Source organism: Puma concolor, chromosome B2 (assembly GCF_028749965.1).
Source record: "Puma concolor isolate L17-30 chromosome B2, mPumCon1.1.hap2, whole genome shotgun sequence".
Lineage (NCBI taxonomy): Eukaryota > Metazoa > Chordata > Mammalia > Carnivora > Felidae > Puma > Puma concolor.
The window spans coordinates 34072573-34213459 of NC_141671.1; the positions used below are offsets into that span (position 1 = coordinate 34072573).

A 140887-nucleotide genomic window follows, 5' to 3' on the forward strand; every position below is an offset into this window, starting at 1 on the left:
CAGCTGGCAACAGCCTCTGTCCACCCAGCAGGTGATGGAAACCAATTTGCAAGTGCGAAGCCAGCTGGTGGGAAGATAAGGAGAGGGCAGAAGGGGCTGTGAGGCTGTTTTTACAGTACTTTTGTCCCTTGGGGGTGTCTTGCTCACCTCTGTGTGTGCTGTTGGGAGGCAGCTCAAAAAATAAAACACCATGGGCTCCTGGGCCAATGGCTTTCCCGCTCTGTCCTGCCCCACCTCCGTGCAGGTTTGTGGGGGAGGTAGAGGAATCTGGTGACGACAGCACCTGACCAAAAGTCAGGAGATCTGTTTTTAGCCCAGCTCTGTCACCGATGCGCTGTGTGACCTTGACGAGTCACTTTTCCTCTCTGGGCTTCAGAGTCCTGCTCTGTCAAAATTGGGACACACTTCCTGCCCTTCCTTTCCAACCAGAGATGTGGGGAGTATAGAGAAACTCTTCAAAACTTCACCTCCTCCTTGAAGCCTTCCATATTGGATGGAACAAAAAGGGAATCCAAATCTTTCCCATCTCCCCTCCACCGTTCCCAGGCTAACCATGTGATGTTGATCACTAATATATTGTTCGCTCATTGGTGGATTCCACAGGCTTGTTCAGTGCCGGTCTGAACATGTCCTTTTTGTCTTGTCTGCATTGGAAACTCATCCGGGGAGGGCTGTGCCTGCCTCCTTGCTCTGTGTGGCATGCAGAGTCTAGCACAGGAGGCTAGCATGACCGAGGCATGGCTTGGGGCTCTCAGTGGGGAGAAGGGTCCCATTGAATCCCTGTATCTGGAACTTAATGGGACTGAGAACAGTGAATTGTTGGGGAAACAAGAGATGTGAAAAGTGCCTTGAAGAGTGAAGCAGATGAATATTATTCTCTGGATGGGGCACAGAACAATAAGGGGGGAGAGAGATGGGGATGGTCAGCTCTGATAAGCCTAAGTTTTACAATCAGAAAATCGAGAAGGAAGCTAGTTCAATTTTAAGAAGCATGGAAATTCTGTGTCAATTTCCAAAACAAAATGTTATTTTGTTTACACATGGACCAGTGTGTGTGTGTTTTCCACTCCAATTTTTTTTCCCCCCAGGGCTTGGGCTGCTAGGGTCTTAATTCTAGGCTGGGCATATCTCAACTTCAAGGGGAGTAAGCCCAGCCTGTCAGCCTCCTCACTTCCCTACTGTTCTCTCCATCATCTGCCCCATCAGGTCTAACCCTCTATTCTCCTTCCCACAGCTGCCCTAACTGGTTTCAGCTTCTAGCCCTTCTTCCCCTCTGCATTATGAGCCCATTTACCATCCTCCACCAAATGCCTGGCTGCCAAGGGACACCGAGTGCCTCTTATCCGTCAGTGTCCCCTGCTCTGGATTTTACTGCCTTTTAAAACCATACCAGTCCTGGGCTCCATTCCATCTACATCAAAGCAGGCTAACGTAGGGAGGGGCAGGTATTGTAGTCTATCCATCCCAGACTGTATTTTAAGAGCTCTTGGGGAATTAGCCTCCTCACATTAAGAAAATTCTAACAGGAACGTCACAGCACCATGGTAGACCAAAAGGGGAGAGATTTGGGGGTACTTGTAGTTAATGGTAATAATAGTCACGATTTATTTCACACCTGTTATGTTCCAGGCACTAAACTAGGTGCCTGACATCCTTTGTCTAATTCCAACAACCCGGTGAAGCAAGTGTAATTATCGTGATAATAAAAACAAGAAAAGTCTCTGAGTACTTATGTGCTAAGCAATTCATCTTTATTGTCTTGTGTAACATTCACAGGACCTGTGAGGCAGGTGTTGTTGCCGTGTCCATTTTCCAAACAAGGGAACCAAGGCATAGATCAATTAAGTAAGTTGTGACACAGCTTATTAAGATAAGGAAGTTAAACCTCAGAGGGGTTAAGTAATATGTCCTTTTTTACCCAGCAAACAAGCAATTGAGTGGAGTCCATGATTTCTCCTCTACATGCTCAACACATCTCCTCCTGGCAATGGGAAATTCCAGGTTGATGGGAGGGCAACTGGAACCAGGAACTGCTAGGGTGTGGAAGATGGTGGGATTTCATCAGCTCCAGACATGACCGTATTCCTTACATGGAGGGTGTCCATTTTGCTCTGGGACCCCAGCCCAGCCATCTGCCAAATGTCTCCTGGCTTTGCTGGCCTGTCTCAATAATCCTTTGCTGCCTCTTGCCCCATCTGGCTCATCAGAATCCCAGCACACTCATCGGGATACTGCCTCCTTCAGGAAGCCTTCCTGGATGACCCTAAGCCAGAGCCCTTTGACCTTCTCTGGGACGTTGGGCACTCACGTGGCTGTCCTCTTCATCCTTGGGGTAGGTACTGTCATCTGGCCCCCCTAACTAGGTGTTGAATTCCTCCGGGCTCTAACACCTAACGGGAAGTCAGTACTCAGAGAATTCTCATTGAACAAATGCTGCACGTGGGCATTCCCCCTGGTCACTAGGGTCATGAATTTCATTCGGTGCCTCTGGTGAGGGAGGATGGGAGAGGGATGGCAGGAAGCATGTGTGATCAGCCCAGGTACACACAATAGGGAGTGGTGAGGTCTGTGGCTAAGGAGAGTTTGCAGGACCACCTGAGGGGCTTACAGTCAAACTCAGCCACCCCCGTTCCCCATAAATGCCTAACCACCCTGTGAACACTCCCATTAACTTCCCCTTTCCCTAGCTTTATTTTCCTACTTTGTGCATACAATCTTAAAACATATTCTTTATACTATTTGTTATACTCAGCATTTTCCCCTCACACATGCTCTGCCTGAGGGTAGAGATTTGGTCTGTTTTGCACTCTACCGGAGGGAGCCCAGCCCCGGTGGTGCCTTGCACAAGATAGGCTCTCAACAGATCGGTGTTGAATAAGTCATTAGCCCCTTGCATCTATCTACAGTGAAGAGAGCTGCCCCAGTCTCCCTGCAGTGTCCACGCTCCCCGAAACATTCCCGGTTCAGGGCAAGAAGAGCGAGGGGTCAAGGCAAAGCCGGTGGGGGTTACAACAACCCTCCCCCCCCCCCCCCCCAGCCCCAAGGAGATGGCCTAGGGTCTATCTTGGGGACAGCAGGTCCAACAGGAACTAGGGCACGAGGTTTAATACCTGCCCCATGGGGTCAACGGGGGCACTTCTGGGCGAAGGTGATGTGGGGGCGGGGGAGGATGGGATGGGGGAGGAGGGGCCGTCCCTCCAGAGCGCGCTCGCTCACACACACACACACACACACACACACACACACACACACACTCTCACTCTCACCATACACGCACCCGCTCGTACCAGAACACGTAGGATTAGGAGAGGCCAGAAACCGACAGACGGACGGTCAGGGCCGGAAGAATGTCCCAGAAGGTGTGGACAGGGCAATGAGGGGAGGGGAGCGACGCCCCCGGCTCCGGAGAGCCGTTGCAGGGGGGCTGGGGGTGGGGGGACGAGGGGCGGGCGGGCGCCCGCCGGGAGCAGCCCCTGGAGGCGGGCGCCGGCGGGGGACCTGGGGGAGCGGGTCCCCCCTCCGCGGGCGCCTGCTAAGCCGGGAGCTGCCTCCTCGGCACCTGCGCAGGCACCGCGCCGCCCTGCGCCGAGCTGCCATTGGCTCGCTAAAAATGCCTCTCTAATCTGCGCCCATCTGTGCACGCCTCCTCCTTCCTCCCCCCCGCCTCCTCGGCTCTGACCTTCCTCCTTCCCGCAGCCCCGACGCGGTCCGGAGAGACGCGGTGGCGGCGGCGGTGGCGGCGGCGGCGGCGGCGCAGCCTCCTCTTCCCCCGGGAAGTCGTCCGGGCTTGAGGCCGGCCCCAGACGCCCCGCTCTGCCCCGTGGCGCCGCCGATGGTGCCGGGCCCTCCTGCCCCCAGGTAGGGGGTCTGGCCCTGGGAGAGAGGGTGCGGAGGGAGGGGGCCAGTTAGGGATGCGGGTCTGCGGTGGGCGCAGAGGCTGATACCTCGGGGATTGGGCACTGGAGAGAGGTGGACGCGCGCCGGGGCTGCCTTGCAGGCACCGGGGCTCGCGGGCATCACCCAGGCAATGCCAGGATGCCCCTGCGCCCGGCCCCTTGGGAAAGGCAGCTAGCAGCGGAGGCCTTTACCCTGGGGAAAACGCAGGAAATAGGTTCCTGGGGAAGCTGGGACCCAGGCCCGGGGGTTCCGAGTCTCTGGCCTGGGGCGGTGTGGTCCCAGCAGGGCGGGTGGGCTTATGCCAGCTTGGTGCGTAAGCTATTTATGGATCAGAGTGGGCTGGGAGAAACACAGCAGTTGATGCGCCCTATGCCGTGTCTGGTTTACAATTAAAGACATTTTCTTCTGTCTCTCTACCCCTTCCCTCATAGCTGGGATGGGAGTGGGGAGGAGAGAAGGAGGAGATGCTAAGTAGCCTGCAAATACAGCAGAAGCCATGGCCTTTCTGACACTGCTCTCCTCCCTATCCCCCAGGCCACTTGCTGCCGGTTGGAACCCTCTCCCTCTTATTTTTGCCTTAGGAGGGCAGGAAAAGATTAAAGAGTCATCAGGGTGTGAGGGGCACAGTGGCAAACCCCAGAGCTTGGCCAGACCCAGCTTCAAGCCCCGGCTGCCCCCTACCCCCACAGCCCAGCTCTGCACCCCACGTGCAGTGACACATGTGGCCGCTTTTCTCTGGGCACAACCATAAATAACCTACATTGCCCTGGCTCTGGCACAGCCGGGGTGCAAACAGAACCGTCAATGATTTTGGAAGTTCTATGCCTTCCAAAGGTCCACCTGACCTTCCCATCACATGCAAATCACCACTCACAAACCACCCCCTCCAGGAAGCTTCGTGATACCCCAGGTGAGATCCTTGCCTCCTGCCCTGCATTCTTCAACCTAGTCTGCCTTGTGGTTTAGTTATTTATGTCTTGTCTGTCACCCTCTGCACCAGAGGTGCCTTCAGGGTAGGAATCTGTTCCATTCACTTCTGCCATTGACCCTGAACCTGACCAGGGCCTGGCACCGAGTAAATGTTTGTAGAATGAGTGAATGAATGAATTTGGACTATGGGAAGTAGCTGGCAACCTGAAGCTGGGGAGTGAGCCTCCTCTGGGGCTTTCCTTCCATCCCCCAGGACTAAGAGCCACCAAAATCAGACAGTCCCATTTAGGCCCTTTCTGGTCCTACGGCTGATGGATAGTGATGACATTTGGAGATAAACGTCACAGTCCCGATGGCTTCAGAGGGTCTTTTTGGGCCCCTGGTTTGAGTGCCCTGGTCTAATCTAGGCTTGGTAGAAGGCCTGGTAGAAGTCTGGCTTCCCTCAGGCCCCTGGGTTGGCATTTTCTTCCTGGGGTGCTCAGCTCAGACCAGAGGTCTCTGTCTCTGTCTCTGTCTCAGCCTTTGGGAAAGTTCTGTTCAGCTTCAGGGAGTTTGGGAAGTCCCAAGCCAGGCCATCTTCAGCTTCTGGGGTCCTCGTGGCGAGCTCAGAGAAAATCTCCTGATTCCATCGTGTGGAGGAGGAAACCCAGGCCAGAAGAAGAGGCCAGGGGTTCTGAGGTCTATGACGGATATGGACATGTGCAGAGTTTCTTTCTGGCCCTTGTTGCTTCTTTGACAGCCAAGACATCTGCAAGATGTTCTTGTCCTGGACTTGCAGAGGGGGAGACTGAGGCCCAGAGAAGGTCAGCAGCAGAGCCAGGGATGGCACTCAGTTCCTGGCTCCAAGTCCAGTGCTCTCTCCACTGGGCTCCAGGGAGCTGGGGTGAGGCCCCAGACGCAGGTCAGAGTGTGATTGTTCTAGAACCCCAAGGATCCCCCTCCCTGGCTGTCTTGGCTCCTAGTAATGGAGAGGGTAAGGAAGCATGGAGGGGTGCTTCAGGGGTAGGGAGAGGCAAGGGGGGGATGTGTTAGTGCCTGGAAGGGATTGGCCCTGGGGGGGGGGGGGAAGTCTCGAGAAGAGGGTGCAGTAATAACAGTAGAAACTACCAGCACACAGCATTCGTCGTGTGCCAGGTCCTATTCCAACTATTAACTCATTCAATCCTCACAAAAGCCCAATGAAGTAGGGACGCTATTATCCCCATTTTACAAAAGGGGAGACTGAGGCACAGAGAAGTGATCTGTCCAAGGTCACACAGTCTGAAAGTGGAGGAGCTCGGATTTGAACTTAGGCTCCAGAGTCCATGCTCTTAACCTGTATTCTCTATTGCAAGAGCAAGAGGGCTGTGAAGCTGGCTGCTGGGGGCTTGCTGTCTCCACGGAGATGCAGGTTTCAGGTCCTCAGTGACTAAAGTTCAGGCGCTGTGGGTGGGAGGTGCAAGATTAAGTGTGACTGGGGGTTGCGGCTGCTGAGAATACTAACCAATCTCAAGGAGCAGGAGGGTCACCTTTGTAGGATGCAGAGCTGACCCTGCTCTGCATCCTGCAAATGGACAAAGGGCAATCTCCTAAAACTGGCACCGTTGCCCTCCCCAAGCCTGTGTTTCCTCTTTCTTTTCACCCTCCCTCTGCCCTCCAGCTGCTCTGAACTGCTCTCAGTTCCTCAAATAAGTCATGCTTCTCTCACCTGCAGGCCTGTGCACAGGCTGTTCCCCACCCCCCCCCCCCCACACTAGAACACTCTCCCTCCTCCTCCCTACACATTTCTTCTCACCCTGGGGTGGCTGAGACTTCTGTTCCTCCCAGAAGTTTCTCTACCTGGGCCTGCTGCTCAGCGCCCCCCTCCCCCATAGCACCCTCCGGGGCATTTGGTTGTTGCCCCAAAGGCCATGAAGTCCAGGGCAGGGTCTGTGTCCTGTTCCCAGTGTCCCCAGTGCCTGGCACCGGATAGCCCTAGCTCCCTTAGGGAATGAGTGAATGTGGCCCCTCATGTCACCAACCTCGGGACACATACAGCATTTTTCTTGTCCCCCACAGGAGTTGAGGAAACCACTCATAAATTTGCATATAGCCCCACAGCAGGGATAAGCTGGTGGTAGAAAGCCTTCACTGGAGAGGTGAAAGGGCCTGTGGACCTGGTGGGACAGGGGAGAGCACTTGGGGTGGGGGAGTTCACCCATTTGGGGGAAGCCTCCCCCCCGGGAAACAGGATGAGGGGGCAGGTGGGGGGGGGTGGGGAAGGAGTGGGTGTGCCAGGTGGAGGAGGGGTGCTTGATTTGGTTTTACATTTTTCTTAAATTAAAAAAAAAAAGCTTTTATTTTCTTATTCCCAAAATAATATGTGTTTATTGTGGAAAATGTAGAATGTACTGGAAAGCCAAGCAAACTCCATTAACCAGCATCAGACCCACCTGATGTAGGCACTTTGTGGCTGGTTTCCAGCCAGGGGGGCAGCAGACTGGGGCAGGGGTGGGGGGAGATGGGGACTGAGGACAGGCCGGGTAGAAAGTGAGGGGGATCAGTGTGTAGGTGGCGGGGGGGGTGGGGGGAGGGGTGTCCCTGAGCCTTGCCCGTGGACACCAGGGAAGGAAGCAGGCAGGATGGGGTGGAGGGAGAAGCGGAGCTCCGATGCAGGTGGCCACGGACAACCTCAGGGACCCACCATGAGCTCTGGAGCTAGAGCGGCCCTTTCGAGCAGAACTTGATGGTCAGGCAGCTAGACCTCAACACCCATCAGGCTCTGGGTGGGGCCCTGGGCTTGCCCTTAGGCGGGTGGTTCTGCAGCAGCGGCAATGAGGGGCTGCTAGCCAAGGGTCATGTGCTGGCATCACCTACCCCCCCCCCCCACCCCCCCCCCCCCCCCCCCCCCCCCCCCCCCCCCGGCAGCTGGGACCAGAGACAGAGCTTACCACCAGAAAGGACGGGTGGGAAGGAATCCACAAGGGGAGAAGACCAGCAGGAACCTGGCTCTGAGGGGGTGGAACTCTAACGCCAGGGAGGTTGGTGGGGCCATCTGGGGGGGGGGGGGAGGGAGAGGCGGGGGAGTGTGCCCGTGGGCGTGGTGGAGGGGTGCCTCCCTAGACCTCTTGGGTGGCAGGGCCAGTGGGCTGCCTGATGGCTGGGAGGGCAGAGGAGGCCTCGGGTAGTCTTTAAAAATCACTTGATATTGGGGCGCTTGGGTGGCTCAGTCAGTTTGCCGCAACTCTTGATTTCAGCTCAGGTCATGATCTCACAGTTCACGAGCCCCCTGCCGGGCTCTGTGCTGACAGGGTCCTGCTTGGGATTCCGTCTCTCTCTGCCTCTCCCCTGCTCTCCCCAAGTAAATAAATAAACATTAAAAAAATAAAATAAATAAAGTTTAAAACTCACTTCATGTTAAAATGCTGGGGGCAGGGGGTGCTGCGGTAGGCTTACTGGATAAAGTAAATCCAGGATGCCCAGTTACATTTGACCTTCAGAGAAACCACAAATTTGTTTAGTACAAGCGTGCCCTAAATATTGCGTGGAATGCACTCGCACTAGGAATTTTATTTGTTGTTTATCTGGAAGTAAATTTAAGTAGGTGTCTTGCATTTTTAGTTGCTACATCTGGCTACCCTATAGAGGGAATGGAGAGGGGTAAAGAGAAAGAGAGGTGAAGTGTGGGGGAGTCCTAATTTTCTCTTCTTTTGTACTGTGGACGGGCTCAATCGCTACTTGTTTGAAGCTGACGGTTAAAAAGAAATTAAAGTATCCCTCTTTTCGAAATCAACGAGACGGTTTCGAATTTTGTGTCCGCAAACTGTTTGTTTACTGCCGAGAGAATAACTCCTCATTTGTGGAGTTTGATTCTCTGGTGCCGCTCAGAAATACCGGCCGTGCTCTCATTTATTCAGGAGGCACAAGAGATTCGATGATCAAGGGTGGCGTCACTATAATAATGTTAATGCATTCGAGAAATCAAAGTCCTCATCATAATAAAGCTCTTAGGTGGCAGAGAGTGTGGGAAACCAGAAGTCTCACCTCAGCCGGGGAGGATAGGTGGGCCATAGTAATCAAAGCTTTGATCTGGCAGTTTCTCCCCCAGGTGCCCTCGTAGTGGGGTGCAAAGACAGCTGGGTGGAGACGGTCAGTGTGGCAGAGCCACATCAGGAGGGCCGGTGGTGTAGTTAGGACCTCTCCGGCCCGTGTGATTTTAGGCAGCTGTTCAGTTCTTCCATTTGGTCAGTGAGTCTCCACTGAGTGCCTCCCGGGTGCCAGCCACTGTTTTAGAGGCTTGGAGATCTGACCAGAAAGAACAGATGGTCAGCAGGTATGGCAGGTTGAGGCAAGTGACTTTGTAGAATAGCATATTTAGTATGAGTCCGTTAAAAAAATATATACATGTGTACCTCTGTGTCCACACTGCATAGAAATGTCTGGAAGGCTGTGTACCCCTTCGTTATCAGAGCTTACCTCTGGGGGGCAGGTATTAGGAGGCTCAGTGCCAAGCAAGATGGGGAATGTTTCCTTTTCGTTTCAGCCATGCCGTGCTGTTTGCCTTTTCTGACAGCAAATGTCATTACTCATAAAAACATAATTAAAATTATACTTGATGATATCTGGGGTTTTTCTTAGAAATCTTAAAAAATGAGCGTTTGAATTGCTTTCCCCTTAGTTTGACGGCGTTTGAGTCGGATGCTGCCACTTGGGTTTAAATTTTTGTTTGTGGCTGGTTTTGAACTGGGCCCCTCATGGGACCAGTTTCTCCTGGCCTCCTGGGACCCCTCTTTCTCCTTCCTTCCTTGCCTTCCTGGGGTGGATGCAACCTGGTGGGATGGGCAAGGGGCTAAGGGAAGTCTGGGTGTCAGGAAGGCAGAAGCATTGCAGAAGCCAAGTCTCCATGAAAGTGGTGTTGGGCACCCACCGTGTGCGTGGTACTGAGGTCTCCTGCGGGGGAGACGAAGGAGGGAGGCCCTGGACAGCAGTGCCAGGGGGCCCAAGGGGGCCTGAGGTCCACTGACATGTGCCAGGCACTATTTTCTTCATCGTATTTTTTAACTCATTTAGTTTCCTTAGTAACCTTACAAGGTTATACCCATTTTACAGATGTGGAAACTGAAGTTAAGTGACTCGCCTGAGGTCACACTGCGAGTAAGTGGCTGAGGCAGGATTCACACCCACGCGGTCTGGATCTAGAGGCTCCGCTCTTGACCTCTACGCCATGGCACCTGTCGTTAGGGAGTGAAGAGGAGGCATGCTCCCGAAGACCATGGAAGGTCTTCTGCGGGAGGTAGATCCGGAAGGAGAAAGCTGGTAGATTCGTAGAGGTGGAAGGTGCCTTCCAGGCAAAGTGACAGCAGGGACAAAGGTGCATAGGCTGGAGAGGTGGGCTGTAGGGGGCTCTGGGGAGGAAGTCAGTGTAGGAACCTGAGGGAGGAAGTGGGAAATGAGGCTGGTGGGGAATATGCCAAATATTTGAAGCCATTGGCCTCATTGGACTTTCTGGGACAGGTGGCCCAGAGCCCCTCAGCTCCCTTCTGTCCCACCTGGGCCCTCCCAGGGCCACCCACCCTGCCCTTGGCCTGCCTCAGTCCAACCTTGACCAACCACTGGAGAAGAGAGACAGCTGAGGAAGGGCAGGAGCATGGGCTGGGGGCAGGGGTGAGGGGGGGGGGGGCGACAGGGTGAGGTCCTGGCCCTTATACTGACTCATGCAGGGGCCTTGGGCCATTCAACACCTTGCCTTGGGACTCAGTTTCCTCTTCTGTTCTTTACAGTTTGAACTTTTTATTATGGGAAAATATAAGCATTTACAAAAGTAGAGAGAATAGTATCCCGAACCACCACGTACCCGTTGCTCAGCTACAACTCCTATCAGTTGATGGCCAGTCTTGTTTCGTTTCTGCCCCCATTCTCCTTTTCCCCTAGTAATTCAAACTGGGTGGGATCACTCCAAGGCATCAGTTCATTACAAATATACCAAGATGTATCTCTAAGTGATAAAGACTTTTCTCAACATAAGCACAGTACCATTATTATACCTAAGAAGAAACTTTCCTTTCCTTTATGTTGTCACATATCCATTGAGTATTCATGTTCCCAGTTATTGCAGACCTTTCTTTCTTCCTTCCTTCCTTCCTTCCTTCCTTTCTTTCTTTCTTTCTTTCTTTCTTTCTTTCTTTCTTTCCTTCTTTCTTTCTTCCTTTCTTTTTCTTTCCTTCTTTCTTTCTTCCTTTCTTTTTCTTTCCTTCTTTCTTTCTTTCTTCCTTTCTTTTTCTTTCCTTCTTTCTTTCTTTCTTCCTTTCTTTTTCTTTCCTTCTTTCTTTCTTTCTTTTTCTTTCCTTCTTTCTTTCTTTCTTCTTTCTTTTTCTCTTTCTTTCTTCCTTTCTTTCTCTCTTTCTTTCTTCTTTCTTTCTTTCTTTCTTTCTTTCTTTCTTTCTTTCTTTTTCTTTTTATGGCTTACTTGACTCAAGATCCAAATAAGATTTACATATTGTTATTGGTTGATGTGTTAGTCTCTTTTTTTCCCTTTAAAAAAATGTTTATTTATTGTTTAGAGAGAGAGTTGGGGAGGGGCAGAGAGAGAACGAGAGAGAGAGAATCTCAAGCAGGTTCTGCACTGTGAACACAGAGCCCAATGCAGGGCTCAAACTCACGAACCGTGAGATCATGACCTGAGCCGAAATCAAGAGTCAGACGCTTGGCCGGCTGGGCCATCCAGGCACCCCTGTCTCAGTCTCTTTTAGTCCATAGGTGCCCTCTCCATCTTTTCCTTCATCCTTGGCAATTTATCTGTAGGAGAAACCAGGTTATTTGTCCCCTGGAATTTCCCGCAGCCGGATTTTGTTGGTTGTATCTCCGTGGTGTGGATTAACATGTTCCTCTGTCCCCTCTGTAAATTGGGTAGTTGGATTCATCTGTCTTCTGACTCCCCTTCATGCTCCGTTCAGTAAGCCCTCCTGACTCTACCTTCATGATGCCCAGAGTCTGACCACTTCTCACCATGTTGTCCATCGCCGCCCTCCCTTCTGAACCGCCACTGTGGCTTTCCTGGATTATTGCAGCAGCCTCTGCCTGGTCTCCCTTGCCTCTCTCCTTGCCCTAGCAGCCAAAGAGACCCTTTCAAAACCTCAGTCAGATCATGTCCCTCCTCTGCTCAAAACTTCAGTGACTCCCTCTTATTTGGAATAAAACCCAAAGTCCTATAAAAAGTCCTGTAACAGTCTACAAGGCCCTGCATGGCTTGCTGCTCACTACTGCTGACCTCATCTCATGCCACTCACTCCTACCTCACTGGGCTCCCCACCGGTTTTGGGTGTATCAGATATCCTCCTGCCTCAGGGCCTTTGCACTGCTGTTCCCTGTGCCTGGCTGCAGAGGTCAGCATGGCTTCTGATGTTTCACATCTCTGCCCTCGTCACCTCCTCAGAGAGGCCTTCCCAGAGCATCTCACCTAAAGTAGCTGCCATTATTCTCCACCCTCTGCCCCCTGCTTTCGTCTTACCCGTCCCTGATGTTACGATGTTGTTGGTTTCCTGTCTGTCTCCCCTGCCTCCCTGGGAGCTCGTGAGGGCAGGGCAGCATGACTGCCCGCAGAGCAGACCTCCTCTTCCCCTTACATGATTCTTGGTCAGCTCCTCTCTTTTCAGCATTTCCTGGAAAATAAAACAATGCTTCAGGGTTTACAAAATACTTCCTGTCCTAGGTCAGATGTGGGAAGCATAGGGAGGCATAATCGGAGACAGGGATTCCCGGGCAAGTGATTTATTGCAGGCAGCTCACAGAAGGGCGGGAGGGAGCCTGCAGAGTGCTCGAGAGGGGTGCAGCAAGTGCCGGGGGTGGGGTCGTCCTGCCTTGAGGCAAGCAAGGAGCCAGGCCACTGTGTACCCCCTTACCGGGCGGTCATTGGCTGCTCCCCGGGGGAGGGCATGACCTCTTGGGCATCTCGGGTGAGGAGGCGGCTCACCCAGAAGCCTCGGCCAACTCTCCGAAGGGGGGCAGCGGTCTAGGGCATCGTGCACACCTCCTCCGTTTTCATACCCATTTGCTGCTCCCCGTCCGGCCATCAGCTGTGAGGGAGGGATCTATTAGTGGCCATTATTCCTGTTTGATAGATGAGGAAGTCGAGGTCCTGGGGGTGGGATCGTGGAATGACTTGCCTGGGATGGCACGGCCAAGAAGGGACAGACCTGGGATTGGAGCTCAGATTCTTCCAGGGGACCCTCTGACTGGCTGGTTAACGTCTTAGTGGCTGCTGGTTCCTAGTTGTCCTCTCACACTTCCGTTCAGCGAGCAGGTATCCAGTGCCGTGTGCCCTACTGAACCGGCTGCTGGCCATTCAGTGACGAGAACCCCCTCTCCTGTTGTCCGCACCCTGCTGACCCCCGAGGAGCCCTGAGCCCCAGCCTCTGCAATGACAACATGGACAACACGCGGTGCCCGTTGAGCACTTCCTGTGTGCTGGGCACTGTGCTAGGCTCTTTGTGTGCATTCACACACCGCAGGATCACAGCACCCATTTCAGATGGGCAAGCTGAGGCTGCAGAGGGGCCTCAGGCTTCGGGCCAGGGTCCCTAGCGAATGCGTGATAGAGCTGGGACTCCAACAGGGTCTGAACGCAACTCTCACTCCCACCTCCCCTCCCCCAGCTCCACCCACAGCGGGATATCTGGTGTCACCTCTATCAGGAGCTCCATCGGACACCAGGCTGTTCCCCTTGCCTGCTCCCCAAGTGTTGGGTGACCAGCTGCCATCTCACCTGCCCCACTTGGCTGGGCCCCAGACGGGCACTTCTGAGGGGAGGTCTCCCCGACCCTACAGGGCCTAGGGTTCCTCCATCTGCCCTGCATTGCCCCCCAGCCCCTTTGTCACCGTCCCGACTGGCCGGGTGGGCCCTTGGGCCAGTCCCAGCTGGCCTGGGCATTTAGGGCCCCTCCCCCTCATACCAGCTGGCCTGGTAAGCTGCAAAGCTGGCTTGGCCTGGGTGCCCCTGGACAGGACTGGGAATGGGGCGACAAATCACAGCAGGCTTCTTTACGCCTTACCACCCCCCCACACAGGGTCAAGGCGAGCCCAATAGGGAGAAACTGAGTCAATGCCTGAGGGATGTTAAGGGTGGAGAGCCCCCCATGGTGATGGGGGTCTGTGAGGCAGTAGGATGGCGTGGGTGCCCCAACCTGCATCAGCTCCAGATCCTTGAGACCCCTGCTCCCCCTAGGACCCTTTTTCTACCCCATCCCCAAGCCGCTCTGAAACATTGCTCAGCTGAGCTGGGCACTGGAGGCCAGGCTCTGTCCCAAGCCTCAGGCCTAGAGGCTCCCTCCCGGGGCTGCGCCAAGGAGAGGCCTGTGGCCCCCTTGGCAGAGCTCCAGGCATATTTGTGCAAATTCTGGACATGAAATAGCATGCAAAGCACATGCAAATTAGCCTGTCACCCAGTTGGTGTAGCCAGTGGAGCCGTTTCTCTGCTCCCAGTGTGGCCTGCATGGCTGGAGAGCTATGGTCTGCAGGCAGGTGAGGTGCCCCCCACAGCAGCTGGAGGGGTGCAGGGGAGGTGAGAGCCCCCAGAGCCATGGCCACCCCACCTTTACTGCAAGTTAACGTCTGATTTCTGTCACATTTTCCTCCTCACCAGATGGTGATTTTCTAATTTGATCATTTTGTTTGCATAAGCTAGACTTCTGTAAAGAACTTTGCCTCTTCGTTTATTTCGTTCTTCTGAAATATAGTGTGTTTAGCAGGATAAAGGCTTGATTCTTTCCCTTTGTTGATCAGTTATAAAGTCAACGAGTTCGTGTTCTGGCAATCTCCAAAGGAGACCAGTGAGTATTTTTCCCATTTTAAAATATAAAAGTGTATAAAACAGGTTATACATTTTAACAGATCAGTACAAAGCCGGGGCGCCTGGGTGGCTCAGTTGGTTGACTGTTTGACTTTGGCTCAGGTCATGATCTCATGGTTCGTGAGTTCGAGCCCCGCGTTGGGCTCTGGGCTGACAGCTCGGAACCTGGAGCCTGCTTTAGATTCTGTGTCTCCCTCTCTCTCTGCTCCTCCCCTGCTCACACGCTGTCTCTCTCTCTCTCAAAAATAAATAAAGATTAAAAAAAAATGAATACAAACCCAACATCCTTGTCACTACCATGTAGGTCAAAAAAATTGCTACAGTTCTAAGAGACCCCCCCCCTCGCACCCTTGTCCCCCACTGGGCCCCTCTCCCAGAGGGACCACCGTTCTAAATAGTTAGTGTTACTAGCTGCTTGGTTTTTGTTTTTACCATGTAAGTATGCATCCAAAACCAAATAGTTATGTCTCTCTTTGAATTTTAATTAACGGAGGGGCATCTGGATGGCTCAGTTGGTTAAGTGTTCAACTCTTGATTTTGGCTCAGGTCATGATCTCACGGTTCGTGAGTTCAAGCCCTGCATCGGGTTATCTGCTGTCAGCGGGAAGTGCACTTTGGATCTTCTGTCTCCCTCTCTCTCTGCCCCTCCCCCACTTGTATTCTGTCCCCAAAATAAATAAACGCTAAAAAATTAAAACTAACAAAAGTGAATTTTAATTAATGGAATTATTATTCTTTCATGGCTGTTTTTTTTCAATTAGCATTTTCTTTTTACCATGCATCTAGAGTGTTCTTTGTAGTAGTAATTATTTCATTTTTCTTTGTTGTATAGTGTTCCAATATGTGAACAGACCGTGATTTAATTCTCCAGGCTAGTGTTTACACACATCCGGGTTGTTTCTGATATGTGGCTATGGTGAAAAATGCCACTCGGAGCATTCTTCTTTTTTTTTTTTTTTTCTTTTTTTAATGTTTGTTCACTCTTGAAAAAGAGAGAGAGAGAGAGTGCAAGCAGGGAAGGGGCAGAAAGAGAGGAAGACACAGAAAGAGAGGAAGACACAGTCTCAGCATAATGCCTAAGTTGTCCCATCTTTGGCCAGTGGGATGCCTCTGGCATCCTTTTCACACAAAACACACTGTGTTTAGAAGTGTCCTTGCTTTCTGGAATGAAGATGTTCTAGTCTCTGCAGAGCTGCAATCAGCCATTTCTTTGAAGAGCTGTGGGGTATAGATACATATTTTTTAAATTGAGATATAATTCCATATCTATACAATTTTATCCCTTTTAAAATGTATAATCCAGTGGCTTTTAGCACATTCACAAAGTTGTGCCACGTCACCACTATCTAATTCCAGAACATTTCCATCACTCCAGAAAGGAACCCCATACCCTCGAGCCAATTACTCCTCAGTTCCCCTCCCTCAAGCTCCTGGCAGCCACCAGTCTCCTCCCTGTCCCTATAAACTTAATTTTCCTGGATATCCAGTAAGTGGACTCCTTTTTTTTTGAAATATTTTTATTTATTTTTTGAGAGAGCAGAGTATTAGCGGGGGAGGGGCAGAGAGAGAGGGACAGAGGATCCAAAGCAGGCTCTGCGTTGACAGGCTGACAGAGCCCCCAGAACTCACGAACTGTGAGATCATGACCTGTGCCAAAGTCAGACGCTCAACCAACTGAGCCACCCGGGCGCCCCTGGTAAGTGGACTGCTACAAGACTTTTCTGATTGGCTGCTTTCATGTAGCGTAATGTGGTTCAGGGTCACCGGCGTCATAGTACAGAGCTGCTTCATTCCTTCTTATGACTGAATAATATTCCATCGCGTGGATACACACGTTTTATTGATAAATGAATGGACTTTAATCCATCAATCCATTGATGCATTAATGGACATTTGAGTTGTAATGGCTTTTGGTTGTAATGGACTTTTGGTTGTAATGAGTAATGCTTCTGTGAACATTTACGTATAAGTTTTTGTGTGGACATATGCTTTCGTTTTTCTTGGATATGTACCCGGGGTCACACGATAAATCGACCTTTAAGTTTTTGAGGAAACTACCAAGCTGTTTCTCAGACTGTGCTGATTTACGTTTCCACCAGCAGTGTGTGAAAGTTCCAGTTCCTCCTCATCCTCACCAGTGCTTTTTATCATCCGTCTTTTTGGTCATGGCCACCCTAGCGGGTGTGAAGTGGCATCTTATTGAGGTCTCGATGGGCATTTTCCTAATGATTATTGATGTTGAGCATCTTTTCATGTGCTCATTGGCCTTTTGTATATCTTCTTTGGGGAGATGTCTTCTCATATCCTTTCCCATTTTGCCATTGGGTACTTTGTTTTTCCATTGATGAGTTTTAGAGTTCTTGATATATTCTAGATACTAGACTCATAGCAGATATATGATTTGCCAACATGTTTTTCCCATTTCCGAGAGTTGTCTTTTCTCTGCGGGTCCATTTATTTTATTTTATTTTATTAAAAATTTTTTTTTAACGTTTATTTATTTTTGAGACAGAGAGAGACAGAGCATGAACGGGGGAGGGGCAGAGAGAGAGGGAGACACAGAATCTGAAACAGGCTCCAGGCTCTGAGCGGTCAGCCCAGAGCCCGACGCGGGGCTCGAACTCACGGACCGCGAGATCGTGACCTGAGCCAAAGTCGGACACCCAACCGACTGAGCCCCCCAGGCGCCCCTCTGCAGGTCCATTTAATGAGGAATGACCATTAGAGTCTCAGTCTGGGTGTTAGAGGCTTTATGCTTTATGAATTCTAGAAACCCACCAAAGAACCCACCCATAGCCTCAGAAGCTTTGGGCAGTAGGGCCTTGGGCTATAAGGACCAGCCTTGCCCGATCCCTTCATTTCTCAGGGATACTGAGAGGCAGAGAGGGGAGGTGGCTGCCTGGGGGCCCCCAGCTGCTGTGCGGCTGTGGGGCACCAGAGTCAGGTCCCCAGTTTAGTTCCCATTACTGCTCTTGGAGTCCCTGCCCGGCCACATCCCCCAAACCTCCCAGCCTCAAGCATTCCCTTTACTTCAGTGCCCCCCAGCTCTGCTTTATTGCTCTCAGCCTCTCTTCCTTCCAGGAGAAGCTCGTCCTCCTGGGATGAGCTCCTATGGCCCCAGGGGGTGGGAGGTTGCATTGTACAATGCATTGGATGCATTGTCAGTGGTCAAATTTGGGAAAAACCAGGTACACCCAAGGTAAAGAGTCTCCTTTACGCAGGACTCATCCGTGCCTTTAACCTACTATTTTTTTTTTAATGTTTGTTTATTTTTGAAGGAGAGAGAGACAGAGTGTGGATGGGGGAAGGGCAGAGACAGAGGGAGACACAGAATCTGAAACAGGCTCCAGGCTCTGAGCTGTCAGCACGGAGCCTAACACAGGGCTGGAACCCACGAACCATGAAATCATGACCTGAGCCGAAGTCAGACGCTTAACTGGCTGAGCCACCCAGCCGCCTCAACCTATTGTTGTTTGTTTTGAATGTCACTTGTCAAAACTTAGAAGTAACCAAGATGTCCTATAAGAGGTGAATGTGGAAATAAGCTGGTATGCCCAGACAATGGAATATTAATCAGGACTCAAAAGAAATGAGCTATCAAGCCCATGAAAGACATGGAGGAACCTGAAAGACATTAATAAGTGAGAGAAGCCAGTCAGAAAAGGCTACATACTTTAGGACTCCAATTATATGACATTCTGGAAAAGGCAGAGCTCACAGAGACCATAAAAAGACCATGATTGGTTGCCAAGGCTTTGGGGAAAGGGAGGGAGGGTGAGAGGGGTGGATGGGTGAATGAATAGGTGACTTTCAGGGCAATGAAACGATTCTGTCGTGGTGGGCACACGTCATTATACGTTTGTCAACATCTCTAGAATGTACAATGCCAAGCGTGAATGCTCGTGTAATCTATGGACCATGCTTGGTATTGATGTGTCAGTGTTGGTCTATTGATTTAACAAATGTGGCACATTGATGGGATGTTGATGGCAGGGGAAACTGGAGGCAGGGGTAAGTGGGGTATGTGGGAATCCTCTGTATTTTCTACTCAGTTTTGCTGTGAACCTAAAACTGTTCTAAAAAGAAAGTCTGTTAATTAAGAAAGTAACATCGGGGAGTGATGAGTGTTACAAAGGAAAAATAAAACGGAAGTAAGGGGCCAGGGAGTGACAGGGCTGGGCTGGCGTTTTAGATGGGTTGGAGGTTGGAGACATGAATTAGAGGCCTGACAAGGCAGGGAACTGGGCCTGTGGACACACTAGGGGAAGAGCATCCCAGCACAGGGGAGTGGCACATTCAAAGGCCCTGGGGCAGGAAAGAGCCTGATGTGTGTGAGGGACACAGAAAAGACAAAGTGCCTGGAGGGGAGAAGGGGCCGGGGGAGTGGCCGGGGGTGAGGGTCAGCAAACAGGTTGGGGTCCTGCATGTTCCACCTGCAGGCGGGGCAAGCCCTGGGATCTTTCTCAGGGAGACGGCGGGTCACTGGAGGGCTTCAGCAGGGGTGTGACATGTCAAAGTTAGATCTGTGATTTAAAAGGAGAAGCATCTGGCAAACAGATGGTAGGGAGCAGAGGTGGAAGGGGGACCTGTGAGGGGGCCACACGGTCCTGCAGGCAAGAGGTCATGGTGCTGACACACCGTCTGTGGCAGAGGGGGCGCTGAGTGGCTGGGTTCTGCATGTTTTGAAGGGAGAGGCAGTGGGATGTGGGGGTGAGACGAGGAGAGGAATCTACATCGTTGGTTTGAGCATTTGGGTGAACAGTGGTGTCATTTTCTGGGATGGAGATGGCCAGGCTTGGAGCTGGTCCCAGAGCAATCAATAGTTCCATTGGGGTGGTGCCTGTGGCTCAGGCCGCTGAGCGTCTGACTCTTGATTTTGGCTCAGGTCATGGTCGTAGGGTCCTGGGATCAAGCCCTGAGCCCTCCTGCTCAGCATGGAGCCTGATTGGGATTCTCTCTCTCTCTCTCTCTCTCTCTCTCTCTGTCTCTGTCTCTCCCCCTCTGCTGCCTTCCCTGCTTGTGCATGCTCTCTCTCTAAAAAAAAAAAATAAATAAAAAAAAAAAAAAAGAGTTTCGTTGGGGACAGGTCAACCTGTTAGATATCCAAATAGCATGTTGAGGAGGTGGCTGAATATATGAGACGAGTTCAGTGGCAGAGTTGGGGCTAGAAATATAAGAGGGGGACATTTAATGCCACGGGCCTGGAAGAGATCACTTGGAGAATGGGTGCACCCAAGGAAGAGAAGAGGCCGCAGGGCTGAGTCCTGGGTGTGAGGCCACATAGAAGTCGGAGAGCCAAGGAAAGATCGAAGTAGGAGTGTGATGTCAGAAGCAGGAAGGCCACAGATGTGAGGGCTCATGGGGTGGCAGTCACGTGGCTGTGGGAGGGGGTTTGGGAGGGGCTGGGGCTCTGGCACTGTGGGAGCCATTGATGGCCAGTGAGGGCCAGAGCCTGACTGGAGGGTTGGGGAAAGAGTGGCAAAGGGGCGTCCAGACGGCCTTCCCAGGAGCGTCCTCTGTGACCCAAAGGAGCAGGCTCACAGGGCAGACACTGAGGATGGTGTGCAGCTCTGGGGGGACCTTTTTTTGTTTTATTGTTTTATTTTTTGTAATTTTTTTTAATGTTGCATTTATTTTTGAGAGAGAGAGACAGAGCACAGGCGGGGGAGGGATAAAGAGAGAGGGAGGCACAGAATCCGAAGCAGGCTCCAGGCTCCCAGCTGTCAGCACAGAGCCCGACACGGGGCTCGAACCCATGAACCATTGAGATCATGACCTGAGCCGAAGTCGGACGCTCAACTGACTGAGCCACCCAGGTGCCCCCCCCCTTTTTTTTTTAAATGAGAGAAACAGCACCTTGTTCCCCCCTTTATGGGAGAGATTCTGTATGGAGGGAAACCCCGAGCCCACGGTAGAGGGGGATCATTGCAGCTGGAGAGCCAGGAGGGCAGGGGCTGGTGCCCGATGCGAGGGAGGCAGAGCCTGGGCTGGGTGGGGGCCGAGCGAGTGCGGGGGTGCTGCCTGCAGACTGCTCGCTCCCATTTCCTCCCGACGACAGCACAGGCGTCAGCTGGGAGTGAGGAAGCGGCAGGTGTTATGAAACATTGGTCTCCGCGGCGGTTCTCACAGCCGCTGTGTGAAGTAGGTGCCACCATCCCCGCTTTTGCAGAAAATGAGAAATGAGAACGCGGGCCCAAGGGTGACTTGAGATTTGAGCGGGGCCTGGGGGATTCCAAGGGCCTTCCTCCAGGGGTGGACACCGGGATGTGAGTCCACACCCTGCTCTTCCAGCCTCGTGGCCTGTACGGCCCTTCACCTGCAGCGTGGACAGCAGGGCCCAGACGGGGGAGGTGACCGCCCCAAGGTCATACGGAGTGACACTGGGTGGGAATGCATTTGTCATCCGGCCTCCATATGTTCCCCCTGAACAGGGGGCCATGATGACTGTTTGGGTCCCTGGGACCTATATCTATCTGGACCCTGTGTCTAACAGTCCTTGAAAGGCCTGGGTGTTCCTCCTTCTCCATGGCTGCTTAGCCGAATAAATGACTGCGTAAGTCCCTCTGGGGAGGGATTGGTAATATTAACACCACATACATTTGGTCTGGGGTTACTGGGCCCGTCCTCCTGGGGACCTGGTCTCTGCTTCCGTCACTTGGATCCGAAACCTTGCTCGGGTCTGGAAATTGGGCAGAGGATCACGACTTCTGTTGATCGTCGGGCCTTGGTTTCTTTTGATTGTATAGAAGGGGCAGCGTCCTTGTTGGCTGCCCGGGCGGCCTGGCCCTGGGGCCACCATGAGCCACTTCCAAAGCTCTCCGGGCCAGACTGTCCCGGCTGCCGCTCTGACCTTGCTGGCGGTTGTGGTGACCGCACCCGCCTCACTGTTGACCACCCCGCACTGCCCCCTGGCCTTTTATCTGGGGATCCTATCATCTCATCGCTGTCGGGGCGCCTAGTCCCGTAACAACAGCTGTAGTCGGGTCTCCAGAGGACACTCAGCCCTGAGCTTGTCAGGCTGCCGGGACCCCTCCCAGCACTGCTTTTCCTTATGGCCTTGGCAAAGCGAGGGTCCGTCTGTCCTGCAGGAGGTAGACATCTGGTGGTTTTCTGGCCTGACTGGCATGTCCACCGAACGTGCCCACTCGCCTCAGGCTTTGGCCCCCTCTTCCGCCCTCTGACACGGCTGCCCCGGCCTTTCTGATTCTCAACACCGTGGCCATTGCCTTCTCCCCGTAACCCTTATATGTGGGATTCGCTCTCCCTTATCCAGCCCCGTGGCCCACCTCACCCCTTGATCCGGCCCTCAGATGGCACCCCGCGTGCTCTCCTGGCTTCCTCCCGGGCGTGGTGGCTCCGTCCCGCAGCCGGGCTGAGGTGTGCCTTCTCCAGTCACTGGTCTGGTGGCCGGGGGGTTTGGGGGCAGATCTGAGGGGGGATCCGCAGCGTGGTCCTCAACGTGAAGGCCCTGAGGGCTCACGTCCAAGTCCTGCTGTTTCCCAAGCCAGGCCTGACCTTGGTGCCACAGACTCAACGGGGGGCTGAGAATTCAACCTTCTCTGACATTCTGCTCCCCTTATAATTAAGCTGTATCTCTATTCCTCAGCTAGTCCCTCCCCTCCAGCTGCGGGGGAGAATTTATATGCAGCTAAGGAGGCCCTCGGCTTTCACCCTGGGCCTTGAATTAGTGATTACTCGCTCTCAGCTCTTCGCTGTCTTTCTCCAGGGCACGAGAGCCCCCAGGAACAGCCGCCCCGTTCCGTGGGCTTTATAATGAATTACTGCTCCCCCAGCCTCTCACACTCCAGAGGTATTGCCCCGGCAGCGTGCTCCCTTCCACTGCCAGCCCGGGCAACTGTGAGCAGCTTCATTGCTGCCAGCTCTCTGCCTGCCCAGCCCTGGTCCTCACTGCCAGCCACCGGTGGGGACCCAGCTCCCCACCCCCGCGTTCAGGGGCTGCTTCCTAGAACCACTGTTGGCACCCACTGGCCAGGTTGGGGTTCTGGGGAAACAGACTAAAATGATCTGTGGACGGTCACTGGGAAGTGTTCTCAGGAACACCCCTGGTAAGAGGGACGCGGGACTGGGCAGAGAGGGAGAGGCTGAACTCAGGCCTCCCTTGATCCCCGGAGGGGCGGGGGCGGGGTGGGGGGGCTCTGAGGCTGTGGTGGCACATCACAGGTGTCCTGCATTCAGGCGAGGGATCCAGGCCTGGTGGCAACCAGTTCGTTATTGGGTGTGAGTGCCCGCCGGGAAGGGTCTGTAGGTGGAGGGCGGTTCTTGGGGAGGGACTGAGAGTTCAGCAATAAATACTCCCCGCAGCGGGGGAGGAGACCTTTGTCCTGAAGCAGGGCTCTGGGCAGGGTAGCACCATTTATTTAGTCTTTCCACTGTTGATGGATATGGGGTGGTTTGGGACTAATGCGAGTACCACCCCCATGGGTATTCACGCACATGTCTTTGGTGGCCGCCTGCGCTCATCACTGTTGCCTGGGTACCCAAAAGCGGAAGCGTTGGTCTGAGGCACGTGATGTGGTGAACTGTGGAGGGCACTGGCAAACAGTTTCCCAAAGTGGCCGTTTTCGACCCCCACCAGCTGCATTTGCCAGTTCTGGTTGCTCTTGCGTCCTTGGCAACACTTGATATTGTCTGTCCTTTAATTTTAGCCATTGTGGTGGTCCAGACAGCACGGATTCTTTTTTCTTTTCTTTTAAAAAAATTTTTTTAACATTTTTATTTATTTTTGAGACAGAGAGAGACAGAGCATGAATGGGGGAGGGGCAGAGAGAGAAGGAGACACAGAATCCGAAGCAGGCTCCAGGCTCTGAGCCATCAGCCCAGAGCCCGACGTGGGGCTCGAACTCACGGACCGTGAGATCGTGACCTGAGCTGAAGTTGGATGCTTAACTGACTGAGCCACCCAGGCGCCCCTCTTTTTTCTTTTCTAAAGATTGTTTTTTTAAATTTCTATTTATTTTATTTATTTATTTATTTATTTATTTAATTTTTTAAATAGAAACTAATAGTTTTTTTTTTCATATTTATTTATTTTTGAGACAGAGCACAAGCAGGGGAGGGGGCAGAGAGAGGGAGACACAGAATCCGAAGCAGGCTCCAGGCTCTGAGCTGTCAGTACAGAGCCCGATGTGGGGCTCGAACTCACGAAACACGAGATCGTGACCTGAGCCAAAGTCGGACGCTCAACCAACTGAGCCACCCAGGTGCCCCTTTATTTATTTTTTTAATTTACATGCAAGTTAGTTAGCATATAGTGCAACAATGATTTCAGGAGTAGATTCCTTAGTGCCCCTTACCCATTTAGCCCATCCCCCCTCCCACAACCCCTCTAATAACCCTGTTTGTTCTCCATATTTAAGAGTCTCTTATGTTTTTGTCCCCCTCCCTGTTTTTATATTATTTTTTCTTCCTTTCCCTTATGTTCACCTGTTTTGTACCTTAAATTCCTCATATCAGTGAAGTCATGATATTTGTCTTTCCCTGACTAATTTCACTTAGCATAATACCCTCCAGTTCCATCCACGTAGTTGCAAATGGCAAGATTTCATTCTTTTTGATTGCCGAGTAATACTCCAATATATATATATATATATATATATATATATATATATATATACTTATATATATACCACATCCTCTTTATCCATTCATCCATTATTGGACATTTGGGCTCTTTCCATACTTTGCCTATTGTTGACAGTGCTGCTATAAACATGGGGGTGCATGTGTCCCTTCGAAACAGCACACCTGTATCCTGTGGATAAATGCCTAGTGGTGCAATTGCTGGGTCGTAGGGTAGCTCTATTTTTAGTTTTTTGAGGAACCTCCATACTGTTTTCCAGAGTGGCTGCATCAGTTTGCATTCCCATCTAAAGATCATTTTTAAATGTTTGTTTATTTTTGAGAGAGAGAGACAGAGCACAAGCAAGGGAGGGGCAGAGAGAGAGAGATACAGAATCTGAAGCTCCAGGCTCTGCACTGTCAACACTGAGCCTGTCGCGGGGCTTGAACTCACAAACGGTGAGATCATGACCTGAGCCGAAGTCAGACACGTAACTGACTGAGCCACCCAGGTGCCCCCGGACAGCACTGATTCTTATGTGCAGTCAGGGTGGGAGGCCGCTGCTCCCTGGCAGGTAGGTGGATGTGAGATTTGGGGAGCCTTGGACCACCCCCACCTGACTGTACCTGGTATCCATTCCCTTCTTCAAATCCTGGCAGACGCATTAAAACATTATCAGAAAATAAATGACATCCTCATGAGACTTTGGTTGGTCCAATTTCTTGTAGCCTGAGATCAGCTTTCACCATTTTGGGTGATGGAAAGGAAACAGGTAAGCCGGGCTTATGTGGGGTCTCCTGAGGACACCAGGACGCAGCGACGGTGACTCACTCTGTTTAGCGTTTCACAGTTTCCAAAATGCCTTTTCTTCCGAGCTCCTTTGGGCCTCACCACAGCCCTCCAGTTAGTGGCAAAGTGAGCCATGAACCCAGCGATGGATCCCAAGTCAAGGACCCCAACTTAACTTCTGCATCTTATTGGCCTATGCCCACCCCCCTTCCTTTAGACAGCAGCTCAGAGCCAGCTCATTAGTGGGGTTTAACCCCTTCTGCCCAGTTCTGCATTCCCCCTGCTTGTTTTATGAGGTCCTCCTGCCTGTTGCCCATTAGTGTTCTCTTAGAAGCAGGTGATTCCCAAGGGTCTCCGGGGCTAAGTGCTAATTGGACCAGAGCTTCTCCAACCTTGATGCGCTCTGGAGTCTCCTGGGAAATTTGTTAAAAGATTCAGGGTCAGGAGGTCTGATGGGCCCAAGTTTCTGCATTTCTCACAAACTCTCAGGTGATGCCAGTGCTTCTGGCCCGTGGACCACACTTTGAGCTGTGAGAAGTTAGACCCCGCCCCAGCTGTGGGCTGTGTAGAACGGTCTTTATGACGTGCCTGGCATCCCCCATGGAGCTCAGGCAGACACTGGTTAGTTACTGCCTGGAATCTGGCCTGAGCATCAGTTACTACAAGTTCAAGCCTCTCTCTGGTTTTCCCGTTGTGAGACACACTCATCAAGCCATTTGGCTCGTTTCAAAGCCTGTTACTCTTCATACGTCTCTGGGGAACATCTCTGTCTCCTCCCTCTTCCTGCTTTCTTCTCTTTCCTCAACACTCCTAATTCCCATCCTCCTCTTGCCCCAAATGGGCAGAATCTCAGCTAGACATTCGGCAGAAAGCTGGCTGAGTAAACTTATTTATACTAAAGTGTGAATGACTCACATCTCTTCCCTTAACTCTTCCAGGGGTTGGTTAGACGTGAAAGAGAAGGAGCTGTTGGTTGTTAGAAAAGTTGACAGTGAGGGAAAGAACAGAAGATACTCAGGAATTCTTTCCTGCACCCCCTAACATTTCCCAAGCTTGGGATTATTATTGAAATCATACGAGGGAACTTTAAAAACTAAAACAAACCAGGAACACTTGGGTTTTACCCCAGATTAATAGACTCCAGAATCTCCAGAGTGGAAACCAGTAATGTGCATTTTCTTTGAAAGAGATCTCATTACCCATCCAGGTTTAGAAACGACTTCCCTAAATTATACCATGGGTGCAACTCGTGATTCCATTTCTCCTCTGTTTCTAGAGGAGAACTGCTCAGAGGGTCCTTCTGTCTCACCCAGGAAACTGTTGAGTGGGGGAAGAAAATGGGGCCCAGATGGCGTGTTCAGGGCTAGCTCCCGCCAGAACTCAGCTGCTTACGGGCCACTCGTCCTCAGTGAGGATGAGCCTCTGTCTCCTCATCTCTGCAATGGGGATGGAGCCAGCCATCTGCAGCCCACCCCTGTGGTTGCAGCTGGGGAGTGGAGATGCGGCAGATTATGCCACGGGGACAAAAGGCAGCCTGGGAGAGGGGGAGGCAGGAGCCAGGGCATGTTGGGGGGCCCAGCACCTGCGCTGAAGCCTGGTCACAATGGCTCAGTGGGAATAATTGCTGTGGTAATTATGAAGATTGCACAGGCAAATGGAGCCCACGTTACGTTCTGCTCCTTTGCAAAGGTCATCTATAATTGCCTGACTTCCTCCCCAGGGCGGGTGGGTAGGTGGCTGCGTGGGGGGCCTGTTAGGGGGTCTCTGGGATGCAGGCCCAAGCTGAGGGGGAGGGGGCCTGGGAGCCTCCGGGGTGACCTCTGCCAGCCTGGGGTGGGAGGCAGGCCGGTGAGCTCCCAGTGCAGAGCTGTTCTGGCCCCACTTTCAGGAAGGCGCCCTGGCTCCCTAACTGCTCTGCCCCCTCTTCCAGGAAGATGCCCTGGCTCCCTAACTGCTCTGCCCCCTCCTCCAGGAAGACGCCCTGGATCCCTACTGCACTCTTAGTTGAGCTGGCTGCAGTTTGGGGCACTCGGTGCTTACTGACTCACAGGGAGACTGAGGCCAACGTGGTGACCTGTCCTGTCCGTCTGGAAGGCTCAGCCCCAGATGCCCCTCAGCCTGACGTGCTATGGGGCTTACGCACTGTCACCAACCTTCTCTGGCTGTCTTTCTCTACAAAGCGAAGGAGACACAATGGTTTTGGAAGGCCCTTTCCAGGTCTGGGTTGTAGGGATCCAGCATTTGCCCCCAGGTTCTGTGGAAGATTCGTGCACGGCTTTGGAGTCGGACAGAATAGAGTTTCAGTCCTGGCTCCTTCCTGCTGTGTGCTGTTGGGCGGCTGACTTTACCTCTCTGAGCCCCAGTTTCCTCTTTGAAAAAATAGAGATAATAGTGTACATCTCTTAGGGTTGCTGTTGAGATCAAAGGAGATAGTATTGATGAAATATCTAGTTGGCGTTATTGACCACTGCTGCTGTGTCAAGCATGGTTCCAGGGGCTTTGTCTGTCCCAAGTCGCGTGATCCTCCCAGCTGCCCAGTGAGCCAAGTGCTGCTGCTATTCCCAGGTTAAAGATGAGGAAATGTAGCAATGGAAAACACGGGCAGACGGGGCCCCCAGCAGATGTCAGCTGCTCGTACAATTACTTCTGTCCTTCTTGGGAAGCTTCTCCAGCAAGGCTTCCCCATTTGCTCCAGGTGTGCTCACCTATATGCCTCTGCTGGAGCTCCCCCTCCTATGAACTCCTCTTCTTCTCTGGCCCTCCAGGCTGTACCCCAGCCCTGCCCCCAGGCAGCCCTCCCCAGCAGCCAGACTTCTGATTCTGTGGTGTGGACATCCTGGCCCACACTGTCTGGTGCCCTGTTACCATCTAGCTCTGTGGTCTCTCCTGAGTCTACCCACGTTTCCCTGGAGCTGACCCATGGCCGGTTCTCGCTTATCTCCTTAGATGCTCCCGGCATAGTGTGGAAGATGCCGGAGAACCATCTGTTTGAAAAGTTCCAGGGCCAGAATCTCCCGCAGTCCCCCGCCCGAGGCCCGGCGTGAACCCCATTGAATACCTCCGTGGGCCACACCTGTGCTAGAAACTGGGCCGAGAGCGATACAAGATGGCCTGGGACTGAGACTTCAGGGCAGTAAGACAGCGGTTCTCAGCCCAGGATGTGTTTGGGAACCACCTGAGAGGCTTTGTTCTCACTGATGCTTGCCCCCCCACCCATGGAGAGTGGTGCATAGAGAGGGGTGCAGCCTGGCCTTGAGGAATTTTTTAAGTGTCCTAGGTAAGAAAAGTGGATATCCACATGCAAAAGAATGAAGTTCAACCCTTGCCTCATACCATATACAAAAACTCACTCAAACAGATCAATGGCCTAAGTGTTAAGAACTAAAACTCTTAGAAGCAAGCATGAGGCAGGGGGAGTCTTCATGTCAGCGAATTTGGCAATGATTTCTTGGAAATGTACCAAAAGCACAGGCAACAACAACAAAAAGTTTAAGTAAATTGTACTTCATCAGAATTTAAGACTTTTGTGCATCAAAGGATACTATCAAGAAAGTGAAAAGAAAACATACAGAATGGGAGAAAATATTTGCAAATTATATATCTGATATGGGATTAATATTCGAAATATATAAAGAACTCCTACAACTAGGGGTGCCTGGGTGGTTCCGTCAGTTAAGTGTCCGACTCTTGATTTCAGCTCCGGTCATGATCTCATGGTTCATGAGATTGACCCCAGAATTGGGTTCTATGCTGACAGTGTGGAGCCTGCTTGGGATTCTCAGTCTCCCTCTCTGCCCCTCCTCCACCTGTGCTCTCTCTCTTTCTCTGAAAATAAATATTGTTTTAAAAGTTAAAAAAAAACCAACAACCTCCAACTCAAAGAACCAAGAACCTGGTCAAAAAATAAGCAAAGTGGGGGTGCTTGGGTGGCTCAATTAAGCTTCAGACTCTGGATCTCAGCTCAGGTTTTGATCTCAGGGTTGTGAGTTCAAGCCCAGAGTTGGGCTCCACTGTGAGCGTGGAGCCTACGGAATAAAATTAAAAATAAAAATAAAAAAACAAGCAAAGGGCTTGATATATCTTCAAAGATGAAATGCAGGTGGCTAATAGGTACTTGAAAAGATGTTCAACCTCATTAATCATTAGGGAAATGCAAATGAAAACTACAATGAGATACCATTAGGGTGGCTATTATTTAAAAAAAACAAAAACAAAAACCCAGAAAGTAGCAAGTGAGGATGTGGAGAAATTGCAACCCTTCTGCATTGCTGATGGGAATGTAAAATGGTACAGCTGCTGTAGAAAACTGTTTGGCATTTCTTCAAAAAAGTTAAACATAGAATATGATAATTCTACTTCTAAGTATCTACCCAAAAGAAGTGAAAGCAGGAACTCGAACGGATACTGAAACACAACGTTCATAGCTGCGTTGCTCTCAATGGCCCGAAGGTGAAAACAACCCAATGTCCCTTGGTGGGTGACTGCATTAGGAAAATGTGGCATACGCATGACAGTCGAATATTATTCAGCTTTAAAAAAGGAAGGAAATTCTGACACATGCTTCAACATGGATGAGCCTTGAAAACATGCTGAGTGAAAGAAACCAGACACAAAAGAACGTATATTGGGGCGCCCGGGTGGCTCAGTTGGTTAAGCGTCTGAGTTCGGTTCAGGTCATGATCTCGCGGTTCGTGGGCTTGAGCCCCACATCGGGCTCTGTGCTGTCAGTGCCGAGCCCGCTTCAGATTCTCTGTCTTCCCCCTCTCTGTCCCTCCCCTGCTCTCTCTCTCTCTTTCTCTCTCCCAAACATAAACATAAAAAAATATATATTGTGTGACTCCACTTAAAATGAGGTTCCTAGGGGCGCCTCGGTGGCGCAGTCGGTTAAGCGTCCGACTTCAGCCAGGTCACGATCTCACGGTCCGTGAGTTCGAGCCCCGCGTCGGGCTCTGGGCTGATGGCTCAGAGACTGGAGCCTGTTTCCGATTCTGTGTCTCCCTCTCTCTCTGCCCCTCGCCCGTTCATGCTCTGTCTCTCTCTGTCCCAAAAATAAATAAACGTTGAAAAAAAAAATGAGGTTCCTAGAGTAGGCAAATTCAGAGGTACAGAAAGTAGAATGGTAATTACCAGGGGCTGGTCAAAGAGGGGGCACGGAGAGTTTATTGATGGGGACAGAGTTTCAGTTTGGGATGATGAAAAAGTTCTAGAGGTAGATTGTATGTAGTGATGGTTGCCCAGCAATGCGAATATACTTGATTGCATACTTACAAATGGGTGCAATGGTAAACTTTATGTTATGTGTATTTCATCACGATTAAAAAAAAAAAAAAAAAGTGTTCCAGGCAATTCTTCTGTGCATCTGGATTGAAAAACACTCTAACGGGGCCAGCAAATTGGCATGAAAGTGATAGTTACAGTTAAATCTTGCAGGTGCTTTGATAGACATGAGTGTGTATGTGGAAAGAATGGGGACGTCTGTGTAGAAAGGTCAGGGGGTCAGGGAAGATTTGTTTCCCATGAGGCAGGCTGCTGTAAGGATTAGGAGGTCAGTTCTAGCGCCGGACTATTTGGTTTCAAATCCCCCCTAGCTCGGTGAGTTTTGTGCAGTAACTTGGGCAAGTTACTGCTGTGTAGCTCAGTTTCCTCATCTGTAAAATGGGGATAATAATAATGCCTGCCTTAGAGGAAAGCTCTGAGTTTAAACAAGGGAATTCATGTAAAGCATTTAAGGCAATATCTGTCCAATAAATGTTAGCTAATGTCATGGTAATATGATTATACCATAATTTATCAATTTCCCGGACTATGGACATTTAGGTTTTCTTCCTTTTCTGATGTAACAATTCCCAAGGACATTTTTGTGTTTGTGTTCTTGAGCATATGTAAGTTTTTCTCAAGAGCCTATGCCACTAAGTGGAATTTCTAAGTTGTAGGTACGGGCGTGGTCAACTTACGAGACCTGGCCAGTGTTCCGCAGCATTGGGAAGACTGTTAGGGTCTCTCTTGAAAGAATGATTTCAATGTGATTTAAATATGTGGATCCTGTCTTCAGGCGTGTTAGCCCTGTAGATGGTAACAGTTGGGATGCCAATAACAGAAAAACCAACTTGGGGCGCCTGGGCGGCTCAGCTGGTTAAGCGTCCGACTCTTGCTTTGGGCTCAGGTCATGATCTTGCGGTTCATGGGTTTGAGCCCCACGTCGGGTTCTGCACGGACAGTGCGGAGCCTGCTTGGGATTCTCTCTCTGGCCCTCTCTCTGCCCCTCCCCCACCCACGCTTGCCCTCTCTCTCTCTCAAAATAAAGAAGTAAACTTTAAAAAAAAAGAAAGAAAAGAAAAACCAACTCAAAATGGTTTATGCGGACTCTGAATCAGTAGGTCCCAGAGTGTGAAGTGGGACCCGAGAGTCTCCATTTCTGACAGGCTCTCAGGTAATGCTGATGTTGATGGTCTGTAAACCACACTTGCGGTAGCAAGGGTTCGAAAACTTGGCTACACATTGAAACACCTGGGGAAACTTTTAAAAAATACCGATTCTTGGATCATACATTTAGAGGTTCTGACTTAATTGATGTGGGGTGAATTTTAAAGCTTCCCACGTATTCTAATGGGCAGTAAAGTCTGGGAACTACTGGGGTGCCTGGGTGGCTCAGTTGGTTAGGCGTCTGACTTTGGTTTGGATCATGATCTCACGGTTTGTGAGTTCGAGCCCCGCATTGGGCTCTCTACTGTCAGCACGGAGCCCGCTTCAGACCCTCTGTCTCCCTCTCTCTGCCCCTCCCCCGTGCAAGGCCTTGTGGGCACACTCTCGCGCTCTCTCTCAAAAATAAAATAAACATTAAAAGAAAAGTTCAGGAACTACTTGCTTAAATTAAAAGAAAAACTTGCTATTTTGCTCACCAGGATCTCCTGAAGACAGCTCCAGCATTAGTTCTGTGACACAACCACCTCCAGGAACAAGCTTTCCATCCTCAGTGGGTAGGTTTGGCCCTCAAACTAGCTCCCCCCGGGAGCACAGAATGGCTGCCATAGCTCCAGACACCTCATGCAGATCCCACAATGTCCAAGAAGACAAGCGACTGTTTCTTCCCAAGTGCCTCTTATCATCAACAAAGACTACTTTCCTGGAAGCTCTTTCTCTCTGGGCTGATTGGCTGGGGGAACAGGAGTGCCACAAATGACTTAAACCAGTGGTTCTCAAAGTAGGGTCCCTGGACCGGGAGGATAAGCATCACCTGGACACTCCATGGAAATACAAGAGGCCCAGCAATCTGTGTTTTATCATATCAAGTCCTTTAGGTGATCCTGATCCATGTTCAAGTTTGAGAACCACTGGATTAGAGTTTGTGCGTTAGTCCTGTAGTTATCATCCTGGGATGATTTTTGCGCCCCCCCCCCCCCCAAGAGGCATTTGACAATGTCTGCAGAGTTTTGGGATTATTATAACTAGGAGTGGGGGTGCTACTGGCATCTAGTGGGTAGAAGCCAGTGTCGAACCTCGTATAATGCACAGGACAGCCCCGCAGAGAATTACCAGCCCCAAATGTCAGTAATGCTGAAGTGGAGAAACCCTGCCTTAGCCCATTCAGCCTTTCTTTTGAGTCCTTTGTAATCCAGTGGGGACCCTTGTCAGCAAGGGCGAAGGAGGACTGGCTATCGGCTATCGGTTGGACAAGCAACAGTGTCTGCTCCTAAAAATTACTTTCACAATAAATCAGACGGCCCACCATCTTTCCCACTGTCCCCTTGCAGAGCAGGCCTTTAGAAATAGCCCCATGGGGCTTGCAGGGTCAAGGAGGTTTCTATTTGTCAGGATGAGCGAAGGCCCCTGGCTCTCTCCTCTCTGAGGGTGGGGGGAGTCCTAGGGGATGGGTTACGGGTAGGGCTCACACTTGGTGGCTTACTCCAGATATTATTGGTCATGCTACCAGGACCTTAATTATCTTTCTTTAAACATAGTACGTGATTTTTTTTTTAATGTTTATTTTTTTGAGAGAGGGAGACAGAGTATGAGTGGGGGAGGGGCAGAGAGAGAGGGAGACCCAGAATCCGAAGCAGGCTCCAGGTTTAAAATCTTTTTAAAAATGGTTGGATGCATCCCTGAGCGTGATTTTTGCACTGTTTTGGAGCCTTTTTTTTTTTTTTAATTTTTTTAACGTTTTATTTATTTTTGAGACAGAGAGAGACAGAGCATGAACGGGGGAGGGGCGGAGAGAGAGGGAGACACAGAATCGGAAGCAGGCTCCAGGCTCTGAGCCATCAGCCCAGAGCCCGACGCGGGGCTCGAACTCACGGACCGCGAGATCGTGACCTGAGCTGAAGTCGGACGCTTAACCGACTGAGCCACCCAGGCGCCCCGGAGCCATTTTTTAATTAACTAATTTTGTCCAAGAAGTGTGGCTCCATCATTTACATGAGCAGTGGAACGGCCAGAATTTGATGTGTGAAAGCTCTCCTTTGGGGCCCCATCAAATGTGTAACGTTGGACATGTCTGCATTTGTGTGTGTGTGCTTGTTTTTAGATTTCACTTTGAAGTAATCTCTCCACCCAGTGTGGGGATCGAACTCACAACCCCGAGATCAAGAGTGTCCTGCTGCACCGACTGAGCCAGCCAGGCGCCCCTGCGTCTGTATCTTTGTTGACACCTTCCGACCCTGTCGGGCTTGGATTTTCTGCAATGATGGGAATGTTCTGTGTCTGCACTGTCTCGTATGGCAGCCACGGGTGGCTGTGGAGCGCATGAAATAGGGCTAGTGCAACTGAGGAATTGATTTTTTTTTTAATTTTTTCAGGAATTGAATTTCCAGCTTTATTTAATGCTATTGAACTTAAATTTAGTCAAATGGCACTAATGGCTTCTATAATGGACGGTGCATCCTTAGACACCCTGCATTTTTCCCAGGGTGCTCCGCAGGGTGCTGGCTTGCGCTGGACCTCGAGAGGCGCTCAGCACCCAGGCTGCTTAGAATGAGATAGGCTCTGGCTTAGAGGATGCCCTGTGCAGTCCATTTCAGCTGGAGGCCTCCGAGATTCCAGAGAGGAGCTCGGCTCTTTTGAATATTACCAAAACTGTACCCACAATGGGCATTTCCCAAACTGAGGCAGTCCAGTCCATCCAGGACCTCTGAGTGCTTTGCTTTTGGTGGGGATTTTATCAGTTCAGCGTAGAAATGTTGGTAATGCCATGCCGATCAGAAACTCTATCAGGTAATTAATTGAGTAACAAGTAATTTGTTGTCTAGTTTAAAAAAACAAACAAACAAAACTTCTGGGGCACCTGGGTGGCACAGTCAGTTGAGTTGAGTCCGTTGACTCTTGATTTCAGCTCAGGTCGTGACCCCAGGGTTATGGGATCGAGCCCTGCGCCGGGGTCCACGCTGACTGTGGAGCCTGCTTAAGATTCTCGCTATCCCTCTGCCTTTCCCCTGCGTGTGCTCTCTCTCAAAAATGAAATAAAATATTTCTTAGCTCATGCAGTTTGTTTGGTAGACAAAAATCTTTCCAAACGTGGAATTGGGTGAAGAAATACGTAAATGGCCCTCCAGTGGCACTTAGGTTAGAGATAGTTAATCTGGTCCACCCCCCTCACTTTGAGAAAGGCAAATCAACACCCAGAGAGGGAGTGACCTGTGTAGGGCCACCTGGCTGGAATGGGGCTGCGTCAGGACTAAAAGCCAGGGTCCCACGCTTTTTGGAGAAGCTGATGTCTGAACAGGGTTCTTGTGACCCAGTGTGTGTGTGTGTGTGTGTGTGTGTGTGTGTGTGTGTCTGCCCTGGGCTGTCTGCACCCCTGAGACAGTAATTGTGTCTGTGACATTCCCTTTGATCAGTGATGGGAAGACATGGAGGTTTAAAAACCTCTTTGATCTTGGAGTTCTAGAATAGGGGTAGGAATAGGATTGGACCAGTTCTTGCAAAGCAGTCACTGGAATGCCTGTGCCCCATCACAGCGGGGAGCTACCTGGAAAGAAGGTCACGAAAAATGCAAATTTGGGGGCCCCACTGCTGACCTTGTGGTGGCAGTCTGGCACACTGGTGCTCCCTGCCGTCACCGTGAACCCCCCACCTCCTGCTGTGCACATCCTGGTGTAGCACTCTCCCCCGCCATTGACCATTGACTCTGCACTTGCTATGTGACCTGCTCTGGGCAATGAGACGTTGGCCAGCATGAGGGAAGCGGAGGCTTGATAGATAAGATAACTTGAAAGACAAGTTACACGTTGGAATTTGTCCTTTTGGAATGTTTGCTCTTGGAGCCCTGAGCCCTGAGTCCATGTAAGTAGGTCTAAGGTACCCTGCCGGAGAGACCACAGCCTGGGGGGAAAGAGAGGGAGAGGGACCGGGAGCGGCAGGCCAGCTAGCCCAGCCGACTCAGCCGAGGGCCAGTCATGTGAATGGAGAAGCTGTCTCGGGCACTGTAGCCCCAGCGGAGGCCATTGTAGAAGAGATGAATCACCCAGGTGAACCCAGCCAACCCCCAGAATGGCCAAATATAATAAATCATTGTTGCTTTACGTCACTAAATTCTGGGGAGCTTTGTTGTGCAGCCACAGACAACTGAAACCCCCTGCTGGATCAGAATCTCTGCGGGCCATGGCCAGAGTCTCCATTTTATCCAAAACTCCAGATGGTTCTTGGGCTTCCTAAAGCCTGAGAACCCCTGGAGGGGGAAAGGGCCTGATTCAAATCACCATGAGCTGTGTGACTTCATACAAATCCCTTCGCTCCTCTCCTTCTCCTTTTCCTTGTGGTACAGACTCCATAGATTCTTGGGGAGGAGGGGTGTTTCTTTAGCCATTTCTCTGAACACTTTTCAGCCCCACATCCTTTCCCCTCTCCTCTTGGGGCTCGAACAACATGAATGTTGGCTCTTCTGTTGGGGACCCAGAGGGCCCTGAGGCTCTTTTTTTTTTTTTTGAGTTTATTTATTTATTTTGGGGGGGGGGGTTGGAGAGAGCAAGTGTGAGTGGAGCAGGTGCAGAGAGAGAGGGAGAGAGAGAATCCCACGTGGGCTCCATGCTTAATGTGGAGCCCAATGCAGGGCTTGAACCCACGAACTGTGAGATCATGACCTGAGCTGAAACCAAGAGTCGGATGCTTAACCAACCGAGCCACCCAGATGTCCTCATTTATTTTTTTATTTTTATTTTTTTTCAGTTTATGTATTTATTTTGAGAAAGAGAGAGAGAGAGAGAGAGAGAGAGAGAGCATGAGTGGGGTAGGGGCAGAGAGAGAAGGAGGAAGAATTCCAAGCAGGCTCTGCGCTGATGTGGGGCTTGAACCCACAAATTGTGAGATCATGACCTAAGCCGAAATCAAGAGTCTGATGCTCAACCGACTGAGCCACCCAGGTGCCCTGCCCATTTTTTTAAAAATACATCCTTTCTCTGTTATGCAGATTGGGTAATTTCTATTGTTTTATCTTCAAGTTCACAGATTCTTTCCTCTCTGTCTCCACTCTGCTGTTGAGCCCATCCAATGACCTTTTGGTCCTAAATTTTCAGTTTGACTCTTCTTTGTATGTTCTATTTCTTTGCCAAGGCTTTCTATTCCTCATTTGTTTCCAGGGTGTTCCTAATTGCTTGTTGACGCACTTTTGAGACTGCAGCTTTAATTTCCTTGTCAGATAATTCCAGTGTCTGTGCCATCTTGCTGTTGGCCTATGTTGGTTGCCTCTTCTCCTGCTGATTGAGATTTTTCTGGCTCTTGGTACAACAAATGATTTTTCTATTGTATTCTGGACATTGGAGTATTGTTATGAGACACTGGCTCTTATTCAAATCTTCTGCCTTAGCAGGTCTCCTCTGGGACTGCTCCTGCGGATGCCAGGTCAGGGTAGAAGCTCAGCTTCCCCGGAGTGCCTGGCTAGCTCAGTCGGTTACATGTCCGACTTTGGCTCAGGTCATGAGCTCACTGTTCGTGAGTTCGAGCCCTGCGTCAGGCTCTGCGCTGACAGCTCATTGGAGAAGGCTGCTTCCTCACTGCTGAGCAGGGATGGGAGTTCTGGCTTCCCACCAGACAGACCTCCACTGATACCTCCCTGCCTGGGAAGGCAAAGGTAGCTCATTACTGCTCCCCATGTTGTCTCTATTGACCTGTTACTGCTAGGGATGGTGACAGGCCTCCTAGGTCCCCACCCAGTGTGGAGAGGGTGGGGTACCTTGATACCACTGGGTGGGGATGGAAGTTCCAGCTCCCCACCTGTTCTCTATAACCACCTGGTGGAGGGGGAATGGGCCCCTGGTTACACCCAGGCACAGCTCCCCACTTGGTCTCTGCTCATGCAGAGGGGATGGGGCTGCAGTTTTTTTCCATGGTGTTTGGCCAGAGCAGGGCATTTATTGTTTTAAAGGTTTTGATTTGCCAGACTGTGCCTTTCCTAGTCCTTCCAATAGGGAGGAGAGGCTTTTCTTGGGGCCGTTTTTGTCCACAGTCATTGGTATTTCTGGGTTGCTGATTTCTCCAGCTCCAAATCTGAGATATTTTGGGCAAAAAGAAAACCCAGAGAACTCACTGCTGTGTTGTTCCTTGAGCCCTGAGATCCCTAGTCAGTCCGCCTTCTTCTCTCCCTTTTTAGAGTCTTTGTAGGTTTGTTTTATATATAATGTCCAGGACATTAGCTGTTCTTTCCAAGAGGAACAGGGAGAAGTATATCTACTCCATCTTGCCCAGGAATCAGAAGTCAAGATTTACCTGTTCTTTTTTTTTTTTTCTTTTCTTTTCTTTTCTTTTCTTTTCTTTTCTTTTCTTTTCTTTTCTTTCTCTCTCTTTCTTTCTTTCTTTCTTTCTTTCTTTCTTTCTTTCTTTCTTTCTTTGAGAGAGAGTAAGCATGAGCACAGGAGGGGCAGGGAGAGAGAGGTGGTGGGAATATTGAGCAGGCTCCACGCTCAGCATGGAGCCTGATCCAGGGCTTGATCTCACGACCGTAGGATCATGACCCGAGCCAAAATCAAGAGCCGAACACTTAACTGACTGAGCCACCCAGGTGCCCCAACATTTACCTGTTCTTGAACTTCATATAAACAGAATCCACTCCCTAAATCTTTTTAAGGTTGGCTTCTCTTGCTCAACATGGTGTCTTGAGGTTATCCATGTGGTTGTGGATAGTCAGCTAGTTTTCATCGTTGTATAGGGTTTGGCTGTGTGAACAAGCCCCAGTGTGGAATTTGCTGCGTGGAATCCCGTATAGCCACGAAAAAGCAGACCTACCTCTCCTGTATGCAGTAAACCACACAGTTTGCTTACCAATCCTTCTGTAGATGGTATTCGCATTGCTTCCAGTTTGGAGCTATTATAAACAAAGGTGCTTTGAAGACAATTTGCTGTGATGAACAGATATTCTTGGACATGTGTTTTAGCGACCACAGCACTCACTTCTGTTGGGAATAAATATTTCAAAAGCCTCTTAACTGGTCTGCTTCTTCAGCCCTTGCCTCCTTCTACTTTTCCATATACAAGTCACAGCGATCTTTTGAAAACGTAAATTGGATCCCTTCTCCCCCTCGCTCGAAAATACCAATGGCTTCGGGGCGTCTGGCCGGCTCAGTTGGTGGAGCGTGTGACTTGACCTTGGGGTTGTGGGTTTGAGCCTCATGTTGGGTGTAGAGATTGCTTAAAAATAAAATCTTAAAACCAGTGGCTTCTCTTCATCTTTAGACTGAGATAGTAGAATCCTTCCCATGTCCTACAAGGCCCTGTAGGATCTAGCCCCTGCCTGCTTCTTCTTTGTTCCGACCTTATTTACTGCCTCTCTCTACCTGCCATTCCTCTGTCTCCCCACCCGTTCATCCATCAAAACATCCATTCAGTTTGGGGGTGCCTTCAGCGCGCCTAGGTGACTCCTGCTTTTGCCCTTGCTCTTCCCTCTGCCCAAAAGCACTGTTCCTGCAAATCATCACCTCCCCTTCCCCCTTTATTTAAGTGTCTGTTCAAATGTCATCTCTTCAAAGAGGGATTCTAAAATGTCCCCCCATTCACCCTCTGTCTTTACCCCACATTATTTTTCTTCTCTTTAAAAAAAATTTTTTTTTTTTTTTTTTTTTTTACCATTTATTGATTTTTGCGAGAGACAGAGTGTGCGCAGGGGAGGGGCAGAGAGAGAGGGAGACACAGGATCCGAAGCGGGCTCCAGGCTCTGAGCGGTCAGCACAGAGCCCGACGCGGGGCTCGAACCCATGAACCGTGAGATCACGACCTGAGCCGAAGTCGGACGCTTGACCGACTGAGCCACCCAGGCGCCCCCACATTATTTTTCTTGACAGCACTGATCACCACTTGAACTGCTATTGTTTCTTTGTTGCGTGTCTCCCGCTTTGGCGTGAAATGTCCAGGAGGTTAGGGATGTTGTCTGGTTATCTCCTGGGTCCCGCTCCCTAGAGCAGTGCTGGGCATAGTAGGTACTCGGGAACTATTTTGGGATTTGTTCAGACATGCCTCAGCTCAGATGGGAGGGCAAGTCCCTTAACTCGAACTTCCCCCACTCTAGTCTCCTGGGATCTCGTGACAATGCAGATTCTGATTCAGGAGGTCTGGGGTGGGACCTGAGATTCTGCACTTTCCTCCCAGCTCCCAGGTGATGCCCAAGCTGCTGGTCCTGGGATTCAGGTGTCGAATAGCCAGGGCTTCATAGCTCTGAGCCTCCGTTTCCACATCTGTAAAATGGCTCATTGTGAAAAACAAGTGAAGCACTGTGCATGGTGCCTGGACTTAGAACGTGCTCGGTACATATCTCCTGCTTTTCCTCTCGATGCCTTTCTGCGTCTGAGACTTGAAGTTGCCTCCGTTTGCTCTTTCCCCATCCCTACAGTTTAGCCCCCTACACAGACCCTCGGTGGAATTTTCTGAGCTGGCCAGCCCTGCCTGTCACGGGCAGGGGTTTGGGGAGGATTCTGGCATTTGGACAGTCGTGAGAACATTATGCAAATGAGATGCAAAGCAGCAGCTAATGAACCCTGATTGCATTCGCCCTGGCACTGGGGAACTGTAGGATAACTGTGCTGGGCTGGGAAGGGGGGGTAGTGAATGTTTTCTGGGTTGGACGAGGAGGTAGTGACAGAAGGGGTCAGCTTCTCCTGGGTCGCCCGAGGCCCCCTCCTCCTATATTGACTGGTCCGCCTGTGGGACTGGAACCTGGTTAAGGTCCAGGAATAGGGCTGAGGACAGGCATGGCGTGTCTGTGTGTTGTGTGGTGCGGGGGTGTCCCTGAGCCCGCCTGAGACCTGCAGGTGGGAGACTACAGGGCTGCACACTGGTGGCTTGGGGGCCCTCTCAGCAGCAGAGGAGACTGGATCAGACTGACAGTGGGAGTGGGTGCTCTGCAGGCTGGGCACAGAGGGGGTGACAGGGGTCAGCTCCTCCCACAGAGCCTGTATGAACATGGGAGGGCAGAACTCGGGGTCTGCCAGGCAGTAGGTGGGCTGGATCAGGCTCAGGAGGGGTGGAGGTGGGGGGCAGCTATCTTTGGAAACCTGGGATGGAGCTGGCTCTTTAGGAGAAAGATGATCCGGGGCTGGGGGACTGGCAGGCGGGCAGGGGGCTCTGCTTACAATGCCTGGGAACTCAATCCCTCCTCGCCCTCAGCTGAGGTCTCCCCACTGTCTCCAGGGAGCCCCAGCTCTCAGGTGCCAGGCATCCCCACCCTCTGGCCCGGGCCTTGACTTGACCCTCTGCTGAGGACCTCCAGGCCTGTGGACAAGTGTCAGGCTTCTCGCTCAAGGATGGTCAGGCTGGAAGTCCCCTCTGAGGTGATTTGGGGGAGGGGGGGCGGTCTTCACTCGTGCTTCTTGACTGGCCCTTCAAATGCATATAGTGACCCTGTCCTGCCTTTGATCTAAGGACGAGAAACAAACTTGATTATGAAACTTCCAGAAAATGGGTCGCTGTTGCCATGTGTCCTAATCAGATCTTAATGGAACCAATGCCGAGCGTTGGAAAAAGCTTGGCAAAGCAGTGGGTTCGAATCCCAGCCTGGGGATTTACTGGCTCTGTTAACTTGGGCAGACTGCTCAGCCTCTAAAGCCTCTGTTTCCTCGTCAGTTCCGCGCCCTCACCTGCAGGGCTGCTGTGACAGCCAGAGGCGCTGCAGGAGAGCAGGAGTTAGCACATCCACGAGCTCCGTACCCTCAAGGGCAGGGACTCTGTTTTGCCCACGGCTGTGTCCCGGCACCTAGAACGATCCCTGGTACACGGTGGGTGCCTAGTAAGTATCTGCTGAATGAAGGAGATTCCCTATTTCATCTGTTCCCAGGATGATTTCCCCCTTCGCAGTTGACAGCTCTGAAATCTGGATGTGCCATATAGCTCATAGCCTTGGTTTAACTGGCGTCAGTCTCATCACTGAAGGGATCTTGCGTGGGATGAAATGTGGAAGAGGCTATTACTATTATTGTTATTGTTAACAGTTTTTTGCTTGATTTTTGGTTGGCTTCTGGGTCTTTCTGACTGCATCTGCCTTCTCTGGGCTGCGTGGGGTCCCTGAGAAGCACCCTGGGGCACCGGGGCTGCACTGATCCTTGCCAGGGTCCTTCTGAGGTGGTGCTGGGCTGGAGACAGTGCATCCCGTGGGGGCACGCTGTGCGTCCTGGGCCCCAGTCCCCACTTGACGTCCTCACCTCGCCTCCACCAGATGCCATCCCTCCTGGGGGGCTGACAGGTTCTCTGAGCCTGGAATCCCCTCTGAGGAGGAAGGGCCCATTTTACTGGATCTGTCATAATTCCCAAGTCCCAGGACCTGGCTGGGGGATGGGTGGGGATATCTGTGAGCCTCCTAGGCAGAGGGGCCTCTAGGTGGGATTTAGTGTGGATCAGGCAGGGGACTTTATGAGGGAGGGGGTTGCCGGAGGGTGGGTCCTATGTCTACCCCCACCCCCGACCCTTCCTGCAGCAGGGCTGAGACAAGGTGGGCAGATTAGTATCTGATCTCTAGAGGGCAAGTGCAGAGCAGAAAGGTCCTCTCCTAGAAGTTGATTCTGGTTCAGTCTCCTGGTTGGGACACATGCTTGTGTCACCGATCCCCTCCCATGGGGCTAGGGGCTCGTGTATGCATCTGTTGCTTTTGTGTAGAAAGGGCTTATGTGTTGCACGTTCTGGATCCACGTAGATGTGCATACATGTGTCCTAAAGATGTGTAAATGCTGGCATTACTCTTACCGTGTCTGTTCTCTCTGCACATACAGGTAGATGCACAGACTTGTGGAGATGCATGTAGGCAAATACATGTAATGGGAGTTTGTATTTATAAGTGTGTCGTTGGGGTGCTCATTTGCGTAGACACACATCGGAGCATGGAGGTCACATGCGTGTAGCGCGAGCCTCGCTGTTTTCTCTGAGGGGTGGGTGATAGCTGTGGCCCGTGGGAGTTGGAATCACAAGGCCTCACTGCCAATAACCAGCCCAGGAGCCTTAGATGCTCAGACAGGTTGTTTTACTACTGTGGGCCTCAGTTTCCCATCTGTAAAATGGGTATGGATTCTCAGAGGATGAGACTGTAGACAAGCATCTCATCCTCGGCCTGACCCAGAAAAGGCTCAAAATAAAATTGCGAGGGCTGACTGGGTGAGAATAAATGATCAAGTAAACAAATGTTGACAGAGCAGCAGGCAGTGAAGTTTAAGGACCTGAGGCAAGGGCAAGGGCAGGTGCCGCTTGCAGTGTCTCGAAGGGATGTTGGGAGGGAGGGTCTTGGGGAGAAAGAGAGGAGAGGGGCTGGAGCAGGGTCCCCCACACAGTCAAGGGTGGCCTGGCGAGCCCCTGTGCTCACTGGCATCTCCAAGGTGAAGTGTGTGCGCCACCCCCCCCACCCCCCCCCCCACCCCCCGGGTTGATGTCCTCTCGAAGAAGCAAGCGTGGAAGGCGGGCGTCCCCTGGTGTCTGGGAGGGAGGGAGGCTGTGCGGCATTGCCTGGTTGCCATAGAAACGAGCAGAAGGAGGTGGGTGGCTGGAGAAGGAGGCGGGTCGGGAGGAGGGAGGGGAGGAGGCAGCGATGGGGGGCGGGGAGCTGGCTTCTGCAGTTCTGGCTCTGCTGCTTTCCTGAGCCAGCGGTGGAGGGAACCCGGGAGGACAGAGCCCCCAGCCCGGGCACCAGGCCCCCTCCCTGCCCGCCACCACGGAGGAGGAGGAGGACAGCCAGCCCCTCCGGCCCTGGCCTGGCCCAGCGGGGGCAGTGAGCTCCTACCTGCCCCTGGCTTGGTGCCCAGACAGGCCCAGGTAGGCATCCCCGATGGGGACAGCTGGAAGAGGCGGCATGGAGAGTGCCCCCCCACCCCCACCCCCAGCTGCCCCTGCCTTCCTACCAGCCGCACCTGGCAGGAGGCATACAGGCAGAGCCAGTGGACCTGGGTGGGACCTGGGATCCTGGGAGGCCCTCTTCAGAATCAGGATCCTCCTCTACAGGAGGACCGTCCCCACTGCCGCCTTCCTCCTCTGCCCCTCTGTCCCTCTCTCCACCACCGCCACAGGTCCAGACTGTAGAAATGTTCCCCTCTCTGGGGGAAGTGGGCTGAGGGGGGGTGGAGCTTCCGGGGACCCACGGTGCTCCCCCCTCCCCAGGCTGAGGCTAGAGAGGTAAGAATGCCCCCTGCCCCCACTCAGGGCACTGCTAGGCCCTGGCCATTTGGGAACAGCGTACCCACATCCCACCCTCCACACCAGCTGCCTCTGTGCCGGCCCCAGATGATCTCAGGCGTTGGGCTCAGAGCCCCCTGCTCAGACAAGAGGCATGTTTCTCCTTCTCCCCCAGGCTCGGGCCTTTTCCTTCCTTGTTCTCCCTGCAGACCTAGATCCCTAGATCTCCCAAGGGACCCTTGTGCCATCCTCAGCAAGCCCAGGGTCTCCATGTTGGGGGATCGGGTGGGGGTGCCTATGGCTCTCCCTCCCCCCCACTCTGTCCCTCTGCTGCATTGCTCCTGGGGACAGACTCAGCTGCTGCTGGGGAGCTCGGGCACTGCGGAGGAACCTCTGCCCGGTGCTCAGGAGGGGGCGGGGCTGGGGCCCAGGGAGGACCTGGGCCGCACTCTAACATCTGGGCACTGAAAGGACAGGGCAGGGCCTGCACCAGTGCAGTGGGTGAGTGGCACCCGGTCCAGGTTTGCCCTGGGATAGAGCTGAAGGGCCTTGGATGCCATGGGGAAGAGATCCTAGCCTGAGAAGGGCAGGAGACTGGTGTGTGTGACCCTGGGTCCGCCTCCTTCCCCAGCACACCCTGAGAGCTTGGCCGGGTCCTTTGCTGGGACCACATTATGGGGCTCCCCATTTCCCTGGGCCCCTGGGGGTCAGAGTAGCTCGTGCAGGGGCCGAGAAGGGATCCTTGGGCCTGTGACGGGGTGGGGAATACTCACCAAGAAGCTGACATGGCTCGTTCATTTCTGCAAACGTTAGTTGCACCTGCTGAATGCTAGGCACAGGGGGCTTCTGCTTTGGGGTGAAGGGCCTGGGAGTGAGAAGGCCAGACAAGGTGGGGAATGTACATCTCCCCTGGAGCCAGCAGCCAAGTAACCCGGATATACTGTCTCAATCTGCTCCCAGCTCCTCTGAACCCCACCACCCCTTCTGCTCATCCCTCTCCTTTGGGGGGAGCTAGAGACCCTCCCTCCCCACCAGGGCCTGGGACAGGCATCTGTCCTGCCTTACCTTCTACAGCTGGGCCGGCCTCCATCCCAGCCAGAACAGGGGGACCGCTGAGGCCTGGAAGGAGCTGTCCCTTCCCCCAGGCCGTGCACACCTGGCCCTGCCCTCTGGGAGGCCACGGATGCAGAAGGCTCAGGACAGGACCGACCCTCTCAGAGGAGCCGAGTGTGGGATGACCGGTCTCAAGGAGAGAGAGGTACCCAGAACAGCGAGGGCAGGGGCCTGCTCATCAGCTGCCCTAGCTCCTGCCTCCTCACCTGTGGGGTTTCCGTTTGGGCTCCCCAGGAAGCTGACCCTGAGATAAGGATACCATGAGAGAGGCTCATTTGAGAGGTGGTCTTTGGAAAGACTGCGAATGTGTAGGCGAGACAGGGAGCCAGTTCTCACTGTGGATAACTAGGGCTCAATCCCACCGGGGACCTCTGGAGCCACTGGAGGACCCACCCCAGGCTTAGCCCACGGGGAGGGTGGAGGGCTGGTGCGTGTATACACCATCTCCCCTCCCCCACACCACCCCACCATCGCTTGAGGGCTGCTCCTGCCCCCTCATACCCTGCCTAACTTTTCTCTTAACTGTTGTCACCACCTAGCGAGCAAGGAGACACCTCCCTGTGGAGCCTGCTGCGCGACACCAGCACTGGAACAGTCCTAGAGGCTCCCTGGAGATGAACAGGCCGAATGAGATGCTTCCTCCTCTTTGCCTGGAGCGGGGCAGGGGGTGTGGTGCAGGGTGGCGACTGCCTTTAGGGATGAGTTTCTGGAGGAGAGAGAGGGGGTCTGGGGCTGGAGGAAGAAGGAGAGGGTAGAGAGGGTAAAGGCCAAAGGTTGGAGTCGAGGGAGGAGGGGAGGAGAGGCCAGCCACCGTGGCTTGTTGGCTTTAACCATTTTCTGGCTAGGACGAGCCTACCTGGTCCCCTCTGCCCTGGGTCTCTCTGGGGCCCTCCAGCCTCAATTGAGACCCAAGCTCTGTCTCCTCTGGTTTCCTGCTTTGTGTTTCCAGCCTCTTCTTTCCTCCCTACCACCTTACCATAGAGGAGATGGAACTTGGGGGGGGGGGGGGCTGGATTTTATCCCCAAAGAGAAAGCAAGAGGAAGCCAGGCCTGGGGTCTCCTTTTCACAGGTCACCTGGAGACCTGGGGGTCCCAGGTGAGTCACAGAAGGCTATTGGAAGGGTGTCTTAGCTCAGGTTGCCCTAACAAAATACCATAGACTGGTTGGGGGGTGGCGGGGCTTAAACAATGGGTATCTATTTCTCATAGTTCCAGAGGCCAGAAGTCCAAGGTCAGGGTACTGGCCTATTGGGTTCCTGGTGAGCCTTTCTTCCTGGTTTGCAGTTGGCTGCCTTCTCGCTGTGTCCCCCCATGGACTCTCCTCAGTGCGGGCATGTAGGGAGAAAGCGGATCTCTCTTTTCTTCTTATAAGGACACCAATCTTATTAGATCGGGATCCCACCGTTATGACATTATTTAACCTTAATCACCTCCTCAAAACCCTATCTCTAAACACAGTCACGTTGGGGAGGAGGGTAAAATATTAACATTTGGGTTTGGTGGGGACACAAGTCAGTCTTCAGGAAAGGTCTACGGGGGTGTTAGCCCACAGAGAGGAGAAGGGGGTGTGAAGTCATCCAGGGAGCTGAGGGTCTCCTGCTTTGGAAGAAGCATAGGCAGTAATACCTGTGACAATAATGCTTCTGGCACCATAACCCCATGGGGTAGCTGGTATCATCACCTTCATTTTGCCGATGGGGAAACTGAGGCACAGAGCATGTAAGCAACTTACCGAGGTCGCACAGCCAGCAAGTGGCAAAGCCGGGTTTTGAACTCGGTTGTTCTGTCTGGCCCCACAGGCAGCGCTCTCAAACCACCGTGCTAATATAGCAGGATTTCCTCTGCGCGTCGGGAGAGAACCAGCAAGGTGCGCTTCCTGGCAGGGTGTGACCAAGAACTGCACCAGGGTGTAGGGGTGAGATAGGTGAGGGCTGGGGTATTCAGGGAAGGCTTCTTGGAGGGGGTGGGGCTGAGTTGGCCCTTCGGGGAAGCAGGGTTATTTTGGTTTGGGGAGTGATGAGCGATAGGACAGCTGCATCCCAGGGCAGGAGGGAAGGTGTGAGCCAAGCGGCAGAAACTGGAGTGAGGAAGGGGGTATGCATCACAGGGAGGAGGAGGAGAAGGACAGCACGATACAGCTGACCCTGAGCCCTCCTGCTGCAGCTGAAGCCCCAGGAGAGGCTGGCAAGAGTCCCGGCGTGGCCCCAGGTCAGGCACGGTGAGCCCGTCTGTCTCGGGCTAACGTGAGGAGCAGGGCTACAGCCAGGAATGTTCGCTCGTGGGGCCTGAGACCCACCCTGGGTGAGGGAGGAGGCGGTTCTGGCTTCCCATGGCCCCGCCCAGGTTTGAGCTGAGCCGCTCCCTTGGGAGAATGTCTTAGGCCCGGGGGGGGGGGGGGGGGGGGGGGGGGCCTGGGTGACACCCACGGAGTGCTGCTCTGCCCCGGGACAGCTGGTGGTGGGGGCGGGGAGGGCAGGGGAAGGACTCATCCCCGGGTCTGGATCTGACTCTGTGTTCTTCCTGCCGTGAGACCTTAGACAGGTCATTTCACCTCTCCGAGTCTCAGAGAAGGCAGGGGAGTCACTGCCCATCTCCGTGGGCTGTGGTGAGGACGGGGGCTGGGGGATACAGTGCACGAAGAGGCTGGCACATAGCAGGTACTCAATAATGGTGTCATTATTGATATACAGGGAGAGTGAAGAGAGGGATAATGGAACAGCCTCTTCTTTTTTTTTTTTTTTATTTAAAAAAAAATTTTTTTTTTAACGTTTATTTATTTTTTTGGGACAGAGAGAGACAGAGCATGAACGGGGGAGGGGCAGAGAGAGAGGGAGACACAGAATCAGAAACAGGCTCCAGGCTCTGAGCCATCAGCCCAGAGCCCGACGCGGGGCTCGAACTCACGGACCGCGAGATCGTGACCTGGCTGAAGTCGGACGCTTAACCGACTGCGCCACCCAGGCGCCCCCAGCCTCTTCTTTTTAAAAAAATTTTTTTTCATGTTTATTTATTTTTGAGAGACAGAGACAGAGTATGAGTGGGGGAGGGGCAGAGAGCGAGAGAAAGACACAGAATCTGAAGAAGCTCCAGGCTCTGAGCTGTCAGCACAGAGCCTGATGCGGGGTTTGAACTCACAAGCTGTGAGATCATGACCTGAGCCGAAGTCGGACGCTTAACTGACTGAGCGCCCCTGGAACAGCCTCTTCTGTCTGTGGACTGTGGCTCCCTGAGGAGGGAGTGCGCCACCCTGAGGGCAGAATCGTCATAGGGGATCAGGGAGGAAGAGACTCTGGAACTGGACCCTGAGGGTTGGCCTAGAGGACAGGAAGGGGATACCAGGAGAAGCACAGGGCCTGGGAACAGAGGACAGGTGGGATCTGGGAGCCCTCCTGTTGTGAGAGTCTGGCTTTTGGTTCTGTCACCATCATTATCAACATATATTGAGCACCTACTGTATGCAGGGGACTATGTTTGGCTCTGAGGTACAGAATTCAGTGTTTCTGCCATTTAATGAATGAATAGAATGTGCTTTCATTCATTCGACAGAAACATACTGTGCACTTAACTATGTGTCAGGCACTGCTCTGGATGCTGGAAATACAGCAGAGAACCAGACAGACAAAAACCACTGATCTTAGCAAGCCGACATTACAGTGAGAGAAGAAGACACAAATATGATGAATGCTGTAATGTTGGGAGCCTGGCATATGGTAACATGTGCTGTGGAGAAAGAACAATAAAGAGAGGAAAGAGAGGAGAATGCTGGAGGGTGGGAAAGAGTGTCAAGTTAGATAAGGGAAGGTCATGACATTTGAGCAGACCTGGAAATCTGTGTGTGGGGGGGTGGCATTCCTAGCAAGTGCAAAGGCCCTGGGGTTACAACAGCAAGGAGGTTGATGGAGCAGGAGGAGTTGCAGGGCCTCCCGGGAAGGAATTAGACTTTTACTTGGAGGAAGTGGGGAGTCACAAGAGGATTCTGAGAAGGGCAGTAGTGGGATCTGACCTAGGTATTAGCAGCGTCCCCCTGGCTGCTATAGCAGGGAACAGACTGGAGTGGGAGCGGAGGTGAGGGACACAAAGTCAGAGGCAGGAAGGCCAGTGAAGAGGCCACTGGGGACAGTGATGAGGGTGGGACCAGGGTGGTTGAGAGCAGAGGATCTGCTGATGGGTTGGCTGGTGGTCGGAAGTGAAAAGGGCTAGGGTGACTTCAAGGCCTGTGACTGTTAGTAGCTCGCAATGTGGGAATCCACATGCCGCCTTTGGCCGCAGCAGGCCTGCCCTCTCTGGGCTTATGCTCTTAATTCCTCTGTCCCTTATTCAAGCCAGGGGCAGACAGAACATGACCGAGGCCCCCACCCTCCAGGGCAGCTGGGGCCTGAGGAGGGACCCCTTTCACCCTGGGGCTCCTCTCTGCCTAGAGGAAAGGTCAAGGCCAACATGAAAACTTCACACTTCCATAACGGTCTATATGTTTCAATAAGAGCTTACTACCCTTTTATCACTTGAGTGTCACATGAGACTCGAGTATTGTTTTCCCATCATGTGAGTTAGAAAAACAGGCCTCGTGACAGGACTCGACTGAGATCCCCCTGGTAAGTGGTAGGGCTGGAGCAGAGGCCGTGCCCCCTGTTCAGCATGCTGAGGGCTACACCATCTTTGTGGGCGAGAAAGACCCGGCCCCTTCCCTGGCTCTACAACAGCAGCCTCCCTCCCTCCCTGTGGGACTACCGCCCCCTCTCCAGCAATGGTGACAAATCAGTAATGAGAGTCGACAAGCTCTTTCAGTTCCATCCCAGCCTCTGGGCTCTCTCTGAAACGTGGGGGCCATAGTAGCACCTGCCGTCTAGGGTTGCTGGCAGGATTTGATGAGTTAAGACACATGAATGGTCCTTGGCACCAAGTATGTGCTCCATAAATGCCAGTTATTATTATCAATGATAAAGGGCTTGCAGGGCCACGATAGCTTTACAGCCACTGGGGAGAAAAGTCAGACGGGCATCGTGCCCATTTGGTGGGTACTTCTAAGAGCCTATCGCGCTTGCCCACGGGCACAACAGATGCCGGCCACACCGGCTTCCTGACTCTAGGAGATGCACCGTTTTCAGTGATGGCAGCTACTGATATCATCCTCATTTCCCAGCAGGCCCAACAAAGTCACGTGAATTGCCTAGGGTCACACAGCAGTTTGGTGACAGAGCAGGGACCCCCAAGGCTAGAGCTATTTCTGTTATATGTGCCACCTCAGCTGGGACCCCGGAGACCCGTGACTTGCCTGCACTGCGGGAGGGACCCCAGCAAGTCCTCCCCGCTCCCCCCAGGTCTGGACAAAGTGGAGATTGGTCTCCACCATTGTGTATTCCCGTCTAGCCTGACACACCAGGTCTTAGCTGTACTGTCCCCTTGCCCTGTATTTCCAGCGCCCTTTGGGTCCTGGCTCTCAGATCCCTCAGCTCTCCTCCTCGACAGGGGCCGGAAGGTTTTAAAAACAAACAAACAAAAAAAAAAGTGCAATTTATGCACACAAGGCAAAATTTAAAAGGCATAAAGGACCGACTTAAAAATCTCCTTCCCATCATGTCCTCCAGCCACCCAGTTCCCCGAAGGCAGCCACCACTAACAGCTTTCCAGAAGTGTTCCTTGCATATGTATTTCCTCCTATACAAATGGAAGCATCTGCAGGCTCACTGTTCTGCACCCTTCTTGGTTTGTTGCAGTGCCACAGCTTGGGGAGTGTTCCCTGGCACGCCTGCACCATCATTTACTTACGCAGTCCCCTGGACGAGCATCTGGGATGTGTCCAGCCTTTGGCTTTTACAAGTAGGGCTGCAGCACATGAAATTAGGCGTCATCGGTTTGCCCCGCTGGCTGGAAGGTGACTTCCTGGGAGCAGCATTGCGGGGCGAGGGAGGTGTGCCTCTGGAGTGGGGAGAGGAGACGCCGTCACATCCCCCATCCCCTAGTCAAGGCTAATCAAGTCACTTCCCCACTTCCTGAGGTGGACTCTCATGCAGACACGCCTGCACCCTCACCCCCTGCTCCCACCGCCGCCCTGCTGATGGCCGTGCTTTATCTGGATCCCGAAGAGCATAGTTCTGTATGACTTTACGTGTTCTAGGTGGGGCTCTGGCCCCAGGGATACTTACCTAACCTGGCTGAGAGTCCTTCATTAAATATCCCTGCCTTTTGCTTTCCCATGTCTACATGCAGTGCTCTTCGTGAGGGGAGTACTGCCTTGTAAGCGAACAGTGCCCAATTCAGAAGGAAAAAAAATTCAGACACGTTTCTTTGCCCCTTGATGAATTCTAAGCAACTTTCCTCCTACCCGCCCCCACCATGCACGAGTTTGTGGGGAAGTCTGAGGTTTTGCTAAGGGGAAAGGAACAAAATCTCCTTAGTGCGTAGGGGGAGCAAGGAGGAGGCAGCACTGGGGAACAGGGCCCTGGACAGATAGGGAGACTGAGGCCAGAGAGGGGAGGGATATCCTTGACCAAGGATCCTCGCGTGTTGGTGCCATTTGCCCCGGGCCTGAAGGTCAGCTGCTATAAGGGCTGGGCATCCCCTGAGCCCCCAGGTTGGACTGAATTTTCCAGAGGCCGGCCCTCCCCAGTATCCTCATTGGGCAGGGTCCCTGAGACTGCAGTGCAGAGACAGGGAAGCATCCCCCCGGGCGTCCCCTGTCTGAGGCTGGCAGGCCTCACTGCCCCTTTGAAGACCAGGTGCCTGGCCCTCTGGGCTCTGTCTCCTGACTACTGAGCTATTCTTGCGTGGGGTGGCAGTGAGGCCTGGATGGGGGATGGGAATCGGGCAGCGTCCCCAGCCCTGGGGCAGCACACGGCCTAGATTGGACAGCCGTGATGCCTGCCGACAGATCCAGGCCACACGTAGCCGCTCCGATACTCACACAGATCACAGTGGTCTGACCTGTAGGGCGGGAAGCCACATGTCTGGGACTCGTAAGGAGACATGTAAGTGGCTAATGGAGGCTTTTGAAGCTGGGCATCAGGGCAGCCAAAAGAGCGATTTACAGGGGCCCAGCCTGGACCAGAGATGGGAGGAAGCTGTGTTGCCAGCTTCCCAGGGCACTCAGGCCCGGGCTCCGGGTAAGGGATTTGGGGAGGTTCTCGGGGCTGAGACCAGGGACTCTGCTGGGTGGGAGAGCTTGGGGGTTGCTATTTGGCCTGGTGCAAGGGTTTGGGTGGATCAGGGTGGGGTCAATGCCAACGTGGGCAGATTGAGAAGCCAGCTGGGGTTCATTGAGCCTCAAGTGGGCCCTACAGGGTGCCAGGCCCTGGGGAGGGGGTGCAGACATGCCTAAAGACTAGCCTCATTGCTGGCTTTGAGAAGCCATGTGTGTCTATGAGGCAAACTGCAGGTTTATATAAAGCAAATATGTAATCGGGGGGCTCTAACTTTTAGCACCGACTCCAGGAGCACGAAAACAGTTGTGCGTGCCTTGGTTCTGGTGGTGGGGGCAGGCTTTTGAGAAGAGGTGCCACACTGGAGCTGGAGGATGGATTTGGGGGAGAGGGAGGGCGAGGATATGGAGTGGAGGGCTCGTGGAGGAGAGGTTGGGGGGCGGCGCACGAGGGGTGCCACAAGGTGACTCTTGGGGTTACCCTAGGGACGGTGAGCCAGTCCCCGGACAGGAAGTCCCCATCCCAGTGCAAGGCTCAAGCCTGTGGAGCCCTCATCCTCACAGCAAGTTGGGGGCCCAGGCCTAGAACGGGGCCCGTGGGGCGCTTCGCCCTTCTGCAGGGATCTCTCTCCTGCCCTCCCAGCGCATGAACAGCCCAGCCTGCTGACCACCGCTGCACTCCCACCTGTCCCCCCCCCCCTCGGCTGCACCATGTCCGGCTCCTACGACGAGGCCTCGCTAGCTCCGGAGGAGACCACTGACAGCTTCTGGGAGGTGAGGCTTTGATGCTCCCCAGGTCCTGGGGACCAGACAGCCTGGCCTTGTGGCGGCCCAGGCTCCCACCCACCCACAACCTCAGGGCTTGCTCCCCAGCCCCTCGGGTCCCTCCAAAGCCCTTGGTGTTCAGTGGGCCGGCTGTAGCCATGAAGTGGGGTAAGGCCACTGCCCACCAAGCCCAGAGCCCCTCGGCCCCACACCTGCACCCGGAGAGATCCTATAGTTTCATGATGTGGAACAGGACCCCTCCTGACCGTCTGCTCTGGGGGCTTCGCTCAGAGGCCTGACGCTTCACGAAGGCAGGTACAGAGCTCTACAGCTTACACAGGCTTTTACAGCTGCCCCCTGCCCTTACCCTGTGGCATGCGTTCCCGAAGACCGCCCCTCCCCCCCCCCCCCCAGCAACAAAGACGTGGAGGCAAGACTAGAGCCAGCGTTTCAGGAGCCTCCCAAACTATTTGAGACCAAGAAATAAAATGTTTCGATTGGCTTCCAAAACCCAAAGTGAGAACTGCCAAACCTAAATTAATAAGTGTTTAATGAGATGTCTACAAAACATAATATTATGTCAAGAAGCTGCAGCTCAACTCAACACTTACATGACTCTATAAATATGATACATTGAGCTCACAAGAACAAGATGAATAATTCATTCTAGTCTGGGTCCAAATGATCAAAATCCCGCACTTTGTGGCAGCGAGGAAATTATGTTTAAGTGGGGTGAGGGAGTGTCGGGTATGATGCAGGGTGCTGGGGCCCCCGAAAATGAGAGGGTGGGGAGCCCCCAGTGCGCTCCCGCGGGGCGGCCAGGCGGCGAAGGTGGGAAGGTGGCCGTGGCGGGCGCCCCCTGCAGGACGCGGTGTCCTGGGCGGGCGGGGCGGGGAGGCGGGGAGCCCGCGGAAGTCGTGCTCGCTCCTTGGCCGCCAGGTGGGGAACTACAAGCGGACGGTGAAGCGCATCGATGACGGACACCGCCTGTGCAACGACCTGATGAACTGCGTGCAGGAGCGCGCCAAGATCGAGAAGGCGTACGCGCAGCAGCTCACCGACTGGGCCAAGCGCTGGCGCCAGCTCATCGAGAAAGGTGCCCCCATGCCCACCCTGTGCGCCTCGCCCAGGCCCTAACGGGCTCCCCACAGGCCCGGGTTCTGGGAGCGCCCAGCCACCTAGATGCACTTGCACCCCCCGGGCCACGGGCCCTTTGGAGGCACCGTCCCCACACTGCACTCTGACCCTCCCAAACCAAGCCAGGTCTTCCCTGTCCCTGTTCAACACGACTTTGTACAATTTTAGGTTGGATTAAACAGAACAAAACAAAACAACCTTTTTATTTCAAAATAATTTTAACTTAGGGAAAAGTTGCAAGAATAGTAGAGAGAACTCTAGTCTTCAACCAGATTCGCCAGTTAAAATTTTACTACATTTGTTTTCCCGGTTCCTCTTTCCATTGTGCATATGTGTTCTGAATCGTGTAAGTGGGACGCATGCCACTTTACTCTAAATCCTTCACGTATCTCCCAAGAGTAAGAACATTTGCTTACATAGCCATAGTTCAACTATCAAATTCGGGACATTTAATATCACCCATATGCAAATTTGTTTGTGCTGGTCTGGGAGCCAATCCAGAATCACATTACCGCATTTAGTTGTCCTGGCTCTCAATTCCTTCAATCTAGAACAATTTCAGCTTGGGGTTTACATGTATTTGTTAACATTTTTTTTCTCTTCCACGAGTCTCTAAACCCCATGAGGGCAGGGGCTGAGCCCACACTGCCCAGCACAGTGCCTGGCACAGAGTTGATCCCCAATACACAGAGGAACAAATGACTGGCATGACTGGTCCCGGTGGCCTCTTGGCATCTGTCACCAGCTGGTTCTTCGGTTGTAACAGTCAACATTCCTGAAGCACCTACTGTGTGCCTGGTGCTGTGCTGGGCTTGTGAGAACTCACGGGGTGCAGGCTGCCCCCCATGGGACTCACGGGTTGACAGGAGAAGATAGGCAGTAGGCACAGAGGTAGATGCTATAAGAAGAATTCTGTGAGGGCTGCAGGCCGAAGTCTGAGAGAATAGAGCAGTCAGAGAAGGCTTCCCAGAGGAGGTAGTTGGGCCCTGAAGGACAGGAAAAACTATAAAGAGGGCAGAGGAGGGCATTTCTGCGCCCATGGCGTGTATGGGGAAAGCGTCAGAGAAAAGAGGCATGAAGGAGGCCTCTGGGCAGGGGGCGATGAGGGCCTCGTGACCCCATGACCATTTCCTCAGGCCCACAGTATGGCAGCCTGGAGCGGGCCTGGGGTGCCATCATGACGGAGGCGGACAAGGTGAGCGAACTGCACCAGGAAGTGAAGAACAACCTGCTGAACGAGGACCTGGAGAAGGTCAAGAACTGGCAGAAGGATGCCTATCACAAGCAGATCATGGGCGGCTTCAAGGAGACCAAGGAGGCTGAGGACGGCTTCCGCAAGGCCCAGAAGCCCTGGGCCAAGAAGATGAAGGAGGTGCCCAGTGGGTGGCTGCTGCAGAAGGGTCAAGGGTGGGCAGCTGAGCTCAGAGGGACGATCTGATCAGAGGGAGAGACTCAACAGATGGGGCGGGCAGTGCACCGCCCGCTGGGAGCCCCACAGCCTCGTAGGAAGAAATATCCACAGGTGGGGCGGGCACCTCAGTGCCCAAAGGGAGGGCGTCCGTAGGGGCAGCAGGCAGTGCCAGATGGGGATACATCCACGCATGGGTGGGCCCTGCTCCCCATACCTGGAGCTAGGGCCTGCACCCCTCCTGCCTCTTAGGAACGTGTGTCCACTGCTCCCGGCAGGTGGGAGGGCTTGATGAGCGACCACATCGGTTCCTGCTTACAAGCAGGAGCTGTACCTCCCCTCCCCCTGTCCCCACAGCTGGAGGCAGCAAAGAAGGCTTACCATCTGGCCTGCAAAGAGGAGAAGCTGGCCATGACCCGGGAGATGAATAGCAAGACGGAGCAGTCGGTCACGCCCGAGCAGCAGAAGAAGCTGCAGGACAAAGTGGACAAGTGCAAGCAGGATGTACAGAAGGTGCCGACGGGCTGGGGTCCGAGGGGTGGAGTCGGGGGTGGCCGGGAGCTGCAGGCCTGGCTCTCACCCTTCCTTTGCCCTGGGGCCTGTAGATGCAGGAGAAGTATGAGAAGGTGCTGGATGACGTGGGCAAGACCACACCCCAGTACATGGAGAGCATGGAGCAGGTGTTTGAACAGTGCCAGCAGTTTGAGGAAAAGCGGCTGGTCTTCCTCAAGGAGGTGCTGCTGGACATCAAACGTCACCTCAACCTTGCCGAGAATAGCAGGTAGCTGGGCGTGGCAGCGTGGTGGGCACAGGCACCCACAGCAGAGGGGAGAAATGGTGTGCCAGGCATGCTGGGCCCCATGTTATTGGAACAGGAAGGGTGGGCAGAGCCGCAGGGGCCAAGAAGGAAGAGGCGCCAAATACAGTGGCCGCCTGGGTGCAAGTCAACACAGATTAGGCACTAGAGAAATGCGCTTGGATGGATGGATTTGTGGCTAAGGTGACGATAGGGGAGGGTGCCTGCTGGAGCTGACCACAAGGAGATTGCTCCCAGCTGATTCCTAGCTGGGGGCATGCCAGCACCCTGGTCCCCTGAATGGGCTCCCTCTGGCCATTGAGAGGGACCCTGGTCCCCTGAATGGGCTCATCCTCTGGCCAGGATGAGAAGGGGCCATGGTGCACCTTGGCCCCCAACTCCTGATCTCCCCTGTGCACAGCTATGTCCACGTGTACCGGGAGCTGGAGCAGGCTATTCGGGGGGCTGACGCCCAGGATGACCTCAGATGGTTCCGCAGCACCAGCGGCCCCGGCATGCCCATGAACTGGCCCCAGTTTGAGGTGAGGAGGTGTGGGGATGGGGAAGGGAAGACAGAGAAGGCTGGAAGGGATCTCAGGGGGCAGCCCCCCTGCCTCACTGCTCCCCTGGTGCCCACCAGGAGTGGAACCCAGACCTCCCTCACACCGCCACCAAGAAAGAAAAGCAGCCCAAGAAGGCAGAGGGGGTGACGCTGACCAATGCCACTGGAGTGGTGGAGTCCACATCCCAGGCTGGGGACCGTGGCAGGTGAGTGCCTCCTGGGGAGCTTCCTGGGGGCCAGAGGGGCCCACAAACTGGGGCACATGAGTTTTACCTCAGAAGACGAGGAATGATCTAAATCACGGCAACCCCGTGGTCCTCTCAAAGGTAGTGGTGGGTCATCCTTTGAGAGCACCTACTGTGTGCCAGGCACTGTTGTAAGCATGTGCCATATATTAACCCACTGAAGCCTCCCAACATTCTGAGAAGTGTTTAGAGTCCCATTTTGCCGATGGAGAAACTGAAACCCAGAGAGATTAAGCGCCTTGCCCAACGTCACATAGCTAGTTAGTAAGCCTCAGAGCCAGGATATGATGTCCAAGAGGTCAAGCTCATTAACCACTAGTGCCCCTCTAAGATGATGGGTCAGATGTTTTCAGGGGTCCCCCTTCAGCACCCCCTCACTCAAGGTCTGAGTAATAATGCTAATAGTCCTGACTCACGTTTGTCCAAAGAGCTGTCAGTGAGGGTCGCTGGCCCGGGAGCCCCTCTTACCAGGCCCATCCCTGTTCCAGTCTTCGTGAAATTTGGGGCCAGGGCTTTGATTGGAGGAGGGGGCAGTTCATGCTGGGTCCCCTCGCTGTGTTTCAGCGTTAGCAGCTACGACAGGGGCCAGCCTTATGCAACCGAATGGTCGGACGACGAGAGCGGGAACCCATTTGGGGGCAGTGAGGCCAATGGGGGCTCCAACCCCTTCGAGGACGACGCCAAGGGAGTGCGTGTGCGGGCGCTCTATGACTACGACGGCCAGGAGCAGGACGAGCTCAGCTTCAAGGCTGGTATGGTGGGCTGGGCTGGGCTGGGGGGGTGGGGCGTGAAGGCAGGAGACGCCCGGATTTGCTGGGAACGCGGCTGGGGGCGGGGCCTTGTGCGTGGGCGGGGCCAAACCTGGAGGGTGGTCCTGGCCCCTGGGCTAAGACTCGAATTAGGGTGCAAGGGCAGGGCCTGAGAGCGGCAACCGGGTGCCAGGGGTGGAGTCGGCACTTGAGAATAGGGTGGGGGCGGGGCCTGAGGGCTGGGGCTGCCTGGAGAAGGGACAGGATTAGAAAAAGGGAGCCAGAGGCGGGGCCTGGGCTTGGGAGGCAGGACCGAGACCCAGATTAGCTGTTTGGCTGGGGGCAGCACCAGGTTAGGTGTTTGGGTGTGGGGGTGTGGCTGGGGCTGATCTTCAGAGTGAGCTTGGGGCAGTCATGGGAGGGCATTGGGGTGGGCCTAGAATAATAGTATTGGAGGGCTTACCTAAACTCTCTCTAAGCGTCCCCATCCCCCCCCCCACCCCCCCGTCAATGAGTTCCTCTGTGTCCCCTTCCTAGGAGATGAGCTCACCAAGCTGGGCGAGGAGGACGAGCAGGGATGGTGCCGCGGGCGGCTGGACAGTGGGCAGCTGGGCCTCTATCCCGCCAACTACGTGGAGGCCATCTAGCTGCCCTGCTCCCCTTCACACCACCCCTCACTCCTCACCCGCCACCTCCCCTCCCTTCTCTCTCTTGTCCCTCTTCCCTCGCCATAGAGTTCCAGACATATTTTCCGATCAAGCTTTTATTTTTTTAAAAGTCAAAACAGAACAAAACAAAAAATACAGAGACAGAAGCATTTGCAGGGCTGCCTGGAGGCCAGGGCAGTGGTGGGACTTGGGGTGATGGCCCCAGGGTAGGCGAGGGTCCTAGTACTTAGCCCAACAGAGACGTTCCAACATTGCTCTTCAGATCCCACCAAAGAGTCTCCTGAGCCCTGAGGGATGTCTCCCGGACCCTTCTCTCCTGCCTCACTCCCCCAGACTACACCCCTCACCCCCACCCCAGGCTGCCAGCACCCGTCCCCCTCCTCTTCTCTGGGCTCGGTTTTCTGACCTCTTCCTGCCTCACGATGCTCCCTTCTCTCCACCACCCTACTCTCAAAGGCCTCCCCTCCAGACCCCAGGGAAGGGGGGCCTCCCAGTCTTTAGTCTTCCACTTTGCCCCGGGGAGTGCCCTTCTTGTCCTGGCCTCGCCCCTAATGACTGGTGGGGCTGGAGGAGGAACCGTCATTCTCTTCTCCCCTAGATGCTTCCCGGGATCCCTGGACTCCCCCAGACATGACCAGGGGTGAGCTGGAGTTGAGGACAGTGTCACTGGGGTGAGGCTCAGCTGAGGGACCAAGACCCTGCTGGGGTCCTTCTTTCCAGCTGTTGGCCTTTTGGGCGCAGGCTCTTCCTCAGGGCCATACCTCTTGGTCACCTGCGGAGACCCTGCCTCCATCTCATGAGTCCTCAGGCAGGGGGAGGGGCCTCAAAGCCCGGGGGAAAGCCGGCAACTGTAGCAGCCTCCTCCCATTTCCTGGGGGGGGGGGGGGAGGGCACCTTGCCCACCCGCCTTCCTCCCTCCATGTCCATCTGAAGCCCTAGTTGCACTAGGCTCGGCCAGCCTGCAGGAGACTAAGCCTTGTGGCCTCCCATCCTGCCCTTCCCCTCTCTCGCCTGTCTGGGAAGACACTGGGGGAGGGGGGGCGGTGTCTGAGGGAGCTTCCAGCCTGGCACCATCAGGGACACTGCAGCCAATGGGAAAGACAGGGGTTTGGCAGGAGGGAGGGGCCCGGGCCCTCAGGGGCAGGACAGTCACCCTTTCTTCCTTGTCCCCTCCTCCTCAATCAGCCCCTGCCCTTGGAGCCGCCCTTGCCCTTGGAGCGGCATCCCCCCTGCTGGCAGCCCCTCCTTATGTCTAAGCCTGGGTAGCAGTTAAAGGACATTTGGGGGTGGGGGGAGGCAAAAGGCTTGCCCAGAGCTGGAGTGTTTCCTGTGTTTGGTGAAGGAAAGCTGTGTTGGGTTACTAAATACTAGTACCAGGTACCAGCCTCTCCCATATGTGGGGGCCCCTGGGAGGCTCGGGGAAACAGACCAGGGCAGGACAAAACCTCGAGGTGGGAGGACATGGCTGGAAGAAGGATCTCTTGGGAGCCTCAAGGGTGAGGCCTTGGGACTTCCGGTAGCGCCGGCAGAGCCCTGCTTCTGGGCCTCAGCGCTGCAGACACCCACCCCCTTCCACAGCACCTGCCCCCCGCCCCCCGCCGTCCTCCCTCCCGGCCTCCAGGTAAAGACAGTGGGATACCCAGCCCTCTGGCACCCCTCAGTCCTCTTTTGCTCCCTGCTCCTTCCCCCGACAGTCTACTATTAGGCCATGGACCCCATCCTCCAGGCCCTGACCCTTGTTCACAGTGCAGAGATCCTGGGAGACTCTGGCAGGGGCCTGAACTGGGCCAGGGGAGTTGGAGGGGGGGGATGATGGCACCCCCAGGGACAGGCAGACTCCCCACCCCCAGCACGCCATTTCCTGTCACTGTCTGCTCTCTGGGCATCCGCTGCAGCCTGAGATGTGCCCTAGGCCCCCTCGGAGCCTGAAGCAAGATTTTGGAAGCCCTCCGCCCTCCCAGTTCCAGAACAAAACCCTCTTGGGTCTCTCCTCCAGGTGGGGGAGTTGGGGTTGAGGCCTCTGCCCCTCACCACCCTTGGAAGGCAGCAAACTGGCACATCTGCGCCTTGGGGCCTGGGCTCCCCCTCTCTGTGCCAGTGGCTTTCTAGCACCTGGGGAGGGTCTGTGGTCCTGGCTGGACCCCAGACCTGTCCCCTTCAGCACTCCAGCTGCCCACCCCCGGGGCAGGGACTTGAAATCCCGTCCTTTCTGAGCAACCACCTCCACGGCCCAGTTTGGGACCAGTCTCCCTCGGTCCCCAGGCTCCTCAGGACCCCGGAGACGGAGGGTCTCCTACCTGGCGGTCCCCCCCCCTCCCCCGAGCTCTAGGGGCCTGGCCCCGCCTGTCAGTGCTGGTGTCAGGGCACTCACCACCGAGCCCCCGCCGCGCCCACCACCTCCTGTAGCCCCCTACCCACACCCTCAATGCTGCACGGGCCCGCCCTGTGGGGCTCGGCGACTAATGTGTTTTGTCCCCAGTTAACCACCGTTCTGCAGCCCGGCTCTGCAAGGGACCAGGGCTGCCCTGCCGCCCGCCATCTGCTGCCCTAGGCTTCCTGACTCCATTAGTCCGACACTTGTGAAACTCCGAGAAGTGCTGTGGTCTCAGCAATGCACCTGTTTTGTACATGATTGTGTAATTTAAAGGTATATAAATACAAATATATATATATATCAGTTGTGATTGTACGACTGTGGATAAAATCCGGAACTGTGTCAACCTGGCTGGATGTGGTCCTCTTGAGTCTTGTGTGTCTCTCGAGCTGAGAGTTCTCTGTGGCAGGGGTGTCTGTAAGGGGGGATGGTGCCCAGCATGCTGCGTGCTGTCCTGGCTGACCACCAGTGGGCTGGCGGCTGGTCTCTTAACCTTCCGGGGCCCCGGGTCCTGCTGCACAGGGAGGGTGACAGATGGTGTGACCTTACTGTTCTGGGTGCCTGGTGATGAGCACTGACCAAGAGCATTGGGATACTTGGGAGTCCCAAACTCAAGTTCAAGGTTTGACCTCTAAATAGGTTTGGATTTTTTTTTTACGTTTTTTATTTTGAGAGAGCACGCATGAATAGGGGAGGGAGACAGATGGGGAGAGAATTCCAAGCAGACTCTGTGCTATCAGAGTCATGGGGCCCAGTGCCACGAACCATGAGATTGTGACCTGAGCGGAAATCAAGAGCCGGATGCTTAACTGACTGAGCCACCCAGGTGCCCCCAGGTTTTAAATTTTTATTTTTTTGGGGCGCCTGGGTGGCGCAGTCGGTTAAGCGTCCGACTTCAGCCAGGTCACGATCTCGCGGTCCGTGAGTTCGAGCCCCGCGTCGGACTCTGGGCTGATGGCTCAGAGCCTGGAGCCTGTTTCCGATTCTGTGTCTCCCTCTCTCTCTGCCCCTCCCCTGTTCATGCTCTGTCTCTCTCTGTCCCAAAAATAAATAAACGTTGAAAAAAAAAAAATTAAAAAAAAAAATTTTTTTTATTTTTTTGAGAGACAGAGACAGAGCATGGGCAGGGGAGGGGCAGAGAGAGAAGGAGACACAGAATCTGAAGCAGGCTCCAGGCTCCGAGCCGTCAGTACGGAGCCCGACGCGGGGCTCGAACTCACGAACTGTGAGATCATGACCTGAGCCGAAGTCAGACACTCAACCGGCTGAGCCACCCAGGCGCCCTGTTTTTTAAAATCAAAATTGTAAAAGTGACTGCCGAGGCCTGTGGTTCCTGGTTGTTCACAGTCCCAGGCTCTCTGCAGTGTGATACCAGGTCATGCCATGTTTTTCTGTGTCCTGCCTGTCCTCTGACGGCATTTCTGTGTGGGACCCCTGGGAGGGCTCCTCCTGGAGGATCGCTTGAGGGAGTGGGCAGGACCGAGGCTCTGGACCCTTGGCTGTGTCCTGCCGGGGCCACACCCTGCCCAAGCCCTGCTCCAGCCTCCCCACCCCCAGCTAGGTCCCCTCTGGGCCAGGGCTGGAGTTCTGCAGCCAGTTCGCCACGTCCTCACCCGCACCCCGGCCTTGGCTTCACCCAGTCAGGTCAGATGTCTCTCTGAGGCCCCTCTGGGCCCGGCAGCCTGGCAGGGCCCTGACACAAACCCATTATTCAAGGCAAATATACTGCAGCCCCCCCGCCTCCCCTGCCCCTGCTGCTGTCCCCTTGGCCTCTGGACAGGGAGAAAAGGTCAAGGTGGCAGGTGATCTGTTCTCCACCTTGTGTCCTTTATCCCCCAGATCCACCTCCAGTGACAAGCCCCTGGTTTTAGCCAAACAGAAGAGCCTTCAAGTAAAGACAAGAGGTTGCCTTTTGTGCAGGTTCTTGCATGCAGCTGCGGGGAGCACTGCAGGCAGAGTCCCGGGAGCAGGGTCAGGGAATAGCAGGCTGGAGGGAGTTCTGCCGGACAGGTGTGAGGAGGAGGAAGAAGAGGACTCTGAAGTTTGCTGTCAGCACACAAAGTGTCACCGGATGGGTGTGTGTCTGCCAAGGGGATGTGTGCACTGTGGCAGACCCACACAGCGGGGACCTGCCTCAGCCCCCCACAGCTCTCCTTTCTGGAGTAGCTCCTGTGCCCCACTCCTTGCCCCTAATTCCTCTTCCTTTCCTCCCTCCCAGCCCCAGCCCAAGACCCCAAGCCGCTCCAGGTTCGGGTCGAGCTGGGAACCTGCAAGCAGGTGGCTCCAGGGACTTGGCTGGGGGCAGGTCAAGAAGGCTGGAGAAAAAACCAGTTCAGCAGAGCTGAGCTGACTTCTGGCCAGGGTCCCAGGCGGCCCCCTCCCTGGGAGGAGGCAGACGGCCGAGGCACAGGCCTGGGGCAGGGCCCCCTCCTCCTGCCAGTCCAGTCCCAACTGACAGATGCCAAGGTGGTGTTTGCTCACTGGCAGAAGTAAACTTTCTTCTGGAGACAATAAAATTGCTGAGGGCAGAAGGCAGCAGAATAGGGCAGCATTTAACCCCCAGTGGCCTGGGCAGCACTGACAGGCTCCCAGTCCTGTCTCCTGGAAGCCTGTCATCAGAACCTACAGGTTATGGAGGCCAAAGGTGCCGACCAGCCACAAAGCAGGAGACGTGGAGGGGCAGAGAGCACACTGTCCTTGTGGGTCCAGCTCCTGGTTCTGCCGCTGGCTGGCTGTGTGGCTCCAAGTAAGTTGCTTAACTGCTCTGAGCCTTAGTTTCATGGTCCGCAGAATAGGGGAGTCACGCCTACCTCACAGTTTTGTTGGGAGGGTTCATGACAAAAAAGCAGTAGAAATACCTAGCATGCAGTCGGCCCTTAGGTCACATTTGAGCAAATGTGAGGAAGCTGAGACAGTTGATGCCCCCAGGAGAGTGGGTGGTAGGTCCCCCTCTACCCCGCTCAGCACACATACAGACCTTCTGAGCCCTACCTATCCCCATCCCTGGGGTGTTCGGCAGAGGGCATGGCAGAGGTCCGGGACCCTCCAAGAGAGACACCACAAACAAGTCAACCTCTCTTCCACCCGTTTGCTGTCGAGCCAGGGTCTCATAGTGGGGGCTGAAGTGCCCACTCTCTCCTCACCCCTGCTGCCCCATCCCAGAGCCATTCTGGTTGGCCAAGCAGAGACCAGGGCTCAGGGGCCCCTCGCAAGAGGGTTAGCACCCTGGCCACTTAAGGCAGAAAGCCCCCGATCTACAGCACAGCAAGAGGCCGTGGAGGATGCCACCATCTCCCCCTGCCTAAGTAGGTAGACCCTTTTCAGCCCCAGCCCTGCTCCTTCCTATGGGCCCCCATGTGGGTGGGAGGAGATGAGGGTGTTTCTAGCCCCTCCCAGGCCTTGAAGGCTCACTGCCTCTCTCCCATGGCCTCTACCAATTAATTACCCTTTTCCGTTTAGACTCCGCTCAATGCCACCTCCCCCAGGAAGCCCCCTGTGACCACCCCAAGGCCACTGTGACAACCACTTTGAGCAGTGGTGGCCTCGGGGCTGTGCCACTCACTCGCTGCACAGACACTGGGGCCACGGTAGTTCTCTAGTATCTTTATTATCCGTTCCCAGGAGCACCCCAGGCTTCCCGACTCGAGGGCACAGACGTCTCCTAGCACCACGCCAAGCATGGTGCAGGATGGGGCAGCAGGGAGCACTGGACTGCTAGTGGCCTTGGCTAAGTCACTGTCATTCTGTCGGCTCTGCTCTGGAAATTCTGGGGTCAGAGGCTGGGGTGGAGGGATGGCCTTCCCCGGGGAGCCATGAACACTGAGGACAGCCCTGTCTCCTTCCATCTTCCAGGGAACTGGGCATGTGAGCAGTCAGGCCCGAGGAGGAAGCGCTCCCACCCTGGGGTTCCCCAGACCCCGGAGAGCTCATTTACGCCCCTGGAAGCAGAGGGCCGTCCCCTCCAGGACCTTAGACTCCGACGCCAGGAGATTGCAGTCTCCCTCAGCTCAGGGTCCGGCAGAGGCAGGGGTGGGCAGGAGGGAGGTCTGGCGAGGGCGAGTTTCAGGCCTAGGGCCTGGCCTGCAGCCCTCAGATGGGGTGCACGAACTGGTAGACGAGGCGTTGGGAGATGTCCGGCTTCCGGATGATGCCCTTCTTGTAATACTGGCGGATAGAACGGCTCAGCTTGTCGTAGTTCATGGCCGGCCGGTTCTTGCGGATGCCCCACAGCCGGGCCACCTGAGCGGAGTCCTCAATTTTGAAGATGCCTGGGGGAGCAGGTGGGCCCAGAGAGAGCCAGCGGTGCAAGGCGGGGGTGTGCCAGGAGGGAGAAAGACCAAAACCAGCAGGTCAGTGTCGGCGGTGGGGGGTGAGGGCCAGGCTGGGGGCGTGGGGGGGCATACTATCTACTCCCAAGGTGGCAGCAAGGGTTAAGGAAATTTGTGCCCCAGTAAGTGATTAATGATACTATGGGGTCACAAACCTGCTGAGTGCAGGGTGAGCCTGCGTACTTTAGCGGGTTATTTGGGGCCCCGAGGGCCTGGCCCCTGCCAGCCTCTGCTCCTACTGTGGGGTTTGCACACCCTGCGCAGAAGCCCTATGGGGCTCTGAGCTGTGCCTACAGCTCATTTGTCAAGGTCATCCCCACTTCCGCCCCCGCCCCCACCACCTTGACCAGCAGCTCCCAAGCCTGAAAGACCTCTTTGCCATCCTCAGCCGAAGCCAACACGGCCCTTTCTGGTAGGATTAATTCAGAGCAGGTAGGGAAAAGAGTGGATTTGGAGACAGGCTGCCTTAGGTTTGAAGCCCGTCTCTGCCATATTCTACCTCGAGAAGCTGTTTGAGGCCCCTTTATTGTGAGGGTGGAGGGGATCGTAATGACTACTGTTTGTTGAGTGGCGACAGAAAGTGCTTACAGCGGAGTCTGACAGAAGTTTCCCTTGGGAGGAACTATTCATTGTTAACAATCCCAGTTCTCATTCTAAACCCTCCTGGCAAAACCCAAGCCAGCACACTACTTCCAGGGAGCCTTCCCAGACCACTTTGCCCTCCCTGATCTCCTCTCCCTAGAAGTCTATCATGGAACCGTCTTCCTGAGGACCGGGCTCGCATTAAGTCTCAAATAGACACAAGGGTTACCGTGCCTTGTGCAGGAACTTCTCTCCACGCCCTCTAGCCCCTATTTGTCCTTCACACTCAGCCCAAGTCACCACTCCCGGGAAGTCCTCCTGAACAAGGCACAGCTGCCCCCACCGCCCTGTCGCAGCCCCGGCACGCTCTGTACCCCAGCTCATTTCGCTGCTGGTTCTCCTATAACCTGCAGGTCCCTCGAGGACGGGGTGCAGCTGAATCCGCCCTGCACCAAAGGGACACTTACTCTCCGTAAATGTTGGCTGGGCTGGTGTGGAACCAGAGGATGTACTCAGTGAAGGTTTGTTGGAGGAATGAATCCTGTCCATTTTACATATAAGAAGACTGAGGTCCCAATACCCATAGCTACTAATGACAGGATAGGGCCTAGAACGCAGGTTTCTTGGCTCTGAGTCTTTTCCAACACACACACACACACACACACACACACACACACACACACACACACACACACACCATCTAGTCCTGCACTGTCCAGAGGTAGCCACTAGCCGTATGTGGCCCTTGAATACTTGAAATGTGGCTAGTCCGAATTGAGATGTACTATAAGTGTAAAATACTCACCAGTGTTTGAAGACTTAGTAAAAATGTCTCATTAGTAATTTTTATATTATGTGTTGAAATTTTAATAATCTGTAATATTAGATTAAATAAAAGCTTATTAAAATTAAATTCACCTGTTAAGGGGCACCTGAGTGACTCAGTTGGTTAAGCATCTGACTCTTGATTTGGGCTCAGGTCACGATCTCACGGTTTCATGAGTTCGAGCCCCATGTGGGTTCTGTGCTGACAGCATGGAGCCTGCTTGAGATTCTCTCTCTCTCTCTCTCTCTCTCTCTCTCTGCCCCTCCCCTACTTGCACTCTCTCTGTCTCTCTCACAGTAAATAAACTTTAAAAGTTCACCTGTTACCTTTTTTTTTTTTATGTGGCCTCTTGGAAATCTAATACTGCCTGTGAGGCCCACGTGGTATTTCTCACCGGGCACATCAGTCTCCCTGAGGCAGCTATGATTTTTTTTTTAATTTTTTTTTAATGTTTATTTATTTTTGAGACAGAGAGAGACAGAGCGTGAACGGGGGAGGGTCAGAGAGAGAGGGAGACACAGAATCAGAAGCAGGCTCCAGGCTCTGAGCTGTCGGCACAGAGCCCGACGCGGGGCTCGAACTCGCAGACCATGAGATCATGACCTGAGCCGCAGTCGGACGCTTAACCGACTGAGCCACCCAGGCCCCCCAAAAATGGGGGGAAGCTATGATGTTTTGAAGGGGAAGACTGTGTCCAGTTCTCGGCAGAGTATTAAGTCCCTAGCATGTCCCCGGCCCCGTGTGGAGCTGGGGGGTCCTGTATAGGACAGAGCTTGGTCAGGAGACACAAGCTGCACGCAGATCCTGACGCTCCAGTGACGCAGCGTGTCCGGCATTCGGGGCAAAAGTGGGGGACGGCTCCTCCCCCCCCCCCCCCGCCCAGCCCCCAGCCGTCCCTGTGCCTGGCACCTGGCAGGAGGCCAGCAGGCTCCCGCCAGCGTCAGTGAGGCCCGATCCCCTCGCGGCTCGCGTGGGGAGCCCGGCTCACCCTTCTCCTTGTTGAGCCACCGGATGAAGCGGCCGTAGCTGTGGGGCTTGAGCAGCAGCTCCTTGAGGAACTGCCACAGGTGGATGGGCTGCCCGGAGCAGGAGGAGTCCACCTCGCTGTCGGTCCAGCTGTCCTCGCTGGTGGAAGCTGGGCAGCCAGGGAGGGGGGCGGTGAGTGGGGCCCCACCCCTCGACCCTGCACCCCAGAGCCCTGGCCCCTCCCTGCTGGCCCTGGCTCACCGCAGTAGTGGATCGCCCCAGGAGAAGTCCTCTCTTTCATCCAGGCCGCTGCGGGGCAAGGAGAGAAGGTTGAGACCCAGGGCAGACCCAGAGGGCAGAAGAGGGTGTTCGGGTGGGACTGAGGCCAAGCGGCGTGGATGGGGGCAGCCAGCTTCTGCCCCCATCACCACCTGGCTCCCTAGCCAGGCACTTGCCAGCTACTGGGCGGGGGCAGGACACCGGTCTCTACTGGTCATACATATGAGTGGGTCCCATGCCTTTATTGATCCCAGACCCCTAAGGGCAGGGGCCTCGACTCGTGAGGCAAGCACTGCCTCCCCCAAAGCATGCAGCTCCGTGCAGGGCACGCAGTGGGATGCGAGGTGATTTAAGCATTAAGGGGTTGGCACGCAGCCATTAGAAATAGGGCAGCTGTAGAGATGCTGTTGGGGAGCCAGGTCCAAGATAAACCAAGAGTGGAACAGTGTGATACTCTGGCACGATCCATGTTACAAAAGGGTGAAAACCACACGTGTATGTTTGCTCGTTGTGTGCATAGACTCTCTCCAGCACGTACCCAAGAAACCAGTAACGGTGGTTGCCTCTAGGCAGGGGGACTGGAAGGCAGGGGGTCAGGAGCGAGGGGGGAAACTCCTTTTCATGGTACTATTTCCATTATGGTCTTTTGAGAACTCATGCACACTGATTACCTCATTACTCCTTTAATGGAAGACAACACAGAACAGACAAACACAATTTCAAAAGGACAAAGGAGGACTTCGTGGTCCCCACGGTCCCCATCAGCTATGCCGTCCGCGCTCTCACAGTCCGACTCCTACCTTTTAACTTCCCACACGCTCTGGCCCTAAGCGCTGTGGGTTTGCCCAGGGCTGGGAGTGGGTCAGGGCTGGTGAGTCGGCCCAGGATCTGGGGAGGCAGCAGCAAGTGGGGCTGAGATTTAGAACAGAGTCCGGACTGGGACCGACCAGCTGCTTCCCCAGCAGAGAGCGACCCTGGCAGGAGTCCCAGCCTAGCGCCCCCCTCAGGGTCCCTGGCTCGGAGCTCGGGAGGCGCCTCTCTCACCCATGCCGCGTCCCACCTGATTTCCAGATGTCCAGGTGGGCGTGCAGCACGTCCCCACCCAGAGGTGAGCGCTGGCGGAACTGCTCCTCCGACATGGCGCACAGCTCCTTGCCCCCCAGCTCCTGGAAGGCCTTGCCCACGGGGGGCAGCCGGTACTGGTGCTCTGTCCACAGGAGCCACTTCTGCACGTTGCCAGGGCTCCAGTCCACGGGGTCTGGACAAGAGACACTCCCTCAGTTCCACGGGCTACTTGAGGCCACCGCCCCGAATGTGGCCAGCTCTGCTCTGGTGGGGCGCCCGTGGGAACTGGAAGCTTGTGGCCCGGATTGTGTGCTCCTGGGATGAGAACAGGCCAGGCCAGAGAGGGCCTTGAGGGGCCCTGTGGAGGGGGCACCCAAGAAGAGAGGGGAGTGAGGCAGAGGAGCCGGGGTCCTAAAAACAAACTTGGCTCAGGGCAGGGTAGCCTGGGGCCTCTGCACCCCCCACCTCACCCAGACCTCGGGTCCCCCCGACCCCTCCAGTCCCTTCAGAAGGCCTTTCAGGAAGCCCCCTCCCCGGAGGGGGCGGTGACATTAAACCAGAGACACCTGAGCTTCTCTCTCAGCTGCCTCTTGCCTTCCCCAAACCCTTCAAGGAACCAGGGAAAATAACCCAACCAGGAATTAGTCCTGCAACCCGAATCCTAATCTCCACCGTATTTTACAGATGAGGAAACTGAGGCACAGAGAGTTGTAGCCTCTTGTCCAACAGCTAACAAAGGGCCGGGTACGTACTAGCTGCTCAGTGCACGAGCACTGAGTGAATAAATGGCAGGGCACCGGGCGGTCATGATGCGGCTCTCCAGGCCGCAGAGGCTAGGAAGAGAGTCACTGGCTAGGTTCCCCGGGGAGCTGCTCTGGGGTGAGCCTGGCAGGGCCTGTGGGTGGAGGCTGGGCTGGTGGCACAGTCACAATGGGGCCTCCAAGTGAACACTGTGGCCTAAGCTGGTGCCCTAGCTGGATGACCTGCAGGCTGGGCTGCCCCCACTTCATAAACCCATTTTCTTTCCCAGGGTCAAAGCAATTTGTTTCTGTCTCCATTGTTCAGAGGGTAGGCCCCTCCCCAGCCCGGTGTGGGAGAGGAGGCAGAACGGGGAAACCTCCAGGGGCAGGACGGGCATGGGGCACCCGCAGGGATGGTTGGGGGCGGGGGCCGGGCCTGGATGACTCTGAGGAGGAGGGGCTGGGCCTGAGGGACGCCTGAAGACTTTTTGTGTGACAGCAGCACGAGAGTGGGATGCTCAAATGCCGGGATCCGGGGACCCAGGAGATGGGTCAGGCCTGCCCAAAGCTGGAGAGACGATGTGGGAACAGGAGGCTGGAGACCCCGCAGCCCCTCAACTCACAGCATCAGCCCCACAGCCGCACCTTCCAGGCACACACGTGTGCCTGGACTCCTAATGCCCCCTCATCAGAGCCCTCATCACCACCGGACCAGTGACACACATTTATCTAGTTATCTACGATCCGTTTCCCTCACTGTAATGTCCGCTCAATGGATAAAGGGGCTTTTGTGTTGTGTTCCCCACTCTATTCCCCAGTGCTAGAACACAGCCTGCCATATTCAGAAGTTACTGTTTATTGAGCATCTATTATGTGCGAGGTGCCATCCTAGAAACTGGGGATGTAGCAGGGAACCAGACAGATGAAAATCCCTGCCCTTGGGGTGTGTACATTCCAGTGGGGGAGACAGAGAGCAAATAAAATGGATAAATAAAATATGTAGGGCATCGGACCGTCCATGCGATGAGAGAAATAAAGCAGGAGGAGTAAGAGTTGGCGGTGTGGGCAGGGAAAGCCTCATCAAGACAGTGCCATTTGAGTCAAGATCTGAAGGAGGCACGGGGTGAACCGAGGAACTCTTTGGGGGAAGAACGTTTTGGATTGAGAGACCAGGAGATGCAAAGGTCCTGAGGCGTGAGGGTCGTGGGCACAGCAAAAAACAGGTGTGGCTGGAGCAGAGCAAATGAGGCGAGCGTGGAGACGCCTCTGGGGGGGTGGGTAGAGGGTCAGATGGTGTAGAGCTTGATTGCATTGCCTCCAGCAGTTGGGGCAGAGAGGGTAGGAACCTTCCCAGGCTCCCAGCTGCTGTGTGCCGTGGGCTGACTGTATGTGCGGAATCCCCAGCATGCCTGGTGTTGCTGAGGCCGGGCCAGGGGTGGCCAGAGTGCACCTTGCGCGGCCCCCCACACCCCCAGCGACCTCAGCCCTGCTTGCGGCCCGCCTTACGGAGGGGGACGTGCGGAAAGGCTCACCTGCGGTGATGTTGAGCAGCTTACAGGCTGTCTCAATGTCCTTAAGCACCTCGCCCACCACCATGGACTGCACCTGCTCCAGCGAGTGCTCCTCCAGGGTCAGACTCCCCGGTGCCAAGTCCAGGCTGCCCCCGGGGGCTTGGCTGTCGATGACAGGGCACTGCTCGGGCTCCTCAGGTGGCTCCTCCCGAGAGCTGGCCCCGGGGCCCTTGGTGGCCCAGTTGCCATCCTCAGGGTACAGCATGTCAAAGTAGGAGAGGTAGAAGGCAGACAGGCCCTGGTCAGGCGTGGCAGGCGGGCTGGGGCTCCAGTCCCGTCTCTCGGGCCCCACCGCCCCCACGGCCGCCTTTTCCACGCCTGTGCGCAACACAGCGTCGGGGGGCAGCAGGAGGCGGCCGGGGGCCACGCTGCTCAGGCCCGGGCTGGCGCTGCCCATGCCGCCGTTGCTTGGGCTGGTGGCTGTGTCTGCAGAAATAAGAGAGGAAGGCCAATCAGGGTCTGGCTGCTTCCCCATCCCCGTGGGGGCCACTAAGCTGGTTATGGGGATGAGGGGCCCACTGGGCCAGGGAGAGAGTTGGGGCTTCCGGGTCATTGGGCAGTTAGGACAGGGCTGGGCAGATAGGCTCCTGGCTGGGAAAGAAAGTGAGGTGTAAACAGCTTTCCCCAAGAAAGCCAGGCTGGCTGAAAGCAGCAAATCTTTACCCACGTGGTGTGCTTACCACACCCTTCTGAGGTCCTCGGCCTCATTCAAGCCTCACAACAGAAGGCATGAGTAGCCCCATTTGGTAGATGAGCACACTGAGGCCTGGACAAGTAAACTTCAGCGTCCGGGCCTCTGGCCCCAGGCCAGCCCATGCCCAGATCCCCCGTCCACTGTCCTGTGGAGGAAGTTCCTTTTGAGAGCTAACCCAAATCTCTCTTTCTGGAGCAAAGCTTGTTTTCTTTTATTCTTCTCCTAAAGACGGTGGGGAAGGGAGAAGGTCACCATCACCTTCACCTGGCGGTTGAAGGAGCGAGGAGCAGGTGTGGGGAGTGGCAGGGTAGACGCCACTCACAAGTCAGGGAGGCGGGCCCTCTTCCCCTCCACCACCATTTGGGGGATGTGAACAAATTGACAGTGCTGAGGCAGTCACTGAGTGGCGCCACACTGGCTCAGGACTGGGTTCCTTGTACCTACCCACCTCTTCCTCCCCAAAGGTACTGCCCCCTGCCCCTCCCAGCTCCCAGGGCCCTCTCCTTTCCCCTCGCCCTGGAGGAGTGTGCCCTGAGGAGGCCGTGCCCACCTGCAGGGGAAGGGTGTGGGGAGGGGGAGAGAGGGGAGGAGGAGCATGCTCTGGGGAACGACGGAGGCCCCCAGAAACTCAGACACCCACTCTTCCTGCCGCCCCGAGGCCCCCCAGGGGGCTACCACTTGGCCTCAAAACAGGAGCTGGAGGCCTCTTTCCACAGCGGTCATGCAGGCCCTGCTTTGCCGAGGGCCCTTTTTCTCTGCACCCCCTATTGGAGTAGGCGGATCGGGTGAGGCAGGGGCCTCAGGAGATGTACAGGTACCAAAACCCCAGGGTTTTTGGGCTATTTCTGTGATTTGTGGGCCCGGGACTCCAGCACGACTCAGGACAGAGGTGGAAGATTATCAACAAGTACACGCTCCTAATGAAAGTCAGCAGGAAGGAAAGGAGCAGACGAACCCGTTAAGGGCAAGTTCACGTGGGCCCACGTGTTCCTCACGACGTGGTGCCTGGGCCAGCAGCATCGGCGCCACCTGGGAACGTGGCAAAAAATGCAGATTCTCAGGCCGACCGCGGAGCGACCGAGTCAGAAGCCCCGGGAAAGCCCGGCAGTGTGTTTCAGCTTTTGGGTGATTTTTTTTTCTTTTTTTTAAATTTTTTTTAACGTTTATTTATTTTTGAGACAGAGAGCATGAACGGGGGAGGGTCAGAGAGAGGGAGACACAGAATCTGAAACAGGCTCCAGGCTCCGAGCTGTCAGCACAGAGCCCGATGCAGGACTCAAACCCACAGACCGCAAGATCATGACCTGAGTCGAAGTCGGCCGCCCAACCGACTGAGCCACGCAGGCGCCCCGCTTTTGGGTGATTCTGACACAAGCTCACATTTGAGAATTGCCGCTTGAAAGGCATCGGGCCAGTGAGAGGGAGAGGCATTAATCAAAGGACCGGTAGACTCTACTGGTGACATGTACTGTGCCACACCGGGACAGTGGGGGGCTCCCCGGCCCATCGTGGCTCCCCCCGTGGGACTGACCTGGCTGCCCGGTTAGCCTCGGTGTGCAGCGGCATTTACCCCTCCCTGGAGGGGGCGCAGGGAAAGAACCCAGCTGGGAAGACCCTTCTGGCTTCTCTAGGCCTGCAGCTAGCCCATTCCACACCTTCACATATCTCAGAAAACAGCGATCTTTCTCTCTGGAGAGCAGAGTTTGGTGAAGGGGGCCCGAGTGGAATTCCAGCTCTGTCTCGTCCCCTCTCTTGTGCAGTGCCCGACAGTCCCAACTTTAACATGGCAGCTGTGCCACTTCCTGTGGCGGAGACAACGCCAGCAAGAGAGAAGGGTGTTCCCTTTGATTTCGACTCTCCCTTTCAAGAGCTCCTTTAAGTGACAAGGAAGGAAAGGTCAGGGTGGGGTGGGGCTGCGGGGGGCAGAGGGCAGGCCTGGAATCATTTCAAGGCCTTCTGTGCAAACACACATGTGTGCTGTGGGCCCAACATTATTTACCCAGGCCGTGCCAACAGCCCCCTCTGCTCCCGGGTCCCCACCCTGGCCTATGCCCACGCCCTACCCCCTAGGAGGCCCCACCCCTGGACAGCCCCTCTCAGCCCCGCACCTCGTCGCCCCTTCCTGCCTCCCGCCCCATCCACGTCCCCAGGGCTCCCGTGCCTGCCACGTTAGGATAGTCTCTGCCAGCACCCTGGGCCATGTGCCAGGGAGACAGAAAGCTTTTCCGAGAAGCAGAAGAACTTGCTTCCCTCGTGGCGCTCCTGCTTGCGTGGCTGCAGCCACAGGTGGGGTGGGAGGCAGCTGCTGTTTCGGGGCACGGTGGCATGAGGGGTCAGTGAGGATGAACGGATGGGGCAGGTGGCAGCATTTGCTGGGCTGGGATGTGATGACACATCCCTGACTCACTGAGCGAGCACCCCTTGCATCTGTCCTTCCTCAGAGAGCAGCAACCGGGCCTTATGCTCATTCCCATTTTGTGGATGGGCAAGTGAAGGCGCAGAGATAAGTGACTTGGATCCAGGTCTTCTGACTCCTGGTCCAGGCGAGTTCCCGCCTCCGCCCCACCCTGCATTTCAGCTCCCCCTCACCTTGCTCCTAAATGCCAGGGAACCTGCTCTCAACCAAGGCTCGGTCCCAGCTCCCAACACCTCCCTGGTGAAAAATAATAATTGTGCGGTGGGAGGAAAGATCTGACTGCCCACAGGTGGGGAGGTGGAGGGGAATGCTCTGACCCCCGCAGCCCAGATCCGGGGGGACCTTGGTTTACTGGTCAGGGAGCCGGGGGTTTTAGTGTCCAGCCTGCAACTCTGGCGTCTGGCTCTGGGGCCAGACTCTGGCTGGAAGAGAGAACTGCTCAGGGAGCACTTCCCCAGGCCCAGAGCATTCCCGCCTGTCACTCCTTTACTACCCACAGCCCCAGGGGACGTGGGCTCGGGAGCCCTATTTTATAGATGTGGACAGGGGGGCACAGAGGTCTTAATACAGCTTGCCAGAAGTCCCCAGCTGGACATGCAAAGGCTGTGCTTGTTGTGCCACATTCCCTCTGAGGCTGGCCAGTCCGTTTTCCCAGGGTCCTGCCCACCTCCTGATTGGGCAACTTGATCCTCCAAAGTCCATTCCCACCTCCTGACTGCTCACTCCACGCCACTGTCAAGCTCATCTCCCTTCGATGCTCCTTCATCAGGCACCCCTGTGCTCAAGAACCTCCCATGGCTCCCCATTGCCACCCTCATGCAATCCCAATGGCTGGTGCCCATGTCTCAGCTCACCTCCTACCCAGCCCAGATTATCAGAGTTGGAAGGGACTATATGTTATACGAAAGTTTTGTAGATCACATATGGGGAAGGGATTCATTTGCTGGTCAGTGGCAGGGTCTGGACCAAAACCAAGGATCGATCGACATGGTGACTGTATCCGGGCTCTCATGACAATGGCATTTCTCCCCTGGCCCCAGTGCTGTGGGCACAACATGGCTATTTTGTGTTGCCATCCCCCTGCCCAAGATGCCACTTCCCTCTCATCACAGTTCAGCCCAAAGCCCCCTCCTCTCCCAGGAAGCCCTCCTCAACAGCTGACTTCCCAGCTCTTCCCACCTGTGCCGTGCAGTTCAACCATGATTACATCCACAGGTGATTGTTCGCCCATGAAGACACATGTGCACTGGGGAAAATGAGGCTCACAGAGTGGCAGGGACCTGCCCATAGTCATGGCAGAGCGAGGACCAAACCTGGGGCCCGCTGACCCTCAGGCTCCTGCTCCATAGGCACAGGGTCCTGGGACAAGCCCCATGTTTGCCAAGCCCGGGCCCCTGTGAAGGCTGGCCCAGCCCTCCCATTGGCCTATGCAGGCTGGGTCTGAGATGCTGCCCGTCTCCTGAGCGATGCCTCCAGCTCCCAAACCTCGAGTTGATCTTTTCTGGATTAAACCACATGTCTGGATTAAGGGCTCAGCATGTCCTGGCTCCCTCCTGCCCCAGAGGCTCTGGCTCAGACTCCAAACAAAGAAAATTTGGTAACAGCTGGTGGAGGCCAAGGCCCAGATCTAGGGCCAGACCAGCAGGACCGTGGGGCTGTGACCAGAGGGATTAGCCTCCTCAGGGGCCCTTCTCTCAGCACCTCCCACTCCCTCAGGAAGGCAGATCAAGGAGAGAGGGCAGAGGGACCCAGAGTTGGAGATTTATAGCAGCCGTTTCATGCCACTGCCCGGCCTCCCGGGTTCTCACTGCCACCCCGACCTGGCACCGGCAGAAGATCGCCTGATATCTCCAGAGGCCACAGCCTCAGGGAAATGGAGTTACCAGGGAGGTCTTTAGGCAGCTCTGGGCGCTTATGGGCTTGGAGCCTGTCTCCCACATCCTGCTCAGTTCAGGCTCCCAGATCGCACCCCCGGGGGGATTGCGGGTGGGATAAATGTTCTCGGGCCCCTAACTCCATCGTGAGACCCAGCCTCAGGCTGCCCAGAGCCCAGGACCCTGGCTGCAGACCCCAGCACCAAGAGCACCAGGGGAGAGTGGGGGGTGGGGGGCGGGGGTGACAGAACCTGCTACTGAGCTCTGTGTCGGCCTTTCTCCACCAGCTGGGGCAGACCTTCTGGGGCTTCCTCACTGTGTCCCACCGTCCTGGCTGTCAGCCTCTCTCTCCCTCCATGCAAGGGCCTCCTTCAATCTGTCAGGGTCAGGGGACTGTGGGGGTGTGACTAGGGCCTGGCCAGGGGCCATGCAGAGTGGGTAGGGGCCACACGGGCCTGCCCCCCAGTTAGCTGGTCAGCACCTTGGAGAGAAGCTTGGCCTGCCCAGGATGCAGGGAGACTGAGGCCAGTGCCCAACCCTGCCCGCCTCTGGACCCAGCCTCTCCCTGCTACTTTCTCATTCTTCCACCCCTCCTCCTGCCCCCTTACTTCTCAGTCACTCCCGCCCTCCATGGAACCTCAGCTCCCTTTGCCCTTTAAAACTGTTCTTCGAACGAGCTGGACCCAATAAAAGGATGCAGCCTCCTCCTTACTGACCACCCTTTCCTGTCCAGAGCGCCACCTCTCTCCACCGGACAGATTTGCCTTCTTACTCAGGAAGGTGTCCCAGGCTGGCTACCTCCAGGCAGCTCTGGCCTTCCTCAAGCACCCCATTGTGGTCATCCCCAGGCACCTGCTGCCCCTGGCGACTCCAAGGACAGAGAGTAGGGAGGTGGGTCCCTCAGGGGTGACTGGGAGAGGACTTGTCTATCTTGGGCTCAGCATGAGAACAGGGGAGGTAGGTTTCTTCTAGGTCTCCTGGCTTTCTCCCACCTCGTCAGATCCCAGACCCGGGCAGGCCCCTGGCCTAACTTTTCAGGAGCCCTGTTCTCTGGGAGGTTCAGCTTGAGCCTGGAGGTGTGTGTGGAGAATGGTGGGGGGTGGGGTGCAGCGAGGCTATAGGAATCAGAAGCTGGGTAGGGAGTTGGGACACAGGGCCAGGTGGCAGGAGCAAATAGGTTCAAGGGAACATCAAGGAGTCTGGTCTAGTCTGCTTTCCCCACAGTTGCCTCGGGCAGCCAGGACCCCAAAGGCACATTTGTACCAGCTCCGTCTCCCATTTGCTCCCGCTGCACGGGTACCACTGGCATCCACGCATTCAGCCTTCCAGACACTGCTTGTGACCCTGTCCGGGACAAGGTGAAGGCCAGCTAAATAAACTGCTTCCTTGGGTTTGCGCAGCCAACCCAGGGGGCAGCCGCTATTACTCCCACCTGACAGACACGGGTGCCGTGACCGCGACCAGGAAAGTGTCTGTGATGACTGAGCAGGGACCGGAACTCAAGACGGAGCACTTCCCTCTTTTCACACAGTGCTGTGACTCAGCACCTCCCAGCCTCTAGGGTCCCCCTGCTGCCCACCCCTTTCACCTTTGCTTAGGCCTCCCGCTGACCCAGCCCCTGCAAATGCCCCACAGCGGAGCTCTGGGTGGCGCGGACGCCTGCAGCCTGGAGGTGCAGAAACCCACCTCAGCCTCAAGCTCTCCCCTGTATTTGAGTTTGCTCCAAAGGCAGGGGGTGGGGAGGCGTGGCCTGGGAAGAACTGGAGCCCTCAGCCCCTGGAGATGTGAGACCCTGTCCTGCTCTGTTCGCGCTGGATGTGGGGCCCTGGGCAGCCCCTGGTCCCCTCCGGGCCCCAGTGTCCTTTTCTGTCCTCTGAAGGGATAAGTCACCTCTCAGGGCTTTTCTAGCCCAGACGCTGTCTGGATTCTATGATCCCATGGCCCCCATCTTGCCCCTGAGCCTGACTTGGAAGCAGGATGGTGGAGAAACAGGCGGACTCTAGGGGCTCCCCCGGCAAGTAGAAACGTGATTCAGGGTGGACATTTGGGCAGAATAAGGGGTGTGGCTGTGTCTCCTCCCTGCCTCCCTCCCCTGGAGTTGGTTGGTGTCCAGAGCCTCTGAAAAACCCAGCCCAGCCTTCTGCCCAAGTAGGGGCTCTGGCAGGCTGCCTCTGGCCTCACATATGGCGCATCAGACGGACTCCCAACCCCAGCAGCGTCCCCTCTCCACTTCATGCAGGCAGCCAAGACCCCAGCCAGGACAAACCCAGGTCTTAGAGCCAGTGATGCTGGGGTGGTCAGGCCACAGCCCCGATTTCCAGCCATATCAAGTTCAAGTCTTGCCTGACTTTCAGAAACTGCGGCTCACGTCTTCATTCAGCCCTTGTTGAGACAGGTCTGGTCTCAGTACCCCATCGAGCTCCTTTGCTCTCCCTTGGCCATGCATATTTCACCTTCGCTCAAGCAGTGCCGACTGGGCTGCCCCGCCTCCCTCTGGCACAGTCTCCCCAGGACCCCACAAATCGCCCCTCTTCCCTGCGCTCCTCCAGCACCTCGGCCCCATACCACCCCTCCCAGCACCTGCTCCAGGATGCAGGCTTCAATGTTTCATGGGCATCTTGTTCCCCGAGCTACTGGCCCCGCTGGACAGCCGGGTCCCTGAGGGTGTGAGAACACGTGGCTTCGCCCGGCTCCTGCCTGTGGCACTTTGGCCCGTCCTCTCGGCCTCTGCCTCCTCATCGGTGACACAGGGACTCAAAGGCACCTGCGTCTCTGGGGTTTGGCCAGGCTTTGCGATCTCCCAGAGGCGGGTGAGCACATTTGTTACCCGCCACGCCCCCAGCCCCGTCTCTAGCCTCACATGTCTCGGTGGCCTCCCCCAGGCCAGGCACAGCACTCCATAAACCAGGGTTGGTGAATCTATAAGGTCTTGACAGGGCTGAGGGAGAAAATGCGCCCTGAGCCCCAATCATAGGGCTGGGGAGCACCCCCTGGGGTTTCAGGACAAAGTGAAGGCACTCCAACATTGCACAAAATGACAGAAGTCCAGAATGAACTGTCTTGAGAGGCTAAGAACAGAAATTGCTTCAAAAGAGGTTTAGATAGGCGGGGATGGGTTCCTAGGGAGTTACTGGGGCCCACATCTCCATCTGTGAAATGTTAGCGGAGACACATCGCCCTTCTGTCCTAGAGCCCTGTGGAGGGGGGTGTGGGAGTCAGAGGCGGGAAGAACTTGCTCCCAAGAGCAGAGACACTTAGGTCCCCACCAATGTCACTAGTCCTGGGTGCTGAGACCCTGGCTGGGCAGCCACCCCCAGGCCCCTCTCCTGAATCCCAGAGCTGGAGGGAAAAGGGAGGGCTTCTCAACTCTGGTGGTGCCCAGAGAGGCCTCATTGTCCCTTTCTAAGGTCCTGAATGGGGGCTTGTCTATCTGGTCCCCAGCAGAGTCACACAGGTCCCTGGCAGGGGAGGAGCGGTCAGTCTGGAGGGATGAGGAGGCTCACCTTCCCTGGGTCTGGAGGCCCTGCCCCAGCTGCTGAAAGGTAGGAGAGGAGAATCTGGCAGGGGGCACCTCCTGAGCCAGGAGCATGCAAACGAGGCAGGGGAAGGAGCCCAGCATTAAATGTCAGGAAGAGCCCAGGGCAACTCGCCTTGTGCAAAGTTTGCTTTGGGAAGAGTTGTTCTACCTGACAGGCTGCTCCCTTGGCTAGGGGAGCAGGGCGGGGTGAAGAATGGGATGGGGGCGGGGAGGGGGCAAGGGGAGGGTCCCAGACCAGGATGGAGCCTCACCTCCCTGCTCTCTAGCTCTGGGACTGGGATAAGTGACTTGGCTTCCTCGGAGATTCAGTGATCCTGTCTGTTAAATGGGCTGTCAAGAGCATGCCTTAAGGCTTATGAAGATTGAGGGAAGGGTGGATGGAAATTTCTTGCGAATTGAGATGGGTGGAACATTCAGGAAGGTGGCACCAAATTGAGATGGGTGGAACATTCAGGAAGGTGGCACCAAATTGAGATGGGTGGAACATTCAGAAAGGTGGCACCGGGGAGCAGGTGAGGGGACGGGGCTGGAGAAGGGGGAGGGAAAGGTGATGGGGTGAGGAATGAGGGGAACAGAGGAAGAAGCAGGTGGTGATGGTGGGTGGAGGCTGGGGAAGAGTTGAGGTTGGTGGCGAGGGAGGCCTGGGCCTTACCTGAGGTCATCCTGCTCTCTAGTCCAGCCCGGGGCAGCTGCTGGCCTCACTCACCCCTCCCTGGCCTCTAGGAGGAGCCAGAGGTAGAGCCACCCACCTCTGCTGACCCGAGCCTGGGGCACAAGCCTGGGAAAGCACACATCTTAGAAAGCTGGCACATCCAGCCAGTCTGCCTCCACCAACTCCTATACAGCCTACAAAATCCAGCTCCAGATTGTCCCTTCCACGAAGCCTCCTTTAACAGAGGAGGCCACCTTGTCTAACCTTCTCATTACACAGACAAGGAGCTACAAGGGCAGGGAGGAAAAGTGACTTGCCCGAGGTCACACAGGGGGCCTGAACCCACCCTTTCCTGCCCTCCACCCAAAGCGTCTTTGTCCCCAGGTCAGTCTGAACTGACTTCCCCAGGTTACACTCAAGCCGCACCAAGCTGTTTAAGCACAAAATGGGGCCCTGATTGTTTCAAGGGTATTAACTTTGTATCTGCAATGACCTCAGTGGTAGAAAGTGGGTTCTCCTCTTTTTTCTACTTATTTCTGATCAACGGAACACCTGCTGAGTGTCCGCCCTCTTCCCTCAGGCTTGGTGGACAGAGAAGCTCCATGCAATTCAGAGGGTCCTTGGGAAAATCAAATGGCGTCGCATTTTACCGTGGGTGTTTTATAATTGCTAACTCACAAGAATCGAGTCCAGTAGAGACAGAGTTTTCGGCTCTAGGTGTCCTCATAGTGCCTTTTTCACTTCTCAAAGGGGAGGGTGGCTCCCCACCCTCAGAGAGCATCTCCTCCGCACCTCAACCTCCCCAAGAGCCCTGAGGATGCTCCCTCTCCCCAAATTTCTGTGAGTTTGGGGGGCGGGGTGAAACTTCAAGCTGGGAGTCTTTGGCTCTAGCCCTACCCCCAGCTGGGCTGGGTCGTGTCGGTGGGGGCCGGGGGGGGGGGTGCCCTGTGTGCTGGGGCGTCTCCTGCCCATCCCAACCGCCACCTCGCCACCTCGGGCCTGGGGAAGCCCGATGCCTGTTTGTTTTGTTACTCAGCCGAGCAGCTGGTGCTGGGGAGATGCAGCCTTACTGGGGGTTGCCGTGAAGCAGGAAATGAGGCCGAGTCCTAGACTTGACTAAGGAGAAGGAGAAAGGCCGTTACTGTCATATAGGGAAGGGGCCACTGGAGGCCTGTGGCCTGGGTATGGGCTGCTGGGTGGGTGAGGGGATCCGGGGCCGGCTCCATGGGACTGCCCACTCCCAACATGCACACACACGCACACACACACGTACACGCACACACGCGCACACCTGGTCCAGCCTCCAGGGGAGTCCCCAGACATCCCGACCCTCTGGCTTTCTACCTTGTCCTCTCCACCATCACTCCCCTCTCTCCCCACAGCAGACATCTGGCAAATCTTAGACATGAGCGTCCCCAAGGACGTCCCTTTTTTCTCCTAGCGTGCCCAGACTGGGGCCCGCAGGCCCAGAACGCCCAGACCGGCGTTCTGCCTCCCTGGGTACTCGAGCCCTGTTAGTTCGCTCCGCAGCTCCCCAGCCCACCTGGGTCCTGGCCCACCACCGCCCAAACCCCGGGCTCTGGGCCTGTCCCTCCTGCTCCGACCCAGAGCCCGGCCCTGAGCCTCCAGGCTTCGGCCAGCTCCTGCCCACCGCGGCCTGTCCCCAGGCAGACCCTTCTCTTGGCAGAGCAGCTGTGGCTGGCAGCGGCAGAAAGGTCGTCTGTGTTTCGCCAGCCAAGCAGAACTGGCCGTGTCTCGGGGACCGAGGCTCTGCACCTGCAAGGCTGCCTCCCTTCAGGCTGTACGGGCTGGGCTCCAGGTGGGCTCCAGACGGGGGCCATCCTGGGCCTCACCAGGCCAAGGGCTCACCCGGGCTCTGGGGTCAGCCCGGGGCAGGGGGCGCAGATGGGCAGCATAAGGAGGATCAGGGGATTCTGAGGGTGAAGGACCCAGATCACAGGCCAGCAATGCCTGGGAGATCAGTTCTGGACCCGGGGACCATGCCTCCAACTCCTGCCCTCTGTCACCCGCTCCGCACGGCTGGGAGGGGGAAGCCCCCATGGCAAAGCACTCTGCCTTCCCACCAGACTTACCCGTTGTCTGCCTGGTGCCCAGGGAGCCGTCCACCGTGGAGCCAACCTTGAGGGCCAGGAGAAGGCGTGGGCAGCACGGGCCACCGCTGGGTCTCAGCCAGGCATCTGGGGGGGCAGTGGGACCAGGGGCCAGAAGGGCTGGGGGCAGAGGTGATACTCGGGTGGGCCGCTGGGGGCCTGGCCACCCTCGAGGGGTGGCCCCCTGAGATCTCAGGGCTGTGTGCCCTGTAAGGGAGCCCTTCGCTCCCAGCCCGGGGCCACCTGCCCGCACGGTGGCAAGACCTAGCCTGAGGGGCTTACATGGAGGCCGTGGTGGGCTGGGGTTCCAGATCTGCAGGGCAGTGTGGACACGGGCAGAGTGCAGGAATGTGCTGGGAGGAAGGCAAGCAGCCGTGAGATGAAGAGTTGGCCAGGCCTGATTTCCCATTATAAGTAATCCTTCCTTATTTACCTGAACAAATATGCTCCCTGCTTACCTCAGACCACAGGCGGACTCCTGGTTAACCCTTGCAGGCCTCCCTCTCCTTGATGGGGGATCCATATTCTGGCAGCTAGAAAACCTGCTCATTCATTCATTCGTTCACTCACTTATGCATTCACTTACTCACTCATGTTCATTAGTTGATGCGTAGCCACTGAGCTTATAGTATGTGTAAGATACAAGGAATACATCTAGAGCAATGTGGGACAGGACACTAAGAGGGAGCAGCCAAGATTGGGGAACAGACAAGCAAGCTCAGTGGAAATTCAGAGCCACCCATGCCCCCAGTGGAGGGCCGTGGAAGCACCCAGCAAGGCAAGTCAGAGAGGGCTTCCTGGAGGAGGTGCTGTCTGGCTCTCCAGGCCGGGGATGGAAGGAACTTCAGAGAACCCCGTGGAAAAGGACCTGAGGCTTGTGGGCCCTCTCACCATATGTGGGACCCATGCTCTCTGTGCCCCACGGAGCCTGTGCAGGCCCATCATGCAGTGGTGTTCAGGGATGATCGGGAGCTCACTTTCCCAACCCAGAGTGGGGGCCGGCCAGCAGCAGCTTGCTCTCTGACAGTCCCTGTAGGATGGCGATGATGAGGTGCCCATGCCTGGCTCTTCCACCTCCGTGATCCCAGGAGGACCGCAAGGTTGAGCTCAAAGGTCTCGTCCCATTATGCCAGATGGCTTGAAGGATGTCGCCGGAGGGCAGGGGGCTGCCGCTTCCTTTCTCTGGATCACCTTGGAAGGGCACCAAGCACAGCTACCCGCATTCTGTCAGATGAGGGCATTTTAGACAACGTTCATCGTTGTTTTCTAATCTCAAGAGGGCCTGTGTGACTGCCCACAGTGAGAGTATTCTAGGGCTTCTAGGAAACCCCAGGGCCTGAACTCACCTTAACCGATGCCCAAATTCTCCAACATAACATGGTTGGACTTTTCACCCCGGAGAGCCCTGCACCTGGCTGTTATCACCCCTGGCACCTTGGTAAGGATGAGTTTCTACGGTGATTCGCCAGCAAAGTGGAAATTGGATGGGATGGAGGTCGGGGGAGAGAATACGAGGTCCTAAAATGGCCACAGTCGACCATCCCAGCCCCCAGGGGCGATACGTCCCGGCAGGTCCTCCTCTAGAAAGCCTTTCTGTGGCCCACGCCCCTGCCTGGCAGGCAGCCTTCCCCTCCAGTCTCACAGAATTCATGCTTATGTCAGCGCTCTGACACACCCAGAACAGCGGCCGCTGCTCACTGAGCACCTGCTATGTGACAGGCACTGTTCCACACTCGCAAGGTAAGCTATTCCCCATATTATAAGCACTATAACAGGGTAAATACAAGGATCGCCCAACAAATGCTTATTCGGTGGATGGGGTGTCAGAGATAGTCACTACCCCCCCCAACCCCCGCCCCCGAGTCTGCTCTCCCTGTTTCCTTAGTAAACAAGCCTCTAATTTTTGGCTGGGAACTTGGCTACCTGGAATTAAGACTATCCAGACTCTGTGACCAAGTGGAAGTGTTATGTGTCAATTTCTAAGAATATTTCTTTCTTTTTTTAAAAAATGGCAATTTCTTTTTTTTGAAGGTTTATTTATTTATTTTGAGAGAGTGCATGAGCAGGGGAGGGGCAGAGAGAGGGGGAGAGAGAGAATCCCAAGCAGGCTCCGTGTTGTCAGCACAGAGCCTGATGCAGGGCATGATCCCACCAACTGTGAGATGACAATCTGGGCTAAAATCAAGAGCCAGATGCTTAACTGACTGAGCCACCCGGGCGGCCCTAAGGATATTTCTTAAAGGTAAACTGGCATGTACCAATTGCCCCCTTCTTCTTTATGCTTCCTTCATCCTGCTTCCTGGAATGCAACTGTGATGGCTGGAATTCTGATTGCCATCTTGGACCAGGAGGTCAAGATGCTGGATCAGTGAGCTGGAAGGAGCCAGGTCTCGAGGACTGCACAAAAACTCCATACTGGCTCTGGACTGCCTGTCTCAGGAATTTGATGAGAGAAACAGACCTTCCGCTTTTGCTAAGTATTGTCTTTAATGCTCAAAGTCTGATCCTAGCTGAGGCAGACCAGAAGATAGGCAGATGGAGACAGAGCACTCTTGCAGCCAGAGTTTTTTATGTACACAAAAAACCTTGGCCTTGGGAATGTTGCCCTTTGAATGCTGGGAATCGCCTTGTCCTTGGTGCCAGGGAGCACTCCATAGATCTCTCCAGGGATGGGTGGGCGTGAATGGACGGACCGGGCTAAGCTGTGCTGAGTGTGGACAGCGGTTCTATCTGCCCAAGCCTAGAGTGGGTGCTTCTGGAAGCTGGGAAGCTCCAAGAGGGAGCAAGGCGAGGACTTGCCATCCGCTCAGCTGAGGCTCACATGGGCTGAGAGCTGTTTGGAGTGACATCAGTGGTGGGCTCAAGGCAGGTGTGGTACCCACCCAGGACACTCTGTTGCGTTCCAGGGGAAGGGAGGGCCGATTAGAAACTGTCCTTAACCCATGAAGGGACTCTGGGGGACACACCCCACTTCAGCACCTCGATCCACCCAGTGTAATGTTATGGCATTAGCTCAGGGTTTGACCCAAATACACAACCCAGTTCTGTCACCTTCCAGTTCCATGACTTCGGCCGAGTGTCTGAAGCCTGCTGAAAGTCCCCTCTCTCCATCCCCAGGGAACTCTCAGAGCTGCTGGGAGGAGGGAGGCAATGTTGGTGAAAGTGTTCGCAGAGCCCAGACACCCTGTCCCGATGCCTTGCTGGCCACCAACCACGTGCCACCTGTTTGACACGTGCCCTCTAACTCCCCACCGCAACCTCTCCAGGTAGATATTACTGTACCCATTTTGCAGGTGAAGAAATTGAGGCTGGAATGTTTAAAATGGTCTTGCCCAAGGTCATGGCTGGGAAGCAGATTCAAACTCAAATCTGGAGTTTCCTTGATTCCCCTGTGCCTGATAGGACCCTGTTACTACCCTTGTCCCCTCAGGGGAGGGGCAAGTCCCAGGTCTCCAGCATGGGTCACTGGGTCCGCTAGAACTCCTGCCCGCCCCCGCCCAGGCTGGTCTCCTCAACCCTCCCCTGGCCAGCTCCCATCAGGTGAAATGTGCCCCCTCTTTCTCTTCCTCCATCTACACACTACCCATCTGTTGTGGGCATCCTCCAGACCTGGGGCTGGGCACATCACCTGCGTTGGCCTGATGTCACTTCACCCTGGGACTCTTCCCTGGCCCACTGAGGTAGCATGTTTTTTCTTGCCTGGGGTTTCTGAGCCCCAGCCCCAGGGAGAGTGGGCTGCACCAGCCCAGGAGAAGAGCCCAGTAACGTCCTTTGTCTGTTGTTCAAACGGATTTGAGTTGACTCTCTTCTACTTGGGATTACCCCCCATCCTTCAAGCTGCATCTCAAGAGCTGTGTCCTCCAGAAAGCTTTTTCGTGTCCCCTCCGGCCCTTACAGACCCCCCCCCCCCCCCCCGCCATTTCCCAGTTCTTCGTGCTCTAATGTCTCCCAGTGGTCCTTTTCTCCCCAAGATGCAAATTCGTCTAGGGCAGGGGACCCTGGGGCTGGGGCAGCATGGGAGCCAGCACACAGGTTATGAGTTCTGGTGCTGCTGGCCTGAGCCCCTCCCCAGGGCGCTCCTGCCCGCCGCTCAGCCATCCAAGAGTGAGAGCGCCAGATGGGGATGGGGCCCATGTACTAGTGGAGTGACAGTGAGGCAGCTCAGGCCCCCTCTGGGCCTCCTTCAGCTCCTCTGTGGAGTGGACAAAATGCTTGCCCTGCTGACCTTGGGGGTAGGGCACTCTGATGAGTGAATGTCAACTGACAATGGCAGTTGGAGGTACTTTGGAAAGGGCAGGCGGTCTTGGTGTGTCAGTGGGTCAGATTGCAGCCTCCCTAGCTTTCTTTCTGTCCCCCGTTGCTCTGTTTCTCCATGCTCCCACCTGGGTCTTCCTAGGAGCTACAGCCTCAGGGTGATGGAAGGGACAGGGCTGGGCTTCGTGCCAGCCACAGAGAGATGGGGCTGCCCCGCCCAGTGGACACAGGGCCCTGCTCTCTGTCCCAGGCTCCAGCTCTGAAAAGGTGGGAACGGCTCGGGGGACGCCCCGGCTGAGGTGTGAGGAGCCAGGGGCTGGTCACCCAGATGGGACCATAGGGGCAGGATGGGCGGGAAGCCTGGTCTGTGGGACCCCAGACACCATGCAGCCTTCATGGCACAGGAGACCCCGAGACCAGAGAGTCTCGGAGAGTGGGAACAGGCCCAAGGGCACACAACAGGGCTGGGATACGGATCCAGCCCCCAACGGGTGTTCCTGTGAGGCATGTGCTATCTCCTCTAATCTTTTTTTTTTTTTAATTTTAGACAAAGGATTTATAAATCAGTTTAGGAAGGTTTTTTTTTTTTTTTAATGTTTACTTATTTTTGAGAGAGAGAGAGAGAGAGAGAGAGAGAAGGAGCAGGGGAGGGGCAGAGAGAGATGGAGACACAGAATCGGAAGCAGGCTCCAGGCTCCGAGCCATCAGCCCAGAGCCCGACGCGGGGCTCGAACTCACGGACCGCGAGATCGTAACCTGAACTGAAGTCGGACGCTTAACCGACTGAGCCACCCAGGTGCCCCAATGTTTACTTATTTTTGAGAGAGAGAGAGAGAGAGAAAAGGAGCAGAGAAAGGGCAGAGAGAGAGAGAGAGAATCCCAAGCAGGCTCCACACTGTCAGTGCAGAGCCTGATGTGGGACTCGAACTCACGAATCGTGAGATCATGACCTGAGCTGAAATCAGGAGTCAGACGCTTCACCGGCTGAGCCACCCAGGCACCCCGTCCTCTAATCGTCATGAGTCCAGCACCTGTGGGGTTCACAGATGAAGAACAGAACCTTCTTGAACTTCCCCAAAGTCGAGGCTAGGAAGTGGCTGAGGCAGGATTCAGGCAGGGTCTGTTGGTGTCTTTCCAGGACACGATGCTGCAGCCAAATGGTGGACAAGGAGACCAGGACTAGCCTATGGGTGGCGCTGTGTCTTCAGGGGCCACACACATGCCAGCTGGCATTTCTACCGACCGGAGCACCTAGGGTGCCACTTGGGTCCAGGGGTGGCCCTTGGGCGCCCCTGAGCCATGACATGTTGCTCTGTTCAGACCAGCATGCACTTCTCAAGCACCTACTCTATGCCAGGCCCGGGGGCAGGATGGCCAGAAGTAGCCACCACAGCCACTTGGTGTGTGTCTGCCTTCAGATGACCCCCAGCACCCCTCCCTCCACAGTCTAGCCATCTGTGGGATTACGGCTTTCACAAACCCCTATTAAACTCAGTCAGCTACAGCGCGTTACCCTCTCCGTTGGAGGAGCCGAAGGCCTTCCCAGCTTGGGACTTGTTCCCCAGACCCTGGCCTTCCTCACTAACGCCATCTCCTGCTTGTTTTTAGACTGACCCCTCAGAAGGAGACCCCAAGCCCCTAAGCGGGGAGCTGAGTAGACAGGCAAGTCTTCTCTGTGTCGAATGTCTAGTTGTATACCACCCCCTTCCCTGCGGCTTTACCCCCACCCCCCCCATCACCGATTTACACCTAGGACGCCATCTGAGGAGGCCTCACCCCCGCCCAGGGCCCTAGCATGGCCTCAGGGTCCCCAGGCTTTCCCTGTGAACTAAGCCAGAATGAGCTCTTGCCAGAGGTGGCCTCCAAGCCTGAGGAACAAGCTTGCAAGCCTGTCTGGGGGCACACAGGACACACACACACACACACACACACACACATCCTCTCTACTGGTTCCGGACACCTGTGATGGCAGAGCAGGGTGGTATCCCAAGGCACACCCTCAATCTCGGCCTGGTCTCTGCCACACTGATCCATTTATTCCACAAATATGTGGCCTACTGTAGGCCCGCAGTGGGCTAGGCATGGTTCACTGGGCTACGGCAGTGGGTTTCACTGGGTTCACACTCCAGAGGGGAAAGACAGAGCCAACAGTAAAAGTAATAAATGAGTAAATGATATAGTGTGCCAGGAGGTGACGAGTGCCATGAAAAATAGGACCAAGGATGTCAGGAACGCCGGGTGGGGCGAGGGAAGCAGCATTAAATTCAGTCGTCAGGGCAGATCCCCTTGAGAAGGCGGGATTCGAGCAAAAACATGAAGGAGACGAAGGCATGAGCGCCGTGGTTATCTGTAAGCATTCCAGGCACCAAAGCTTGAGCAAAGGCCCTGAGGTGGGCTTGTGCCCTGTGGGCTTGTGGAACAGGGAGGGGGCAGTGTGGCTGCGGTGGAAAGAGAAGGCAGCGGAGGGAGAGGAGGCCAGGAAAGCAGTGTGGATGGAGCCAGACTTCAACGCCTCGAAGCCCCGGCCCCTTCATCTCCTGGGTCCTCTCTGCCAAGCGCCTCACTTACTGGGGCTCACTTACTGTGAGCCAGGTGCCATGTCAATTGCTTTACAGCATTAATTTATTTCATTGCCCTAACAGCCCTTTGAGGTAGCACCCCTATCATTAGCATGCCCATTTTAACCTGAGTGAGGAAACTGAGGCACAGAGAGGGAAGCAGCCTACGTGGTGAGGCCTGGGGCCTGGCTCTGAAGCAAAGCCTGGCTCTTGGCCCCTGCGGGGGGGCCCCCTTGCAGCTCGGGTGCCTTGCGTCAGCCGCCAGCCGGTCCCTCTGGCCAGAGTGCCAGGTTCCCCCCCTGGCCCGCCGCCGCGGGGGGTGGGGATGGAGGGGCCGCGTCACCGCCCACACCTGGAGCGCCTTTCCCCCCATTAGCGCAGAGCCAGCGGGGCCTTACAAAACCGCAGGCCTAGATAAGAGCACAATCGGAAACTGTTCTGCTCTCGGGCCGGCTGTGGGGCTGGGCCGCCGGCCGTGAGGTGCAGGGGGAGGCCGCTGGCAGCACCCCGGCCCTGCTATCAGCAGCCCTGCCCACCCCCTTCCCCATTAGCCCCTTTGAAATTTACCCACCTTATCGGGGCACGAGCTTGCCCAGGGCCGGCTGTTATGCCTTTGTGTCCGGCTGCGGAAGGCCGCCTTCCTCCCGGCCTGGCCTCTGCCCGGAGACCGTGCGGGGGGACACGGGCTGGAAGGAGGACCCGGTCCTCAGACATCGAGGGGCCCTCCTTGTGCACACACAAGATTGCCGGAGGCGCTGCACGGCCCTCCCGATGCACGCCCCTACACCGAGCCTGCAGGACCCCGTGCCTTCCTCCCTTCCTGCAGACGAATCAGCCAGCGGTTCCTACTTGATGCCTGGGGGGCATGTACGGCCTCCTCCTCCTTCTCCTCCTGTCCCTGACCGGTTTCCTCGGCAACCCATGCCTCCAGTCACACCCTCAGCAAATGTTTATTGAGCACCTACTACAGCCAGGCACTGGGCACTGGGGCTGTCACTCTCCTATGGGGCTGACGTTGGCGTGCTGGGGAGAGATGATAAATAAACACAAATAAGTAGGACATAGAGTGTGTTAGAGGTGATAACTGCTGCTATGGGGCAAAAATAAGCAAAAACACAGGGTGTGTTGGGCAGTTTTAGGTGTGTGTGTGTGAGGAGACTGACGGGTCTAGGGAAGGCCCGCCTGAAAGGGCAATGTTTGAATCAAGATCCAAAGGATTCTCCTTTGCTCCCTGTCTATGGGGTTAGAATCACAAACACAGACGGCAGAGCCAGGAGGAGAATAGAGATCAACCAGTCCTACAGACTCCTTTTTTACTGTGGTTCAGAGAGGGCAGTGAAGTGCCCAAGGTCACACAGCACAACAGCAGCAGAGCCCAATAGGAGTTAGAGCCCAGTCAGGACACTTCCCACCATTCCAGCTGCCCCTCACCGGGGGCACCGCCAGGGCCCTGGGCAGGACAGTATGGCCATTGCTGGGCAGCTCTGGGGAGTGGGCTAAGCCAGGAGGGCAGATGCTTGTGGCCATTTGACTCTGCCTTTTGCAGCCAAGGGACCTTCCAGGTCTTCTCTGAGGGTGAGAGTCTTGCCCCCTTGCCCAGTGTCATGGTCCTCCTGCTCCCTCACCCACGCACGTATTCTCTGTCCTTCTCTGGATGTCCACGTCTACCAGTTGCCGGACCTTAAGGGTCCTCTAGGAGAGGCTCCTTTCTGCCCTCTACCCCCTCACTCCCAACACACACTTGCTCTCCAGCAAAGGGGCAAGTGGCCTGGAAGGGGGGAGGGAGCAGCGGCTGCCTCTGCGGGCACGTAGCACGTGGGGCCACGGGGCCGGGACGTGCAGACTTGTGCCCATGGGCTTTGAGGAGACAGGTGACAGAATGGAGGCTGCAGGCGGCTCAGGCTAGCAGGCTGTTGGGTGGGCCTTCTCCTTGGGTCATGGGGCTGTGGGGCATCACAGACCCTCAGGGTGCCGTTTCCATCGAGCCAAAGAAGCCAGGCTGCTGGGAAAGAGCGCCGAGTCTCAAGACCAAGTTCAAATTTCAGCTCTGCTGCATTCTCGCTGCGTGACCTTGGGCAAAGCACTTGCCCTCTCGGCCTGCATCTCCGCTCAGTAAAAGGGGAACAAGGGTTCCTTCTTCAAAGGGGTGTCATAGAGAGCAAAGAAAAGGAGCCAAGGAGAGGCCAGTGGGCTCTCCCTTGTGGGGACTTCTGGGTCACTCAACGAGACCATGGCCAGAGTTTAGGGAACACCCTGCATGTGCCAAGTACTTCAGAAGCTTTTCTTAAGGACCCATGTTAGTTGGACTTACCACGATCCTGGGTTTATGACACCCACTCACTGTGCATGCATGGTCCTCTCTTAATTTTTAATAATATATTGAACACGGTGAACGCACTGCCCATCCAGGATCAAGGTTATCACCAGCAATGCTACATGTATTAACTTACTCATTTCTCACATCGGTCCTATAGTTTAGCTCTGAATTGTCCCCGTTTTACAGATGAGGAAACTGAGGCACAATTGAGGGTTTAGGGCACCCTCTCCACTGGGTGATGCTGGAGATGCACTGGGTATGTTCTTCAGGTTGACTTCCCCTTCTGGGCTCCGGGAAGACCTGCCCCTACCAGGTTGGGTAGCTCAGTTGAGGGGATTCCAGCCACCGGTCAGCTCTGCCCCCCTGCAGGGCGCCCTCTTCCACCTGGGGGAGCTGTGAGGAGCAGCCTGCCTAGTCCAGGGCTCCCTGCCTTATGGGCCTCCTCTGGCCCTGTTGGGGCCCCAGTGCTCCCCTTAGCCGAGCTCAATGACCCAAGAGCTTGTCACTCCTACGCTTTCTCCTATCCTCTTTCTTGGTGGAGCCCAAGAACAGATGAAAGAAATTAAGCACATGAACGAAGAGGGAAAGGGGTATTAAAAAGAAACAGGGAGCATTTCTGAGAGGAGGGAGTGGGAGGGGTGGAGGTGGGCAAGGCGGGACTCAGCCCCTCTGCCGGCTGCCTCACTCGGGGAGCCCCTGGCCCCTTTGCTTGTGTGGATTTGACCTTCAGATCTTACTGCCTGAGTCCCGCTCCCTCTCCCGTGGTGACTTCCCAGATACAGTGACAGTCACGGTGTTCCCAGAAACCTCCTAAAAATAGTACGGCTGAGGTTGCTCCAGGGGCCTGGGTGGTGGGCGGGACAGCCCAACTGGGCAGTGGCACCACCAGCCAGGAAGGGCTTAGTGGCCCTCGCCTGCTGCCAGGAATGGCCAGCCCCTGACCTAGGGTTGGGGAGGGTTTGGCAGAGCCGAGGCTAGGCTAAGATTGGGAAGTTCTGGGGCCTGAGCTTTTTTACAAGTGTCTAGATGCAATGTCAGGGGCAGGAACTTTCTGCCTCACACGTGTGGGTCTTGACCTATATGGGGAAGTGGTCACTCTTGAGAACCTACTAAAAGCTGTGGACTCCCCACCTCTGAACTCTCTCTCCCTTCTTCCCGCCTCTCTCTCTCTCTCTCTCTCTCTCTCTCTCACACACACACACACACACACACACACACACACACACCCCAATTCCAAGGGCTCACAGACCCCCTGAAACCTCTCCATGAACTCTGGATTAAGAGTCCTCACCCTAGATCAAGGGTAATTGCTGGCAGGATGGCCTGATTCACCTCCAGCTCACGGCAAAACATCTGGCTCGTGGTAAGTGCTTGATATGTGCTTACTTCCACAAATCCGCAGACATCAACTTGTTGGATGAAGGAAAGGGTAGCTGCAGGAACACACGCTGGATCAGAGTCAGGGGAAGGGAAGGGAAGGGAAGGGAGGCTGCAGTGAGGGCTCACTCCGCCACTTACCATCCTCCCGTGGCTCTCCAGGGCCCTCGGAGGAATTGGAAGAGCCAATTCCTGGGGCTATTTTGTGGGGCCTGAGAGGCTCAGTTGGACCTGTCCCCGTTGTCCGATTTGCAACCGCACGTGCAGGTCCTGCTCTAGGAGCTGCCGGAAGCCCTCCCTAAACGTTTGCCCTTTCTTACATTTGCTGAGCATCAGTTGCGCGTCACACTGTTCTAGACGCTGGGGACACAGCGGCGAACAAAACAGAGGCCTTGCCCTTGTGGGGCTGACAGTGGCTCTTGCTTCCCAACTTGCTATATGCACTCGTACTTGGTCTTCAGAATCCGTGAGCATCATCTCCTCTGAGAAGCATTCCCCGATCCTGCCATTCTTGGGACCCTGAGATGACAATATCCCACCTTAGCAAATTGTCCTTCTCTTGGTCTGTCTCCTGCACTGGACTAGGGTTCCACAGAGACAGGGCTTTGTCCTATATGCACTTGGACTCCAGTGCAGTGCCTGGAAAACAGCTGTGCATGGAGTAAAGGGATGGATGGATGGATGGATGGATGGATGGATGGATGGATGGAATGAATTTATTAGGGCTGGGGCTATCAACCAGGAAGTAGAGGGGAATGAGGGCTTGGCTGAGGTAGACCTGGGAATGTCCCTGGGGAGGCCAGAGGGTGTCGGGAGGGTGCAGGGCTGGGTTCCCTCCTCTTGGTTCCCATGTGAGACCTAATTGGTCTGGACAACAATGGCCACAGGCGTGTGGGAAGGAAGGTCAGGGAAGGGGTGACAGAGAATAGGATCTGTTTCCTCGTCTGGGGTTTCCAGCTACTCTCACCCCACCCTCGTCTGGGGTTTCTAGCTGCTCTCACCCTTCCCCTGCAGTGACTTAAGCTCTGCCAAGCAGGGAGGGCTGTAGGAGAGGTGGGCAACACAAGACCACCTGTGTGGGGCTTCTGAGGGCGGGGGACATTGAGCTCTTACCTCCTTGGGTTGTGACCTCTGTGTCACCAGCTCCAGGAGGGGCTGAGACATTGTCTACCCTGTGCTCAGAACTCAAGACAGCCTCGGAGAGAATACGAGGGCTGCCCACGGTCACACGGTAGGCCGGGGATTGACTCATTCTTGACTCATTGGCCTCTGCTGTCTTCATTCTCAGGCGGGTCCTACCCAGCTCTGTCAAGCCAAGGAGGGGCTTCTTCTTTGAGGATCCCCTCTCCTCACCGAGGGGCACGCCAGGCCTGCCTCTGAGGTCCCCAACCCAGCTGGAGATGAGCAGGGGCTGGGCCCATCCCTGGGATACCAGTGAGCAGAAACAGGACAGAGCGTTGGAGGGAAGGAATCTATCCCTCTCCTTCCCACCATCCCAATGCTGTGACTGCCTCCCCACTGCCTTCACCACTAAGGCCACCTCTCTCCTTTGGCTGCCATCCTGGAGGAGGGGAAAGGAGACAGGGAGAGAGAACAGAAGCCGGGGAGGGATCTTGTCCTCAGGTGTGCAAGGACGGTAAGAAGGGAGAGGGCATGGGGTGCCTGGGTGGCTCAGTCTGTTAAGTGTCTGACTTCAGCTCAGGTTGTAGTCTCATGGTCGGTGAGTTCGGGCCCCACGTCGGGCTCTGTGCTGACAGTTCAGACCCTGCAGCCTGCTTTATATTCTGTGTCTCCTTCTCTCTGTGCCCCTTCTCCACTCATGCTTTATCTCTCTCTGTCTCTGAAAAATGAATAGACCTTAAAAAATTAAAAAAAATAAAAAGAAGAAGGGAGAGGGCATTATGTGAACATAGCATGCCTCCACTCCCCAGAACTATGGATCTCAGAGTTAGAAGGAGCCTCCAGCTGAACTAGTCTAATGATTCATTTTACAGGGATGCAGCAGAGGCCCAGAGAGGAAAGGGACTTGCTCAAGATCACACAGCACTCTAACTGCTCAGCTTGTAGAGTGTTTGCTCTGGTATCAGACATTCTTCCATGCCCTCTACACATATTTAAAAGAATTTTTTTAAACGTTTATTTTTGAGGGAGAGAGAGCAACAGAGTGTGAGCAGGGGAGGAGCAAAGAGAGAGGGGGACACAGAATCAGAAGCAGGCTCCAGGCTCTGAGCTGTCAGCACAGAGCCCGACGCGGGGCTCGAACTCACGAGCTGTGAGATCATGACCTGAGCTGAAGTCTGATGCTCAGCCGACTGAGCCACCCAGGCGCCCCATGCCCTTGGCACATATTAACTCCTGAATCCTTCCAACACCCTTATGAGACAGGTGCACTATCATATCCCCATTTTACAGATGGCGAAACTGAGGTAGGGAGAGGTTAAGAAGGTTGCCTGGAGTCAACAGCTTGAGTGGCAGAGCAGATCTTTGAGCCCAGGCAGCCTGGCTCTAGTGCCTCATGCATAATCCCATGCTTTGCTGTCTCTTGCTACAGATACTAAGTAGGAGTCTCCAGTCTCTCCTTGGCTTCTGCCTGCCGTGGGGCTTCAACTCAGTCTCATGGTCTCTGTGCATTTATACTGATAAATATAATAATAACATTGCTATTTGCACTTCCTGAATGCTTTCAGTGATCTAGGCACTGTGAACAAATGCCTTTTCTACAAAATGCCATCCATTCTCACAATAATCCTACGGGGTAGGTATCATAGCCTCCATTTGCAGATGAGGCAACGAAGCCCAGAGGAGTTAACTGACTTGCCAGGACACACAGCAGGTAAGAAACAGTAGGATGCAAACGCAGCCAAGCGCAAGCTGATCACCACCCGGTCCTGCCTGTACAGGGGCCGGGCTGGTCCAGGGGTCACCGTCAGTCCCAGGAAGGTCGTTCTGACCAGGCCCTCCCTCCACCTTTGGACACCTCTCGCCGCGCGCGCCCTTCACTGGACCCAGCGGCCCGGTGGCCCGCGATCTGCCCTACCCCTTGCTGGTGACCCTTGCCCCCTTCTGCTGCCTGATGCCACTCCTGCGTCACGTCGGGGAAGCCAGCATCCCCGCGCCCAGTCTGGGACGTGGTTGGCAGCAGCTGCAGGAAGCAGGGATCAACGGGCATCTCAGGTGTCACTCAGAAGCCGTCACCCTGCTGTCCTCGCTCACGCAGTCTGTCACTCCTTCTGCATTCAGCCCCAGCTGCGTGCCGGGCCTGGAGCCTCGCCCCCGGGGAGCTGAGAGCAGCCCTGTGCGAACAGGAAGGACTCCAGGAGCAGGAAGGGGCACCTGGGAGGCTGGCCTGGCATTGTGGAGGGGGCGGCAGGGGCTAGGACTTAGGGTGCAAGGAAGGGGAGGGAACACACACGTGCTCTACTCCCCGAGGGGGTGCTGTGCTCGGAGCTCCTCACGTGTGAGCGGAGTCGGGGGGGGGACAGATGACTTACGCGCCCTTCCCCGCCGTCTCAGTGCGGCCCTCGCTAACTCAGAGAACGCATAGTCAGTGCTGTAAAAGGGGGCCCTGGGTCACCGCTGGGTCCTCCTAGCAACCCTGTGTGGGCTTCTCTTCTGAATCCCATTTCAGAGGTGAACAAGCTGAGGCAGGGTAGGGGCGAGGTGAGCTGCCCGTAGCTGAGCAGTAGCATAGCTGATTAGAGCCAGGGCCTGCCTAACCATGAATCTCAGAGCCTGAGGCAGGGGTGGGTGGGAAGTCTGGGGGCTGGAGGGAGGCTGAGGCTGGAGACTCTCTTCACAGCCCCAAGGTGGGTGCTCCAAGGGCTGGGACCCAGCCCTCAGACCCAGTCCTCAGACCCAGCTGTGCCTCTGACTTGCTGTGCAACCTCCACAAGTTCCTTTCTCTCTCTGGTCTTCTGAAAGCCAAGAGGCTGGATTAGACAGTCTGTCACAAGGTCCTTTGTGGGCCCACAAAGCCGTACCTTTGTGGGGAGGGACTCCCCATCTTCCCCTCACTGAATTTATTCTCCATCGCCATCCCCAACGCTGTCACATTGATTGGGCAGGCTCTTTACGTATGTTGTTTCATTTCATCTCCACACACCCTTGGGAGGAAACCTTCATCTCCAGCTTACAGATGAAGAAACTGAGACCCAGGGAAGGTAAGTGGGTAGAATGAGGAGCCTAAATCCCCATGCCCCTGCCTCTCCTCCCAGCTTAGGTGGTCACCTGGCCTAGTGGAGACCGGGACTGACTTGTCCTCCAGCCACAGACCTGGGGGAGCCAGGTTTCAGGACGGGGGTGCCTCTCACTCCGCCTGAGGCTGCTCAGGCCTCAGCCAGGATGGCGGGGGCTGCTCCAGCACCATCGCCCCATGGGTCAGCCTTTCCACATTTGAGGGCTGGCTGCGTGCCTCATGGGGAGTTGCAATTACTGTCCCTCTGCATTGCTGCATCTGGGAGCTTCCCTGGGGGCCTCCATGGAGGGTGAGCGCTGCCCTCGGGGAGGCCCCATTCTCACTAACTGGACGAGACTAACAACAAGACCATGCACAGACCCTCGAAATTCTCAGCACGTTAACACAGTTTAACAGTTGAAGCCACACATCGGCCCTAGGAGGTGGGCACCATTATCAGCTCCCTTTTGCAGAGGAGGGAACCGAGGCAGAGGAGAGGTTACATTACCTCCCAGGGAGCAGAGCTGGCAGACGCAGAGTGAGGACTTAAACCTGGCAGTTTGGCCCGAAAACCACCATGCCCGACTCCCTCCCAACACGCGAAACAAAGGAAAGCGATAGTGGACACACAATCTGTAATGACCAATTTAACTGTACAGGACAGACTCTCCGTGCCCGAGAGAAGCTGAGGCGGGAGGCAGATCAAAGTTTCCGAGAAGGAAGCCCGAGTCCTGGTGATCGAGGTGTTGGAAGGGGTGGGTCCGGGTGGAGGCACAGGTCTTCTGGCAAGGGTGTTTGATCCTTTTGAGATACTGGGTCTCCGTCTCATAGGTGCCAGGCCCTTTACCCAGTCCACCTCCCTATCCCCACACCCACCTCAACACTTCCATTGCACAGATGGGAAAACTGAGGCCTGAGCTCTTTCCAGCAGGGCCCTCTGAGTCACAGAGGATGGGGGGTATCAGCTAAAGGGATGAGTTTCTGGGGGTCCAGGAGGAGGGGCTGTGGGCCCTGAACCTCAGGGCTCCAGGCTTCCTTTCCCAGCCCACGTGGGGAAGGATCACCCCTCCTCCTCTCCCCTTCTCCCTGCCCTCTGCCACATCAGTAGGCCACAGGAGGGGCTAGGCAGCTGGGAGGCCAGCATCTTTCAGCTTCCACAGCCAGCCCGGGAAGGGGGCCATTTCACAGAGGGAAACATTTAGAGCTCATCAACTTTTGGCCTTGCCCAAGGTCACAACAGCTGATGGGAAGTGGGTCAATTTGCCTCTCTTGACAAGGGGGAGGAAGGGCAGAGAACAGAGAGGAGAGGAGAGAGGAAGGGAAAGAGGAGGGGCAGTCTCAGGTGTCCTGAGCCCAGTTTTCACAGGTCCCTGCCCTGGCCTCAGTCTCCCCAGTTGGCTTCCCTCCCCCTTCCCATAAAGGACAGACCATAGCCTCAGCCCCAGGCATAAGGCATCCCTGGGAGGGAACGTGCTGATGACGGTTCCAGTGGGGTGTGGGTCCTGGGAGGGGCCAGGGAGGGACTGTTTGTTCCTCGGGTGGCCCAGGTTTGGGGCCTGCTTTATGGTGCCATCTGGAAGATGTGGCCTGGGCGGGCCTAGCTGGCACAGGGCCATGGCGGGGAAGGGGGCACTGGGCACAGTGGGGAGCTGCCCCCCAGCTGTTGCCTGGCCCGGAGAGGAGGGTGGAGTCCCCTGGTGAGCATGAACCCAGCGTAGTCTGACAAAGATTCTGTGAAGCGGGAACTAGTCCCATTTCATGGGTCGGGACACTGAGGCCCAGCAGATCAGTGAACTGCCCAAGGTGACACCTGGCCAGGTATGAATGACATCTGAGCTCATGTCCTACCTTCATACCCGCCTCCCAGCACTGCCACACAGGCGTTGGGCACCAATGGCAAGCCTGGAACCAGAGGACCTGGCCCAGATGCCCTGAGACCTTGGGCAAGGGTCCCTACCTCCTTAGGGATCAGTTTCCTATACTGTAAAATGGGGAGAATATATGCCTTCTGGGTCGATCAATGGGAGAAACAGCCGAGATGGTATTTGGGAACACTGTCAGAAGGATAAAAGGACAGTGGTCCCAGGGATGGATGTGGGGGTGCTTTTTAATCGTGGAGCTTTATAGCTGACAGACCCACGGTGCTCACACTGCTGCCACGGGGTGAAGTCCTCACCTGGCATCCGAGACCCTTGACTGCAGGATTCAGCTGTGCCCTCTCGTCAGCCATTGCTGCTTTCCCTCTGGGGGAATCTGAGCAACTTTATCCCTTCTCTCTGAGCCTGTCTTCTCCTGTGTGAGGTGGTGGGCAGATGACATTGTCTACAGAGGGTCCATGGGAGGCCCCGGGAAGCCCCTGCATGAGAAAAAGCATCATGTAGACACATAAGGTATTATTACTCGGTAACAGTGACACCGTAAGCTGTATCAGTCCTTAGCTCCTAGGGGAAGAGTTTTGATCTTCCTAAGGCCTCAGAGACATTAGGGTGAGAGACAAGGTCTCTGGCAGCAGGACCTGCAGAAAGAGACGATTTGGAGCACCAGCCCATTCTTACTCCTTGACTAGCACCCCGAGGCAGCTTTCTCCACGGAGACGTGTGCTCAGGGCTTAGGGTCCCTGCCCTTGGTGGTGAAAGTGACTTCTCTCATATGGCTGGTTTGGGCGTAGGGCTGGCTCCCTTCCAGGTCCAGTGAGAGGCCAGGAGGGTCTGCCTGGAGATGTAGGATCTGAGGGGAGGGAGGCCCTGTCTCCTTCATCACGTGTCCACCATTCAACCACACACATGGGACCCAACCCACCAGAGAGGACCGCCTAGGGGATCCCACTCAGACCAGTCTTGGACCCTCAGCATTTGCTGGGCAGCTCCTCTGAACAGCTTTGGTATTGATGCAGGAGCCCCTCCCCACACCTCCTTGTGAGTTTTCTTTCTGTCGCTTCTCCGGGCTTGGGCCAGCCCCTGGGCTGAGGACCCTCGCACTTGACATCTGCCCTGGGGCCTTCCCTCTGGAGCTGTGTTCTATCACCTGCCTCTCAAGGGTCTACAGCCTTTGGATTCTGGGCCACTCTTCTGGGGGCTACACACATGTATCACACACATTTATTCACACACATTTTTTTTTAAGTTTACTTATTTATTTTGAGAGAGCGAGCATGCGGGCAGGGAAGTGGCAGAGAGGGAGACACAGAATCCCAAGCAGGCTCCACTCTATCAGCACAGAGCCTGACGTGGTACTTAAACTCATGAAGTGCAAGATCATGACCTGAGCCGAGATCAAGAGTCAGACACTCAACTGCCTGAGCCACCCAGGTGCCCCTATTCACGTACATTTATTGAGTGCCAACTGTGTGCCTGGTGTTCCTTGACCACCTGGTTAATCACTGTCTACCTACCACCTTTCCCTGGTTTATCTTCTTGGTACATAGAGGAGGCTGAAAAGACCTTCTTTAGGTCTTGGTCTGTGTGATGCTATCTCTCCCCATCAGGATGTCAGCTCCTTGGAGGCAGGGATCGGATCGGGCTTGTCCACTGCTGTCTCCAGTTCTGGTCCTTGCTGAGCAGGGGAGTGGGGAGGCCCCGCACTGCCCCTCTGAGGGACATCATAGGTTGGTGTTCTGTGTTCTTACAAGTAACTCCACCACCCCCCTTTCACTCGAGCAACCCTGGGGGGTTTCTATTACTGGAAACCCCAACAGGTTCAGAAAATGTGCTGTGGTCTCCTTACCAGAGAACAGAAGGGTGGGGGTGAGGACAGAGGGCCCCACAGGTGGAGGGATCACCATGGCACAGATGGAAGAGTGCAGGGCATGCATACAGAAGAGAGTGCTAGTTGCCTCCCCAATATCCATTCTCTCCTTTCTTACTAACAGAACCCCAATTTTCCTGGGTAAAGTAACGCCAGCATTCCTTGCAGACAGAAGGAATAGTTAACCAAGTTCTAACTGATGGGATATGAATGAAGTTGTTATGGAGGGATTCCAGGACAGTTCCTTAGAAAGAGAATGGATTCAGTCTTTCCTCCTTTCTGCCTGGAACTGGGATGTGATGGCTGGAGCTGGGCTGGCTACAGTGTGACCATGAAGAGGCCTTGAGGGTGAAAGCCAGACCTGTAATTGCCTTCAGACTTCACATATGAGAGAAAATAACTCCCTATCTTGCTTAAGCCACTGTGTTTCAGGACTATGTTACTTGCAGCTTAATGTAATTCCTAAATGACTCAAGAGGGTCTGTCAATATCTTCTTCTTTGCCATCTCCTTTGTCTAGATGGTCTTGGGTGACCACTTCCCTTAAGGAGGCCTTTGAGAAGCAAAGGGGACGAAGCCAATTCATTGGATGTGGAGCCAATACCGGGAGGCGATCAGGGGGTACCCAGGAGAGAGTACCTATAGAGATGGGCCATGCCTGGGAGTGTCCAGGGAGAATAGAGTCTGAAGGGACCCTGAACTCAGTTCTCATCCACTGTTTCCCTCACCAATAAATCTGCAGATAAACATATGATATCCAAGGCGCATAGAAATCTCCAGTAACACCACCCATTCTCCCAAATACACAGAGCCAATATCAGAAAATGCTCTCATATCCAGGAACTATGCCAGGGTCTCCCTTATGGCAGTCCTGCCCACTACATCCAGAGGAGTCAGAAGCATGGACTGAGGCTGTGGCCAGCCCAGGAGTGAAGGCGGCTAGGCCAGAGGCACTGCTGTGGGACTCTGCTAGGCCCAGTGACCAGACCTGGGGGTGACCACAGATGCTCCTCTGCTGGTTAGGGCAGGCCCTTGAGGGCAGCGTGCTCAGGTGGACACAGCAGCTCATTGTCTAAGCCTCGAATGATGTGGGTGAAGAGACAGAGCCCAGAGATGGGGATTGCTTCCGTCAAAGTCACACAGGCCTAACGGTGGGGCAAGGTGAAATGCCAGAATCTCCATTTCACAGAAGCCACAACTGGCTCAAAAATACAACCTTTTCCCCTTTCTTGGCTGTTCGCCTTTTCTGGAATGCTCTTTTCCCGGACATCACAGTGATCACTCCCTCAGCCGCTTCACACCTTGTCTTCACACATCACCTTCTCGGTGGGGGCCTCCCTGACCTCCTGTTTAAAGTTGTACTTCGCTTTTCCTTTCCTAACCTCTCTGTTTCTCCAAATCCCTTCTCATCATCCAATACGCCACATATTTCACATATTTTGGTTCCATGACGCAGGGTAATTTTTTGTCTGCTTCACTTTTCATCAACACCTAGGACAGGGCTGAGCCCAAGGTAGGTAAGTGCTCCATATTTCTTTTCTTTTCTTTCTTTCTTTCTTTCTTTCTTTCTTTCTTTCTTTCTTTCTTTCTTTCTTTCTTTCTTTCTTCTTTCTTTCTTTCTTTCTTTCTTTCTTTCTTTCTTTCTTTCTTTCTCTTTCTTTCTCTCTCTCTCTCCCTCCCTCCCTCCCTCCCTCCCTCCCTCCCTCCCTCCCTCCCTCCCTTCCTTTTCCTTCTTTCTTCCTTCCTTCCTTCCTTTCTTTTTAATGTTTTTATTTATTTCTGAGACAGAGAGAGACAGAGCATGAGCGGGGGAGGGGCAGAGAGAGAGGGAGACACAGAATCCGAAGCAGGCTCCAGGCTCTGAGCTGTCAGCACAGAGCCTGATGCGGGGCTCGAACTCACAAACCGTGAGATCATGACCTAAACTGAAGTCGGTCGCTCAACCAACTGAGGCACCCAGGCGCCCAGTGCTCCATATTTATTTCTTAACAGAATGAATAAAAGAAGGATGTCAAGCTTCACCCATAGCACTTCCACACATGGAGAGCACGATGAAAACGCTCGAGCGGCTTCTTCTTCCCAGTGGATGCAGTCGGCCCCAGGGCGGGAGCTGTAGCCCCTGAGCGCACCGGAGCTAGCTGATCCTCCGGAGCCAAGACGTGCCCTTTTAACGGCAGATTGAAAACAAAGCTTAAATTGTGTCTGCTGCTTTCTTCATGGAAAAAAAAAACAGGCCTTTCCACCTCTTTTGTGGCCATGGCCCTCTATGAACGTGAGGGTGTGCACGTGCACATTGCTGGGTATTTGTGCAGTGTCGTAGTCTGGAGTCACAGAGCTTCATCTAGGCCACACCTTTGTGTGTGACTGTGGGCCTGAGCCTCAGTTTTCTCACCTCTTAAATGGGAATAATAATGGTGCTTACCGTAACCAAATATTGGTTCTTCTTGTGTGGGCCATCGACTGGGAAGGCACACATGGGAGCCTGCTGGGGCACTGGACATGTTCTAGGCCTTGACGTGGGTGATGGTGACGCAGGGTGTTGATAGGAAAGAGTTCATCAAGCTGAACCCGTACGTTTTGTGTTCCTTTATGTACGTAAAGTATGCAACAATAACAGCATTTGCAGTGAGGCTGAAACAGAAAAATTTCAACTACACTCGAGTCACAGCAAAAACTAGTAAAAAAAAACACAAACAACTCAAAACACCCCAGCTATTATTAAGTATGAACGTGTGCATAGGGTGTGAACTTTTTGCGGGCACGTGGTGGTGTGAGACTACATGACCCTAAGGGTGTGGCGGTGTCCCTGGGTATGAACTAAGGTAATGAGCACGCACCTGTGTCAGTAGGTGGGTGCACGTGTGCGGTGTGAACACGCTTGTGAACGTGCCCGTGCACGTGCAGGTGTGGAGGGCTCTGTTCCTCGGACCCCAAATACTGAGCCAGGGGGACTGGGACGCAGCTCGCACCACACATAAGGTGGGGGCTGGCTGGCTCAGGGCCTGCTCCCCGTTCCCACCCCACACACGGGGAGGCGGGAGACCGAAGGCCTGGCCGAGGGCTCCCAGGCCCCCTTCTCTTCCCGTAGCTGTAACTTCGCAAAGATGCAAATTCCTCTTCACTCCATGCAAAAGAGTCCTGAGAGCCAAGGCTGCCTCCCCTGGAGCCCAAACACCACGACTGGGCCTCACCAGACACTTGGCTGCACGGCTTGGGGATCGGGGCCAGCTGGAGTCGGTTCTTGTTTCCCAGCCACTGATTCTTTCTCTCCCCTGGGGACTGTGGCTCTCTCTGCTGGCTCAGGTGTCCTGGAGACAGCCTGGGCTGGGAGTGACCCACACTGGCTGTGGGACTCTGGGGAAGGCAGTGCCTCCTCTGGTTTCTAAGGCTCTTCCTGGTTTCGTGTTTGGGGATGCTCTGGAAGGGTCACTGTCCCCAACCCCAGGCTGCTGGGGAGATGCCTGGCTCTCCCAGACCCTCCTGGAGGGCATATTTACTATGGGTCCCCTCACAGGACTTAGCTGAGCCAGTGGCCACTGGTGCTCACTTCTCCCATCTCGTACGTCCTGTCTCCCCACAGGGACGTGTGTCTTCATCAGCCCTGGATGACCCACATCGGGGTGGCGGGGGGCCTGGGAGAGGCCCCTCTGACCTATCTCGGTAATAACTGCCCCCAACCCCGAGCCTTCACCCCCATGGCTTCCGGTTAAAGTGTGCTCAACTAACCGGAAGCTAGGATGTGTGGGAGGAGAGAAGTGAAGGAAGCAGCACAGAAGCAAGGGCTGGAGATGTTCAGAGGATTTCTGCGCTCTTTGACCCCAGCACCTGCCATGAGGATGGGGTGCAATGCCCTTGTGGTGCCCACTTGTGGCCTGGACTCCATCCCTGGCCCTGGTTCTGATATGGGCCCTTGAGGGCACCTGGAAGCAAACGTATCACCTCCACTGCTCCACCCTCGGAAGTGGTAAACCACAGTGGCCAAACCAGTTCCTAGGCATAGGTTTCAGGCTGTCAGGCTGTCATTCTCAACCTCAGGCGCACCTGTGATGCCCCCTCCCTCCAGGAATCCCCTGTCCGGGGTCTGAGCTGGGCTGGGCAGTGTCTGCCTCCAGAAATCAGGCCACACAAAACCACCTCTCCTACACGTTTCTCCACTCAGCACACGTGTGTTAGGAGCCTACTGCCCGCACGACTAACACGGCCTCTGCCCTGAGAGCCTCTTCTTAGAGGGAATTAGGATCTCCTAGACTTCTTTCTAGAATGTCCTTTCCTGCAACCCAACTCCAAACCCAGACCAAGAAATACCCACAAGGATTTGCTCGAAATAAAGGCTGTGGTGCAGGGGGAGACTCCTGAACAGGCTATGGATTTTTTTTGGACTCTGCCTCCCATATGCCCAGTGTCCCAGTCCCAGACCCTCAGGAGCCTGGGCCTCCCACATCTAGCAGGTCACAAAAATGGAACAACAGCTCACCTCATATTGGACACTTACCATGTGCCAGGTATACGGTGCTAAACTTTTATGATAAGTTTTAATTCTCACGAGACCTCTGGAACTGTCATGAGGTTCTGGGCGCATAACCTGACCAGTCACACCATGGAAAAGCAGCAGGGCCTAGATTCAAACTCAAGCTCCCCTACCTGGAGTGGAGAGCAGGGGCAACACGCCCTGGAGGAGTGGGTATCTGGAAAATCTACTTGGCAGGCGGAGCCAGGCCAGGGCAGTGTCCCTCCTTTCTGGACAGGGCCTGGGCCACATGGCGCCCTCTGCCGGCCTCAGGCCCACCCAGCAGCAGCTCGGGGTGGCCATGCTCCCGGCACCCCCAAGGGATGGCTCCTGCTCTCCACACATCCCCCTGAGAAGGCGTTCCTCATAGCTCAGCTGCAAACCCTCCCAGGCCCTTGCTGCCCCACTGCCCTCTAACTGTATTGGGGGGGGGGGGGGAGGACTCTCAGCTGCTTAGAGGCCCCATGCAGTGACAGTCCAGCCTTTCAGACCTCTTGGCAGTCTTGGTTGTTTGACCAGGGCTGGGGGCCCCCGCTCAGACACAGCCCCCATCTTCTCTCAGACTTCCCTCTCCCACAGCCCAGCAGGAAGAATTCCTAGAACTTGGCTCCAGGGCCCTAGGCCGTCCTTGGGAGGACGTGACCACAGGAACTAAGTTACAACCTACCAGGGCCCTGGCTTCACTTCTCCATGCCCCTGCCACCTGGCTCCTGGGTGGAGCCACCCCTGGCCTGGACAGCATCTAGCCCTCGTGCACCTTATATCCATCTGCAAGAATGAGCTGCAGAGAGGGCTGGGACAGAAGAGTCTAGGGACAGGGACAGGAGAGAGATTGCCAGGAGAGGTCAACTGCAGTCATCAGAGCTCAGAGTCCAAGGAAGAGTCTTCTTGGTCAGAGAAGATCATCACAAGGGAGCTGGAGCAAGGAGCAGGCTTTGAGAGAGCGCGGCTGACAGATGAGGTCACACCTGGGGGCACTCCTTCCATGGAGATCTCCTTTGGTCCTGTGGATTTAAATTCTGCCCTCTGGTTGATGACTCCCATGCTGTCTCCCGCTCCCACCTCCCTGGGGGACCGGAGACTTGCATGTCCGGGGCTGCCCAGCACCTCCCACAGATGCCAACAGGCATGTCACACTGAACAGGTCTGGACCGGACTCCCGATCCTAACCACGAGGATCATGCAGTCCTATCTGTCTTAGGGAGCAGCACTCCAGCCAATAGAGAGGTCCCAGCTGTTCAGGCCTCCCATCTCCCGCATCGTCCCTCTCCTCACACGGGGCGTCTTACCCATCGGCAAATACCGGTGGCTCAACTTTCTTCCTTTTTTAATGTTTATTCATTTTTGCAAGAGAGCATGAGCTGGGGAGGGGCAGAGAGAGAGGAAGACAGAGGATCCGAAGCGGGCTCCTCACTGACAGCAGCAAGCCTGATATGGGGCTTGAACTCACGAACCGTGAGATCATGACCTGAGCTGAACTTGTACACTCAACCGACTCAACTGAGCCACCCAGCTGCCCCATTGGCTCAACTTTCAAAGTGTTCCGAGGACCTAGTCACTTCTCACCACCCCACTGACAGCACCCAGTCAACACTGGGTCTCCCGGCTTCTGCCCTTGTAACCTACAGTGTAGTCTCGACACAGCAGCCAGAGAAATCTTTTAAAGGATGTCAGATGTGTCCCTCTCTGTGCTCACAACCCTTCAATGGCTCCTGTCTCTCTGTCTCGCCCAGAGTGAAAGCCAGAGCCGTTTCAATCACCTGAAGGCCCCACATGACTTGACTGCTTCCCCCCCACTCCCCGCCCCTGCTCTGACTTCATTTCTTACTATTCTTGTTCACCCTGCAACAGCCCACATTCCCACCCCAGGGCCTTTGCATCTGCTGTTCTGCCTACACCACATATCCATAAGGTGTACTTCATGCAGTCAGCGAAGGCTCCTCTGGCCGTCCCGTACACAGTAGCAATCCCCTCCCTCACCAGCGCTCCCTATCCTTTGCTTTCTCTCCACAGCACCTGTCATCTCTTGACATACTACATCTTTGTTACTTGTCTGACCACCCCGACTAGGATGTCAGCTCTACGAGCACAGGGATTTTTGTCTCTTTCGGTCACTGCTCTATCTCCAGCACCTAGAACAGTGCTTGGCACATAAGTAATGCTCAATAAAAGAGTGAGTCCATGAACTGAGAAGGGGCAAGGGCAGCAGAACTCCCCCGAACGGTAACTGGGATGGCCATTCTACCTCTTCCCCTCCAGACACAGACAGAAATAGGAGCACAGGACGGTCCTCGTACAGGCGCGGACCTCCTTTGTGGGTCTCGGTGCACCAGCCCCTCTCCCACCTTCCCGCAGGTGGCTTCCTCCATCCCCTTCCCATCTCTGCAGGTTCAGCTGAAGTGCCGCTTCCTCCCGGGCGGCCCTGGAACTAAGCTCCATGGTACCTGCACTTCCATTGTCACGAGCCGTGACATCAAGGAGTTACCTGTTCACACACCGAGCACCACACCGGCCTGCCCTCGACTGTCTCGTGGGTGTGAGGACTTAATGAGGGTAATTCACGGAAATAGTTTAACAGGGGCTGGTCAACAGCAGTCAACCGATATAAGCATAGTCGCAGTGGACACTCAGACATCTGCGGTTTGTGACAGAAAAGCAGTATGCTGGAAGTAACACTTAAGGCAGAAATCACGGCCTAGGAAAAACCCTGGGAAACTACTCACATTTTGAATATTACTGTTCTAGCTACTGAGTATTACTGTTCGACTCCCTCAAATTCTAGTGGGCCTGGCCAACACAGCACTGGCTAGATCTGGCTCGGTCCCACAGACCCAGCAGATGGGGGGGCTTGCACCCCTTCGGGCCATCCTCCACTGTCCCCATGCAAAGTGCAGTCTCAGGACCAACAGCATCTGCTTGCCTGGGAGCTTGTTAGAAACACAGAACCTTGCCTTCTTCCCCAAGATTTACTAAATCAGAAATTGTATTCTAACACATACAAGCTTGAGAAGCACTGCCCCAGATCACAGCATTGCAGACTTAGTTGGGCTAAAAAGGGTATTAACTGCCCCCGACCCTGCCAAAACCCAGGAGCTCCATCTCAGTCCTGGTTTTTAAACACGTCCATGTGCATTTTTTAGAGGAGGCAACTGAGACCTGTCAGTCATGCTAGCCTGTCAGAAACCATTCTCTGGACACCTTGACTCCCAAACTCACACACTCTCTCCCATCTCAAGGCAGCCTCGCCTGCTCCCTGCTCCACTCTCATGAGTGCCCTGGGTGCCTGTTCTTGGCCACCAGCCAGGGCTGGACACCAGGTGGTGTCAGGGAAAGTGGCCGGGTCACAGCAAGCAGGTGAGCAGGTGAGGGAGGGGCCTTCTAGAGAACAGGGTGGGAGGCACCCAGGTACAACCTGAGCTGGGGCAGGGAAGTGGCTTCAGGATCTGTTTGCTCTGCCAAGAGGGCTGGGCCTCGGCCACTGCAACTGCCTCCCCAACGCCACCCACCAAGGCAAGAGAGTCCCCTCCCTGTCACCTAGCCCCCGTGGGAATGGCTTGATCCAGGAGCTGCCATCAAACCTGCTCCTCTCTCCCAGGGCCTGGTGACTTCTTGACAGGTTACAGCCCCAAAGACAAACAGATTCTGCCAAGCAAATAAGTGTCCAGTGGTAGGGGTGCTGAAGAAGGCCTGGGAGGGGTCTGAGCAGCCAGAAGACCCAGGTGACAGGGTGGGGGCGCCTCTCCTGCAGAGAACAAATAGCCCTGGGCACCTGGAAGGAAGCAGGGTGCTGGTGTGCTGTCACAGTGCTGGGTGGGGGCTGGGGTAAGGGCAGCTCACCACAGGGGTCTCTGGGCCAGTCTCCCACACCCTGGGCTCTGTTATCAGGCTAAACAGAGAAACCAGTCTTGCATTTAGGCCCTTGGGGCAGAGGCCAGTTCTTATGCTGTGCCTTCATCTCTCATGAATCTGTGGCTACCGGTTCCCTCAATGAACCGTCTACAGGGAGATGGCCAGGGCATCCCCTCCTGCACTCTAGGTGGCACCCAGGGCCACCACCATTTAGAACACACAGCTTTGCCAGCCAGGGTGAAGGCCCAATTCGGGTCTGCAATTAGGTGAAACTAATGCCAGCATCTGGGAGCCGAGGCCACGGGTCTGAGCCTATACCACCCAAGCCAACTCCCTTTGTCTCTCATCCCACTTTCTCTTCAACACAGGGGTGATCATGTGGCTTGAGTTCTGAGCTCTTACAAGTGCTTTAGACATGAAGAGATGGATCCAGTGAACCCACCTGCCATCATGCCAATTAAGTTTTTTTCATGTTATCTGACCACCATGTAACCCGCCTCCCCATCTCCTGGCCAAGGTCACAAGCCTATCTCACAGAAGTATACGGGTAGGTTCTAATTTGTTTGCCAATTGCCTAGAATATGGTCCCTACCTGACTCAGGTTCCCAGGCCAATCCACAAAAATTTACCTAATCCATTTTATGTCAGAAGGAGCACCTAGTGCATCCAAGAACTACACCCAACGACCACGGAAAACATGTAAGGGAAGATGCGTTCCCTCTTCTATCTAAATCCAGGATGCCAGGGGCCCAGCTGGGACTGAGAAGGAGGACTCCTCAACTCAACTCTTTCTTCGCAGGAGGAAAGATGCCCGTGATGCGGTACCTTCTCCCTGTGCTATCCGCGCTCCTGTGCTCTGGACCTGACACGCAATAAATGCCCAAACAATGCCTGCTGGCTCATCGACACTAACTTGGCTGGCTCTTCTTATGTGCGGGGAACAGATGCACAATAGATGTGCTCAATAGATGCACAGTACCCTGTGGACCTAAGGGCCACCGGAAATTGTTTCCCCACCTTTTTGATCATTGAGCCAGGAAGGGCAGCAGATCTAATTATAAGCCCGGGACTAATTTCCCAAACACAATGAACCTCAGGGTCTCGGTTTTCCCATTTGCAAAAGGAAGACCCAGAGACCAAAAAGTGCACATTGGAGTCACTGTGGGGGCAAGCTGGTACACAGGGTGCCTGAAGGTACAATAAAACTCACTGACACACATGAAAATAGTATTTTTTTTTTTTTTTGGTGTGTGTGTTAATTTAATCATACAAATATTCATTTATACAGTAAGGAAAAGCCTCCCCATCTTCGTCTCCTCCCAGGCACCATGAGGCCCCACCACAAACACCCACCGAGCTTGCTTGCTACACACCACTGTCCAGGTGGAGAGGCAGCCACTGCTGCTCCAGCATTCATCCAGGGAAATGAAGGAAAGGCAAGGCAGGGTGTAGGGTGGGGAATCAGCTTGCACTTCTCAGCCCTGGCGACCCCACCATCCTCTCCTGCTGGGGCTCCGACTGAATTTGGGGATCCCATCCTGGCCACCCTCAAGCCACACTAGCTGTCTTGGTGAGGTTCTATGATGAGCTTAAGGTTACAGCCTATCCTAACTGGGGGAGAGAAGGCTGTTTCTTGTAGAAAAATACCCCGAATTCAACTGTCCCCATGGCAAAAAGAAAAAAAAAAAGGCATGCACGCGTACACACATCCACACACACCTCACTCCATGCACACAATAGGTTCTTCCAGGTCTGAGCCTTCTGCCTCCCTCACTGGGCTCAGGCCCCTAAGGATGCTGTCTGCCTCATCTCATGGTCCTGCCTAGAAGGCAGGCTGCCTTTTGCAGAAGAGTCCCAGAGGAGCAGAGCCTACTGGGGCTGAGAGGGTCACCCCTACTACCACTCTAGGCAGGGGGGAGGAGGGGGGCTCTAGGCACTGCTCAGAACTCAAACCAGTGAGAGGAGGCAGAACGAATGGTACTGATACCCTCCTGGTCCTGGCGGAGCCACGGACTCCCTCTACCCCTACTCTATGGCTTGTGCTTGCTCTGGCCTCTGTAAGCAGCTCACCTCTCCAAGGATGTGTACAGAAATGGTTTGTTCTTGGGAGGGAAGTCAACGTGCTTGGGAAAGTCACCTTGCCTACAAGCAAGGAGAGAAGCAGGATGCCTCTGCAGGGCCAGACCCGCTACTGGTGACGTATTAAAGCTCCTGCTGACTAAAGGCAGGTAGCTCCCCTGGGAAATGGGGAAGGGGCACCTGGTGTAGGGCAGATGAGAAAGCCAGGAAACCAGGTGATGTAAAGCCTCCCACAATCCTGCCAGGAGCAGCTGGAGATGTGCTGTTTTCCTGGTTATCAAACCAGCAGAACGGTTGGGCATGTGTGGGCTCCAGGGTGGCAGTGTCCCAGGAGGTTGGCACCAACAGTAGTGGTGATCTGGGCCTAACAGGCCCCTCAGACAAAAAGGCATCGTGAGCCCCTGGCGTGGGCCAGTGATGGCCTGAGCACCAGCAGGGACCACCCCCCTCCTCTGCTCTGCTCCAGAATGGAGAACTCATGCGCACTGCAAACAGGTGCTACAGTGTGAGCCCTATTAGTCTAGCCCCAGACCCAGTTGCACTGCCCTTCTCAGCGAGTTGGCTCCACCCTCCCCCAGCACTTCTCCCATGGACCAAAGTTTATCCTGCCTTTTATTTTTTGGGAGGTGGGGAGGTGAAGGGGGAAATTTCATACAAGCTTTTCTCCCACAATCAAGCTTTAAAAAACAACAGTCTCAGAAGAGGATGAGGAGGAACAAACAACACACATTTTTGGAACTGAGATACCCAGACAGACAGAGACAGACGGGCAGGCAGACCCTCACCCACACCCAGGCTATATGACCCCTTGCAGCCACTCATCACCTGGTCTCCCTGCTTGTCTCACACCCCCGGTGTGGGTGGGGGTGTGGTAACAAGCAGGTGACCCTACAATCACACCCTAGATCCATATCCCCGGCTATCAAACCAACCAAGACTCAAGGGAAGGAGAGGATGAGAAGGAAAGAGAAGAGGGACTTGCATATTCTTGTATCTTTGGCAGACAGCTGTTCTAGCCTGGTTCAAGCTTCCCATGGAGAGATCCACATCTCAACCTGCTTGGAATCCATAGGATGCTAGTGGGGTCACATGCCCAAGTGAGCAGCCAGCCAATTAGCCTCTGCTCTGGCTGGGCTGCCCCTCACCCACCACTTCCCAATAACCAAGCATCCAGCTTGGGGGGGGGGGGGGGTGGTGGTGGTGCTCTCGTTTCATCAAAATGGGATCTCTAAAATCATACAGTCAGTAACTGTGGCCCTTCCCCATGGCCAATTCCCCACTTGGGGCTGTATTTTCATACCTTAACAGCTCAGCCTCCACTAACAGGCTATGAAAATGCCACAAAGGACAATGGAAGGGAAACACAGGGAAGGGAGTTGTGTGACAACAGAGAAGCCTGGACACCTTTCCACCCGCCTGCTGCACACTTGCTGGTGAGCTGCACCAACACCCAATATGTGTGTGTATGTGGCACACACATACATACAGCACAGAGGCACTGTTCCCAGAGTGAACGGGGAGCCACTGTGTATGAAGAATCCAAAAGAGCATTAAGTGTGATGGCAATTCTCTCTGCCAAGAGAAACATGGAGGAAAAGCAATTTGAATTGATGTTAACTGTGTGCAGAAGGACACCTTTTGGGCTCAGAAATTCCCATGTTACCCCAGATCTGTCCTCAAGGCTTCCTCTGCTGGCCACACAGGGAAGTTTGGTCTTCAGAGAGGTTCTGATGGTAACAAGCCACAGGGGTTGACAAATACAAATGTTAAAGGTGTAAATCAACAGAAGATTAAAGAGAAAAGAAGACGAAAAGGGTGAGAACTCATTGGCTGATGCCATTAAAAACGAATGGGGTCAGAAACCTCTGGAGTCATGTGGCCCAGGAGATGTCCTCCTGTAGCACTGACCCGAAGAGTCCCCACACATGCCACACCAGCTTTGAACCTGAATTGCTTCCAGAGCAAGCAGCTAATCTATAAAGGGCATGTTATCCCTTATCTAAAAACAAAAGTGGGGCAAGAGGGCAAAAAATGAACATGTGCTCAAAACTACAACCTGTCTGTAGGCAAAATAATTTTTGTTTAAAAAGATGGCTTTTTTTTCCCCCATTAAAAAATTTTTTCCTTCCCGAGTGACCTAATGACTTGTTAGACTGACACCTATTAAACAAAACCCAAGGTGGCTGCATGGATTTCTTCTTAGTAGCCTCAACACCATTCCTGCGGTTCAGCACTCACACATGCGCACTGAGTTTACTCAAAACTAGTCTGTTCTGCTTCTTCCTCTTCTTCCAGGATGGGGGGGGTCGAGCCAGGGGTCCATGCGATGTGGTCTGCAATCCAGAGGAACCCCTTGCCCTCCCCCCCACCCAAAGTCAGGCCTTCTGTCTTTTGTTAATTTTTCTTCTTGCCGACACCCGTTTAAGACTGGCCGAAGGGGTAAGGCCCGTGGAGCCCCTGGAAGAGAGTGAACATAGTCAGTGATGGTAAACAGAGAAGGTACAATTAGACAATCAAAACAAGTAAAAGAATCTCTGGTTCCCCATGAGCCAGAAGAAAACCCCAAGGCACAGACAAAGCCTGTGGGTTTTCCTTCCACGCAAAACCTCAAGAGGCCAAACGTCAGCATTTCAAGTTGCTAAGTGTTCTCACTCTATCACACCATCCAAAGAGAGGAGAGGCTAGGGGGGTAATCCTCATTTTTCAGCTTCTAGATCAATCAGTGCCAACTTTCCTCCACCCAGTTCACAAAGCCTTCCTCCCCTGTGGACAATGTCTCCACCTCTCTGCGAAAGATCTCTGTATGCTGTTTTCTGCACCTTAACTTCAGATGTAGGCTACTTCTGGCTAATGACCCTTATAGTAACAACAATACTGTAGCAGAAATGGCAACTGTCTGTTATCTATAGATAACAGACATGGTATGAGGACCTTTGCATACATTGTCTCTAAGCCTCACCCTGAAAGCCAGGTGAGTGTCAGTATGCTCATTTAACTATGCCCATTGACTGCAGAGACTAAAAGACATGTTCAAAGTCACAGGGGTAGTAAAAGGCAGAGACAAGGTTCTAACCCGAGTCCAATTTCTGTTCTCCTCACATTGCCTCTCCCTTGCCACATGATAAGGGTTTCTTCTCAATTCCCAAGGGTATTTTCTGTGCTGCTTGACTGGGTGGAAAAGGCTTCATTTCATGTCTCATTTTCCCCTCATGTTAAGAATGAGACACTAAGATATGCTAACACCAAAAGCAACTGCATGACCTTGCTGGAGAACGACCTGTGCCTCCCTCCACCTTCCCACCCTCCTCCTGGAGCGTGCTCCCTGGAAAGACCGGTCGATGCCAAGACCTAGGAGGGCAAAAGTTAACTGGTGACAGCCTCACTAGGGTCCTACTCCTCAAAGTGGCCTAGAAGCAGCAGGGCCGTTGGACCAAAGGGACCAAATGGGTACCAAGAGCAGGTGCCTCTGCCATAACCATGACAAATGACCAGAGGGTATTTCCTAATGCTTGACAACTATGTTAAGAATCCTGAATCTAGACAAAATTCGGGGTGAGAAGGCATAAAAGTGATGAATATCAAATTTTCTATTAGCTTGATGGGATGTGGGCAGTCAGAATTTGGTCGTCTTTTTTAAAAAATGACATTTAAAAAAAACATTTTTTTAAATTTTGAGAGATAGTGCATGAGCAGGGCAGGGACAGAGAGAGAGAATCCCGAGCAGGCTCCATGCCATCAGTGCAGAGCCTGACGTGAGGCTTGAACTCACAAAACGTGAGATCATGACCTGAGCCGAAATCAGGAGTTGGATGCTTAACTGACTGTGCCACCCAGGCACCCCCCACCCCCAAATAACACATTTCTTTGTGGAGGGAAAACAGTGCTTGGTTGCAGGGTGGCCAGTGATTTAGAATCCTTTTCAGTGTGACTTTGTTTTGTTCGCTTCCACCTCCTTAGCCCAACAGGTCCCCAGTAAACTCTTGGGGACTTAGTAGCTAAAAGAGGACAGGTATTTCCCAGACTACTGCCTGAGGTGTCAGATACCCCTAAGTCACAAGACTACTGGCTCTTCCAAAACCAATTTTTAAAACAGTTGCTTAGGCCTGGGCTCTCTGGAGGTGGTTAGGCTAGAGATGTAAGACCCTCCCTGTTTCCACCACAGTGGGGTGCAGGTCATGCAGAACTGGGAGAAGGGGATCTGGGTTCTACTCCCAGCTTTGCACCACCTCACCAACTGACCTTGAGTAAGGTCCCTTCCCCTCACAGGATCTCATCAGGTTCCCCTCTAAATCTTCCCAGAATTTAAAGTTCTAGGAGTCAACACAGTACCTGACTTAGGAGGCTGAAAAACAGGACTCCATGAAAGAATGGAAAAAATGCCCTTTGGTCATGCTTAGGCCAGAGGTCAAAGCTGCCAAGAATAGGGAACATGAGATTAAAGTTTCTATAGTGTTCTCAGTGGAAGGTACTAAAATTGCTTCTGCTTTTTTCCCCTCACCCACATAAAGCCTCAAAAGACCAGAAGTGTGTGTCTAGCTGCTTGGTGGCTGGCATCACTGAAACAAAAATCCTGACAAGGTGATTTGGAGGCTGGCAGGCCAACACGGATTGAGCATCAATCCCATGCCAGGTGCTGCTGTGGCACTGTAGCATATTCTCTGTAGTTCTCACAAAGATCCACTAAGACGAGCCAGACTCAGAGAGGTAACTGAATCAAGGGCACAGAACTGGTAAGAGCAGTGGTGTTGAAAATGGCCACATGTCGGGGCACCTGGGATGCTCAGTCGGTCAACTTCAGCTCCGGTCATGATCTCACAGTTTGTGAGTTCTAGCCCTGCACTGGGCTATGTGCTAACAGCTAGCAGCCTGGAGCCTGCTGTGTCTCCCTCTCTCTTTGCCCCTCCGCTACTCATGTTCTGTCTCTCTCTCTCAAAATAAACATTTTTTGTTTTTTTAAAAAAAAAAGGTGTTTAAAATGGCCACATGTCTGCCACCCCTCAAGCCAACCACACCTCCAGCAGGCAAGCTGACGCTGTAACTATCTCAGCGGCCATGGTACCACCTGATTAACAAGGAAGGGTGGGTTGGGGGAGTGAAGGGCCCTCAGACTCCATTCTACAGGGCCTGGTTGGAGGTCACACACACCAGATGTAGAAAGTATGGAAGCTTAAAACAAGCTGTGCTCAGTACTTTCCAGCATTTATTCATCTGGAACAACCCAAGGAAAGCAATAAAGCCCTAGATCCCCATAAGATGTAGAACTAATACAATGCTCAAAGGTCTCTGTGCAGGAAAAAATGCACAGAGAAATGAAAACCTGAAAAACGAACAGCATTTGTTGTCTATGAAGTATTTCTCCCTAAATGTAACTGTCTTCCAGACCAAAGCTCCACCCACTTCACATGGGCCTTTCTAAAGCAGGTACTACTAGCCTTGTGACTTGTGTAGAGTGCTTTAGGGAAAGGAGTTCGTGCCTTTGCCAAGAACTGCAGCACATTCCCATTTTACAGGTAAATAAATGGGTCCTGTAAAAGACATAAAGGCAAGGAGAGGGACAAAGACATAATGGGCATCTTCAGAGTTCCACCTGAGTGTCCTGAGTGACATCCGGTGTTGTGTGTAACTAGCTTAGATCATGAACTTGTTGACCTTCTACCTAATAGCTGAGGTTCCATGCCTTTTGGGGGAAAAAAATGCCATCTAATTCCCTTTCACCCAGAGAATGGCATATTGGAAGTTGTTGATGTTTTAATTGGTGCAGAAAGGTGGCTTGAGGAACAAACTCTATTCTCACTCACCCCACACCCTGCCAAATTAACTACCATCCCTTCAAGGAAGGGAGAGGAAGCCAACTCTATTTCAAAACGATTTTATCATCTAGACTCCCCACATGCAGGATTATAGGTGTCACAAATGGATCACAGAACACAGGCAATGCAATACCAGTCGTGGAGGAAAAGCCTGGCAGAGATTCCAAGAACAGTGTGTCCAGGGCGCCCTATGGCAGGAGGCCAAGCAGGAAGTGCCTTTCCTAACAGTGGGATGGAGGTATATTCGAAATGGGAGGCCCATCCACATTTCAGGTTGCACTGGAGTTCCAGGACCCAGTGTAACAGGTCCTGATGGCTAATGTCTCCTACCCCAGCCTAAAAGCAGGGGTTGGCAACAGAGATAATGTTCATTCTCCTCTGGGGCCTAGCAACTCTTCAACCTCTAACCACTGGAAAAGCAAATGCCAAATATTTTTTTTTTTAATTTTTTTTTTTTTCTCAACGTTTTTATTTATTTTTGGGACAGAGAGAGACAGAGCATGAACGGGGGAGGGGCAGAGAGAGAGGGAGACACAGAATCAGAAACAGGCTCCAGGCTCTGAGCCATCAGCCCACAGCCCGACGCGGGGCTCGAACTCACGGACCGCGAGATCGTGACCTGGCTGAAGTCGGACGCTTAACCGACTGCGCCACCCAGGCGCCCCATCAAATGCCAAATATTTTAACTAACTTGGCATCAACTGACACCTCTCCTACAACAGTTGTGCCTCTACGAATAAGGAAAACAGGGATAGGCGCATCAGATGGTAATTACCAGAGAGCCCTGAATTGAATGGACTAAGAGAAAAGTGAGGCTATCGGCATGACAGCAAAACTCAGAGGAGTCTGATGCAGAAGGCTACCCTTCTCTCTCACCACATAGGGACTAGCAGCAAGGCTGGATTTATCTAACAGAAGCTATGAATAATCAAATCTGAAGAGAAGTCCTGCATCTGACTCCAGGTCTAAAGGCCAGCTCCCCAGGGCCCACCTAATTTGCACAGTCCTCAATGCTTTCAAAGGCTACGTCTGCTAGGGGACAAGAAAGTGGTTCTGGCAAAGGAGAGACGGCCTTTAGGTCCATAGGGACTGAGGTGTTGCCTGTGTGCTTCAGCATTCCTTAGGCTTTTCACCGAACAGCTGCAGTACCTATGAGCCCTGGGACCTAAGTTCTACTTGGCTACAGGCCAGGCAAGCCCTCTCAAAGCACAGAAGTGCCACCCCGCCAGCTAAGACAGAGGTGCCTCTCTGCTGGGGTCGGGAAGAAGACCTTGGCCTCAAGCCAGCCGAATCATCACAGTAGCTGGGCTAGGTCTGGAACTGCACTTCCACGATGCAAAAACAATGGAGAGCCATTATTTGGCTAATTTTCTAACATATTTTAACATATTTGTAAAAGACAACATTTACAGACATGAAACAGAGGCTCAGTCCCATTCACCACAATCTCCTAAAAAGATCCAGTACTTGTGATCTTGTTTTCAAGCAAACCTAAAGTACTATCTCTCTGATTTGTTTTTCACAATAGTTTATCAGCAGAGTCACTCTTAGCCAGCAATCTGGTTATCACTGATCCTATGTGGGTGTGCACCTGCAAAAGTTCTCCTAAAATTAGAGAGAAATCAGAATAACTTTTCCAAAAAAGAGTACTAAAAGTTGTCACTGAGGGAAAACATTAACTGTATGTCAGAGTACCAGAAAGACAGGATACTGGTACTGTTTCAGCTAGAATATTTTTTAAGAGTTTCTTCATCAATTTTCAACAGTATAGTAAGTGCAGGGATATGACAGCAAGATGCCCTTGAAGAGGGTAGAAACTGTTTCTGCCAATTTGTTATGCCTTACATGTGGCAAAACTCAAGTATCAGTAAAACGAATGAGTGAAAGAACGGTGAACCACTCTGCACTGCCGAGCCATCTGTTTCTTAACACTCTGGGGGGGTGGGGGGGGGCGGATAAAAGGAGCTGAAATGTCTAATGAAACAAGGATGTCTTATAAGGGCTTTCTGGGTTACGCTTTTACTGTTTGAAAGCTAGTTGTTTAGATAAAGCACCACAACTTGGAGACTTTCACTTCCTGTCTTTATTTTGCTTCTTTAAATTTGTGATTTAAATAAATGAAAAGGTTCACACAGGTTGATAAAAAGACAGGACGTATGCTGCAAGGCTGCGAAATAACATGCTCTCCCAGAGTATACTGATGGCAGCATCAGATACCACCACGAGGGCCCTCCTCCTCCTCCTCCTCATTTCCTGGGCCAAACCTGGTCAGCGCTGCGTCTACCTAGTGTTCCTCTTGTATCACTAAGTACACTGAATGCAAACATAGAAGAATACAGGGTTTAGTACTAAGTTCTGTCCTGATCCTGCATTGTAAACATGGTGTGGTAAGGTCCTGTGCACAGGGCTGCTTCGCTGGTAAGGGCCAGAGACTGACCAAGCCCTGATTAAACCTGTTAGTCTCTTCATTAATTAGAAATAAAATAAAGTTGGGGTGCATCTGGCTCTTGCCATTTCGGCTCAGGTCATGATCTCAGGATTGTGAGGTAGAGCTCCACGTTGGGCTCTGTGCTAAGCATGGAACTTGCTTGAGATTCTCTCTCTGCCTCTCTCTCAAATAAGTAAATAAATAATAAGCAAACAAACATTAAAAGAAATAGTCTCTACTGGAGTAATAGGAAGGGCAATGAGGACTCTCAAGAGTATTCAAACAAGGACCCTTCCCTCAATGGCTGGCAATAGCTTAATGAGTCTTCCTAGTGGTATAGGAGTGCCAAGTTAGCAGGACAAGAACTTCTGCAGAAGCTTTAACACTGGTGTTCAAGCCACTTTCGTGGGACAGTCCTCAAAATTTCAAAGACACATTTGATGGACTGGCTGAGCACGAGTAGGAGAATCAGCCAAAGAAAAGCAAATAAACCAGGGCATGGCTCAGTCAGTTAAGTGTCCAACTCTTGATTTCAGCTCAGGTCATGATCCCAGGTTCGTGAGACTGAGCCCCAAGTTGGGCTCCACCTCAGTGTGGAGCCTGCTTGGGATTCTCTCTCTCAGATTCTCTCTCTCCCTCTCCCTCTGCCCCTCCCTACCTGTACTCTTTCTCTCTCAAATAAACAAACTTTAGAAAGAAAAGAAACCTATTTTTATGCACGAGGGCTGATCATGGGGCAGGCTCAGTTCATAGTCTTCTCACTGTGCCAAAACTGCTGCAAAGCTTGATTCAGTTGTAAGTGTGACAAATTTATTTTTTAAAAAAGCCCTGTAAAACCATTTTTATACTTACCTCTGTGGCACAGTTTTTCTGCTGCTCTTAACTGACTTTTAGAGCCATGCTGGGGACCTCCTCATCTATCCATCCATCCTCCCTCTACCCATTCATCCAATCCTTCATCATGCAGCCCTCATTCTTCCTCCCTTCATCATCCATCTCTCCGCCCTCCTTCCATTCTTCCTCCATCCATCTAAAGCTCCCCATGGCCAAAGGCAACTCCCAGAGCCTTCACCTACTTCATGGCAAATGAAGAAAATCACCATAAAGAATAAAACTCAAACATAATTGTGAATGAAAACATATTATTTAAAGTTCTACAGGGGATGAAGGATACTGGCTGGGTTTGATCTCCCCTTTCAGTAAAGACTTCAGAAAAAGTTATTTGCAGCTTGGAATTCTAGTTCCCAAATCCCAAGTAATAGCAAGGGTGCTAGAATCCAGGTGGTAAGCTGGTGGACAGAGCTCTCTCATGGCCATCTCCTAGAATAGAGGAGATTCCTAAAAAGGAAGAAAGAACTGATAAGGGTCTCACTGGGGAGGATACCCAAAAGGAGAGAAGCTTATCCAAGTTCCTAGCCCTGTCATCACTCGGGCTGGCTGCACTGTCGGGGTCCTGCTAAGCACTGGGTGAGGCTGTTGGTCCCATTTCCTCTCAGAATTCCCATCCAAGCTCCTGTGACCTTTTGTCAATTAGCCTTCCCTTTCTCCCATCTCTCTTACAATTAGTTCACAGCATCACCCCCTGTCCTGCAATGTCTGGCTGATTGAGGAAGGAGAATAAATGGTCTCTCCTTGGTCTCATTCAGCTATATTTGCTTTCATCTTTTCATAACAGAGTATTGCTGTTACTATGCTTCCTTTCACATTAAACATTGACTCTCCTTTGCTTGGCTTTCAAAGGTCTTCCTCCAAAATTCGCCCCACCTTCTTTAAGCACACCTTACTCCACAGCCAGGCTGGCCAGTGTCCCATGAACACACCCTGCCTGTGGATGCTTCTGGGCCTTCCTGCATGTGGTTCCTCTTCCCTCCAATTCAGTTTGAGCCTATCATCTACCAAGGGATCACTTTCCTGGCTACTCTAAACCTCCCTGCTTTCTCCTTCCTCCAAGTACATTTGTACAGTTACTCAAAAGTCAACTGGAACTCAATACACTCTTTACTGGCTGTTCTTTCCTATGAGCTAGTCACATGTATGTAATCAGACAGTAAATTCTTTGAAGCTAAGGATTAGCACCTAGAAGGCCTCACTTATTAACTACATCATATCAAAACTATCTCTGTGGAAAGCAAACAGTTTTAATTGGCTATTGGGTAATGAAATCACAGCAAAAAGCCCAAGACCCTCAAGCCACAGCTTTGTAAGAGGTCTTGCTTTCAGTTGAGCTCTAAGGAAGCACACATTTTCCCCGAGGCCCAATAGCTCTTCACCTCACATTCAACACCTGTCCTGCTAGAACACAGCTACAGCGGACTTAACTGAGAACAAGACATTCAAAACTTAAGCATCTATACCAGGAGACAGAGTCTCACACTTGTGAATTTCACTAGTCCTACCTTGAGAACTTCCATCAGAAACGAAAATGCTAAACTCAGAATATAGGAAAGAAAATGCACCCTTACAACCAAAATAAAATATTCTGGCAATCCTGGGAACACTGGCTGTGTTTCAGCTACAAGACTGCCCGGCATCAGACCAGTCTAAAACAATGCTCAGAGCCCCAAAGCAAATAAATTGGAGTTGAACGGCTTTGAAGCTGTTGAGGTACAAAAGGGAGAGTTCTTGGAGATACTTTTTATTCTCAGTCAGATAGTAATGTTACAAACAACAAAAGACATTTTCTAAGGCTCATGGTGTTTGCTTAATTTATTTTTAAAACGCACACATGACCCATGCCAACGCAAACACCAGCAAGGCTGGGAAGACTTTCCTGGCTCCTCTGGGTTTTCAAAAGAGAGTCATGGTAATATCATTAAACCAGAGTTTCCTGACAATCCCCTTCTGGTACAGAATGTACTAAACGGCCAGCCAACAAGGACAGGTTCCTCTGTTCTGCATTGCTTCCTCCCTGGTCACAAATTCTTTGGGAGCTCCTAAAGATGAATGAGGAAGTCTCTACAACCTGACACTAAGGGTATAAACTACCTTCAGAGAGGGGCGCCTGGGTGGCTCAGTTGGTAAAGCGTCCAACTTTGGCTCAGGTCATGATCTCATGGTTTGTGGGTTCAAGCCCCACATCGGGCTCTGTGCTGACAGCTCAGAGCCTGAAGCCTGCTTCAGATTCTATGTCTCCCCCTCTCTCTGCCTCTTCCCTGCTCATACTTTGACTCTCTTTCTCTCTCTCTCTCTCTCAAAAATAAACATTAAAAAAAAAAAAAAACTACCTTCAGAGAACCAACAGACTTTGCTTCTGCCAGCAAACCTCATCACAGTATGGTCTAGAAGAACATTAGACTCAAACTGGGTCCCTGGGTTCCAGCCCATGGCCTACCCCCAATTTTCTATATGAATGTCAGCAAGTCACTTACAACTTCTTCATTATTTTGTCAAATGAAGAGTGTAACTACAGAAGTCACAAGACTGTTATGAATTAAGAATATGCGCAGTAAATGTGTTTTGGATAACACAAAGTTTGTTTACATGTTACATGGACAGTATTGGGCCCAGTTCAGTCTGTGAACCTCTTCTCTATCTATACCAGTGGTTCACAAGTAGGGCGATTTTGTCATCTCTCTGTCCAGAGGACAGTTGACAATGCCTGGAGATATTTTTGGTTGTGAAACTTGGGGGTGGGCAGGTACTACTGGCATGTACTGGGCGAAGGTCAGGAATGCTGCTAGACATCTTACAATGCATTAGACATCCCCCATTCCCTACTTATCTTCAAGACTTCTCTGGTCTAAAATTTCAATGGTCTTACTACTTTGATGAGAAACCCTGCTCTACACTCATCACTTAGTGTAGTAAGTCTCAGTCTCAGAGCATTAGAGATATAATGCAGCCAGTCTCAGAGCATTAGAGATATAATCTATATGTCACAATTGCCAAATTTGTATCTTCACCCAGACCTCTCTACTAAACTCTAGATGCAACTCAGATATACAACAGCCCACCTGACATCTCCATTTGGATATCTAAAGAAATTGCCAATGTGCCAAAAATGGAACTCCTGACCTCTCCCCACCTCTACCACAGTCTTTTCCTTCTCCGTTGATGGCAATTCCATCCCTTTAGTGGCTCAGACCAAAAACCCTGGTTTTTTACTCTTTACTTCTTTTACTTTTTACATCTTTACTCCATTCTCTCTTACATCCACTTTCCAAAGCAGGGGTTTTCTTTATCACCTCTCTGCTCAAAGCCCTTTAATGGCTTCCTTTGTCCCTCAGAGCAGAAAGCCCAAAGCTTTACAGAAGGGTCCATAAAGCCCTCCATGATCTGGTTTACATCCTCTGATTTCACCTTTCTCTACTCTCCTCCTTCACTCTGTTCTTTAAACAAACAAGGTAAACTTCTACTTCAGGGTTTGTACTGACTGTCTCTTTGCCTAAAATATTCTTTCTCTAGATAGTTTTTGCAGAAATAGAATCTGCCTTTAAAGGGAATAAGATAGCCCCTAAGTATGTTCTAGGTCTAAAACACTAAACATGTTCAAAGAGAGATTTTAAATTTGTTCCAGAAAAGTAAAATTTCAGAGACTGTATCTTTTGGCCTCTTGAGGCCTCAAGAGGTATAGGTATTGCTGTTACAAGAGTGACTTAATGGAAATTTCAATGTCAACAAAAATCTAAACTCAACTAACTGTGGAGGTTCTAGGCAATCTTTTCCCTTGGGAAGCTAAAGAGAAAGGCTGGTTTCTGTAGTTTGTGAGGGGAGGCGGTTTAGTAGTAGAGAAGTCATGTAATAGTCAATAATTGGCTTGATCCTCATTTGAAAGGCAGCAATATGTTATAGAAAGCATTCTCTCCCTAGCTCACAGCTGTTGGCTCGGCTAATCATATGTACTGGAACACTATTTGTGATTGGGAATCAATGCAGTACACTGTTAAGAAAGCAGGCTCAGGAGTAAAAAACAATTGCTTTTGTTCATATCCTAGTTTTACCATTTCCTAGCTGCCTGACCCTTGGGCAAGTCATGGAACCTGTGTACCTCAAGTCTCAGCAACTGTAAAGTAAGGGAAATAGCAGCGCCTGCACCATGGTACTGTTGCGTGCACCAAATGAAATAATCCATATCAAACACTGAGCCTGCTGCCTCTGAGGAACAAATACTGGGGGGAAGAGAGGTGACTGGTGTTTCTGTAATAAGCTTTGTAGAACTACTTGGCTCCTTAAACTATGTACACACTGATAGTTTTCACAATAAAAATTAAATTTAAAAAGTTCTCAGTGCAGTGCCTGGCACATAATAAGTACTCAATAAATGGTAGTTTCATAGCTCTAATTACTGCATTCTGATCAGCCTCTGCCTGGCTGTCGTGTGCCTTTGTTACCTGTCCCTTGCCAGAGGAAAACACAAGCTGGAAAAAATATCAAGTGACCCAAGTTTTCCTTCTAGCTTCGCTTTGAACCATCTTTAAACCTTTCATGAAAGGGTCTGTGAGAACGAAAATTCAAGTTTCATGGCAGTGGGAAGGTTACACTGCCTGCTATCACCTCACACAACCAAGTAGCACAGCTGTGGACACCACCTACCTGCCTTCCAGTCAAATCCAGTGCCCTCTGAACTGGCCAAATGTTGAACCCAATTCCATTATGTCACCCCAAACCCATCCCTTATTATTATGCGAAACCAATTAGCTACTTCAAAGTAGACAGTAAGATCCATCTGCCATTATATCCTCAGGCCTACAGAGCAAAAGATTTGCTTTTCCCAAACCTCCCCCAGTAACCTCTAGTATGATTTCTGAACTCTCACCTAAACAGAGAGAAAATAATTCCTCTATGCCTTCGTCAACACAGAAAGCAGCAGGTTAGGAGAAAGTTGACTTCTGATGTAATAAAAGCAGACTGACTCCTGCTCTAGCTCCAGATCCAAAACGTACTAACGGGTGGCAGTCAGACAGAGATAGGAAGAGAAGCAGGTGGGAGTGTGGGCAGGCAGGGCAGATGGCACTCGGCAGTGGCTGACGCTGGAGGAGCACGATGAACCTCCCCACAAAGATAATAACAAGTTTCTCCTTCTGAACCAGCATTTGGCGGAAGTAATAACAGTGCCTCAGACTGTAATCCAGTTTAAAGGAGGAGTATATGACATATACCAGCTCCAAAGATTTTTTTTTTTAAAGTAAGAGCAAACACAAAATAAAATCCATAGGCCATGTAACAAAATAAATGAATTTGGGATTCTTTTCAGTTCCCCCAGTGTAAATTATTACCCTTTTGTTTTCTTTTTTAGAGAAAGGAAGTGAAGCATTTGGCCTTCCTCAAGAACAGCAGCCTCTTGGTTTTTGACAGCCACATTCTTATTCCCATCTGTCCTGAATCAGATTGTTTGGCTGGTGTCTTTTTTCCCTCTGTAAGGCCTTCTTAGAAAACATTTAGACATTAAAAAAATTACTGGCAAATAAGAAAACGAAGCATCTAATTTTAACAGGACTTATCTTTTCCTTCCGGACTTCTAGAAATTTTTTTTTTTTTTTTTTTTTTTTTTACTATTCTCACACTGTCCAAACAGAAGCTATCCTGGCCTCTAGAGAGGAGTCAGAGAGCTAGAATTCATGGTGAGACTGGCCTGGAGTCAACAGAGTGAGTACCTATCCTACTGCGACTCTGTCCTCAGAGGCTCTTGAGCTAATCACATAGAAAGGTTCATTAAAACAGCCCTACTCTTCACCAATACTTGATCTGACTGTTCATATGGCACAGGTCAACCATAACTGAGCTGACAACGAGGCCAGCCAATTTCTAACAAAAGCGAGGAGTCAGATTTATGAATCTTTTGTAGGTCAGCATATACTTACTTTCCTGACTCCCTCTGACAGCTCTCATGCAGGGAGGGGCCAGGCCCTCTGGATTGTGGGATGGAGCTAGAGCAGGCATTCCCACCCAGAGTTTCCCCCGAGACACGGAGTACTGAGTCCAGAGAGCTTATGGCTATTCAAGTGCAGCTGGGGAAGGGTTCCAGAGATGCCTAGTTCCTGGTACTGACATACGCGCCATTATGTTGACATATCCATGCAGCCCTCATGGAGCAGGTGCATGAAGCAATCTTTTTATTTCATCCTACCAACCTTAGCAAGTTAAACTGTAACTATGGAAGCAGCAGGGAATTATATCTGCCTACTACAACCATGGTCATGGGCTTCTAGAGCATCATGTTCTTTCTCAGCCTTAATGGCAGGCAGAGAATTTCTTTAGAATAAGTCAAATCTATTGCCAACTCTGATCCCGGACACCAAGGCATAAGGTATTCCTCCTATCCATCCAATGAAGACAACACCCTGGGGTGAACTGAAAACACATGTCCCAACTCTAGAGCCCCAAGGGTCTCTTTCATCCTTTCCATTCATTTATAAATAAAAGGGTGCTAATTATTATAAACACCACAAGGTTTATGTACCCCAAGAGTTATAAGAATAGTTCTTATTTTTATCAACCAGGAAAAGAAGTCACTACTTTAAAGATTCAACAAACAAGGGAACTCTCCAAACAGGCAATCTTCAGTTTACATTAGAGCCACTTATCTTATTTCAACTCTGCTTTCTTTTTACTCCTTCATGATATTGATCATCAGTTCAGTAAATGCTTTCACTCAACATAGCCTCCAGCCCAAAAGGAGGATCTAGGGAGAGCCCAGGTTCACCTACTAATAATGAGTTTTAGTAATGTGGCACCTTGGATTTGAATCCCAGCTCTGCCTCTCAATAGCTATGTAATATTGGGCAAGTAACCAGGTCCCTTTGAACTTTTGTTTTCTTGTCAAAAAATGAGATGATACGTGTAAAGTACTTGGCAACACATCTGGCACATATGAACAGCTAAAAAGTAATTCTGGCATATAACTGATCTCATCACTGTGTCAAGTACACCCTTCAAGTATACCTTCGAACATACTTGAGCATGCCTGCCTTTAAAAATAAGTAAATCTAGGGGTGTCTTGGTGGCTCAGCAGGTTAAGTGTCTGACTTCAGTTCAGGTCATGATCTCGTGGTTCACGAGTTCTAGCCCCACATGGAGATCTGTGCTGACAGCTCAGAGCCTGAAGCCTGCTTTGACTCTGTCTCCCTCTCTCTCCGCTCCTCCCCATTCGTGCTCGCGCGCGCTCCCTCTCTCTCTCTCAAAAATAAAAACATTAAAATAGTTTTTTAAATTTTATAATAAATAAATCTATATTCTCAAGCCAAACATGAATGTTTAGAATTATGAATAAGCTCTGCTTTAAGATATCCATTTAAGTACAGTCCCAAATCTTTTCAAAGTCATTTATAATTATTTCATCCACTGCTCCTCAAATGAAAGCACTGCAAATGACTGAACCCTTCTCTCGTTGTCCATCATCCACATCTCCTGACCACACGTCTCTTACTCATTCTGCCCTCAGCACTTAAACTGTACCTCCACTCTCTTTCCTGTCTATCCTTCCAAATCTATCCTTTGAAAACCCTTTTCCATCAACCCAATCTCTTCTTCCTCTCTGCCCTAACTCTAATCCACAGTCATACACACAAATTACAAAACACACTTTGACTGTTGTTCTCAGTCCATACTTCATCTTGACTGAACTGTTCTTTAATTGCTGTGTACATGTTTCATCTCCCCTACTGTACTGTAAGCTACTAGTTGGAAGGGGTAACTTCATTTATTCAAGTCTCCTACTGAACAACGTACACTGATCTAAACAGTACACAGATGTGTTAATAAATATTTACTGATGACTGTTTATACCACTACCCTTGTTCCTAAGAAGTCTTAAGAGGTGGAGCTGACTCAACTTTAGCCAGAAATGCTTTTAGAGAACTTGCCAGATGTTCACCTAAGTGCATTCTGAATAAGATTCTGCTTAAATTAAGAAACAAGGGAGGCTCCAATTTCTCTTTGGCACCTAAGTGCCATATTCTCAATGTATTATAGCCAACAGTCTCCTTGAATATCATCTCCAATGAGAACCTTTTCTCTGAGGTTCTTGCAAATACTACTTCTAAATGATCCTACAGAGTTCATGACAAAAAGAAAAAATACAAAATTAGGTAACATACCATGAATTCATCAACCTCAGGAAATCTCAATAGCGTCACCTAGCCCAGCCCCTCCAAAAAAAAAAAAAAAAAAAGTAACATGGTAGGACCTCAATTAAGGCTTGTAGGTAATCCATTCTGACCCCCCCAGTCAATCTCTCCCCAGCTCCCACACCCCAGGCCAGGGTAATGATCACAGAATTGGCCAAAAGGCATCAGTCCCTAAAGGGGCTCCCTACAGGAGCTGCAAGCAACTGACAGGTTCACAACTTATGAAGATGAGTGCAGTGCCCTGGCCAAGAACACCAGCCCTCTCCTAAGAACACAGTGACTACTGAGCCAGGCAGCTCACAGTTGGGTGAGGGGGCTTCCATTATATAAAGTACTTGAACAACTGGTGTTGCCTCCTCCAACTCTCATCTTCCTATTAAACTCAATTGCAAGTTCCAGTTCTAACAGGGTAAGCTTCCCTAGGGCTTGGCTCACTTAAGCACCTTGAGCAGTCATACTCTGGATGATTAAATTTAAGGAAGAAAAATCTGGAGAAATAGGAGCTTGGAAGAAAACCTTTTATTATAGTGTTTTGACATGAAGTCTTTCCTCAAATACAGGCAATTTTCTGTCTTGCCAATTAACTTCTCTTACAGCCTGTACAACTACCATGATTCCGCAGAATCTTTTAGAACCATCTAAACAACCAAAAAAATCAATCCTTTGTTACATCACTACTGAATGAAGTCTCTTACTAGACTGTGTGGGGGAAAAAGAATTCACATCTCTAGGTTTCTTTTTAATTTGTCTCTTGATCTGGACCATATATAAAGCATTAGCCAGAAAAATACCATTCTTACAACAGACAAGCAATTTGTCTCTCAAATAAATATCAATTTTATTTTTAAAACTTGAGGGTAAATGCCAACATGAAGCAAGGGCAGACTTACCAGTTATATGATCATATAGGTGGGATGCTGGGCCTATTACACAGCATTATTAATCAGAGAAGAATGCACAGGAATGCTCATAGGCCCTGCCATACCAAACACCTCCAACAGTGAGCTCTTAGCATCAGGGCTTTATTCAGCCAACCAAAACCAACAACCAAGAACCATCATCACCTTAGCAGAGTGTGGAAGACACGGGTTAATCAGCTAGCATGGAGAGAAACAGACCAAGAAATCAAACACCCAGAAAAGTGTCTCAGAACAATCAGAATATTTAACATCATGGTGAACTTAACAATCAATTCTCTCACTGCCCCACACATAAAAAGTCAAAATATCACTTGGACCACGTTTGGTTGTGGGTGAGGAGGTAGATGGGCCATAACAGACTGAAAATACATCGATAAGAAGACATACAAACGAGGTAAATGAAGAGAAAGCCAACTACAATATTTAGGATAAATAATTGAGTTTGTCTTTTTTCCTTGGAAAAAACAAAAGCCCCACCCAAAACAAAAAACAAACAAACAAAACAACAAAAAACAAAAAAACCCTAAAACCCCCAAAACAACAAAGTAGGAGGAAATTCCAAAGGTATGTTGTTGTTCTAGGTTTAGCCTACATTTATACCAGAAGGACGGCTGGTGATATTTTGACTTTCTTTTTTTTTTTAATGCTAAAGGTAAAAAAAAGTGTGTTCTTTCAACACCCAAACCAGAGCAGAGAGACAGTAGTAAATTACAAATGTGGATAAAGTAACATCCACAGGACATGAAGATGGGGGGGGGGAGGGGAGAAGGGGTAGGTTTTTGTATTCTTGCTGTTGGTAGGAAAGCTAAGCAGTCTTAAAGAACATTCTAGGCTTCTAGGTTTGCCATGAAGGGGTATCACAAATCCCAAGGCCCACCACCTACCCCTTCTCCTCTTCTCCGAGGGCACCTACCTTACTGTAAGTCACTACTGATAAGTTGTTTGCGTGACTGCTGGGGGACAGATTTACAGAGTTCTGTGAGAGTCTATTCTCATCTTGCTCGGTTTGGTCAGGAGCAGGAGCCCATGTGTTTTTGCTGATCGAGTCGAACTCGGAACCCCCAGGGTCTTTTAAGTTGTTTTCATCTGATTGTCGGTTCTTTTGGGGAGAGGCAAACGGGTTGAAGTTTCCTTCTACCTTGCGATGCGGCTGTGTGTTGAACTCCGTTTCAAAAGATGACAGCTGCTGCGTTACTCCTAAAAGTCCACCCACCTCCACACTGAGAATCACCCAGATGACATCTGAAACAAAAAGGCAACTCACATCAATGACAGGCATACCCTCAAGGCCCACAGCAGCCACCACCAAAAACCCCAACCATCACCCAAAGCATAAAGAGCTAATTTTAAAAGCTTGCTGACAAAGTAGCGCAGTGCATTTGCACTGCGTGATTTTCTACATTTTTGGTAATGTCAAGTTCAAACTCCAGTGCACATTCAGTAGAGGTCTATCATAAGACCCATGAAACTATTTGTGAAAAAGTTACCAGCTGATTCTGATGCACAGCCACATTTGGAAATCACTGCTCCAGAGAACAATCATCTTTAGGTAGAAACCCAAAAGCTATTTTCCCAGAATTATAATCTCTTTGTGGTTTTTGCTTTATTTTGAATGTATATAACTTAGAAAACTCAGGGCAGGCATAATTCTTGAGCCAAAAAATGCTTATAATTACTATAATAAGCAACCTATCAACTGTCCCCTCCCTACCTCTAGCAATTTAGAGTGACTACATTATTGTCTGAACTAGGACAACTGAGAATAAAGGGGGAAGCTATTAATAATGACACCAGGACATAAGTGTAAACCAGCACTAACCCTGACTATTAAGACAAATATCACCTAGGGTGTTTTTTCTCCTAACAACCTATGTGATCAAAGGATACCAAAAATTTAGTCTGTCCCAGACTTTCTAAAATAATCCAATTCAACACCAACTTTGCCTTTGTTATAATAGAGGGACACCCCACCATCTACATTGAAACCATAAGAGATTTGTTTTAGAAGATGCACCACAGGACTTTTGGTCATAATTCAGTTATTTCCTCAACTGCCAAAGCTAAGTGTTCAAATAGAAGAATAAAGAAAGAGGCTGTTTCCTTTGATGTTTGGCACCTCAATTTAGAGAACAGTGACATCAACTTTCCTGCTGGAAGGCTTTTAAAAAGCAAGCGGCAGGGGCGCCTGGGTGGCGCAGTCGGTTAAGCGTCCGACTTCAGCCAGGTCACGATCTCGCGGTTCGTGAGTTCGAGCCCCACGTCGGGCTCTGGGCTGATGGCTCAGAGCCTGGAGCATGTTTCCGATTCTGTGTCTCCCTCTCTCTCTGCCCCTCCCCCGTTCATGCTCTGTCTCTCTCTGTCCCAAAAATAAATAAACGTTGAAAAAAAAAATTAAAAAAAAAAAAAAAAAGCAAGCTGCAGGAAGGCCAAGAAGTGGGAACCCAGCTGAAAAAAATATGAAAATCTGTCCAAGGCTCTTAAATAACTGCTGAATGATTGATAAGAAAAGGCTAATAAAATTCATCGGTTACCTAAACAGAAATACAGGTAATATTAAGCCTAGGGGGGAAAAAAACACTAAAAAGTATAGTGAGGAGATTGAGGAAAACCCTCTTGGACTGTGCTTATTCTCAATTTTCAATTTGGGTTCTGTATCTGAGGACGGCCATAAATACTCAATTTGTGTTCAGTGGTTTGGGAGCTCTATTAAAAACTTGGTTGCAAGCGAACAGCTAGGAGCCAGAACCCTAGTAAGTGGAGATGCAGTGACACCTGCTGTTCACTTCTGGAACTAGCAATTCTTTGCAGCCACTAGCTGTGCTAGCATGTTAGGAATGGGGATCCATTCCAGACACTTTTCATTAAGGCAGAGGTGAATCCTCATGTAAACTAGTAGCATAAAAGTTCAACCTGTTAATTAACATTGTAAGCCAGGATATTCAGCATGCCACTTCACTCAGAAATCTGGGACAGTGCCAGGAATAGTGGGTCAGAGAACTTTCATTCAAAGCTTGAAGTCAATCTCATAAACGAACATGAGGTATGGCCTTAAAGAACAATTCAATGGCAGGCACCTGAGGGAGATTCATTCCATGCTTTCCTCTCCTAGCTTTCTAACCAAAGGCAACATTTCTTCACTCTATTGTTTGTTTTCCCTAAACAGATATGCCCTGTCTTACAGCATATTAATTCTTACTTCTTCTCTTTCACCCCTCTGTTTTCCAAAATCCTTTTGTAAGTACATAATGTTTTACAAACTCAGCTACAGGTCATGTGCTTCCTTCACTTTGCTTATGGGAAAGGATAGTCTTCTGAAGACTGTTATCAGTATATGAGGCTAATGACATTTTCCTCCCTGGCTTTAAGAGCTAAAGCTTCTTTCCTGGGGCGCCTGGGTGGCGCAGTTGGTTAAGCGTCCGACTTCAGCCAGGTCACGATCTCGCGGTCCCTGAGTTCGAGCCCCGCGTCAGGCTCTGGGCTAATGGCTCAGAGCCTGGAGCCTGTTTCCGATTCTGTGTCTCCCTCTCTCTCTGCCCCTCCCCCGTTCATGCTCTGTCTCTCTCTGTCCGAAAAATAAATAAACGTTGAAAAAAAAAAAAAAAGAGCTAAAGCTTCTTTCCTATAACTCATAGAGCCATGTCACATGTAAGCCACTGCACTCTCTTCACCTTGGCTATTCTCCTGTACTGTTCACAGGCTAAATACAGTAGCTGTAAAGAGAAGGTCATTTAAGAAACCATTGGTTTATAAACGCGAACAATGAACACTCCAGTTCTGATCTTCTAAATATATGTCTTCTACATGGTTCAATCTCAGCCATGTAGGTACTACCACTAGCCTTCACATTTCAGAATGTGTCCATTCCAATCATGGTGTGTGTGTGAGTGTGTGTTAAACAAATAAAAACAGTGACAGAAATGGACCCAATAAGCTTGTTTCAGAGAGGTTGACCATTTCCAGTTCTTGCCAGATGCCTTAATTACTGAGATAAGAACTGCCAGCCACGTTATTTTATTACTTGTGATGATAAAATCATAGCTGTAAGAAATCTTAGGGGTCATCTAATGGAACAGCTGCACTTTCTTGATAAAGGATCTGAGGTCTGGAGGTAGAAGTGATGGGCCCAAGATCAGATTTCAAGTTAAAAGCCAACTTACATGGTGACTGAGAACGCTCAACTCAGAGTAACTGGTATAGCTCATATTTATTTTTCCTCAACAGGAACTTGAGAACCCAAGAATCCAGGGAACTAAAGCTATAGTTAAGTCAGTCTTATTTCCCAGGCCAAAGTATCTTTACCCACAAACATATATGATCTTTGGCACCGATAATAAGAACGGGCCAACATTCTAGGATGTCCTAGAAAAGTAGCCAATAAAGTAGAACCAAGTGCCAAGCCTACACATTCAGGGCTTAAGAGCAAATGGAGAAACTGATTTTAGAACGTGTTGCCTTAAGGTGGTTTTCAAAAAGCACCTGGACCAGGACTTTGGAACTAGATGGTACTGTAAATATTGTTTCATTCAATTCGTCCCTTTTACATATAAAACCTTCAGCAAGTATATAACTTTAATAAGTATAAACTTCCTTTTGTAGAAATGTATGAGAAATTACTAAAGAGAGAACATGAACTTTTTATTTCTTAAGTTTAGATTAGAAATGCAGAATAAAAGGGAAATATTTTACTTGAAGCCCAACTCCATAATCTTAATGAACCATGGTGATATACAAAGACATCTCAGATTATGGTGGATATGTTAAAAACATATCTAAAAGCTAGCATCACAGATCAAATCACATTATAATAAACATAAATAAACATCTACAATTTGTCCACCAAAATAGAATTGCTACAAATCAGTACAATATTTAAACTGGTAAATTTGTTTCTTGTGGGGATATGGGTTATAGTTATAAGACAGGCACAGCATGGGTACATGTGTACTGGGGATGAACAGTGAAATGGTGGGAGCAAGGTTCCTCATTGTTGAAGAAGGATATTATAGATGAGCAAGAAAAGAAAACATTCTAAAATGAACTCTGTGGTACTAAATTAAAGTCCAAGACATCAATATAAACTCATGTTTATCTTGATATATATGCAGATGAAGAAACACAGAAACAATGATAGATATGTCGATATTCAGAGATTAGTATGTATACACATGCTACCCAGCTCTGCCTGCTGAGAAGGCCTAGAAGTAATGACAGCCCAGCAGCATTAAACATACCCAGTGGCCAGTGGTTTCTGAACTCCATTCTCCAATAAAAAGAACAAGGGGTTCTCAGAAAAATGGCTGATTCTAGGGCTAAGTCAGGGAAAATATAAAATGAGCCTGGACTATATTTGTAGTATCAGAAAGTTAAGGAAGTGTTCAAAAAAAAACCAAAAGGATAAGAGTATGTCAAAGGGATGCATGAGTCACCTAAAAGACCTCCCTCTGGCCAAAGCTGGAATAATTCGGGCAACAAGATAAATAACATAGTACTGGATTATAACTCAAAGTATAAAAAAAATACACATGAGTCCTTAGTGATATAAACAAATGATTAAATAAATTGATGAGAAGAGTCAAATTTCTTTACATAAGAACTCTAAATAAGGGGTCCTTGGCTCACTTACAACTCTTGATCTCAGCTCCAACTCTTGATCTCAGTTCAGGTCTTGATCTGAGGATCGTGAGTTCAAGCCCTGCGTTGAGCTCTGTGCTAGGTGAGAAGCCTTCTTAAAGAACTCCAAATAATACACGCAGATACTCCTCCTTCGAAGAGATGGAGTTTAATTCCATATATCTCCCAACCCATTTTGAGTATGGACTAGACTCAGTGATTTGCTTCCAAAGAACAGAGTAGGGAATGAAAAAAACAATAACTTTTACAACAGATAAACTGGCAACCAAACAATTTAATCAAGTGACCAATTTTAATCACTAGTGATGTTATGGAAACATCAGGTGCCCCCTGGGAGGGCACTTCACCTCTGCAGCATTGTTCCCCAAACCTGTAACATCAGTCTAAATTGAGGAAAACATCATAAAGGCTCAACTGGGGGACATTATAAAAAGTAATTGCCAGTATTCCTCTAAACTATCACGGGTCATGAAAAATATGGAAAAGACTGACAAACTGTCAGGGATCAGAGGAGACTGAAAGACAAGACAACTACATGTAATGTGGTATCCTAGGACGGATTCTGGAGGTCATGAGTGGAAAAACTGGTAAAAACTAAAGTCTGTGCTCACTTTGGCAGTGCATATATTAAAACTGGAACGATACAGAGAAGATTAATGTGGCCGCTGTGCAAAGATGACATGAGAATTCGTGAAGTGTTCCACATTTTTTTTCAAAAATCTAAATAAAGTCTGGAATTTAGTTAATAGTAATGTGCCAATGTTGAGGTCTTCCTTCTAACGAGTCGTCCATTCAACTAGACACACGAGTTCACTCTTCCATGCAGTGTGATGTCTCTCTTCTTCTGTGCAACCCCTTCTCAGTACACCAGTAAGGGCCAGTTAACAGTCTTCGAACGAACAGCAACAACTATACAAATAAGCCATCATCTGGATGTGCATGTTGGGCTGAAGCTGCCCAACGACATCCAGAGCTTGCTTCTGTGACAGAAGTCACTTACAGAAAGCAATAATCTGCCACATCAATATGTCCCACTTGGTCTGGACATCCCCAGGGAAAAGGCCAGGAGACTTGAGAAAGCACAACTTTTACATATTAAGTTTACAAAGACACCTCAAAATGGTTCAAACTGTGTCTAGGACTGAAATCTTGTAGGCTTCTGACGCCTAGAGCAAATGCCTTAGACTTGTCCCCAGGAGTCGTGAAACAATGCCACAACACCAGGAGACACAGCCTGGCTTTAGTCAGTGTGTACATCGAAGACTACCATGGAGGTCATATCTAGGTTTGGACGTCATGAATTCAAATCCTAAAGCTCAATGCACCTTAAAGTGCAAGAAGAACATCACATTTCCCCTGAGGATTAAGAAACAACTTGGATCTGGAGAAGTAAAGAGGCTCTAATCAAACTGCTGGGCTAAAGCTATGGGTTCACATTTCATCTCTGTAGGAGGGCTGGATATGTACTGCCCAGCTTCCATGACAGAGGCTTGAAAGGTGACAGTTTGAGCACTGGTAGTCTATGGACCGAAACTTGCTAGACAGTAAGCAATTCAAAGGTCAGTGTTATGAGCAAGTCTCAACATACTTGTGTCTGTCTCTAGGAACTACCAAGGCAGCAGTGTTTGTGTACCACTGTGAAAAAGAGGCACTTCCTCCAGTTGTCCTTGTCTCAACTTCCCAGTCTCAACTTCCGATCTACATTTCCACCTTATTTACTCCACACAGAGCCTTGCTCCCATGACACGTGCCCATATACTTTTGCTATGTTTACCAACACACCACCTATCGCAGCATCTAAGGGGGAAGAAGGCTGAGCAGGCTCCAGTTCATCAGCTGCTCAGAGTGACTGCTGAAGGATAGCCTCTACTCAAACCCTGTTCCCTACCCATCCTCATTCCCCACCCCATCTTGCCACAAAAGCATTAGAACCTTGTACCTTGGTTTCAGTATTATTCTTCGGAATTTCCTTTTAAAATGCAAATGCCCCTCCAAGGAATATATTAAACTACCTTAATATATTAAGGCCATTATCAAATCAACAACATTATCAAATCAACCAATAGGCACAAGTTCAAAAAGGGGAGAGGAAAGGGCCTAAGAAAGAGCAGCGAAAGCCTGGATGAGATGAGATGAGATGAGATGAGAAGGGTTCCTGGGGCCCTGTATAACAGGGAGAGGGGCTTGGAAAGAAAAGCTGAAACGGCAACAAAGAAACTATTCCTACTTCACAATTTTCCCAAATCATGCCCTATTTACCAATTATGAGCTCTCACCTTAATTTAGGGGTGGGGTGGGAGACTACAGTGATGATTTAATTACTTAACTACTTGCTTCAGTCATAGGAAACAAAAATCTATACTTCCCAAATCCAGTAAATCAGTGCCATGGAACTGAAAGAGTAAAAATGTATCTGAGATAAAAGATGGAAATCAGCTCAGAATGAAAAATGAAAAAAAATAACCCTACCATGAACTGGGCTTGAAGTGCAGACACTTACTTATAGATAGAGGCAGGTGCAAAGTTAACAGGAAACATTATTTCTCCCAAGGTCAGGCAGCCCCTATAAAATGCTGTTAACAACCCTCCGAGTGACTATTGCTTTCTTACCAATGATGCCTCCAGACCCATTCTGTTATAGCATCTATTACTGAGGATACCCAAATGTTAAACTGCCCCTGCCTCAAGATAGCATTCAAACCCTAATTAATCCCCCCTTCTAATCCTGCCTCAGAAATAGCTGCCAATCCCAAATTGATCCCCATTTTCCTTAGAGCTTTCTCAGAATCCTTCAGCAAGAACCCAAACCTTACAAAGGCTGCTTCCCTCCTCCCTCTTGTTGTGTGGCATTCCAGAGTTCCCCTGAAATGCCTGCCCTCACCATATTAGCATCAATAAATCTGGTTGTGTCAGATACAGGCTTGTTTCAGGTGACCTTTGAAACAAGAAGCCTTCATCTCTTCCCCCTCTTGGCTTCAACTTACAGACGCAGAGACTCCAGCCCTTCCTATTTCCCTTCTGGTACAGACAGCCCTCCCCTGAAGTGGGCCCAGCTGGCCCAGCCATCAGCTGACATTATAGGCAAGAGGAATGCATTCATTCAATGGTAAGACGGTGAGAAAAAAGACAGAAGGAACAGCCTCAAGAATGAAGAAAACACAGGGACACCTGGGTGGCTCAGTCAGCTGAGCATCCATCAGGTCATGATCTCGTGGTCGGTTCGTGAGTTCAAGTCCCACATCGGGCTTGCTGCTGTCAGCACGGAGCCCACTTTGGAGCCCACTTCAGATCCTCTGTCTGCCTCTCACTCTGCCCCCCCCACCACTTGTGCTCTCTCAAACATAAATAAACATTAAAAAAAAAGAATAGGGGCGTTCGCTTTCAAATGTCCCCTCTCTGTAAAGAGAGCTTTCCTATTATTCTTACTTTCTTATCTTATTAACAAAACAAAAAATAAAAAAAGAACAAAGAAAACACAGAAGTAGAAGCCTAGTCACAAATGTTTCAAGGAGGACAGTCATCAACTGGGTCCAGTGCAACTAATAATTCAAGTAAGTTGCGAAGTGAGAACAAAGCATGGAATATAGTATCATGCAGGTCACTGGTGTTTTGGAAAGAGGAGTTTCAGTGGTGCGGACAGAAGCCTGATGGAAAGAATTCAAGAGTCTAGAAATCAGGAGGTGGAGACAGCCATTACTGATACAAAATTTTCCAAGGAATTTTTCTATGAAGGAGAGCAGTGAAATGGGGAAGAAACTGGAGGAGGAAAATAACAGCATTATATGTAACAGCAAGAATTTTTTAAAAACTTGAATGTCCATCAATAGTGACTGGCTGTAAAAATGATGACATTCTACCAGAGGGGATACTCCACAGTCATAAAAAGAAATGAGGATTTCTAGAGTGATCTCTGGAATATATTATTAAGTGGGGGGGAAAAAAGTAAGATGCAGATCAGTATCTTTAGTTATGATACTTTTGTGTAAGAAAAGGATCAAATTTCTATGTGTTGGCTAGTATTTGCAAAACAACACTGAACAGATAAACCATAAATAAATAAAAATGAGTATCTTAGGGGGAGGAAGGGACTGGCTGAAGGAGGCAGTAATGGGAAACTTCTCTAAATATTCCTAAATTGTGACTTAGAAATAGTAGAAATGTCTTAGATAATGAAGAAAAAAAACCCAGCCAAACAACAACAACAAAAAGAAAACAAAAACAAACAACCTAGGTCAAAGGGAAACACAGTAAGGACTGGAGATCAATTCTGTAGGATGGTGATTGGCATAGGATAGGTGCACAATAAATAGCAAATTATCTATGCACAATTTAAGCAGCACCATTTAAGTAGCATTAAAAAAAACAAACAAAATATGTTTACGGTGTTGCCATGTTGGAAGTTAGTCAATGTTAAGAGTAATGTCTGATGACTGGCTATGTCTAGTTAGAGGACTATGACAATGACAGTAAACAAAAAGCAGATAAGGCCTCCTTACTTGGGCAAGTTAACATTTAATGTTGTAACTTAAAAATCAACTACTTTGATAAGACTGGGCATTAACTTGTCAGTGAACACCACCTGTGGTATGGAAGACAACACCACAAAATAGTAGCCAGTTTTCAATCAAGCATATTACTTTACAGCAGACTGCTCTGCAGACCACCTACATCAAGAACATGAGGGCTATGTGTGAAAAAAACAGATTCCTGGATCCCTAACTGCAATGAACTAAAATAGGTTTCATATATAAAATCTAAGAGTTTATGATACCTATAAAAAGGGTATTTCACCTTTAACTTTTCCTCCTCATTCATTAGTTTCACTGAAAGCAACTAGAGCACCAACTCCTTCCTCTAAAAATTGGCAAGTAAAGGTAAAGAATCAAGCACTGAGTCTAGCCTGACTGTAAAACTGAATTGCAAGATATCACTGTTGATGAAGAAAACTTTTCTTTTTATCCCAGAACTACTCCAGCTAATAATGTGGGTGGAAGAAATAATCACTTTGTAACCCCTGATGAAATGACTTAGGCAATAATCATCAATGAATGAAAGCCATTAGGCTAAAGGTTGCTTGAGAAGGAGGACCTCCGCAATGGAGGGATCAGGCAGTCACTACTTGAACCCTTTGATCGCTCTCGGCATCACTAAAACCATAACAATTTTCAAAAGCCAAAACAATTTTGAAAAAAGAATGACATTGGAAGTCTCACACTTCCTGATTTTAAAACTTACTAAAATACTACAGTAATCAAAATAGTGTGGTACTGGTAAAAAGATGTACAGATCAACAGAAGAAAAGAGAGACAGTTCAGAAGCAAACCCTCCCATATATGGCCAAATGATTTCTGACAAGGCTGGCATGGCCATTCAAAAGGGAAAGGACAGGGCGCCTGGGTGGCTCAGTCAGTTGGGTGTCCGAATTCGGCTCAGGTCATGGTATCACAGTTCATTGGCTTGAGGCCTGCATCAGGCTCTGTGCTGACAGCTCAGAGCCTGGAGCCTGCTTCGAATTCTGTGTCTGCCTCTCTCTCTGCCTCTCCCCAGCTCACACTCTTTCTCACTCTCAAAAATAAAATAAAAATGTTAAAAAAAATTTTTTAAAGGGAAGGGACAGTCTTTTCAACAAGCGCTGTTAAATGTCATATCATATTCAAACTGAATATCATATACAAAAGAATAAAGATGGAACCTTACTTTCACACTACATAGGTACAAGAATTACCTCACAACAGATCAAAGACTGGAGTGCCCGGCTGGCTCGGTCAGAGGAGGATGTGACTCTTGATCTTGGGGTTGTGAATTTGAGCCCCATGGACACAGAGATTACTTAATACAACTTAAAAAAAATGGATCTGGGGTGCCTGGGTGGCTCAGTCAGTTAAGGGTCCGACTTCGGCTCAGGTCATGATCTCACAGTTCATGGGTTTGAGCCCCGCGTCAGGGTTTGGGCTGACAGCCCTGTCTTCCTGTCTTCCTGTCTCTCTGCCCCTTCCCCACTCGCACTCTGTCTGTCTCTCTC

The 140887-nt window shown here is 52.4% G+C and overlaps 3 protein-coding genes and 1 non-coding gene across 12 annotated transcripts in view; 2 read left to right on the plus strand and 2 right to left on the minus strand.

Moving 5' to 3' along the window:
- Positions 1-3700: 3700 nt before the first annotated feature.
- PACSIN1 (protein kinase C and casein kinase substrate in neurons 1) lies at positions 3701-60862 on the plus strand. 5 transcript variants are annotated; one of them, XM_086706633.1, is made up of 10 exons: positions 3701-3858; positions 52451-52581; positions 53512-53668; positions 54846-55081; positions 55475-55630; positions 55723-55898; positions 56335-56455; positions 56554-56681; positions 57285-57472; positions 58007-60862. In XM_086706633.1, exons 2-10 carry the CDS (start codon positions 52519-52521, stop codon positions 58114-58116), a joined length of 1335 nt encoding a protein of 444 aa, XP_086562759.1. In that variant the 5' UTR covers positions 3701-3858; positions 52451-52518; the 3' UTR covers positions 58117-60862. The 5 variants fall into 5 exon arrangements, with proteins under 5 accessions (XP_086562759.1, XP_086562758.1, XP_086562762.1 ...); XM_086706632.1 differs by having other exon boundaries at positions 3718-3858; positions 52428-52581; XM_086706636.1 differs by lacking the exon at positions 3701-3858 and adding an exon at positions 4610-4807.
- Positions 60863-64099: 3237 nt separating this feature from the next.
- SPDEF (SAM pointed domain containing ETS transcription factor) lies at positions 64100-82268 on the minus strand. The gene is made up of 6 exons (XM_025926070.2): positions 82136-82268; positions 70830-71294; positions 68553-68750; positions 67475-67522; positions 67236-67382; positions 64100-64779 (listed from the first exon to the last, which is right to left on the minus strand). Exons 2-6 carry the CDS (start codon positions 71263-71265, stop codon positions 64601-64603), a joined length of 1008 nt encoding a protein of 335 aa, XP_025781855.2. The 5' UTR covers positions 71266-71294; positions 82136-82268; the 3' UTR covers positions 64100-64600.
- A 27889-nt stretch (positions 82269-110157) lies between these two features.
- Positions 110158-140887, minus strand: part of ILRUN (inflammation and lipid regulator with UBA-like and NBR1-like domains) — a 97604-nt gene continuing 66874 nt past the window's right edge. For 3 of the 5 annotated variants that reach the window (XM_086706638.1, XM_086706637.1, XM_086706639.1), the window contains 2 exons: positions 130148-130476; positions 110158-113468 (listed from right to left, as the gene is read on the minus strand). In XM_086706638.1, coding sequence (XP_086562764.1) covers positions 113433-113468; positions 130148-130476 — 365 coding nt within the window. In that variant the 3' untranslated portion in view covers positions 110158-113432. The remainder of the gene's footprint in view (positions 113469-130147; positions 130477-140887) is intronic. The other 2 variants (XM_086706641.1, XM_086706640.1) reach the window with 1 other exon arrangement.
- Positions 135469-135575, plus strand: LOC112862954 (U6 spliceosomal RNA). Its single transcript, XR_003223815.2, has one exon. It is a non-coding gene; the product is annotated as a U6 spliceosomal RNA (small nuclear RNA).

Coding starts and splice junctions, on each gene's coding strand:
- SPDEF (XM_025926070.2), bottom strand. CDS start 71,265: ATGGGCAGCGCCAGCCCGGGCCTGAGCAGCGTGGCCCCCGGCCGCCTC. Junction 68,751..70,829: donor GCTGCTCAACATCACCGCAG/GTGAGCCTTTCC, acceptor TCTCTTGTCCAG/ACCCCGTGGACTGGAGCCCT. Junction 67,383..67,474: donor TGGGGCGATCCACTACTGCG/GTGAGCCAGGGC, acceptor CTGGCTGCCCAG/CTTCCACCAGCGAGGACAGC.
- PACSIN1 (XM_086706636.1), top strand. CDS start 4,702: ATGATTTTGGAAGTTCTATGCCTTCCAAAGGTCCACCTGACCTTCCCA. Junction 55,899..56,334: donor AACCTTGCCGAGAATAGCAG/GTAGCTGGGCGT, acceptor CCCTGTGCACAG/CTATGTCCACGTGTACCGGG. Junction 56,456..56,553: donor TGAACTGGCCCCAGTTTGAG/GTGAGGAGGTGT, acceptor GGTGCCCACCAG/GAGTGGAACCCAGACCTCCC.